The sequence below is a fragment of the Apodemus sylvaticus genome, chromosome 13 (genome assembly GCF_947179515.1).
Source record: "Apodemus sylvaticus chromosome 13, mApoSyl1.1, whole genome shotgun sequence".
Lineage (NCBI taxonomy): Eukaryota > Metazoa > Chordata > Mammalia > Rodentia > Muridae > Apodemus > Apodemus sylvaticus.
In genome coordinates, this window is record NC_067484.1 from 54,414,666 (window position 1) to 54,558,844 (window position 144,179).

The window sequence follows — 144,179 nt, forward strand, 5'->3', positions numbered from 1 at the left end:
GGGCTATGACTGTTAATTGGGTCTGTCAGGTGACCAGAATGGTGGGCGTGCATGCGTGCGTGCATGCGTGCAAGCGTGCATGCTCCCTGAAAGTGCTGGGAGAGTCTGTTGGGCTAACAACCTCCTGGGCGGGTTGACACACAGATGGCCCACTGAGCAGCCCAGTTCTTGGGGTCAGTCCAGGGCCTGTTGTGGCCTAGACCTCTGCTATGTTAGCCTTGGGCTATGCCTGCTAGCCGTCTTTGCCTGCTAGAGTTCTCTGGCGTCCTGTAGGCAAAATGGCGCGCACTCCAGGACTGGGCACAAAACCTCCTGGCTGGGTTGGCACACTGATGCGCGCCTTCCCCCCCCCCCCCAACAGCCCAGGGCCTGGGTGCAGAGCAACACCCGTTGGGCTTAGACCCCTGCAATGTTGGCCTCCGGTTATGTTTGCATATCTCACTCTGTCTGATCTCTCTGGAGTCCGAGAACCAAGATGGAGGCGAGTCTCTCGTGACTGGCAGGAGGCAGAGTTCTGGAGTTGCTTCTGTGCGGTGAAAGGCACCGTAAATTCGCTGCTGCTTGCAGCCCAGCTGGCCAGCAATGGCCAGTGGTCGTGGGCGCAGGGCCTGCCTGGACCCTGTCACCTTGGGTCCACTGCTGATGACCCTTCAGCTGGACCACCTGCTGCTGTACATATTTCTTTTGATTAGTGTTTGATGTTACCTCATTTTGCATTCCTTTATTTAATTAGGTATATTTATATTTCAAATGTTGTCCCCTTTCCTGGTTCCCCCCTTCCCTGAAAATCCCATAAGCCATCCCCCCTTCCCCAACCAACCCACTCCCATCTTCCCTGTCCTGGTATTCCTCTACATTTGTCATCAGACTTTTCCAGGACCAAGGGCCTTTGCTGTCTAACAAGACCATCCTCTGTTTCCAATGTGTCTGGAGCCATGGGTAATTCCATGTGTACTCTTTGGTTGATGGTTTTGTCCCTGGGAGCTCTGGGAGTATTGAGTGATTCATATTGTTGTTCCTCTTGTGGTGCTGCAAACCCCTTCAGCTCCTTGGTTCCTTTCTCTAGCTCCCCCATTGGGGACCCTGTGCTCAGTTCAATGGCTGCCTGAGAGTGCCATATGTCATGCACAAGGAGAGACTCTCAGGTGATAGCTATAACTGGCTCCAGTCACCCAGGCCATGTGGGCACCCACAATAGTGCCTGGGTTTTGGAACTGTATATAGCATGCATCCCTGGGTAAGGTAGTCTCTGGATGGTCTTTTGTTTTGTATTCTTTAAAAACAATTATTGTTCATTTACTTATTGGAGATGTGTGTATGGATATCATAGGCTATGTGGAGATCTAAAGATACCAGATGGGAGTTATTCTGTCACTCCATCATGTGGGCACTGGAGACTGAACTTATGTCATTATGCTTGGTAATAAATTCTCTTGTCTACCTATCCATGTTACTGACTTTCTTGTTCCTATTTAATAAAATTATTAACATTTTTCTTTTGTTTCTGCAACTTTATGGTCTACATTCATATTGAACATTTTTATAATGATAATCAAGTGCTCCGGTCTTCAGTATCTAAGACAAATAACTACATTCTATAATTAATTTGGGTAATATATACTTTTATACATATATATGGAAAATAGAGAGAAAAGGAGAGTGAAAAAGTGAGGCAGACAGACAGACAGACAGACAAAGGTATATTTGGATAAGAATCTAAGGGGGTAACTCTTTGATAAAATTAGTGTTTATTGTGCCTGACATCCTGACTTCAGTTCCTAGACAGATGATAGATATCTACACATATACAATTATCTTTCACTCTCCATCAAGTGAAGTATGACAACTTACATCTTCTGAAATGTCACCTCTTTCCTCAGTCATGTTTTAACTACTAATAAATAAAAAGTCCTAAACACCTAGCCACCTTACTTGTTTACACCCACTCCTTTGTCTCAAGTCTTGAACCTCATATCAATAGATGTCTGAAGTCAGCTTTGAACTCAGTTGTTATTCCCACATTTAATAGGCACCCACTGAACACACTCAATGTATTTATTCAACACCCTTAACTTGCTAGTCATTGCTGAGCATTCAAGGCAAAGGGCTTTCAAGGTTAAATAAGCCATGGCTCACTCTTAAGGCACCTGTAGCTTAACTGGTGTGGCAGATATATAAGCAACAACTTATGATTCAGTACAATGCATGTTATCATAAAGGTGTGTACAGCATGAGCTGACAGAAGAAATGATTGATTTGTCATGGGTTAAATCAGTGATGTGATCACAGTTTCTTTCCTAGGGACACAATATTTAAACAACAAATTTGTGGTTGCTGGTTATTCTAAGCAGAATATACAGCATGATGAGCATGTAAAGCCATGTGGGGGCAGTGCTTCTGATAATGTAATAGGGGGAGAAACCTGATAGAAACAGCCAAAAAGTTACCCTGCATGAACAGAAAGTGCTGAAGATGAATTATAGCATTTATTGGAAATGCACAATGCTAAGGTCTTCATCACACAATCTCAGTTATACCCATACAATTTATATGAAGCTGTTGCTAAAAATGGGAGACATGAAGCAGGTGAGTATAAGCAACTTGCCAAATGAAAACTCAGGAACTCAGAGAATGCTAAACGATGTAGAAAGTAGGGTATAGACGCCAGCCCAGCCTGTGCATCTGGTGTAAACAACCAGTGTGTACATTCCAGTACATGCCAGGCAAATTCTCCCTCTGATGAAGTTGCAAATCGATTTGTGTCCATCCTACCTGTGCTTTAAAAATTATCCTTCTGTATTCTTGAAAGGAAGCAGCAAATGTGGATGAAGCATGGGCAGTCTTATCCACATGGAGTAAGAAGTCACAGGAAAGTATTGGGGGTGGGGATATGACAGAAGGTATAAAATTATTTTTTTAGAAAGGGAAGAAAAATGGCAGTAATGTGGAGGGCAACATAGAATGGGCAATAACCCAAAATAGAGAGTTTTGGTTGCTCTTTGAGTGCACCAGACAAAATCACAGGAGTAAAACTTACTCTGGAGGTAGGAGAAAATATTTTAAGTATATCTGAAAAGAGAATCCACTGGACTTTGTTGAGAACATTGTTTCATTAGTGACAAAGAGCTAAAGAAAATGTACATTTCTAGATAGTATTGGGGTGGATGAGAAGGTGTTGTTTAAAATTCTGGTTAGAAAGCATGGCAGAGTACTAGCTACTACATAGTACTGACAGGAGTTTTAACATTTAGTGGACTTTTTTATTCCCTCCCTGGAAACATTTCTCATTCTTTTTTGTTCCCCCTCCCATTTCCTCTCCCCTGCTCTATTTCAATCCATTATCTTTTTCTAAGATGTCCAGTAATTAAAACGAATCCTAGAGTTCAGTCAGATTGCTTTAATTGTTATTTCTAACATGCTTACTCTAGAAGTTGAGAGTTAATTACTAGAGTCAGGCTCTGTTCTTCCAGGAGCCTCTGTTTGTCTATATTTCATTCCTCTTGCCTAAAGTGACTTTTCTATAACTTTCTTGTATAGCTAAAACTCATTTTATTACCTTTGAGCATCTAAATGGCCCTCCGTGACCCTTCACACCCTGTTGATGTTGAATAGGATGCTCCACATCTCCATTGACATCTCTCTCCTGTCACTACTAGAACTACTTGGTTGCAAGTGTGTCTTCTTAAGCAAGATATGATTAGTCTTTTGTATATTTTCAACACAAACTGAATATGTGGCAAATAGTACAAGCTCAAAATGCACAGTGAATAAATAATTGGTAAATTATTCTAAGTCATGAGAATTGGCCAAGGCACAAGCCTCAGACCAGAAGGCCTTAAAATGACAGAACACTGCCACTCCTTAGCAGTTGAGGACTAGAGCCTCACTTGCACTATAAAGTCCCTACCAGGGCATGTCCAAAACCCTCAGCTGAGATGTAGCTGGAATGAGAGAGGGTCTTTAGGACTTTTTGATTAGAAATATGGGGGCATAAATAGTCCAGGTAGGGTTCTCTTAGGGAAGACTCAGAGGAAAACATATTCCAGTCCTCCTATTAAAAAGCATCTAGTGCAGTAGTTCTCAAACTGCTAACATTGTGATGCTTTAATACAGTTTCTCATGTTGTGGTGATCCCTGTAATCCATACAATTTTTGTTGCTAACTCATAACTGTAGTTATGCTACTTTCTTGAATTATAAGGATTTGTGGTTTTTGATGGCCCCAGGTGACCTCTGTAAAAGGGCTAGGGTGTCAAATGACCTACAAGTTGAGAACCTAGAGAATCATCTATGATTTGAGTTCTTCATATACTATCCATTCTTATATACTATTTCTTTATTGTGCACTTGACTCCTTTTGGTCTTCTATATAACTCCTTGATATAATTTTTTATGTGTGAAAACATTTATGAGGGCATAACCAAACATTGATACTAGTTTCAACAAATAAAATAAATATAGGTTTCCCTATTAAAATGTTGGCTAAAAGAATAAAATAAATTTTACCTCATATCACAAGTAATTTTAATATAGCTGTATTCTGTGGAATGTCTTAGACATGCTTCAATTGTTCATTTGAAATTCAACTGTAATTAGCTATAGTGTGTTTGATCCTGAAGCTTTATCTCCTATGCACGTTCGGCCAAGAATTAGAGTCACTATGGACCCTGCCCATCCTATACCCCAAACTGAGTTCAAGCAAACGTGAATACAAAAGACCAACATTTCATTCAGTGGGCAATAAGAAATGAAGACATAAGGCAAGGAAGAGAACAGATGCAGACAGATTGGTGAAGCAGGCTTTATCGAGGATTTTTTCCAGAGCAGCTTAGTGGGTGCCAGTGGAAATAACATCAGAGTTATGAGCAGATATTTTGGAGTCACACAACTTTGTGTCCAATACCTCACACAGGATTTGTAACCTTGGACAAACTACCTAATTTTTCTAAAATTGTATTTCATTATATAAAGTAAAGATAATAATGGTGGCTTCAAATAGCTTTGTTTATGTATTTTATTTAATTTATCATGTGGCCAAAATTTTCTGTTAGAAATAGTAGTCTTAATCTCAATGTTTCTTGCACAGTTAAGTGTCATTTCTTTCCTGGGACAATCCCAGTGAATGGGATGGGATTATATGAAGCAAAGTCCAAGGGAAGAGAAGATAAAATATAGGAAAGAATGATGAAGAGAAGAGAAGAGGAGGAAAAAGAAGGTGAGGGAAGAGAAAGAATAAGCCCATCATTTATTTTCCTTTAGTGTGTACAAGACATTGTGGTACCTGCACAGATATATTTTCCAGTTGCATCTGCAGACAATCCCAAGAAATATAATTATTATTTTCTGGACACAGGAAGCATATTTTTTCACATATATTTTCCAGACATGGGCACAGAGTAACTGGGGACTATTTCATCATTCATAGATGCTAAACATTTCTTCTAGCATTGGCATACTTCCTCCCCAAGTTGGAGACATGTTCTAGAAAAAGGATCCTCTGCTTCCTTTTACAGCTTGTGTAAAACCTTTCTTCATTTGCTTCTTATCTAAACCGAGTTCAGTTGATTGTGCCTGTAGATGACATGGCACAGATGATTAATTGCTATTCGGCAGGCATGCATGAAAGGCTCTTTATATCTTATCAGATATTTCATCATTGTTATTTACTGTACTATGGAGACATAGGACAGAAAATATAATGTCCTGCTTTTACAGATAAAGCAACTGAAACTCAGAGTGATACCAGTCATTGTCACATAAATACTGCTTGACAGCGCTACTTGAGGCATCCAGGTTAGGGTTCTCCTCTCAAAAGTATCCATTAAATTATATATTTAATTCATATTAATCAATTACCTTCTATATGCAGACCTGGTGGTAGTAATTTTCTACTTTTAGCAATGCCATTTTCTTGTTATCTAACCAATGAAAGCAGTTCACTCAAAGTTTTACAAGCTCTTTCTCATTGATCTCCCAAGAAGAAAACAGAATTTTGCTGTAATTGCATTATCTACAGTTTTTTCTTCCCCTTTTGGGACAATTTTTAGATAGATAATTAGAAAAAGACAGAAGACATATGACAGTTAGATAGATAGATGGATGGATAGATAGATATAGATAGATAGATAGATGATAGATAGATAGGTAGATAGATAGATAGATAGATAGATAGATAGATAGATAGATAGATAGATAGACAGACAGACAGATTCACAGGATGTAGGAAGAAAGAACAATTAAAGTCATTAACTCTTTGGCAATGAAATTAAAGGTTCTAAGGGAAGTTAAAGAAGAAGGTCCACCTAGAGTAAGGTACAATGAATATCATAATACTGACTCAGAATGTGGACATTGTAACCAAGCCCAAGGAAGAAATTGTAATGCTCCAGAGACAGGAGATGGGGATGTTAATCCAGAAATAAGAAAGAGTATGAATAGAGACAAAGAAATATGATCTGAGAGACCCTGCTCACCTATAAAAGGGAAGTCAGCTCCAAGCATGAAGAGATAATTCAGTGTATAACTAGGTGTTGGTAGCCACAGAAGTTTATGCTTATTTCCGGGTCTTCTACCATTGGTCTTTATGTCTATTTTTGTGCCAGTAGGAGGCTGAGTTTATCAGCTCCAAAGTATAATTTCAAGTCAGATATTGTGATACATCTTTCAATATTTATTCAACTTAAGAGAAGCTATTTGTAATTGATAGAAGGTAGGAAATGGAAAATAAGTTTTCTTCAGTGAAGTGGCAGTAGGTATATCAACCACAGTCCTGGACAAGCCTCCCTGCCCAGTAGCAGTCAGCCAACAAATATTTGACTTTATGTTTATTTTGTTTGCTTGCTAGTTTCTATTTATTCAAGAAAGAGAAAGAATATGAAGTTGGATTGGTAGGTATGTGGGAAAGGATCTGAAGTGGGGGAAATAATATGATTAAAATATATCATATGAAATTCTTAAAGAATAAACAAAACTATTATTTCAAAAATAAACAATGAATTAAAAAATGCTTTGTCTATGCATGGTCTTTTCTGTTCCCCAACAAATTTTTGCATTGTTCTAGTGATGTGAGGAAGATCATTAGCATGTTGAAGAAAATTACATTGTATCTATAAAGTCTGTTTAACAAATGGTGCTAATAAAAACAGTTATCTACAAACTCAGATCCACATCTGTCACCCTGTGCAAAATAGCAAGAAGCAATTAAGATGAATCAAGGTCATTCACTGAAAACCAAAAAATGATGATTCTTTCAACATAGTAAACATAGGAAATGCACTTGTGGTTGTAGGTAGAGGCAATGACTTTCTGAACCAGATTTCAATAGTATAGAAAATATCTTTAAGTATCAACATCTGGAACTACATGGTATTAAAATGTTCCTGACTGGTAAGGAAACTACTATGAGACAGCCTACACAATGTTGTCCCAGCATGCAGGACAGTCAACAGGGTCCTCCGACCACTAGGAGAGGACTAGAGACAAGAGATGCGAGAAACAGACAGAAAGACAGTATTCTGATCAAGCTGCCAAGCTTTATTGTTTTACACACCACAATATAAAGAAAAGCTAGCAGGATGTAGGGAGGAGGTTTGAGGGGATAAACATTGTCTCCAAAGAACAGTCTCTTACGGGGCAAGCATTGTCTCTAAATATTGTCTCTACAAAGTAGTTTCTCAAATTTTCTCTTAGGATCTCATGACAAAGCCTCCTTGGATTTCAAGGAAGCTGGCAAACTAAAATGATCATGAGAAGGTGAAGTGGAAAGAGATTGTTATAGTAACCAAACTGCAGGTAAGCTCTGTTGTAACCAACATGAGCTCTATACGTGCTGACCAACTTGATATTTGCAAACCTGAAAGCTAATGTTTTTCCTTCAAAAGGCAGGCTTGAGCATGTAAGATGGCTGAAAGGAGGAGGTTTTGAGACCTAAGTGAAAATGGCTGCTGGCACAATGTTAGATACATTTACCAGCTGCTCCTCAGAGATGAAATTGATATCCGGAATATATAAAGAATAGCAAAAATTAAACACCTAAAGCACAAAGCTGTCATTTAAAACATGTTTATAGATAGATCTGAGTACATGAAACACAAACACTAATGAATATGTGCTTTACATATTCAACATCCTCAACTGTAAGGGAAATATAAATGTAAACTACATTGATATTCTATCTCATCACAATTAATTTGGCTATGACTAGGACAACAAATGACAACAGTGACTAATAAGGTTATGGAGAAAGAGGAATCCTAATCCATTGTTGGTGGGAGTGCAAATCAATGCATCCAGAATGGAGGCTCCTCAACAAAATGAAAAGTAGAGCTGATACAGCTTAGCTGTACGCTCCTTGGGTATATACTCAAAAGACTGTATATGCTATCTAGGAAATGAGCGTATGACCTGAGTATATGTGTGTGTGTGTGTGTGTGTGTGTGTGTGTGTGTGTGTGTATCATATACTTTTGTAAATCTCCCACGAAATTGAAATTATAGTTTCTGGAGTGTGGAAAAAGCTGTGTAATATTATTTTAATATGGCACTCTAGTCTCAGAATGACAAAATCACATGTTCTGTCACATATGCAAATCCTAACTTTTAATGTTTACATGAATGTAAAGTTTTGAGAGTTCTATAAACTATGGAACTTGATAGGCAGCCCTAAAAGCGGAACAAGAGTGATAATGAGAAAATGGAAGTAAAGGCAAAAGGTCACATGTGATAGAAAAATTGATGGAAGCCTATTAGGAGTGGAACAAAGGAAAACCCAAAATTGTTTCTGTCTAAAGGAAATACATAAACACAGAGATAGATGCTCACAGCCAACCATTTGATTGAGCACTGGGTCCTCAATGGAGAAGCTAGAGAAAGGACCAAAGGACCTTAAGATGTTTGTAGCCACATAGGAGGAACAACAATATGAACGAACCAGTACCCCCAGAGCTCTCAGGGACTAAACCACCTACCAAACAGTACACATGGAAGGGCCCATGGCTCTAGCCACATATGTAGCAGAGGATGGTCATGTTGGACCAGAGGAGAGACCCTTGGTCTTGTGAAGGCTCGATGCCCTAGTGTAGGGGAATGCCAGGACAGAGAATCAGGAATGGGTAGGTTGCTGAACCGGGCAAGTGGGGATGATATGGGGGGTTTTGGAGGGGAAACCAAAAAAGGGGATAAAATTTGAAATGTAAATAAAGAAAATATCCAACAAAAAATGTTTTTAAAGTAAATACAGGGAAAAGAGTGGAGGAGAGACTGAAGGAAAGGCCATCCAGAGATTGCCCCACTGGAGACTCATCCCACATGCAGACACAAAATCCAGACACTATTGCTGATGCCAAGAAGTGCTTTCGGACAGGAGCCTGATATAGCTGTCTCCTGAGAGGCTCTGCCAGATCCTGACAGTACAGATGCAGATGCTATCAGCCATCATCAGACTGAGCACAGGGACTCCAATGGAAGAGTTAGAGGAAGGACTGAAGGAGGCAAAGGGGCCTTATCTGTCATCAATGGGAGGGGAGACCCTTGATCCTGTGAAGGTTTGATGCTTCAGTGTAGAGGAATGCTCAGGCAGTGAGGTGGGTGGGTGGGGGAGCACCCTCCTAAAAGCAGGGTAAGGGGGATGGGATGGGGATTTGTAGAGGGGAAACCAGAAAAAGGGATAACATTTGAAATGCAAAAAATAAAATAGAATATCCAATAAAAAATGAAAAAAAGAGAAAATGGAGAAGAGAAGGAAATAAAACACACACACAAAAGAAACTCAATTGCTCTGATTTTGAAAGACAGGGCAGAGCTCATTGGTGGAGATGTCAGAGCAAGCTGTGTAAATGTCTTGTGCAACTGCCTGAATTTCACAGCAGATGATGTCATCACAACTGTCCTATAAATTGAGCAAAGCTTCAGGTGCACCTAGGCAACTTATCTGCACCAAGACCCAAGACAACAGGAATGGCTGTCTCAGTTGTTCGCCTGATGGTTGTCCTGGGACTAAGTGCCCTAATCCTGACCTGCCGGGCAGGTAAGTGTTTCTGATCTCAGCATAGAAACTTGGCCATAGTTAGTTGCAATGGGTGGAAGCTGTGACTGATCCAGAACACTATAGGGGAGGGGCACTTGGCACCAAAGAAAGATCACTGGGCTGGGTGTTGGAAGCACATCTAATACAGAAAGCAGTTTTATTAAGCCTAATTTTTGTTGTATCCTCCATCCTCAGTTAAGTGTTGATATTTGAAAAGAATCCTTTTTATATTCTTAAATGATAAGGTGACACTATTTCATTATTTTACATTATTTGAGAAATGTCTGTGGGTGTTTTGATGATTAAAACTAATAATTTTCAATGATGATGGAGATCATTAAAGGAAATGCAAATTAAGGCACAATATTCAATACCTGTAGATGTCAAACAAACAAAGAAACAGTCTCACAAATTTATCATAAAAATTAAAGGGACAACAGTTTAGAATAGTGCCTGGTTAATAATAATCAGCAAAGAATATTAAACACTATTATTATCATCTCTGATAATTTTTTAAAGTTTGAAGACAGACTTAGTAACATTTTAAAAAAAATCACCCTAGGTTGTTTGTATATCTCACAGCTTCTTGGACATGGAAAAATATGTAATTCTATTTGAATTACCAGTATGGATATCTGGTATGTGGTAGCATTCAGACACATGGCTACGAGGGGACTTAAGGTATTAAGAAGGCCCACAGTATTAGAAAAACCTAAAGTGATAAGAGAAGGTACGTGGTTAATGTAGAGATAGAAGAAAATGAAAAGTTACACCTTCTGAGAAGTTCAGACAATCTAGTAGACCAAGCTGCTGAGCTGCAAAGTAGTAAGCTACTGTGCTGGGGGCGGGGCAGAACTCTGCGGGGAGGAGATATAGTATCTCATTAAGGTGATAATTATTATACCTAAGCATGGCTTAAGGTGAGCTTGCCTTGCTCCTTTGTGAGGGGTGGTACCTTAGCCCAGGTGATTAACTTAGCACAAGTGGAATGTTAGACCTTCACCCAGCCTGATATCTATTCTCTTCACCAAAAGCTGTCTTACATTCATGGGCCTTTATTCCTTTATTGCTACATTGCTACATTCCAACTAAGCTTAAAATCATTTCAGGACCATATCAGGTATCAGAGACACCCCTCCCCCACAACACCTCTGGAATCTTTGGTCTCTGGGAAATACAAGGTTGCTAAGTGATCCAAATACATTTCTTACTTTTACTGGAGAAAGACTTGAGTATGCCCAGGGTTTTGTTTTATTTATTTATTTTTATCACTCTAACACGCTTAACCAATTTTTACTTGTGTTCTCATTATTCATCCTTCATAAGAAGTCAGTCTTATGGAAGTATGGCAATGATCAATCTGGCTTCTTATAGTGAAAGAGCATGTGGGGCATGGCAGTTGGGGTGCTAGTTCAGTGGGTCTATCAGAAAGATCCTAAACAGGCATTGATAATTTCATAAAAGCTATGTTTAGGGAGGAAAGGAAGTCCTTGACTATTGCCTTGAAGCAGATGTGAAAGAGAAGTAAAGGAGAGATATTAGCAAGCTCTAGACAAATAATTAGGAAAAGCCAAAACAGCAGGTACTTTAAAAATATCCAAATCAAAGCCTTGATTTCATGATTTTCATTTGAACACGACAATGGTCACATCTGTCTTGGCTGCAAGGAGAGAGTGCAGTGCCACAGTGAACCAATATCCTGATGTCCTTCATCTTGAGTAGCAATTTTCTTACTAAGACAAAAGCATGAGTGAGAAATGGCTGTCTAAGAAACATTTTATATACACTTGAGCTTAACATCAATGACTATGATTTGGTAGATAATTAACCAACTTACATCTTAGTCTTTGGCTGCAATCTCCTGTCAGGTATTTAAGACCATGCCAGTTTCCCAAATTCATCATTTTCATTTTGTAATCAAGGCCAGTTGAAGTTCTGGACCTCGGTGGTCTGTTGGGAGCCAGAGAAACTCCTGTCCTGGCTCATTTGGCTTTCCTTGTACCATTTGTCTCATCTTCTGAGAAAACATCAAAGGCCTTGCTTGACCATGGCTTCACTTGGAGGCACTAAGGCAGGTTTTACTTCCGTGTTGATCCTCCTGCTGTAGACAGTGGTTATATCACATTCAGTTTTGTCTCCAAGGCCTCTCTGAACAACAGGACACATGACTCTTCAGAACTTCAGGACATGTCCACAGATGTCCTCTGGGAACTAGTTGACCTTGGAAGTCATGTTGCAAAGTATTGTCACTTTATGTCACTTCTGTCCACATTATTAGAGGCCTCTACATTATGTAGTTAAATGCTCAGAAGTTCAGTTACACCAGCTTGGTATTTTTAGCTACTGTTTGATGATTAAATAAAACTTGACCCCCCCAAATAAAATTAATATAAACTTTCATTAAACACATACATTTTTCTTTTAAGGCATTATTTGTAACTAATACCAAAATACAGATTATTAAGAGAGCCCCATTGATTTAAATGGAAGTTAGATATCAATGTATTGAAATTTGGTGTGTGTGTGTGTGTGTGTGTATTTTAAGTCTTATCCTTTCCATACCTGATATAATTTACCCAGACCTCAATAACTTCCTTAATCTTTCTGGTTTTCTTTCCCATTCTAAAATCATGCACACTCTTAATAGGCTCTCATAATAATCTTGGTAAATGAACATCTCATTATTCATTGTCCTTGGCTTTTGTATATTAGTATACTAAGCTTGTGGAGGTCAAGTGGTACAGGCAGAAGTGAAAGTGTGAAATCTAAGTTCCTAAGTTCTTCCCACTGCAACTAAGTACATGTTTCTTTTGTGTCCCAAGAGGCACCCAGGACTGAGAGCACATTCAGTATTCTCATTTATCAATTCAACACTTTGTCTGCAAAAGACTGAATTCTTTACTTGTCCAGGGTATTGCAGAAAACAGGAAGTGAAACCACTTTGCAACAGGCCCCTTCACATGTAAGCTAGCAGGACTCACAGCTCCAGATCACCTGTATGAAACCTAGATGAACAATCCAGAAGAATTACAGCACAGGGGCACATGGGGATGTCTGTGTTGACTCTGCTTCTAAAGTTATCAACACAGTGATGTGAAGGGCAGGATTTATATTCCAAAGACAATTCTCTGTTCACGTTATAACCTCTAAAACTAGTTAAATAAGTACAGTTTTAAGTGTTAATTTCCTTGTCTATAAGGGAGCTAGAGAGATGGCTTAGTGGTTAAGAGCACTGTCTGCTCTCCCAGATTTCCTGAGTTCAATCCCCAGTGTGATCTATATCTAATTTCCTCTTCTAGCATGTAGGTGTGCATGCAGATAGGGGATGTATATAATGCTATAAATAAATAAGTAAATAAATAAATAAATAAATAAATAAATCTTTAAAAAATAACATAACTATGTTACCAGATAAAATGAGTATGCTTGTATAATCACTTTGTACAATGTAGAATTCTATGTATTTCTTGTATTTGCTCAGAATTTTATAATTACATTCAGTTAAGAAAGTCAGCTGAATACTAAATTTAACTAAAACCTACTCGTCATTATATTTTAAAAGAGAAAATATTTCATTATGGACATTATGAGTTAAGATTTCTGTGTACTCAAATAGCATTTTATATTTTCATAATATTCTAAAATATTAAAGGAAAATGAAGTTACTATAGTTGTGTTGCTGTTATTAATAATAACACTAATAATACCATAGATAAATTGCTGTTAATTTATTCTGGGCCCGATTCTCTTAGAGGTGGTACATATACTATGGTTATATGTCTATATACACATGAATATAAGAGCAATATGTATAATACTTTTCATCCTTACATCATCCCAGTGAAGAAACTAAAAGACAGTGGTTAAAGTGTAATTTGTAAAAATGCATGACTATTATTTTGCAAAAGAAAAATAAGACTGTAGACCCTTAAACCATGTTGCACAACACACACTAATGCTGATGCATATGCATTTGGCCCAAAGACTGAGACTAGTCCCAGGCTTTCCATACTCTAAGCTCTGGCTCCTTGGGTGTTGAAACCTACTAATTAGTATTACATTAAGAGTGAGTAAAACTATTATTGTATTGTAAGGGAGGGGCTCTGTTTTCTGTAGGGTGTTTTTGCTTTACACATAGCTGGTAACCTCAGAGAACCATTCTATGGAGGTAATGCAATATAACATGAAGACCATGTCTCCTGGAGTTAGATGGAATTCATACACTAGCTCAGTCACTTTTTTCTAAGTGATTTTATGTTTACTGTGTAATTTCCCAGAGCATCTCAGTTCTCCTCTGGAAACTGTGGTCCCATATTGGAGGAGGATAAGGATAGAGGTCTGGGAGGATATACTAACACAGCACTGCAAGGCAGACACTACCCAAAAGGAATCTGTCACTTCTTCTCAAAGTGAAAATAAAAAGTGCCACTCTGGGCACTTTGGTCACAGACCACTCTGTGAGAATCACCATCTTTATTTTAAGTCTTAAGTGAAAAGACTCTGGATATACTTCACTCCAAAAGAAACAAAACCAAAGCAAAATATGTCCTAAATGAAAAAGTCAACTACTAGATGCATTCATAGTTAATTATTGTCTCTTATAAGCCTCAGAATAAGCAGTCTGTCAGATATTTCAGTGTATCATAGTAAATTATAAATGCTTACAAAATCTAATGCCATTTTAACTAACAGTTTCTATTTTTCAGTATAACACAGATTCCATATTGTTCATTCATCATTTGCCAGCATGGGAAGAGGTTTGGCTACACACACTTCAACTGAGGCTACTGCTAAAGTGTTAAGGAGTTGGGACTTTATGAATCAAAACTTGTAGTGGGCATGCAGGATAGGTACAGAACACTGTTGTGTGTCTTACAAATTGTTTTTATACAGACAATGCTTAGATATTATAAACGACTAGAATGAGGAACAAGATAAATTTTACAGCTTTTAAACAAAAGAGATCACACCAATTAAATGGACTTTTCTAAAATTCATTTTTCTAGCTCTTGCAGTTGCTTCAGTTAAAAAAATTGAAACTGATTATCTCATAAATTTGTATTTTCAAATAAGCAATGAATTATTGTTAATGTAATCCCACCCTATATCATATGTATCAGTTTATCCTAAAAATAATTTGATATTTAACTAAGAATGAACAAGGCATCAAGTAATTTTAGTAGAGTCTGGCAATACTATAGTTCTGTTAATAAATGAAAAAGGAAAGGTCTTACCTCATCCTATTATCAAGATTCAGAGAGAAGGTAACACATTGTAGTTTAATACCACTCTTCAAGGCCTTTCCATCTTATGAAAATGACCACCATTAACATCCAAGGGACACACGTGCATCCTCCATTATGCCTGATGAAGGACTGGGTGAATGAGTCCTACAGCCATCCTTTGGGTTGCTGTTTTCTCTTGCTTTTGCACAGCCTTCAGGCCCCTAAACATTTCAGCTTCTCCATCCAATAAGCTAAAAATTGCATATCTTAAATCATTACCCAGGGAGAAAAATTGCACAGCATTTGTAAAACCATTGTTTATAAACCAAATAAATGATATAAGAATGACAAAAATATTTATCATTTATCTTCTGCTCTCTGTCATACAAAAGTACAAGTTGCACACTTTTCCTGCAAAGAGCACATTTTATCACAGAATACTGTAAAAATCTTGATTTTGATATCAGACAAAGATGGCATTTGATTATATTTCTATAACCTGGTAATTCTTTCTCTGAGAAGCAGCTTTGGCTGGACAGTGGTAGTGCACGCCTTTAATCCCAGCACTTGATAGGCAGAGGCAGGCAGATTTCTGAGTTCCAGGACAGCCTGGTCTACAGAGTGAGTTCCAGGACAGCCAGGGCTATACAGAGAAACCCTGTCTTGAAACAAACAAACAAACAAACAAGAAAAAAAGAAAAAAAACTGAGAAGCAGCTTTGAAATCTCTATTTTTTTATTTTCTATATTCTTTGTTTACATGCGGAATGCTCTCGCCTTTCCTGGTTCCCCCCCCCCCATCGGTCTCATAACCCTCTTCCCTTTACCCATTTCCCGATAAACCCCCTCCCTCCCCTCACCCCCCCTCACCGATTTCCCTGTCCTGGTACTCCCCTACAATGCTGGATCAACTCTTTTCAGAACCAGGGCCCTCTCTTTCCCTCTTCTTGGGTATCATTTGATATGCTGTGTCTTGACAATTCAGAGCTTCTGGGCTAATTAATATCCACTTATCAGTGAATGCATTCCATGTGTATTCTTTTGTGATTGGGTTACCTCACTTAGGATGATATTTTCCAGTTCCAACCTTTTGCCTAAAAATTTCATGAATTCATTGTTTTTAATTGCTGAGTAATATTCCATTGTGTAAATATATCACATTTTCTGTATCCATTCCACCATTGGGGGACATCTGGGTTCTTTCCAGCTTCTTGCTATTATAAATAAGGCTGCTATGAACATAGTGGAACATGTGTCCTTATTGCACGCAGGGGAATCCTTTGGGTATATGCCCAGGAGAAGTATAGCAGGGTCCTCCGGAAGTGTCATGTCCAGTTTTCTGCGGAACCGACAGACTGATTTCCAAAGTGGTTGTACCATCTTGCAATCCCACCAGCAGTGGAGGAGTGTTCCTCTTTCTCCACATCCTCGACAACACCTGCTGTCTCCTCAGTTTTTAACCTTAGCCATTCTGACTGGTGTGAGGTGAAATTTCAGGATTGCTTTGATTTGCATTTCCCTAATGATTAATGATGTTGAACATTTCTTAAGGTACTTCTCAGCCATCTGAGGTTCTTTGGGTGAAAATTCTTTGTTTAGCTCTGTACCCCATTTTTAATAGGGTTATTTGGTTCTCTGGGGTCTAACTTCTTGAATTCTTTGTATATATTGGATATTAGCCCTCTGTTGTATTTAGGGTTTGTGAAGATCCTTTCCTAATCTGTTGGTTGCCGTTTTGTCTTTTTGAGAGTGCCCTTTGCCTTATAGAAACTTTGTAATTTTATGAGGTCCCATTTGTCAATTCTTGATCATAGAGCATAAGCTATTGGTGTTCTGTTCAGGAACTTTTCCCCAGTGCCCATGTCCTCAAGGGTCTTCCCCAGTTTCTTTTCTATTATTTTCAGTGTGTCAGGTTTTATGCGGAGGTCTTTGATCCATTTGGAGTTGAGCTTAGTACAAGGAGACAAGGATGGATCAATTCGCATTCTTCTGCATGCTGACCTCCAGTTGAACCAGCACCATTTGTTGAAAGGGCTATCTTTTTTTCACTGGATGTTCTTTTCTTCAAGTTTAAATTGGCTTAGTTAATTTTCCTGCCTTTTAGAATTGTGCTGTTAAAGGAACAGATATATGTGAACTTTCTGTTAGAGACATGTGCTCAGGGAAACTACCCATGAAGATTTTATTTTCCTTATTTCCATTACCTTTGACACAGAAACCATATGGAAACACTAGTTGATATTACATTGAAAATCGATGTTTTCTGTATCTCAAGCCTGGCACTGACATTAACTATATTAGCTCTCTCCTTAACTGTAGACTAATTGTTGTAAAAAAGAGCATCTCTCCATCTGTGTCAGAGAAGCCTTTACTTATAACAGATATCAATTAACACAGAGACACCCTCTGACTTGTCAACATGCAGAGAACAAGACAGTAGAGTGTTCACTCCCAAACTGTACATTCATATCACATGATTGTTCCCCAAGTTTCAAGGATTTTCGTGGAAGAGGAGTTGGAAAGATTATAAAATCAAGAAGTGGTTTATACCATTGGAAAACATTGTTTTTCAGACATACCAGGAAAGATACACAGGAACTCACAAGGGGTGTGACAGCATGCACAAGATCTTCACAAGCCCTACAAAGTAAAATCTTAGCATAGAAAGAGGTAGCCTGACATTAGACCTAACACTGGCTGATGAACTCACAACATTTGATGTATCTGAGAAAAGTCAGTTTTATTTAACACCTCACTCTAATAGGCTGACCAGTACATATCCAAGTCCCAGAACTAGCCGATAAAGAGAAGCTGTTTGGAGATAAGAATTAAATGTGATACTGTTGTAAAGACTGGAAGATGTAACTAACAGCGTAACTTAGTACCAGGTGGAGAGTAAGGAGCTTAAGAGCTCCTCTGTGAGAAATAGATATTCCTTTTTTTTTGTTGCTAAGAATCACATCTGACATTCTTTTCTGTTTATCTTTTGTTTACAGATGACAACCCAAACGATAATGACAAACCAGATGAGAAATCAGACAACAAGCCCGATGACTCTAGTAAAAATCCAGAGCCAGGGTTCCCCAAATTCTTAAGCATGCTTGGATCGGAGATCATTGAAAATGCAGTGGACTTCATCCTTCGTTCCATGTCCAGGGGATCGTAAGCACTGAGATAAACCTTGCTTTGCCAGCTTTATTGTCAATAATGATTGCACTCCTGAAATCCAGTAAAATGGAACAAATGCATTCATTACTTTTTTTTTAAGTGCCCCTACTTTAATTTACCTGAATTTTTCTGGTTTGGGAGTGCTTCACTTATATCCTTATCCTAATGGTTTAAAATCTCAAGGCCATAATAAGAAAGCAGAAGTTTGCAGAACCAAAACCTGAAAGACAAGTTTTGGTCCTGATGATGAATGTTGTGAGTGCTGTGTTGGGTTTTGAGTTTGAGTAGCTCATAGAGGATAGATAAAATAACTGATAATCTCTTGTTAGATACAAGTTACAGAACTCTCAGGATCAGTGTGTAGGCCACTATGAAGGATGATCCAGCCCAGAGTCCTTCTCACATTCTCAGCCTGTTATCTAATACTTCTTGGATTTGAAGTAGCTTGGATTTCACATGACTTCTCCTTATTCTTAATACTTCTTTCACTCTTACCCAGAAATCTACTATTCTTTAATTTGTGTTTACATAGACACCCAAGCAGAGTTTGAGTAAACTCTGACTTATTATCTACTATCTTCAAGATACAGTGGAGAATTGTTTGAATTAGTCTTCCTACATTACATAGTATGTGCACCAAAAACCAAGGCAAAGGCTACAGATATTTTCAAAAGCTTTCTGAGTAATTCTGATATGAAAGCCACATATAACCAGGTGTTCAACTATATGGCTGAGCCCTAAAGTCCTATGAAGCCTGAAAATTATGTTCATATCTTATTTAAATACAGATTCTCATGTTTCCCTGGAGTAACCTTGACTTCTTATACTCAACAAACAATAAATGAAGATCCATTATAAAAGGGTAGTTGAGGCTCATCTAGTAATCTTTGATATGCTTAAATCAATAAATTTGGTTGTGTGGTATTTTGCATATGATTTTTCTCCACACATTGTTAAATATTAAAGACAATTTTATTTTATTATTACATTTCTTTTTTGTGGAAGATTTATTTGTGTCTGATGCCTTCTAGTGATTATTAACAGAAACACGAAGGATAGTAATAAGAAAACTAATAAATAAAACATCCAATGAATGCAAAATTTAAAGAAAATAGCTAATAATGTCACATAGAAAACATCAAAAAGCAAGGAGGCAGAGTATTACTCCTTTGTTCTCTTTCACTCAGGAAGTCCCCTTATGCAAAATGTAAAATATGCCATTGTATGTTTGCTATCTGTTTCATTTGGGAACTGTCAGGTCTAAACTCAGAAATGTTACATTCTTTTCTATACTTATCATATTCTGAGCTGATTCCTGTTTTGTGCTACTAGAGCTTTGGATGAAGTCAGACCTCAGTGTTGCTTTAGTGTTCCCTTGTAGCTGAAATGTCTACATATTGCTCATGGCCATGGCTTGGCCAGTAGCTTACCTCCAAGCTCCTTCTTGGAAAGCCATCCTATCATTGTCTTGTTACTATCCTCCCCTTCCTTACTCACTGTCCTCTGTCATTTTGCTTTGAGGTGGTATATTACTTACAGTATTATAAAATTGGCCTAAATAATGTAGTTTAATGAAAAAAGGAAACCAGATAAGTCTATCAAGTCAATTATAATATCATAACACTTTCCCATGATGTTAGACAATCAATAAATATCTTAGAGATTATACCTGAAGTCCATGTATTACAAATTGAATATGGAAACCTGATTAGTCTTTGCTTAAAGGCAAAATATTCCTTGTCCATGAGAATAAATCTAGATGAGGGTATAGTCAGGATGTAAAACATTGCAGAGTCTATTTGCAAAGGAAGACCATGGGTGCTGTTGAGGTGCAGCATGAGAGGAAGCTCCTAATAATGCATTGCTAGGATTTGATGATATGAAAAGTTGGCATGAAAAATGTTAAGAATTAGATATAGAGCATAAACTGCTTCTCAACACATCTTTAAGGTTAGACAGCATGAGCTCATGCAATGACAACTACAAATGACTAGCAAGATAAATTCTATGTTGAATAGTAAAGTAAACTTTCAGAGTAGGTGATGGGACTAATACTCAGCAAAATGTTTGTGGCCAATGTGAACTATATCATGGGTCTTGAATGACAGAGTGAGATTCAACTCAAAGATAATGGGAGAACTGTTGGTTAATTCTCAATGTGAAAAATATGCTTTATTTATCCCAATGTCAGATGCCTAAATAGGGTGTCAGGTATATAATATGTCCTATACACATATATCCTCTGAAGAAACTGAAGAAATGTGGTTTCTCTCTCCATTTTCTTTTAAAGTTTATTGGAGTAATGGAAACTGACTTTCCCATTGTTATAAAACCACATACATTCAAATACAAACAGCTGAACACACACAGACACACACACACACACAGACACACACACGTACTACGTACATACTACGTACATAGCAGAGTTCATCTCTAGAGCTGTTGGTGAAGGTCCATTCTTGATGTCCTTGTACTTTCTGTTACATCTACCATCCCGCCCACCAGAGAGCTAGACCTGAACCACAGGTCATGCTTGTAAGAAGCCTCAAAGTCTTCACCTGAGTTTTTTCTTCCTCTGACAACACTGTTTAGTCTAAAGTCCATAATTATTTATTTATTCATCAAAGCTATTCACTTCCTAAATTCCAATGTAGAAACAAGCTCCAGGAAGGAATTACAGACTCGAACAATTACAAAATCCGGGGTTTTGTTGGTTTCTTTATTTTTTCATTTTGTCTTTTTTTACAATTTGGAATTCTTAATACTTTGTATTGTTCATGCAAAACAACAGCTCTCAGCTTAAAGGGAATAAGATAGTTTATTCTTGAGCCATTTTGAGTGAGAACTATAAACTATTGTTAAAATCATGGGCCTTACTTCACTGTTATGTAGGAAAATCTGGAGAAGAAAATTATGCCTCAGTGATGATGAGCAGGCTTAGTTTTTAGCAGAGCAGCACAGGCCTACAACCCAGACTACTTGAGAGGCTGAGGCATGAGGATCACAAGTATGATGCTAGCTTCAGGAACACATGAGACTCCATTTCAAAAAATGATAAAAATTAAAAAAAATATTTAATAAAGTAAAGGAAAACTGAGACAATGTGCTAGGCATGGCCATACTTACATTCCTGAAAGTCGACCTAACTCTTGTTCTCTCTTCTCTTTTTCAAGAAGTTTTATGGAATTTGAAGGTGAAGGCGACCCTGTAAAGCAACCTTCAAAAGTGACCTCCTAAGGTGATTTTAACTTACATTTTACAAGTAAAATAGCATAGTAGACAAAGAAAACATGGGTTTGGATAATTGTACTCTTTGATTTTTGGGAACTCATGAATAAATATAACATCCCAGGAAACTCTTAAAGGAGGAAGCCAAGTATGGTGTGAGGATCAAAAGGTCTGGTCTGTGTTATAGTTCTCCTAGGAACCTGCTGTTGGGTTTCTGTACCTTTGACAAATAACTGATGTAATTAGGTTATAAAAAACAAATCATTGATTTCGTGTCTCAGTTTTCAAGGTTTCAATGCACTGCTGTCATTGCTTTGGGCCAATAGTGAGGCAGCGCAGAGGCTGGTGAACCCCTCAGTACAACAAAGCAGGGGCCTATGAACCACTCAGCTTATGTCCATGTAGAGAAAGAGGAACAAACTAGAATCCCATAATCATTGTCCAATCACATCTTCAAGGGCAAAGACTTTGCACCTGCCCCCACCCATTAATCGTTTTAACCATCCCAAATAGCACTAAGCAAGGAACCAAGTCTTTTACACCTAGACCTTTGGGAAAGCATCCCACAACCAAACTCTAGCTTGCTTTATACAAATCCACCTATAAAATAAGAGGGCAACACACACTTAAAATCTAAAGACCAGGCAATCATGCAGTTGGTCAGTAGCAATGGAAAGCATGGAATTGGATGAACTTAACACAGGTAAAAAGCACTGACAATATCTCTGCCACATATATTTCTTTTATAGTTTGACTACTCAAAGCACTCATTCTTTTCTTTTTACTCAATAATGTCCTGAGAAGTTACATTGAAATTTAAATCAAACATTTTAGTGATGAAAAAGTAATACCAGTATCTGACATGAAATAAGCTCCTGCTTCATTTAAAGTGCTGGATATATAACTAATTTATAGTCTCTGTGTCAAGTGGGTAAATGAATGCTTGGGAATGTTGTTGGTATGACTATATTAATCAGGAAGGAGGAAAAGACTAGGACTTGAACCTCATGCCAAGATTTTGTGTCCTACATCTAAGCCATATATCACTACTATAGAGCAGAGAATGACCTAGGAGGAAGCAGCTAAGAGTAATTATTAAGCCTTGATGCATGCGAAAATAAAACACTTCCCTCTTGATAAGCTGATGTCTTTTGTGTACACCTCCAGAGTCATGGCATTTCCCAATTCTCTTGCCACCTAGGCTGGGAAAGTTCCTTTTATCTGCTGGTTCCATTTCATAATTTGGGTGTGGCCAATGGGAGCTCAGAAAGCCATTCTTACATTACCCAGAACATAGATTACTCTTTCATGAGCTTTTAAAGATGGATATTAGGCTTGGGCATTGTAATCAAGATGTATCCAAGACACATAATCCTGCCTTGCTCACAAAGCCAGATAAGCTTCTAAAAGCACTGGCTTGTATGTTCATGTTTCCACCTTCTCCTCAGAGAAAAAGCTTCCCTCTAGTTTCAAATCATTCAGGTGGCTACTCCACACTTGTAATCATTTGTGGCAATATCCTGAATCTTTTCAGGACCAAGCTGGACTTTGGTGTAGGAGGAATAAAGTAGATGAGGCAACAAGAGGAGTTAAAGGTCATGATGGTATAAGTTGAACTTGTATCTTGGATACCTGCTGTCAGTGCCTCCATCAACTGGTAGCCCTGCCCCCTTAAGTCTCATTTATTTGTTTTGAATTTGAAACAATAGAAAGAAGTCATAGTTCCTAAGTATAATGGGGCATTTCTTTCTGTGGCTATACACAAGAAAAATGGTGTGAACAGAGAGATATGTGAGTGAACTCTAGATGCTCTCATGATCCAGGAGGAATGATTCAATGTGGAGTTATAAATAAATAAATAAATAAATAAATAAATAAATAAATAAATAAATAATGAGTTTTGATAAGGTACATAGATTTAAATGACCACAACATTTTGTACCATTCATTGACTATTCTTGCACATTTCTTTAACGAGTGTTTAAGCCATACCCGTCATGTGTTCACCATTACTGTCATTAGGAAGCTCATCATCACTGAGCTCAGTGTACCTTGAGAACACGCAAGTAAATGATAGGTACTTATGAGAGGGCTTGGGGAAGGCCTTGGGAAAAAGCAACAAGGATCCCCTGGGGCAGGAGTGATGGGCACAATGAAGTCTTTACAAAGAAGGAGAACTGTACTAAGTGAACACACAATCTAAGAAGATGAACAAAGAGCACTATTGAGATCAAAATAATGATGTTCCAGTAACTGGAAACCTAAGATGCCATCACCCTCAGCCTCAGCTCCCCAACACTGATGTGACTTCCAACAGGCCTAGGGTTTCCAAAAACCTCAACTGTTGCTGCCCTCAATTACTTGAAGTCAACTGGATTCAATATGTTCTCTTTCCTTCCTTCCTTCCTTCCTTCCTTCCTTCCTTCCTTCCTTCCTTCCTTCCTTCCTTCCTTCCTTCCTTCCTTCCTTCCTTCCTTCCTTTCTTTCTTTCTTTCTTTCTTTCTTTCTTTCTTTCTTTCTTTCTTTCTTTCTTTCTTTCTTTCTTTCTTTCTTTCTTGTTTCTTTCTTTTTTATTTTTTGGTCCTAAGTAAATTGACACATCTGGCTACGTACTTTCATTTTTCCAAAAAAAAAAAAAAAAAAAAAAAAGAGCCTGATAAACCTCATAAGATAATCAAGGTCTTCAGAAGAAATAGTATATGAAAATGTCCTTTATTAATTTTAATTTCTATGCACATTACTTGGATTAAGAAAACATCTATTTTGGACACACAAATCTTGTACTTAGATTTTCTATGTCCTACTTAAAATTAAGTAAATTAAATAGAATATTCTGGTGCAAGTGATGATCAGAATTGAATTTGGGCACACTATTGCATCTCCTCAGTTCAGCTTGATCTCCTTCAGTCATGAGATGGATGGATATGATTGTCTTGTCCCTTCCTTGTGCCAAATATCTAACTCATAGTGAAAGTGATATCTTTTAACCATCCTTAAGATTGTTCTTCATACATTCCATCCCCACCCCTGTTGCTGTGTCTTTGCTTCTGTATCCTGACTTTTTTGGTTGTTTCTGATATTTTAGTTAATTATTTCCTCAAACCTGTATGGTGGTTGATTTTATTATAAGTTCTCTCATGCTTCAAAGTGCAAAAGCATTAATATTTTAATGAAAAGATAGAAAGACTTCTGTCTATTGTCTAAATTGGAATGACGATTGTTCTCTCTATTTGTGTTTTGAAGGACACAGCTGTTTGGCAACCATTCAAAGCAAGGACAGCCAGATCCTGAACATCCAGTTCTGTTTCACAAGTTGTGCAGATCCAAAGACCTCAAGACAGCTTCCGGCAGGTCACTGGGAAGCGAGCCCCAGTTTCACCCAACTACAATTCATTTGAGGGCTTTGACTTTGCATTTCTCTTTCTGCAAAGTCAGAAAATAAGTATCCTTTCAGAGTTTTAGAATTACACACTTGCCTTCAGAGCAATTTTTCTTGTTCCTAGAAATTTTCCATGCTTTATTTTATTTTCTTATGAGGGAAAAATGAGATTACATATTACATATTTATACCTGCAAATGCTAGGTCAAGGCTTCTTTGTGTATGCAATATTAACAGATTCCAAAAGATAAAATAACACATTTAAAATAAAAATGGCAGAATGTAGTAGAATGAAAACTTAATTCTTACTCTGAAAACTAAGTTGTTAGTTTCTAAAGCTATATGAAGTTTCAATATTTTGCAGATATTTAAAAACTTTTCCATTCAAAAATTTTTGAGCCACATATCCTGTGTTGCTGAGTTAAAATCTAGAGTTCTTTTCATTCAAATATCTCTTTCTCTTCCATGGTCATTATTGCTCTTCTAGAATACAGGGTGCTTGAATTGCTGAATGCATCCCTTATACACTGGCACCTCAGGAAAGAGAGCTGAGTCCTTAGCCCACTTGACAGACAGGTTTCTCAAAGTGCTTAATGTGTTCCAGAGAACAAGTTGAACTCAAGGAGCAAGATTAGCATGGCAGCTCTGGGATCCAGAACACGAACCCATTATGTTTCTTCTATTCAATTCACCTGAGTTGCTCCTCAGTCCTATGTTTCTCAGACAACAGTCCTATTTCCAGGCTTGTCCTGAATGCAACCAATAACTCTTGTTTGTCTTGATTGCTTTCTTTATTTATCTGTGAGACTTTTGCATATAATAAAAAACTTTTAATGATATTGGTGGGTGGAATATTGAACCTAGTAGAAAAAAGTAAATGAAATGATTATAATGAGGACGAATGTTGTATTTAATAGTGAACTGTGGTAGATAGTGAACTGTGGTAGACTTTCCATTTTGATGAATGTTATCAGTTTCAACTGCCATATTCTTCTTAATCAAGGTACCTAAATATGTGTTAAACTCAGAATCTGACAATTAGAATGCTTTTCTCTATCAAATGTGATCCTGAAATCTCTTTTCAGTGTTTTTGTTCGGAGGGGATTGCAGTGTTTGTTTATAGGACAGTGGGTTACAAGCATCCCAGTGATTTTCACATGTAGGCAAGTATTTTTCCACTGAATTGCAGCCTCTATTTTCCATGTATGTGTCGGGGGGAGGGGAGAAGTATGAATTTATGTAATACACGGAGCCACTGATCATGTGAAGACCAGAGGATAGAATCCATCACTGTACCTTAATTCTTTGAGATGGGCTATCTCCTTGAACATGGAACTTGAGTTTGTTGACTGGTAGGCAGTCCAAGTAAGGTTTTGTTCCCACCCTCCATAATGCTGAGTTTACAGGTTTGGGGAAGAACATAGTACTTATATAGTATGTAGTATATAGCTTCTTGGGTGCTGGGTCCAAACACAAGTTGCACGCCAAGCATTCTTAATCACTAAGTTATTTCCTTAGCCTCTTTTAGACTTTGAATCACGATTTTGTAATTGTGCAGTAATTTAACTACAACAAATCAATGCAATACCAACAGAAACAACACACTCTGTCATTCATATTGAAATGACTCTTTCACAATGGGACAGGATCAGGTACAATGTCAGCACTGGATTTGGAGAGGGGATGCAGAGTTGCTGTTCAATTACTCCAGCAGCAGTTCTCAGTTCTTTACAAAACATTTTCTCTTCTCAACCTCTGCTGTTATCTTTCCCCAACTCTCAATAAGATCCATATATTCAGGCAGCAGATATATTTATTTTGAAAAACAATGCTTTATTTCGTATATATAGTACTCTTTTTTCCTTTTATGAGGTTGTGGTCTCACTAAAACATCATAATCTCTGTGTGATTGAAGAGAGAGTGAGGTGTCACATCTTCAGCAGGGATCAAGTACAGGATACCAAAAGACAGAAAGAGACACTGAGTGAGCACTGAACAGACACATGTAAGTGTAGCCACAGCATCTGCAACATTCTGTGGACATGGTTCACAGTACGGTTTGTTGCTCTTCCTCACAATTTCCTGCCTTAACTCCACAGCTTGTGGAGTCAGCATTGTGCCCTTTATGGAAGGACTAGGTGGAAGGAAAGCCTCTCTTTAAATAGAATTCAAATTGTATCAGTTTCTTCCATCAGTCCTCATCTTCTTTTGGGAAAAGGTTGTGCTTCAGTTTCCTCACAGTGCTTAATCCTGCTGGAGCTGCCCACTTGCCATCCCTTCTCCTATATCTCATCCCTTTGCTCCTTCTCTCCAGGAACATGAAAAGAACCTTCAAGCATTTCCAGAACATTATTTTTCATGCTTTAAATGCCTTTCCTGTTATCCTTATTTAAAATATTGCCATACAATAGTGCCACATGACTTTGCATTTATTTCATTAAATTCTTTCTCCAAGATTAGCATCTCAGAAAGCTCATCATAGGATCTAGTGTTTAAAATCACATCTGCTGGATAGTATTTGCTATGACATTTGGGATATATCATTTCATTCCATCAAATCCAACTCTTAAGAACATCTCTAAACTTGATTTATTTCATTTGTTCATTAGAATGTTGTATTTACATATTTATAAATACACATGTATATACATATACATACATGCCTGTAACAATTAATAAAAAAAAAGTCCATGAATCTACAAGAAAGCAAGGATGCACATATGAGATGGTTTTGATGCAGGAAAGTGAAAGGGGAAATAATGTAAATCCAATATAATTAGAAAAAAATAAAGAAATAATTTTTATCACTTTGTTTTCCTAGCAAGAGTTTCTTTGTATAGTCCTTCAGAGGATGGTCTTGTCAGGCATCAATGAGAGGAGAGATCCTTTGTATTATGTGGGCTCCATAGATGCTCCAGTATAGAGGAATGGAGGGGGGGGGTGAGTGGGTAGATGGGTTGGTGAAGGAACACCTTCATAAGAAACAGGGGAATGGGGAGATGGGATAGGGAGTTTCTGGGAGGCAGGGACTGGGGATGGATATCTGCACCTAGTTGTGATATTGGGAGAGTGGTTGTCATCACGACTAAGCATATCAGCTAAGGATGTTTCATAGAGTTTCCTTTCATGTTCCACGTTTACTAAAAATCATACACATACATACACATATACGCAAAACCCCACACATAGAAACACATATATATACAAGAAAAAACATACAAACACACACAAAGAAACACAGACAAAAGACACTCTCTCTCACTCACACACTCACACACACACACACACACACACACACACACACACACACGCACACAAGTACAACAAGCACAGAGACAAAAACACATACACACCAATATACACACACAGACAAACACAGACATACAATACTGTATATTTTACCTATAAGTTCACATAATTAACATTAAACTGTGAAATGAAAGATTTTGTCACTATTAAAATAATTATTTTTTCCTTATAAATGCTTATATGGTAACTATTGACCTTTAATGTTATTGTTATTTCTTCTTATTATTTTGGTATCAAGACAGTATCTTTCTAAAAAATTACGCTTCACATTTTGTTAGAAAAACCAGAATGAAAAGAAATCATAGTAGATTGAAAGAAAACTGTAGCTCTCTTAAAATGCTTCTATGAATGTAAATAGTACAGGTGCTTTGAAGAGTTTGACAATCTTAAGGTTAGTCACAAGATAATCAGAAAATTCTATTATTATGTACATATCCATGAAAACTAAAAATGTATGTCCCCTAAAGAAAAGACTTGACAGGAGTGATGGTGCAGGCCTTTAAGCCCAGCACTCAGGAGGCAGAGGCAGGCCGATCTCTGAGTTCAAGACAAGCCTGATCAACAGAATAAGTCCAGGATGGTTAGGGCTACACAGAGAAACCTGTATCAAAGAAAGAAAAAAGAAAAGGAAAGGAAGAAAGGTAGTCCAACATGTCATTTACACTGTGAATTGAGAATTAAAGTTCAGTATGCTCATGCAATTGAATATTATTCAGAAATAAAAGTGAATGGCCTATAAATAAATAAAAAAAACCCCACAAGAGCCTTAGTAACATCATGACAAGTGAAGAAGCTAGACACAAAGCCATACATTGTGATACTCATGTGTGTAAGCAGTCAGGCTGTAGACACCATAAGTAGTTTAGTGGTTGCTTGGGTGAGGAAGGGAAAAAACGTTCAGGGGAGATGAGCTACAATAGTTATTGTGGATGGTTTTCTTTTGTAGTTGATGAATGTTTCTAAACCTGCTTGTAATGGGTCTATGAATACCTTAAAGTAGTGAAATGTGCGGCACTAAGTTGTGTAGTCTTTGGACTGTAGCTCCAAAAAATAAACCCTCTCAAAATTAGGGGGAAATTGTTCTCTCCTCTTATATATTGTGAATGAGTTGTAGATCTGTTATTGTTTGCTTGCACAGTGTTTGAACATTTTATCGCTGTAAGTCCTCCTGCCCTTAGAGTTTTATTAGTCTTGCTTTGGGTTTTGTTTATTGACCTCTTTGAGACAGAGTCTCATTGAGCAGCTCAGGCTGACTTTGAACTTGCCAGACAATTTAACGGGGTCTCAAATTTATCAACCATTTGCCTTAGCCTTTCAAATGCTGAAATTATAGGCATGTACCATCATGCATGGAGATTTCAAGTATATGTTTAATTTTGTTATCTATCTATCTATCTATCTATCTATCTATCTATCTATCTATCTATCTATCTATCTATCTATACCTATTCATTTTCCATCCTGCTCACTGCCCCCTCCAGGCCATCACCAGTCATAATCCTTCCAGCCATTCCCCCTTTGCCTCTGAATAGGTGGGGACTCCTATGCATCCTCCAACACTGGTACATCAAATCTGAGAGGCTAGACACATTCTGTCTCACTGAGTCCAGACAAGGCAGCCCATCTAGAACATATCCAATGTATAGACAACAGATTTTGGGATAACCTCCCACTCCAGTTGTACAGGACCCTCATGAAGATCAAGCTTCCTATCTGCTATATATGTGCAGAAATGTCTAGGTCTAGCTCATGTATGTTCTTAGGTTGATGATTCCATCTCTGAGAGGCTCAAGCATCCAGGTTACTTGACTAATTAACAGAACTAATTGGGTCTTCTTCTTCTTCTTCTTCTTCTTCTTCTTCTTCTTCTTCTTCTTCTTCTTCTTCTTCTTCTTCTTCTTCTTCTTCCTCCTCCTCCTCCTCTTGTTCTTCTTCTTCTACTTCTTCCTCCTCCTCCTCTTCCTGCTCCTCCTCCTCTTCTTCATCTTCCTCCTTCCCTCTCTCTCTCTCTCTCTCTCTCTCTCTCTCTCTCTCTCTCTCTCTCTCTCTTTCTCTTTCTCCTCTCTCATGTGTGTTTACATAAATATGTGTGTGCATGCCAGAGGACAGATTCTGATATCATTTATCAGGGGCTGACCACTTTGTCTTTTGAAGCAGGATCTCTCATTGGCCTAGAACTTTCTAAATTTCTAGGCTGGTGAAGTAGTAAGTCCCACAGATCTTTCTCTCTTGTGCTAGAATTATAGTTTGTACTACCATGCCCTCTTATGTGACTTCTGAAGACAAAATACATATTCTCAACCTGTATCCTCTAAGGTGCCTATCAAGCCTACCTATTACTTCTTCAATAATCCTTGCTCATTTTTTTCTTCAAGAGCAGTGTCTGTTTAACCTAAGTTTTGCTCTTAATACCTTATCTCCCCTCACTTTGTTTTTCTGTCTGTCTATTTCTGGTTCTCTGTCATTCTGTCTGTCTCTCTCATCTCTCCTCTATTATCCATCCATTCATCCATCTATCCATCTATCCATCCATCCATCCATCCATCCATCCATCCATCCATCCATCCATCTCATGCCCCCCTCCTACTTTGCCTCTCCATTTCTCTCCCCACTTTACTTTCCTTCCTTTCTCTCCCTCCATCCTTTCTCCATGAAAAATTGATCTGTCAGTTTTATGGATATTTTGAAATCAGATTCTGCTTCATTGGTTGTTCTTTTCCCAATTTAACAGATGTGTATTCTCTCATAGATATATCCTTTGACTAATAGAGCTCCTATTTAGTCAAAAATGTTTGTACAGCAACTAACTTGGGTACTAGGAACTGAACTGTGGTTCTCTCTTAACTGCTGGTCCATCTCTCTGGCCCCTATGCTATTTTTCTTTATTATTTTGATTCTTCTATTTATTTTCAGCTTAATTCACTTTTCCCCTTCTAGTTTGAGTGAACTAAAGTCATTGATTTTTGTACACTGCTATTGAAAGTGTAATACCATAAACATTCCTCTGTGAACTACTTTTACTACTGTTCCCAAGTTTTCTTTGGGCATATTATTATTCTACTTAAAATATCTTTCTCTATTTGTTGATACTTCTTTTTGACCCAGTCTTATGTGTGACTGATAAATTTTATTTGCAAGCATTTTGAACCATTCGTTATGAGTGATAATTTGACTTCTCATTTGTTAGACTCCACTGTAGGGGAAAAATCTTTTAATTACATCAGTTCTGATAATTTGCTAATGTCCATTTTATGATTTCATGAAGTCTATCTTGACTAATGTTCCCTTATGATATCACTGTATGGGTTTTTAAAATATTTATATTTGTTAACATTTAGTCAAGTGGGTGTGTGCATACAACTGCATGAGTGCACATTTATGTGCACACGCACACAAGTGCAGAAGTGAGGTTCCCCCTGGAATTATGGATATCCCACGAATTACTAACCATCTGATATAGGGCTGAGTACCAAATGTGACTCCCCTAGAAGAGTGTTGTATACTCTCTTACCTGCTGAGCCTTCTCCCCAATTTTTAAATATTAATTAGTTCAGTGTGGTTAGTTGTGGTATAGAGGTGTATACTATACAAAAATTCACTTTTCATAATTTCATCTATCTATCTAGAGCCAGCCGTAGTCTAAAAATAGTACATGGAGACTTCCAGATATTGACACTTCTGTTTGATTTGAAATAAAATATGTATTGAAAACAGATTCTTTTCTCATATAATACATACCAGCCACAGTTTCCCCTCTCTCCATTCCTCCCCTCTACCTGAGATTCACACCTCCTCCATTTTCTGTTCAGAAAAAGGCATACCTCCAAGAAATGAATGTCAAAGACAGAGACAAAGTAAGATAAAATAAGACAAGGCACAAGTCTTCCTATCTAGGATGGACAAGATAACCCAATAGGAGGGAAAGAGTCCCAAGATCAGGCAGAAAGAGTCAGAGATACTTCTGCTCCTACTGTTAGGACTTCCCCAAAACCACCAAACTAACAGCTATAACATATTCCCAAAAGATATAGTACAGACATATGTAGGCCCATGCTTGCTGCTTCAGTCTCTGTGAATCCACATAAGTCCTGCTTAGTTTATTCTGTCAGCTATTTTCTCAAGGTGTCTTCCATTCCCTCTGACTCTTAGAACATTTCCATCCCCTCTTCCAGGAGTTTCCTAGTCTCTAAGGAGAGGGAAGGAGATCTCCAATTTTAGACTCTCTCTGCATAATGTCTGGCTGTGAGTTTCTTCACCACTTGCTGCCAGAGGAAGCATTGCTGAGGCATTGTCCTAGACATTGCTGTGGACAACATGCACAGAGCTCAGTGGACAGAGAGGTTGAGCTGGTGCCTGAAGACACTGACAAATATTTGTAAGTATTTATTTGTCTGTAAGATGCACTCTCATGCAGTCCCATATGTGTGCCACAGAGTGTATATGGAAGTCAAAGGGCAGCTAATAAGAATCAGTTTCTTCCTTAAATCATATGTAGAATGGGCACAGCAGGTGCCATTACCTGCTAAGTCACTTCATGGGCCTAACTGCTAATGTTAAATCATATTCCATTCTAAGTATCCTGATGATGAAATCTCACAATCTACTTACTACATACCGACAGAGTTGAGAATGATCCTTTTATAGGTCACATCCATACTGAATGATTACCTCCTTTCCATCACTTAAAAGTTGTCTTATTATCAGATCAACTGCCACTTGGTCATAATGCCTCTGTTCAAATAACACTTACTTTACTAAGTAATGGTCCAGAAGACAAAAGGAACATGCTGTCACTCCACCTGAGCTACAGAGAAGCCACTTGTAAGAGTGAATTTTGAAAAAGGAAGGAAATTATATAATGAGATATAATTTTTGCACTAACATTATCATGTACTTTGTAATAAATGGTCTACATCATTAGTTATCAAGACTTGTGTGACTCGCACTGTGTCTGTTTTATGAATTAAACTGTATTACAGATGCGTTTGTATATGAAAACGGTATTATAAAATGTGATGCTATTGGCAGTCTTGGATATCCACTGGGGTCAATGCAAACATGAAAAAAGGAGGACTGCTCTATCAACTCTTCTATGCTCTTCTTGGCATCATGTTTTATGCATCACTGGGAAACTTGAGTTTTTGTCTGTCAGTTTACTAAGAAAACACCATACGGTGTTTTCTTAGTAAATTATCTCCTTTATAGTTTTGAGATGACTCTCCATATCTTAGAATGCTATTTATTCTGAATACCATGTGTCTTGTTATAAATGTAAACAACACATATTTCTTTTGATTAGTGTTTGATGTTACATCATTTTGCATTCCTTTTTTAACTAGGTATATTTACATTTCAAATGTTGTCCCCTTTCCTAGTTCCTCCCTCCCCTGAAAATCCCATAAGCCATCTGCCCTTCCCCAATCCACCCACTCCCACTTTCCCTGTCCTGGTATTCCTCTACACTATGGCATCAATATTTTCCAGGACCAAGGGCTTTGGTGTCCAACAAGACCATCCTCTGCCACCGATGTGTCTGGAGCCATGGGTAATTCCATGTGTACTCTTTGGTTGATGTTTTTGTCCCTTGGAGTTCTGGGAGTATTTGGTGATTCATATTGTTTCTTTTGTGGTGCTCCAAATCCCTTCAGCTCCTTGGGTCCTTTCTCTAGCTCCCCCATTGGGGACTCCCTGCTCAGTTCAATGGCTGCCTGAGAGTGCCATTTGTCATACACTAGGAGAGCCTCCCAGGTGATAGCTACATCTGGCTCCAGTCAGCCAGCCCTTGTGGGCACCTGACATAGTGCCTGGGCTTTGTAACTGTATACAGCATGCATCCTATACATGGGTTGGGTAGTCTCTGGATGGTCTTTCATTTTGTAATCTTTAAAAAATTATTGATGTTGAGCATTTCCTAAGGTGCTTCTCAGCCATCCGAATTTCTTCAGATGAAAATTCTTTGTTTAGGTCTGGACCCCATTTTTTAATAGGGTTATTTAATTCCCTTGGGTCTAACTTCCTGAGTTCTTTGTATATGTTGGATATTAGCCCTCTATCAAATGTAGGGTTGATGAGGATTTTTTCCCAATTTGTTGGTTGCTGTTTTGTCCTTTTGAAGGTGTCCTTTGCCTTACAGAAACTTTATAATTTTATGAGATCCCATTTGTCAATTCTTGATATTAGAGCATAAGCTATTGGTGTTCTGTTCAGGAACTTTCCCCCTGTGCCTCTGTCCTCAAGGGTTTTCTCCAGTTTCTTTTCTACTAGTTTCAGTGTGTCTGGTTTTATGAGGAAGCCCACTTGCAGTTGAGCTTAGTACAAGGAAATAAGAATGGATGAATTCGCATTCTCCTGCATGCTGACCTCCAATTGAACCAGCACCATTTGTTGAAAAGGCTATCTTTTTTCCACTGGATGTTTCAGTTCCTTTGCTGAAGATCAAGTTACCATAGGTGTGTGGATTCATTTCTTGGTCTTCAATTCTAATCCATTGGTCAACTTCCCTGTCCCTGTGCCAATACTGTGCAGTTTTTAACACTATTGCTCTGTAATATTGCTTGAGCTCTTGGATACTAATTCCCACAGAGGTTCTTTTACTGTTGAGAATAGTTTTAGCTATCCTGGGTTTTTTGTTATTCCAGATAAATTTTTTTTTGATTTTTTTCTTTTTTCTTTTCTTTTTTCTTTTCTTTTTTTTTTCTGATTTATTTTTATTTAAAGTAGGTTTTTTTTTATTCGATGTAGATTTTCCCCTTTCTGGATCCCCACTCTCCACAAATCACATAAGTCCTCTTCCCTCCCCCTGTTCCTCCATCTACTCCTTCTCATTTCCCTGTTCTGGTATTCCCCTATAATGTTGCACTGAGTCTTTCCAGAACCAGGGGCCACTCCTCTGTTCTTTATGGACATCAATTAATATGTGGATTATGACTTGGGTATTCCAAGTCTCTAGGCTAATATCCACTTATCAGTGAGTACATACCATGATTGATCTTTTGAGACTGGGTTACCTCACTTAGTATGATGTTCCCCAGCTCCATCCATTTGTTTAAGAATTTCATGAATTCATTGTTTCTAATGGCTGAATAGTACTCCATTGTGTAAATATACCACATTTTTTGGATCCATTCCTCAGCATAAAGTATCTTGGGGTGACTCTAGCCAAACAAGTGAAAGACCTATATGACAGATAAATTTATGAATTGCTTTTTCTAACACTGAAATGCTCAACATCATTACCCATTAGGGAAATGCAAATCAAAACAACCCTGAGATTTCACCTCACACCAGTCAGAATGGCTAAGGTTAAAAACTCAGGAGACAGCAGTTGTTGGCCAGGATGTAGAGAAAGAGGAACACTTCTCCACTGCTGGTGGGATTGTAAGATGGTACAACCACTATGGAAGTCAATTTGGAGGTTCCTAAGAAAACTGGGCATGACACTTCCAGAGGACCCTGCTCTACCTCTCCTGGGCATATACCCAGAGGATTCCCCAGCATGCAATAAGGACACATGTTCCACTATGTTCATAACAGCCTTATTTATAATAGCCAGAAGCTAGAAAGAACACAGATATCCCTCAATGGAGGAATGGATACAGAAAATGTGGTATATATACACAATGGAGTACTATTCAGCAATTAAAAACAATGAATTCATGAATTTTTTTTAGGCAAATGGATGGAACTGGAAAATATTATCGTAAGCGAGGTAACACAATCACAAAAGAATACACATGGAATGCAATCATTGATAAGTGGATATTAATTAGCCCTGAAGCTCTGAATACTGAAAATGCAATTAGCATATCAAATGATTCCAATGAAGAAGGAAGAAGAGGGCCCTAATCTTGGAAAGGCTTGATCCAACATTGTAGTGGAGTACCAGGACAGAGTAAAGGGAGGGGGAAAGATAAGAGAATGGATGGAGAGACGAGGACTTATGGGACATATGGGGGGGGGGGACCGGAAAAGGGGAGAGCTTTTAGAATGTAAACAAAGAATATAGAAAATAAATTAAAAAAGGAAAAAAAATATTGTTCATTTATTTACTGGACATGTGTATATGGACATCATAGGCTATGTGGAGATCTAAAGTTATCAGATAGGAGTTATCTGTCAATCATGTGGATACTGGAGACTGAACTTATGTCATTATGTTTGGTAAAAAATTCTCTTGTCTACATATCCATGTTACTGACTTTCTTGTACCTATTTAATGAAATTTTTTAACATTTTTCTTTTGTTTCTGCAACTTTATTGTCTACCTTCATATTAAACATTTTTTAATGATAATCAAGTACTCTGGTCTTCAGTATTTAAGAAAAATAGCTATTTTCTGTAATTAATTTGGGCAATATATATTTTTACACATATATATGGAAAATAGAGAAGAAAGGAGGAGAGAGTAGAAAAAGTGAGACAGAGAGAAAGACAGATAGACAGACAGAGGTCTATTTGGAGAAGAATCTAAGGTGGTAACTCTTTGATAGAATTAGTGTTTATTGTGCCTGACATCCTGAGTTCAGTTCCTAGACAGATGATAGATATCGATACATATACAATTATCTTTCACTCTCCATCAAGTGAAGCATGACAACTTACATCTTCTGAAATGTTACCTCTTTCCTCAGTCATGTTTTAACTACTAATAAATAAAAAGTCCTAAACACCTAGCCACCTTACTTGTTTACTCCCACTCCTTTGTCTCAAGCCTTGAACCTCATATCAATAGATGTCTGAAGCCAGCTTTGAACTCAGTTGTTATTCCCACATTTAATAGGCACCCACTGAACACACTCTATGTATTTATTCAACACCCTTAACTTGCTAGTCATTGCTAAACATTCAAGGCAAAGGGCTTTCAAGGTTAAATAAGCCATGACTCACTCTTAAGGCACCTGTAGCTTAGTTGGTGTGGCAGATATATAAGCAACAACTTATGATTCAGTACAATGCATGTTATCATAAAGGTGTGTGCAGCATGAGCTGACAGAAGAAATGATTGATTTGTCATGGGTTAAATCAGTGATGTGATCACAGTTTCTTTCCCAAGGATACAATATTTAAACAACAAATTTGTGGTTGCTGGTTATTCTAAGCAGAATATACAGCATGATGAGCATGTAAAGCCATGTGGGGGCAGTGCTTCTGATAAGATACTAGGGGGAGAGACCTGATAGAAACAGCCAAAAAGTTACCCTGCATGAACAGAAAGTGCTGAAGATGAATTATAGCATTTATTGGAAATGCACAATGCTAAGGTCTTCATAGCACAATCTCAGTTATACCCATGCAATTTATATGAAGCTGGTGCTAAAAATGGGAGATATGAAGCAGGTGAGTATAAGCAACTTGCGAAATGAAAACTCAGGAACTCAGAGAATGCTAAGCGATGTAGTAAGTAGGGTATAGACGCCAGCCCAGCCTGTGCATCTGGTGTAAACAACCAGTGTGTACATTCCAGTACATGCCAGGCAAATTCTCCCTCTGATGAAGTCACAAACTGATTTATGTCCATCCGACCTGTGCTTTAAAAATTATTGTACTGTATTCCTGAGAGGAATCCTCAAGCAGCAAATGTGGATGAAGCATGGGCGGTCTTATCCATATGGAGTAAGAAGTCACAGAAAAGTATTGGGGGTGGGGATATGACAGAGGGTATAAAATTATTTTTTTAGAAAGGGAAGAAAAATGGCAGTAATGTGGAGGGCAACATAGAATGGGGACTAACCCAAAATAGAGAGTTTTGGTTGCTCTTTGAGTGCACCAGACAAAATCACAGGAGTAAAACTTACTCTGGAGGTAGAAGAAAAATATTTTGAAGATACGTGAAAAGAGAATCCATTGGACTTTGTGGAGAAAAATTGTTTCTTTAAAATTCTTGTTAGAAAGCATGGCAGAGTAGTAGGTACTTCATAGTACTGACAGGAGTTTTAACATTTAGTGGACTTTTTTATTCCCTCCCTTGAAACATTTCTCTTTCTTTTTTGTTCCCCCTCCCATTTCCTCTCCCCTGTTATATTTCAAACCATTATCTTTTTCTAACATGTCCAGTAATTGAAAAAAATCCCAGAGTTCAGTCAGATTGCTTTCATTGTTATTTCTAACATGCTTACTCTAGAAGTTGAGAGTTAATTACTAGAGTCAGGCTCTGTTCTTCCAGGAGCCTCTGCTTGTTTATATTTTATTCTTCTTGCCTAAAGTGACTCGTCTATACCTTTCTTGTGTAGCTAAAACAAAATTAATTACCTTTCAGCATCTAAATGGCCCTCCATGTCCCTTCACACCTTGCTGATGTCGAATAGGATGCTCCAGACCTCCATTGACAGCTCTTTCCTATCACTACTAGATCTACTTGGATGCAAGTGTGTCTTCTTAAGCAAGATATGATTAGTGTTTTGTATATTTTCGATGCTAAGCTGAATATGTGGCATATGATACAAGCTCAAAATGCACACTGAATGAATAATTGATAAATGAGTCTAAGTCATGAGAATTGGCCAAGTCACAAGCCTCAGACAGGAAGGCCTTACAATGACAGAAAACTGCAAGTCCTTAGCAGTTGAGGACTGGAGCCTCACCTGAACTATAATGTCCCTCCCAGGGCATGTCCAAAACCCTCAGCTGAGATGTAGCTGGAATGAGAGAGGGTCTTTAGGACTTTTTGATGAGAAATACGGGGGCATACATAGTCCAGGTAGGGTTCTCTTAAGGAAGACTCAGAGGAAAACATATCCCAGTCCTCCTATTAAAAAGAATGTAGTGCAGTAGTTCTCAAACTGCTAATACTGTGATGCTTTAATACAGCTTCTCATGTTGTGGTGATCCCTGTAACCCATACAATTTTTGTTGCTAACTCATAACTGTAACTTTGCTACGTTCTTGAATTATAAGGATGTGTGTTTTTTGATGGTCACAGTTGACCTCTTTGAAAGGGCCAGCTTTTCAAATGACCTTCAAGTTGAGAACCTAGAGAATCATCTATGATTTGAGTTCTTCATACACTATTCATTCTTATATACTATTTCTTTATTGTGCACTTGACTCCTTTTGGTCTTCTACGTAACTCCTTGATATATTTTTTTTCATTTTTATGATATTATTTCTTTGGGATTTACACATCTCATGTTACTTCTTTGGTTGGCTTTTATTTTTCTTTGTCAATTTTTATTTATTTGTCAATTTTATTTCTTTTTTCATTTTAATATTTTTATTTTCTATATACTTTATTTACTTTCCAAATTATTTCCCCTTTCCCAGAACCCCCCCTAACCATATGTCCTATAAACCTTCCACTCTCCACCCATTCTCCTATCACCTCCCTCTTTTTTCTCTGTCCTTATATTCCCCTCCAAAGCTAGATCAATCCTTTCCAGGATCAGGACCTTCTCCATACTTCTTCATGGGAGTCATTTGTTATGCGATTTGTGCCTTTTGTATTCAGAGCTTCTGGGCTAATTAATATCCACTTATCAGAGATTGCATTCCATGTGTATTCTTTTGAGATTGGGTTACCTCAGTTAGGATGATATTTTCCAGATCAAACTATTTGCCTAAAAATTTTGTGAATTCATTGTTTCTAATTGCTGAGTAGCATTCCATTGTGTAAATATACCACATTTTCTGTATCCATTCCTCCTTTGAAGGATCAGGGTTCTTTCCAGATTCTGGCTATTATAAATAAGGCTGCCATGAACATAATGGAGCATGTGTCTTTATTGCATGCCTGGGAATCCTTTGGGTATATGCCAAGCCGAGGTATAACAGGGTCCTCCAGAAGTGTCATGTCCAGTTTTCTGAGGAACTGCCAGACTGATTTCCAAAGTGGTTGTACCATCTTACAGCCCCACCAGCAGTGGAGGAGTTTTCCCCTTTCTCCACATCCTCGCCAACACCTGTTGTCTCCTGAGATTTCACCTTAGCCATTCTGACTGGTGTAAGGTGAAATCTCAGAGTTGTTTTGATTTGCATTTCCCTAATGACTAATGATATTGATCACCTCTTAAGGTGCCTCTCTACCATCCGAATTTCTTCAGGTGAAAATTCTTTGTTTAGATCTGTACCCAATATTTAAATAGGGTTATTTGGTTCCCTGGGGTCTCACTTCTTGAGTTCTTTGTATATATTGGATATTAGCCCTCTATCAGATGTAGGGTTGGTGAAAATCCTTTCCCAATTTGTTGGTTGCTGTTTTGTCCTTTTAACAGTGTCCTTTGCCTTACAGAAACTTTGTAATTTTATGAGGGCCCATTTGTCAATTCTTGGTCTTAGAGGATAAGTGATTGGCGTTCTGTTCAGGAACTTTTCCCCTGTGCCCATGTCCTCAAGGGTTTTCCCCAGTTTCTTTTCTATTAGTTTCAGTGTGTCTGGTTTTATGTGGAGGCCCTTGATCCACTTAGATTGGAGTTTAGTACATGGAGATAAGAATGGATCAATTCGCACTCTTCTGCATGCTGACCTCCAATTGAACCAGCACCATTTGTTGAAAAGGCAATCTTTTTTCCACTGGATATTTTCAGCTCCTTTGTCAAATATCAAGTGACCATAGGTGTGTGGTTTCATTTCTAGGTCTTCAATTCTATTCCATTGGTCCACTTGTCTGTCACTGTGCCAATACCATGCAGTTTTTAACACTATTGCTCGGTAGTATTGCTTGAAGTCAGGGATACTGATTCCCCCAGAATTTCTTTTGTTGTTGAGAATAGTTTTAGCTATCCTGGGTTTTTTCTTATTCCAGATGAATATGAGAATTGTTCTTTCTAACTCTGTGAAGAACTGAGTTGGGATTTTGATGGGGATTGCGTTGAATCTGTAGATTGCTTTTGGCAAAATGGCCATTTAAACTATATTAATCCTGCTAATCCACGAGCATGGAAGATTTTTCCATTTTCTGAGGTCATATTTGATTTCCTTCTTCAGAGACCTGAAGTTCTTGTTGTATAGATCTTTCACTTGTTTGGTTAGAGTCACACCAAGATACGTTATATTGTTTGTGGCTATTGTGAAGGCTGTCATTTCCCTAACTTCTTTCTCAGCCTGCTTATCCTTTGAGTATAGGAAGGCAATTGATTTGCTTGAGTTGATTTTATAATCAGCCACTTTGCTGAAGTTGTTTATCAGCTGTAGGAGTACTCTGGTGGAGGTTTTTGGGTCACTTAAGTAGACTATCATGTCATCTGCAAATACTGATAATTTGACTTCTTTCTTTACAGTTTGTATCCCCTTGACCTCCTTATGTTGTCTAATTGCTCTACCTAGAACTTCAAGTACTATATTGAAAAGATATGGAGAGAGAGGACAGCCTTGTCGAGTCCCTGATTTTAGTGGGATTGCTTCAAGTTTCTCTCCATTTAGTTTGATGTTGGCTACCGGTTTGCTGTATATTGCATTAACTATGTTTAGGTATGGGCCTTGAATTCCTGTTCTTTTCAAGACTTTTAGCATGAAAGGATGCTGAATTTTGTCAAATGCTTTTTCTGCATCTAATGAGATGATCATATGGTTTTTTTCTTTGACTTTGTTTATGTAGTGGATTGCATTGATGGATTTCCATATATTGAACCAACCCTGCATCCCTGGAATAAAGCCTACTTGATCATGGTGGATGATCATTTTGATGTGTTCTTGGATTCGCTTGGCAAGAATTTTATTAAGTATTTTTGCATTAATATCCATAAGGGAAATTGGCCTGAAGTTCTCTTTCTTTGTTGGATCTTTGTGCAGTTTTGGTATCAGCGTAATTGTGGCTTCATAGAAGAAGTTGGGTAGAGTTCCTTCTGTTTCTATTTTGTGGAATAGTTTGAAGAGTATTAGTGTTAGGTCTTCTATGAAGGTCTGATAGAATTCTGCACTGAAGCCATCTGGTCCCGTGCTTTTTTTTGGTTGGGAGACTTTCTATGACCCTTTTTATTTCTTCAGGTGTTATGGGACTGTTTAGATGATCTATTTGATCCTGATTTAGATTTGGTGTTGGTTATCTGTCTAGAAAACTGTCCATTTCCTCCAGATTCTCCAGTTGTGTTGAGTATAGGCTTTTGTAGTAGGATCTAATGATTTTTTGAATTTCCTCAGTTTCTGTTGTTATATCTCCCCTTTCATTTCTAAGTTTGTTACTGTCTCTGTGCCCTTTGGTTAGTCTGGATAAGGGTTTAATCTATCTTGTTGATTTTCTCAAAGAACCAGCTCCTGGTTTTGTTGATTCTTTGTATGGTTCTCTTTGTTGCTACTTGATTGATTTCAGCCCTGAGTTTGATGATTTCCTGCCTTCTACTCCTCCTAGGTGAAATAGCTTCTTTTTGTTCCAGGGCTTTCACCTGTGTCCTTAAGCTGTTCTCTCCTTTTCTTTTTGGAGGCCCTCAGGGCTATGAGTTTTCTTCTTAGCACTGCTTTTATTGTGTCCCATAGATTTGGGTATGTTGTGTATTCATTTTCATTAAATTCTAAAAAGTCTTTATTTCTTTCTTTATTTCTTCCTTGACCAAGGTATCATTGAGTAAAATATTGTTCAGTTTCTAGGTGTATGTCGGTTTTCTGTTGTTTTTGTTGCCATTGAAGACCACTTTTACTCCATAGTGATCTGATAGGAGGCATGGGATTAGTTCGATCTTCTTATATTTGTTGAGGTCTGTCTTGTGACCAATTATATGATCGATTTTGGAGAAGGTACCATGATGTGCTGAGGAAAATGTATGTTCTTTTGCTTTAGGATAAAATGTTCTATATATATCTGTTAAATCTAATTGGTCCAAAGCATCAATTAGTTTCACTGTGCCTCCTTGTGTTGGTGTTTTTCTCCTATTATCCTTTGTAGGGCTGGGTTTGTGGATAGATATTGGCTAAACTTGGTTTTGTCATGGGATTTCTTAGTTTCTCCTTCTATGGTGATTGAGAGTTTTGCTGGGTATGGTAGTTTTGACTGGCATTTGTGTTCTTTTAAATTTTGCATGAGATATGCCCAGGATCTTCTACCTTTCATAGTCTCAGGTGAGAAATCTGGTGTAATTCTGATAGGTCTTCTTTTATATGTTACTTGGCCTTTTTCTCTTACTGCCTTTAATATTCTTTGTTTAGTACATTTTGGGTTTTGATTATGATGTAACAGGAGGTATTTCTGTTCTCGTCCAGTCTGTTTGGAGTTCTGTAGGCTTCTTGTATATTCATGGGCATCTCTCTCTTTAGGTTAGGGAAGTTTTCTTCCATAATTTTATTGAAGATATTTGCTGGCCCTTTAAGTTGTAAATCTTCACTCTCATCTATGCCTATAATTCTTAGGTTTGGTCTTCTCATTGTGTCCTGGATTTCCTGGATATTTTGGGTTACAAACTTTTTGCATTTTGCATTTTCTTTAACTATTGAGTCCATGGTTTCTATGGTATCTTCAGCATCTGAGATTCTTTCTTCTATCTCTTGTATTCTGTTGTTGATAGTTGCAGCTATGTCCCCTGATTTCTCCCCAAGGTTTTCTATCTCCAAAGTTGTCTCTCTTTGAGTTTTCTTAGTTGTTTCTACTTCTGATTTTAGATCCTGGATGGTTTTGCTTAGCTCCTTCACTTGCTTGTTTGTGTTTTCCTGTAATTCTTTAAGAGATTTTTGTGTTTCCTCTTTCATGACCTCAGCCTGGTGACCAATGTTCTCCTGTATTTTTTGAAGTGATTTTTCCATTTCCTCCTTATTGGCTTTTGTATTCTCCTGAATTTCTTTCAATGATTTTTTTTATATTACTCTTGTAAGGTCTTCTAACTTTTGACCCATTTTCTCCTGAATTTCTTTAAGTATGTCCTTCATGTGTTCCTGTCCCAGCATCATGACCAGTGATTTTAAATCCAAATCTTGTTTTTTTGGTGTGATGGGGTATCCAGGACATGCTGTTAAAGGAGAATTGGGTTCAGATGCTGCCATATTGCCTTGATTTCTGTTAGTGATGTTCCTGCGTTTGCCTTTTGCCATCTAGTTCTCACTGGTGTTAGTTGGTCTTGTTGTCAATTCTGGACTCACCAGTGCAAACTGATTCTTCCCAGCTGGCCTCTGGTGCACAGCTGACGTCCTGCACTGCCTGGAGACAGGGTGCTGTGGCCCAGGCTGTTCAGATCCCAAAGCAGAGACCTGAAGGCTCCCACCCCTGGCCTTCTGGACTCACCAGAGCACACTGACTCCTCCCAACCAGCCTCCCGGGTACAGTTCTGGCCTCTTGCAGGGCCTGGAGATATGGTGTTGTAGCCCAGGCTGTTCTGGATACCAAAGCGGCAATCTGAAGGCTCCCACCAAAGGCCTCAGGACTGGAACCTAAGCTCTGTAGGGCCGGACCCACCGGATCAAGCTGTGTCCTCCCCGATATAATTTTTTATGTGTGAAAACATTTATGAGGGCGTAACCAAACATTGATACTAGTTTCAACAAATAAAATAAGTATAGGTTTCCCTATTAAAATGCTGGCTAAAAGAATAAAATCAATTTTACCTCAAATCACAAGTAATTTTAATACAGCTGTAGTCTGTGGAATATCTTAGACATACTTCTAATTGTTCATTTGAAATTCAACTTTAACTAGTTATAGTGTTTTTGATCCTGAAGCTTTATCACCTATCAACCCTCTGACAGGAATTAAAGAATCACTATGGACCCTGCCCATCCTATACTCCACACTGAGTTTAAGCAAACATGAATACAAATACCAACATTTCATTCAGTGGCCAATAAGAAGTGAAGCGGTTAAGGCAAGGAACAGAGCAGATGCAGACAGATTGGTGAATTAGGCTTGATCAAGGCTTTTTCCACAGCAGCTCATTGGGTGCCAGTGTAAATAACATCAGATTTATGAGCAGATTCTTTGCAATCACACATCTTTGGGTCCAATACCTCACACAGGATTTGTAACCTTAGACAACCTAACTAATTTTTCTAAACTTGTATTTCATTATATAAAGTAAAGATAATAATGGTGGCTTCAAAGAGCTTTGTTTATGTGTTTTATCTAATTTATCATGTGGCCAAAATATTCTGTTAGGAATAGTAGTCTTAATGTCAATGTTTCTTGCACAGTTAAGTGGTATTTATTATTTAAACTTACAATTTTTTGTTCCTCCCTCTTTTAGGAGGGTCTGTTTAAATTTTTTTTTGTGGGGATTGGATTTGGGTTTTTGAGACAGGGTTTCTCTGTATAACCCTGGCTGTCCTGGAACTCACTCTGTAGACCAGGCTGGCCTCGAACTCAGAAATCCGTCTGCCTCTGCCTCCCAGAGTGCTGGGATCACAGGCGTGTACCACCACTGCCCGGCTCTAAGTGGTATTTCTTTACTGGGACAATCCCAGTAAATGGGTTGAGATTATATGAAGTAAAGTGCAAGGCAGGGGAAGATAAAATATAAGAAAGAATGATGAAGAGAAGAGAAGAGAAGAGAAGAGAAGGAAAAAGAAGGTGAGGGAAGAGAGAGAAGAAGCCCATCATTTATTTTCCTTTCGTGTGTACAAAACATTGTGCTACCTGCTCAGATATATTTTCCAGTTGAATCTGCAGATAATCACAAGAAATATAATTATTATTTTCTGGACACTGGAAGCATATTTTTTCACATATATTTTCCAGACATGGGCACAGAGAAATTGGGGAATATTTCATCATTCATAGGAGCTAAAACATTCTTCTAGCATTTGTATACTTCCTACCCAAGTTGGAGACGTGTTCTAGAAAAAGGATCCTCTGCTTCCTTTTGCCAGCTTGTGTAAAACCTTTTTTCATTTGCTCGTTATCTAAACTGAGTTCAGTTGATTGTGCCTGTAGATGACATGGCACAGATGATTAACTGCTATTAGGCAGGCACACAAGAAAGGCTGTTTATATCTTATCAGATATTTCATCATTTTTATTTACTGTACTATGGACAGCAGAAAATATAATGTCCTGCTTTTACAGATAAAGCAACTGAAACTCAGAGTGATACCAGTCATTGTCACATAGATACTGCTTGACAGAGCTACTTGAGGCATCCAGATTAGGGTTCTCCTCTCAAAAGTATCCATTAAATTATGTATTCAATTATGTATTCAATTATGTATTATGTATTCAATTCATATTAATCAATTACCACCATATTAATCAATTACTACCACCAGGTCTATATGCAGATCTGATGGTAGTAATTTGCTACTTTTAGCAATGCAATTTTTTTGTTATCTAACCAATTAAAACAGTTCACTCAAAGTTTTACGAGCTCTTTCTCATTTATCTCCCAAGAAGAAAACAGAATTTTGCTGTAATTGCACTATCTACAGCTTTTTCTTCCCTTTTTGGCAATAGATAATTTTTTAGATAGGTATTTAGAAAGGACAGAAGACATATGACAGATAGATAGATAGATCATAGATAGATACATATATAGATAGATGATAGATAGATAGACAGACAGATAGATAGATAGATAGATAGATAGATAGATAGATAGATAGATAGATAGATAGTTCACCGGATGTAGGAAGAGAGAACAATTAAAGTCATTAACTCTTTGACAATGAAATTAAAGGTTCTAAGGGCAGTTAAAGAAGAAGGTCCACCTAGAGTAAGGTACAATGAATATCATAATACTGACACAAAATGTGGACATTTTAACCAAGCCCAAGGAAGAAATTACAATGTTCCAGAGAGAGGAGATGGGGATGGTAATCCAGAAATAAGAAAGAGTATGAAGAGAGACAGAGAAATATGATCTGAGAGACCATGCTCACCTATAAAAGGGAAGTCAGCTCCAAGCATGGAGAAATAATTCAGTGTATAACTAGGTGTTGGTAGCCACAGAAGTTTATGCTTATTTCTGGGTCTTCTACCATTGGTCTTTATGTCTATTTTTGTGCCAGTAGGAGGCTGAGTTTATCAGCTCCAAAGTATAATTTCAAGTCAGATATTGTGATACATCTTTTAATATTTATTCAACTTAAGAGAAGCTATTTGTAATTGATAGAAGGTAGGAAATGGAAAATAAGTTTTCTTCAGTGAGGTGGCAGTAGTTATATCAACCACAATCCTGGACAAGCCTCCCTGCCCAGGAGCAGTCAGCCAACAAATATTTGACTTTATGCTTATTTTGTTTGCTTGCTAGTTTCTATTTATTCAAGAAAGAGAAAGAATATGAAGTTGGAGTGGTAGGGATGTGGGGAAGTATCTGAAGTGGGGGAAATAATATTATTAAAATATTTCATATAAAATTCCTAAAGAATAAACAAAACTATTATTTAAAAAATAAACAGTGAATTAAAAATACTTTGTCTATGCATAGTGTTTTCTGTTCCCCAACAAATTTTTGCATTTTTCTAGTGATGTGAGGAAGATCATCAGCATGTTGAAGAAAATTACATTGTATCTATAAAGTCTGTTTAACAAATGGTGCTAATAAAAACAGTTATCTACAAACTCAGATCCACATCTGTCACCCTGTGCAAAATAGCAAGAAGCAATTAAGATGAATCAAGTGCATTCATTGAAAACAAAAAAATGATGATTCTTTCAACATAGGAAACATAGGAAATGCACTTGTGGTTGTAGGTAGAAGCAATGACTTTCTGAACCACATTTCAATAGTATAGGAAATATCTTTAAGTATCAGCATCTGGAACTACATGGGATTAAAATGTTTCTGAATGGTAAGGAAATTACTATGAGACAGCCTACACAATGTTGTCCCAACACGCAGGACAGTCAACAGGGTCCCCAGACCACCTAGGAGAGGATGAGAGACAAGAGACATGAGAGACAGACAGCAAGACAGTATTCCAATCAAACTGCCAAACTTTATTATTTTGCACACCGCAATATAAAGGGAAGCAAGCAAGATGTAGGGAGGGAGTGTAAGGGGGCAAATATTGTCTCCAGGGAAGAGTCTCTTAGAGGGCAAGCACTGTCTCTAAACATTGTCTCTAGGAAGTAGTTTCTCAAATTTTCTCTCAGAATCTTATGACAAAGCTGACTTGGGCTTCAAGGAAGCTGGCAAACTAAAATGATCACAAGGAGGTGAATTGGAAAGAGATTGTTATAGTAGCCAAACTGCAGGTGAGCTCTGTTTGTTCTAGCCAACATGAGCTCTATACGTGCTGACCAACTTGATATTTGCAAACCTGAAAGCTAATGTTTTTCCTTCAAAAGGCAGGCTTGAGCATGTAAGATGGCTGAAAGGAGGAGGTTTTGAGACCTAAGTGAAAATGGCTGCTGGCACAATGTTAGATACATTTACCAGCTACTCCTCAGAGATGAAATTGATATCCGGAATATATAAAGAATAGCAAAAATTAAACACCTAAAGCACAAAGCTGTCATTTAAAACATGGGCTGATGAATAAATAGATAGATCTGAGTCGATGAAACACAAATACCAATGAATATGTGCTTCAACATCCTCAACTGTAAGGCAAATACAAAGGTAAACTGCATTGATATTTTATCTCGTCACAATTAATTTGACTATGACAAGGACAGCAAATGACAACAGTGACTACTAAAGTTATGGAGAAAGAGAAATTCTTATCCATTGTTGGTTGGAGTGCAAGCTAATGCAACCAGTATGGAGGCTCCTCAACAAAATGAAAAGTAGAGCTGATACAGCTTAGCTGTACTCTCCTTGGGCATATACTCAAAAGACTGTATATGCTATCTAGGAAATGATCATATGACCTGAGTACATTTGTGTATGTATGTGTGTGTGTGTGTGTGTGTGTGTGTGTGTGTATATATATGCATGCTTTTGTAAATCTCCTAAGAAATTGATATTAGTTTCTGGAGTGTGGAAAAAGCTGGAAATGTTATTTTAATATGGCTCTCTAGTCTCAGAATGACAAAATCACATGTTCTGCCACATATACATATCCTAACTTTTAATGTTTATATGAATGTAAAGTTGGATAGGAGATTTGCAGAGGGGAAACCGGAAAAGGGGATAACATTTGAAATGTAAAAAATAAAATAGAATATCCAATAAAACATGAAAAAAAGAGAAAATGGAGAAAAGGAGGAAATAAAACACACACAAAAAAGAAATTCAATTGCTCTGATTTTGAAAGACAGGGCAGAGCTCATTGGTGGAGATGTCAGAGGACGCTGTGTAAATATTTTGTGCAACTGCCTACATTTCACAGCAGATGATGTCATCACAACTGTCCTATAAATTGAGCAAAGCTTCAGGTGCACCTAGGCAACTTATCTGCACCAAGAACCAAGACAACAGGAATGGCTGTCTCAGTTGTTCGCCTGATGGTTGTCCTGGGACTAAGTGCCCTAATCCTGACCTGCCGGGCAGGTAAGTGTTTCTGATCTCAGCATAGAAACTTGGCCATAGTTAGTTGCAATGGGTGGAAGCTGTGACTGATCCAGAACACTATAGGGGAGGGGCACTTGGCACCAAGGAAAGATCACTGGGCTGGGTGTTGGAAGCACATCTAATACAGAAAGCAGTTTTATAAAGCCTAACTTTTGTTGTATCCTCCATTCTCAGTTAAGTGTTTGATATTTGAAAAGAATCCTTTTTTATATTCTTAAATGATAAGGTGACACTATTTCATTATTTTACATTATTTGAGAAATGTCTGTGGGTGTTTTGATGATTAAAACTAATAATGTTCAATGATGATGGAGATCATTAAAGGAAATGCAAATTAAGGCACAATATTCAATACCTGTAGATGTCAAAAAAATAATGGAACTGTCCCACAAATTTATCATAAAAATTAAAGGGACAACAGTTTAGAATAGTGCCTGGTTAATAATAATCAGCAAAGAATATTAAACACTATTGTTATCATCTGTGATAATTTTCTAAAGTTTGAAGACAGACTTAGTAACATTTAAAAAAAATCACCCTAGGCTGTTTGTATATCTCACAGCTTCTTGACCATGGAAAAATATGTAATTCTATTTGAATTACCAGTATGGATATCTGGTATATGGTAGCATACAGACACATGGCTACGAGGGGACATAGGGTATTAAGAAGGCCCACAGTATTAGAAAAATCTAAAGTGATAAGAGAAGGTACCTGCTTAATGTAGAGATAGAAGAAAATGAAAAGTCATACCTTCTGAGAAGTTCAGACAATCTAGTAGACCGAGGTGCAGAGCTGCAAAGTAGTAACCTACTGTGCTGGGGGCGGGACAGAACTCTGCAGGGAGGAGATACAGTATCTCATTAAGGTGATAATTATTATACCTAAGCATGGCTTAAGGTGAGCTTGCCTTGCTCCTTTGTGAGGGGTGGTACCTTAGCCCAGGTGATTAACTTAGCACAAGTGGAATGTTAGACCTTCACCCAGCCTGATATCTATTCTCTTCACCAAAAGCTGTCTTACATTCATGGGCCTTTATTCCTTTATTGCTACTTTCCAACTAACCTTAAAATCATTTAGGGACCATATCAGGTATCAGAGACACCCCTCCCCCACAACACCTCTGGAATCTTTGGTCTCTGGGAAATACAAGGTTTCTAAGTGATCCAAATACATTTCTTACTTTTAGTGGAGAAATAATTGAGTAGGCCTAGGGTTTTTGTTTGTTTGTTTGTTTTTATCACTCTAACACGCTCATCCAATTTTTACTTTTGTTCTCATTATTCATCCTTCATAAGAAGTCAGTCTTATGGGAGTATGGCAATGATCAACCTGGCTTCTTATAGTGAAAGAGCATGTGGGGCATGGCAGTTGGGGTGCTAGTTCAGTGGGTCTATCAGAAAGATCCTAAACAGGCATTGATAATTTCATAAAAGCTATGTTTAGAGAGGAAAGGAAGTCCTTGACTATTGCCTTGAAAAAGATGTGAAAGAGAAGTAAAGGAGAGATATTAGCAAGCTCTAGACAAATAATCAGGAAAAGCCAAAACAGTAGGTACTTTAAAAATATCCAAATCAAAGCCTTGATTTCATGATTTTCAATTGAACATGACAATAATCACATCTGTCTTGGCTGCAAGCAGTAAGTGCAGTGCCACAGTGAACCAATATCCTGATGTCCTTCATCATATATATATATACTCTATATTCTTTGTTTACAATCCAAAAGCTTTCCCCTTTCCAGTTCCCCCTTCCACATATGTCCCATAAGTCCTCTTCTCTCCATCCATTCTCTTATCTTTCTCCCTCCCTTTTTTCTGTCCTGGTACTCAACTACAATGCTGGATCATCAAATGATTCCCATGAAGAAGGAAGAAGGGGGCCTTAATCCTAGAAAGGCTTGATATCCTTCATCTTGAGTAGCAATTTTCTTACTAAGACAAAAGCATGAGTGAGAAATGGCTGTCTAAGAAACATTTTATATACACTTGAGCTTAACATCAATGAGTATGATTTGCTGGATAATTAACCAATTTACATCTTAGTCTTTGGCCACAATCTCCTGTCAGGTGTTTAAGACCATGCCAGTTTCCCAAATTCATCATTTTCATTTTGTAATCAAGGCCAGTTGAAGTTCTGGACCTCAGTGGTCTGTTGGGAGCCAGAGAAACTCCTGTCCTGGATCATTTGGCTTTCCTTGTACCATTTGTCTCATCTTCTGAGAAAACATCAAAGCCTTGCTTGACTATGGCTTCACTTGGAGGCACTAAGGCAGGTTTTACTTCTGTGTTGATCCTCCTGTTGTAGACATTGGTTATATCACATTCAGTTTTGTCTCCAAGATCTCTCTGAACAACAGGACACATGACTCTTCAGAACTTCAGCATATGTCCACAGATGTCCTCTGGGAACTAGTTGACCTTGGAGGTCAAGTTGCAAAGTATTATAACTTTATGTCTTTCTGTCCACAATATTAGAGGCCTCTACATTATGTAGTTAAATGCTCAGAAGTTCAGTTACACCGGCTTGGTATCTTTAGCTACTGTTTGATGATTAATTAAAACTTAACTCCCCAAAATAAAATTTATATAAACTTTTATTAAACACATACAATTTTGTTTAAAGGCAGTATTTGTAACTAATACAAAAATACAGATTAATAAGAGAACCCCATTGATTTAAATGGAAGTTAGATATTAATGTATTGAAACTTGTTGTGTGTGTGTGTGTGAATGTGTATATGTGTGTGTGTGTGTGTGTGTGTGTGTGTCTGTGTGTGTTTAAGTCTTATCCTTTCCATACCTGATATAATTTACCCAGACCTCAATAACTTCCTTAATCTTTCTTGTTTTCTTTCCCATTCTAAAATCATGCACACTCTTAATAGGCTCTCATAATAATCCTGGTAAATAAACATCTCATTTTTCATTGTCCTTGGTTTGTATATATAAGTATACTAAGCTTGCAGAGGTCAAGCTTTTTTAGTACAGGGCACAAGTGAAAGTGTGAAATCTAAGTTCCTAAGTTTTTTCCACTGCAACTAAGCACATGTTTGTTGTGTCCCAAGAGGCACACAGGACTGAGAGCACATGCAGTATTCTCACTTAGCAATTCAGCATTTTGTCTGTAAAAGACTGTGAATTCTTTACTTGTCCAGGGTATTGCAGAAAACAGAAAGTGAAACCACTTCGCAACAGGCCCCTTCACATGTAAGCTAGCAGGACTCACAGCTCCAGATCACCAGTATGAAACCTGGATGAACAATGCAGAAGAATTACAGCACAAGGGGCACATGAGGATGTCTGTGTTGACTCTGCTTCTAAAGTTATCAACACAGTGATGTGAAGGGCAGGATTTATATTCCAAAGACAATTCTCTGTTCACGTTATAACTTCTAAGACTAGTTAAATAAGTAGTTTTAAGTGTTAATTTATTGCCTATAAGGGAGCTAGAGAGATGGCTTAGTGGTTAAGAGTACTGTCTGCTCTCCCAGATTTCCTGAGTTCAATCCCCACTGTGATCAACATTTAATTTCCTCTTCTAGCATGTAGGTGTGCATGCAGATTGGGCACGTATATAATGCTAGAAATAAATAAGTAAATAAATAAATCTTTTTTTATTTTTCGATTGTATTCTTTTTTATTGTTTTTTTATTCGATAAATTTTTTATTTACATTTCAAATGATTTCCCCTTTTCTGGCCTCCCACTACCCGAAAGTCACATAAGCCCCCTTCCCTCCCCATTTTTCCACCCAACCCTTCCCACTTCCCCGTTCTGGTTTTGCTGAATACTGCTTCACAGAGTCTTTCCAGAACCAGAGGCCACACCTCCATTCTTCTTGTACCTCATTTGATGTGTGGATTATGTTTTGGGTATTCCAGTTTTCTAGGTTAATATCCACTTATTAGTGAGTGCATACCATGATTCACCTTTTGAGTCTGAGTTACCTCACTTAGTATGATGTTCTCTAGCTCCATCCATTTGCCTAAGAATTTCATGAATTCATTGTTTCTAATGGCTGAATAGTACTCCATTGTGTAGATATACCACATTTTTTGCATCCACTCTTCTGTTGAGGGATACCTGGGTTCTTTCCAGCTTCTGGCTATTATAAATAGGGCTGCTATGAAGATAGTGGAGCATATATACTTATTACATGTTGGGGAATCCTCTGGGTATGAGCCCAGGAGTGGTATAGCAGGATCTTTCAGAAGTGAGGTGCCCAGTTTTCTGAGGAACCTCCAGACTGATTTCCAGAGTGGTTGTACCAATTTGCAACCCCCACCAGCAGTGGAGGAGTGTTCATCTTTCTCCACACCCTCGCCAACACTTGCTGTCTCCTGAGTTTTTAATCTTAGCCATTCTGACTGGTGTAAGGTGAAATTTCAGGGTTGTTTTGATTTGCATTTCCCTGATGACTAATGAAATTGAGCATTTTTTAAGATGTTTCTCCGCCATCCGAAGTTCTTCAGGTGAGAATTCTTTGTTTAACTCTGTACCCTATTTTTTAATAGGGTTTTTGGTTTTCTGGGGTCTAACTTCTTGAGTTCTTTGTGTATATTGGATATTATCCCTCTATCTGATGTAGGGTTGGTGAAGATCTTTTCCCAATTTGTTGGTTGCCAATTTGTCCTTTTGATGGTGTCCTTTACTTTACAGAAACTTTGTAATTTTATGAGGTTCCCATTTGTCAATTTTTGATCTTAGAGCATACGCTATTGGTGTTCTGTTCAGGAACTTTCCCCCTGTACTGATGTCCTCAAGGGTCTTCCCCAGTTTCTTTTCTATTAGCTTCAGAGTGTCTGGCTTTATGTGGAGGTCCTTGATCCATGTTGCATCCCATAGCTGCCTGCAGCTATTATGAACTGGGTTGCTGGAACAGAAGCTGAGGGATGGATGGGGAAGGGGTGAAAAGAAAGAAGGGCCAGGACAATGTTTCACTGATCGAGGCCAAAACTTTAATGGTGGTCAGACCTTTTAACAGTTTGGGCAAGCCCTTCCCCAGAGACTCTGGGTTGAGTTCCATTGGAAGTTGTCTAGCTTCTCTTGGAGGTCCTTGTCTCGACTGCTCTGGCAGCTGGGTGGGACACCTGCTTAATTCACGAATTCCTAGACCTGGAGGAACAATGAGCTTAACCTTCACTGAGCTTCTCCACCCTAGGATAAAAATTACTGCTTTAACCTACTTCCTTATTATGTCCTAACAGCAGATTCCTGCCTGAAGCCAGGGATTGTCCTTGACCAATGTCAATTTCCTACCATGAGATATGACTCCCAAATATGGCTCTATACAGATCCATTTGGAGTTGAGCTTAGTACAACAAGAAAAGGATGGTCAATTCACATTCTTCTGCATGCTGACCTCCAGTTGAACCAGCACCATTTGTTGAAAAGGCTATCTTTTCCATTGGATGTTTTCAGACCCTTTGTCAAGGATCAAGTGGCCATAGGTGTGTGGGTTCATTTCTGGATCTTCAATCCTTTTCCATTAATCCGCCTGCCTGTCACTGTACCAATACCATGCAGTTTTTTACACTATTGCTTGGTAGTATTGCTTGAGGTCAGGGATACTGATTCCCCCAGAATTTCTTTTGTTGTTGAGAATAGTTTTAGCTATCCTGAATTTTTTGTTATTCCAGATGAATTTGAGAATTGTTCTTTCTAACTCTATGAAGAATTGAGTTGGGATTTTGATGAGTATTGCATTGAATCTGTATATTGCTTTTGGAAAAATGGCCATTTTAACAATATTAATCCTGCTGATCCATGAGCATGGGAGGTTTTTACATTTTTTGAGGTCTTCTTCTATTTCCTTCTTCAGGGTCTTGAAGTTCTTGTCATACAGATCTTTCACATGTTTGGTAAGAGTCACCCCAAGGTACTTTATACTGTTTGTGGCTATTGTGAATGGTGTCATTTCTCTAATTAGTTTCTCAGTCTGCTTATCCTTTGAGTATAGGAAGGCTACTTTAAAAAAAATAACATAACTATTGATGTTACCAGATAAAATGAGCATGCTTTTATAATCACTTTGTACAATGTAGAATTCTATATATTTCTTGTATTTGCTCAGAATTTTATAATTACATTCAGTTAAGAAAGTTAGCTGAATACTAAATGTAATAAAAGCCTACTCTTTGTTATATTTTAAAAGAGAAAGTGTTTAATTATGGACATTATGAGTTGAAATTTCTGGGCACTCCAATAGCATTTTATATTTTAATAATATTCCAAAATATTAAAGGAAAATTAAGTTACTATAGTTGTGTTGCTGTTATTAATAATAGCACTAATAATACCATAGATAAATTGCTGTTAACTTATTCTGTGTTTGATTCTCTTAGAGGTGGTATATATAGTATGGTTATATATCTATATACACATGAATACATGAGCAATATGTATAATACTTTTTATCCTTACATCCCAGTGAAGAAACTAAAAGACAGTGGTTAACGTGCAATTTGTAAAAATGCATGACTAATATTTTGCTGAAAGCAAAAGGAAAAATAAGATTGTAGACCCTTAAACTATGTTGTACAATACACACTAATGGTGATGCATATGCATTTGGCCCGAAGACTGAGACTAGTCCCCGGCTTTCCATACTCTAAGCTCAGGCTCCTTGGGTGTTGAAACCTACTAATTAGTATTACATTAAGACTTAGTAAACTATTATTGTATTGTAAGGGAGTGGCTCTTTTTTCTGTAGGGTGTTTTTGCTTTACACATAGCTGGTAACCTCAGAGAACCATTCTATGGAGGTAATGCAATATAACATGAAGCCTGTGTGTCCTGCAGTTAGATGGAATTCATACACTAGCTCAGTCACTTTTTTTCTAAGTGATTTTATGTTTACTATGTAATTTCCTAGAGCATCTCAGCTCTCCTCTGCAAACTGTGGTCCCATATTGGAGGAGGATAAGGATAGAGGTCTGTGAGGCTATATTAACACAACACTGCCTCCATCTTGGCTACCTGACAGAACCAACCAGTTAACAGGAATAGCCTGAGGCGAACTTTGCTCAGGCCTAAGCTTGTCAGGCTTTTGCCTGGACTCAGGTCTGAGCAGCTAGGCTAGCCTTGAGTACACCAACCTGGTTGGTGGATCGGCTGTCTGGCAGAGTGATCAGCACTGAGAAAAGGTCCCCACAGCATACCCCATCAGCACTCCCTGAAGGAGCAAGCGTCATCAACTGGTTCACAGAGACAATCTGGGGCAAGGCACACTAGGGCTCCAAGGGCACTCAAGAGGAGGGCACCACATCAGAAATCTGCAACAGGGGAGACCCAGCCATCCAGTGTTGCGGAAATAGCCTTACAGCCTCACAGAAGACTCAAACACCAGCCAGAGACAAGACCAACTAACGCCAGAGATAACAAGATGGCAAAAGGCAAACATAAGAACTCTAATAACAGAAATCTAGGCAATATGGCAGCCTCTGAACCAAACACTCCAACAACCGCAAGTCCTGGATACCCCAATACACCAGAAAAACAAGATTTGGATTTAAAATCACTGGTCATGATCCTACCAGAGGAACACAAAAAAGACATAAATGAATCTCTTAAAGAAATACAGGGGAACTGGAATAAACTAGAAACCATATAATGGAAACACAAAAATCACTTAAAGAAATTCAGGAGAATAAGGCTCAAGAGATAGAAGCCAATAAAAAAGAAATGCAAAAACAAAACAAAAAAAAAGCTTGAAGAAATGCAGGAGAACTTGAGTCAATAGGCAGAAGTCATGAAAGAGGAAACACAAAAATCTCTTAAAGAATTAAAGGAAAACACAAACAAAGAAATGAAGGAACTGAGCAAAATCACCCTGGATCTAAAAACAGAGGTAGAAACAACTAAGAAAGCACAAAGAAAGACAACTTTGGAGACAGAAAACCTTTGGAAGAAATCAGGGGCCATAGATGCAAATATCAACAACAGAATACAAGAGATGGAAGAAGGAATCTCAGATGACAAAGATACCATAGAAACCATTGATTCAACAGTCAAAGAAAATGCAAAATACAAAAAGCTTGTATCCCAGAATATCCAGGAAATCCAGGACACAATGAGAATGCCAAACTTAAGGATTATAAGTATAGATGAGAGTGAAGATTTCCAACTGAAAAGGCCAGCAATTATCTTCAACAAAATTATGGAAGAAAACTTTCCTAACCTAAAGAGAGAGATGCCCATGATATACAAGAAGCCTACAGAACTCCTAACAGACTGGACCTGAGCAGAAATACTTCCCATCACATAATAATCAAAACCCCATATGTACTAAACAAAGAAAAAATATTACAGGCAATAAGAGAAAAAGCTAAAGTAACATATAAAGGAAGACCTATCAGAATCACACCAGACTTCTCACCAGCGACCATGAAAGCTAGAATATCCTTGGTATATCTCATACAAACTCCAAGAGAACACAAATGCCAGTCAAGACTACTATATCCAGTAAAACTCTCAATCACCATAGATGGAGAAACCAAGATATTCCATGACAAAACCAAATTTACACAGTATCTTTCCACAAACCCAGCCCTACAAAGAATAATAGGAGGAAAACTCCAATACAAGGAGGGAAACTACACCCTGGAAAAAGCAAGATAGTTAGTTACCTTCTTTCATCAAACCCAAAAGTTTGATAAAAATATAACTATATTTTTATGTTTGATAAATATAAATATCAAATATAAAAATAACATAAAAAATGACAGGAAGTAATAATCACTATTCCTTAATATCTCTTAACATCAATGGACTCAATTCCCCAATAAAAAGACATAGACTAACAGACTGGATAAGGAAACAGGACCCTATATTTTGCTGCATACAAAAAACACACCTCAGTGTCAAAGACAAAACTACCTTAGAGTAAAAGGCTGGAAGACAATTTTACAAGCCAATGGTCTCAGGAAAAGAGCTGGAGAACATCATACTAAGTGAGGTAACCCAGTCTCAAAAGATCAATCATGGAATGCACTCACTAATAAGTGGATATTAGCCTAGAAAATTGGAATACCCAAAACATAATCCACACATCAAATGATGTACAAGAAGAACGGAGGCATGGTTCCTGGTTTTGGAAAGACTCAGTGTAGCAGTATAGGGCAAAACCAGAACAGGGAAGTGGGAAGAGATGGATGAGAGAAAAGGGGGAGAGAAGGGGGCTTTCATGGAGGGGCGGGCCAGAAAAGAGGAAATCATTTGAAATGTAAATAAAAAATATTGGATAAAAAAAAATTGAAAAAACAAAACAAAAAACAAACTTGTAGTGGGCATGCAGGATAGGTACAGGACACTCTTGCATATCTTAAAAATTGTTTTTATACAGACAATGCTTAGATTTTATAAACGACTAGAATTAGGAACAAGATAGATTCTTCAGCTTTTAAACAAAAGAGATCACACCAATTAAATGGAATTTTCTAAAGTTCATTTTTCTAGCTCTTGCAGTTGCTTCATTTAAAAAAATTGAAACTGATTTACTTATAAATTTTATTTTCAAATAAGCAATGAATTATTGTTACTGTAATCCCACCCTATATCATATTTATCAGTCTTATCCTAAAAATAATTTGATATTTAACTAAAAATGAACAAGGCATCAAGTAATTTTAGTAGAGTCTGGCAATACTATAGTTCTGTTAATAAAATGAAAAAGGAAAGGTCTTACCTCATCCTATTATCAAGATTCAGAGAGAAGGTAACACATTGTAGTTTAATACCACTCTTCAAGGCCTTCCCATCTCATGAAAATGACCACCATTAACATCCAAGGGACACACGTGCATCCTCCATTATGCCTGATGAAGGACTGGGTGAATGAGTCCTACAGCCATCCTTTGGGTTGCTGTTTTCTCTTGCTTTTGCACAGCCTTCAGGCCCCTAAACATTTCAGCTTCTCCATCCAATAAGCTAAAAATTGCTTACCGAGGGAGAAAAAATGCACAGCATTTGTAAAACCATTGTTTATAAACCAAATAAATGATATAAGAATGACAAAAATATTTATCATTTCAGTTTCTCCATCCAATAAGCTAAAAATTGCATATCTTAAATCATTACCCCGGGAGAAAAATTACACAGCATTTGTAAAACCATTGTTTATAAACCAAATAAATGATATAAGAATGGCAAAAATATTTGTCATTTATCTTCTGCTCTCTGTCATACAAAAGTACAAGTTGCATACTTTTCCTGCAAAGAGCACAGTTTATCACAGAATACTGTAAAAATCTAGATTTTTATATCAGACAAAGATGGCATTTGATTATATTTCTATACCTGGTAATTCTTTCTCTGAGAAGCAGCTTTGGCTGGACAGGGGTAGTGCATGCCTTTAATCCCAGCACTTGATAGGCAGAGGCAGGCAGATTTCTGAGTTCCAGTACAGCCTGACCTACAGAGTGAGTTCCAGGACAGCAAGGGCTATACAGAGAAATCCTGTCTTGAAACAAACAAACAAACAAACAAACAAATAAGAAAAAAGAAAAAAACTGAGAAGCAGCTTTGAAATCTCTATTTTTTTTAAGTTTCTATATTCTTTGTTTACATTCAAATGCTTTCCCCTTTCCTGGTTCCCCCCTCTGAATCAGTCTCATAAGACCTCTTCCCTTTGCCCATTTCCCAATCAGCTACTTCCCCCCCCCCCCCCCCCCCCGTTCCCTGTCCTGGTACTCCACTACAATGCTGGATCAACACTTTTCAGAACCAGGGCCCTCTCTTTCCCTCTTCTTGGGTATCATTTTATAGGCTAACTGTGTCTTGACAATTCAGAGCTTCTGGGCTAATTAATATCCACTTATCAGTGATTGCACTCCATGTGTATTCTTTTGTGATTGGGTTACCTCACATAGGATGATATTTTCCAGTTCCAACCATTTGCCTAAAAATTTAATGAATTTATAGTTTTTAATTACTGAGTAATATTCCATTGTGTAAATATAAGAAATTTTCTGTATTCATTCCTCCATTGCGGGACATCTGGGTTCTTTCCAGCTTCTGGCTATTATAAATAAGACTGCTATGTACATAGTGGAGCATGTGTCCTTATTGCATGCAGGGGAATCCTTTGGATATATGCCCAGGAGAGGTATAGCAGGGTCCTCCGGAAGTGTCATGTCCAGTTTTCTGAGGAACCTCCAGACTGAGTTCCAAAGTGGTTGTACCATCTTACAGCCCCACCAGCAGTGGAGGAGTGTTGCTCTTTCTCCACATCCTTGCCATTACCTGCTGCCTCCTGAGTTTTTTACCTTAGTCATTCTGACTGGTGTAAGGTGAAATCTCAGGGTTGTTTTGATTTGTATTTCCCTAATGACTAACGAAGTTAAGCATTTTTAAGATGCTTCTCAGCCATCTGAAGTTTTGCGGGTGAAAATTCTTTGTTTAGCTCTGTACCCCATTTTTAATAGGGTTATTTGGTTCTCTACAGTCTAACTTCTTGAGTTCTTTGTATATATTGGATATTAGCCCTCTATCTGATGTAGGGTTGGTGAAGATCTTTTCCCGATTTGTTGTTTGCTGATTTGTCCTTTTGATGGTGTCCTTTGCCTTACAGAAACTTTGTAATATTATGAGATCCCATTTGTCAATTCTTGATCTTAGAGCATAAGCTATTGGTGTTCTGTTCAGGAAATTTCCCCCTGTATCAATGTCCTCAAGAGTCTTCCCCAGTTTCTTTTCTATTAGTTTGAGTGTGTCAGGTTTTATGTGGAGGTCCTTGATCCATTTGGAGTTGAGCTTAGTACAAAAAGATGAGGATGGATCAATTTGCATTCTTCTGCATGCTGACCTCCAGTTGAACCAGCACCATTTGTTGAAAAGGCTATCTTTTTTCCACTGGATATTCATTTCTTCAAGTTTAAATTGGCTTAGTAATTTTCCTGCCTTTTAGAATTGTGCTGTTAAAGGAACAGATATATGTGAACTTTCTGTTAGAGACATGTGCTCAGGGAAACTACCCATGAAGATTTTATTTTCCTTATTTCCATTACCATGGACACAGAAACCACATGGAAACACTAGTTGATATTACATCGAACATCTATGTTCTCTGTATCTCAAGCCTGGCACTGACATTAACTATATTAGCTAACTCCTTAACTGTAAACTAATTGTTGTAAAAAAGAGCATCTCTCCATCCATATCAGAGAAGCCTTTACTTATAACAGATATCAATTAACACAGAGACACCTTCTGACTTGTCAACATGCGGAGAACAAGACAGTAGTGTTCACTCTCAAACTGTACATTCATATCACATGATTGTTCCCCAAGTTTCAAGGATGTTCATGGAAGAGGAGTTGGAAAGTTTGTAAAAGCAAGAAGTGGTTGATAACATCAGAAAATATTGTTTTTCAGACACACCAGGAAAGATACACAGGAACTTAGAAGAGTTTTGACAGCATGCATAAGACCTTCACAAGCCCTACAAAGTAAAATCTTAGCATAGAAAGAGGTAGTCTGACATTAATCCCAACACTGGCTGATGAACTCACAACATTTGATGTATCTGAGAAAAGTCAGTTTTATTAACACCTCACTCTAATAGGCTGGCTAGTACATGTCCAAGTCCCAGAACTAGCTGATAAACAGAAGCTGTTTGGAGATACGAATTACATGATAATGTAAAGACTGGAAGATGTAACTAACGGCATAACTTAGTAAAAAGTAGAGAGTAAGGAGCTCAAGAGCTCTTCTGTGAGAAATAGATTTTCCTTTTTTTTGTTGCTAAGAATCACATCTGACATTCTTTTCTGTTTATCTTTTGTTTACAGATGACAACCCAGATGATAATGACAAACGAGATGAGAAATCAGACAATAAGCCCGATGACTCTAGTAAAAATCCACAGCCAGGGCTCCCCAAATTCTTAAGCATGCTGGGGTCGGAGATCATTGAAAATGCAGTGGACTTCATCCTTCATTTCATGTCCAGGGGATTGTTAAGCACTGAGATAAACCTTGCTTTGCCAGCTTTATTGTCAATAATGATTGCACTCCTGAAATCCAGTAAAATGGAACAAATGCATTCATTACTTTTTTTTTTTAAAAGTGCCCCTACTTTAATTTACCTGAATTTTTCTGGTATGGGAGTGCTTCACTTATTTCCTTATCCTAATGGTTTAAAATCTCAAGGCCATAATAAGAAAGCAGAAGTTTGCAGAACCAAAACCTGAAAGACAAGTTTTGGTCCTGAAGATGAATGTTGTGAGTGCTGTGTTGGATTTTGAGTTTGAGTAGCTCATAGAGGATAGATAAAATACCTGATAATCTCTCATTAGATACAAGTTACAGAACTCTCAGTATCAGTGTGTAGGCCACTATGAAGAATGATCCAGCCCAGAATCCTTCTAACCTTCTCAGCCTGCTATCTAATACTTCTTGGATTTGAAGTAGCTTGGATTTCACCTGACTTCTCCTTATTCTTAATACTTCTTTCACTCTATTACCCAGAAATTTGCTATTCTTTAATTTGTGTTTACAAAGACACCCAAGCAGAGTTTGAGTAAACTCTGACTTCTTATCTACTATCTTCAAGATACAGTGGAGAATTGTTTGAATTAGTCTTCCTACATTACATAGTATGTGTACCAAAAAGCAAGGCAAAGGCTATAGATATTTTCAAAAGCTTTCTGAGTAATTCTGATATGAAAGCCACATACAACCAGGTGTTCAACTACATAGCTGAGTCCTAAAGTCCTATGAAGCCTGAAAATTATGTTCATATTTTATTTAAATACAGATTCTCAGGTTTCCCTGGAGTAAACTTGACTTCTTATACTCAACAGACAATAAATGAAGATCCATTATAAAAGGGTAGTTGAGGCTCATCTAGTAATCTTTGATATGCTTAAATCAATACATTTGGTTGTGTGCTATTTTGCATATGATTTTTCTCTACACATTGTTAAATATCAAAGACAATTTTATTTTATCATTACATTTCTTTTTTGTGGAAGTTTTATTTGCATCTGTTGCCTCCTAGTGATTATTAACAGAAACAAGAAGGAAAGTAAAAAGAAAACTAATAAATAAAACATCCAATGAATGCAAAATTTAAAAAATAGCTAATAATGTCACATAGAAATCATCAAAAAGCAAGGAGGCAGAGTATTACCCCTTTGTTCTCTTTCACTCAGGAAGTCCCCTTATGCAAAATGTAAAATATGCCATTGTATGTTTGCTATCTGTTTCATTTGGTACCTGTCAGGTCTAAGCTCAGAAATGTTACCTTCTTTTCTATACTTATCATATTCTGAGCTGATTCCCATTTTGTGCTATTGGATGAAGTCAGAACTCAGTGTTGCTTTAGTGCTTCCTTGTAGCTGAAATGTCTACATATTGGTCATGGCCACAGCTTGGCCCGTAGCTTACCTCCAAGTTCCTTCTTGGAAAGCCATCCTATCATGGTCTTGTTACTATCCTCCCCTTCCTTACTCACTGTCCTCTGTCACTTTGCTTTGAGATGGTATAATATTACTTACAGTATTATAAAATTGGCTTAAATGATATGGTTTAATGAAAAAAGGAAAATAGATAAGTCTATCAAGACAAATATAATATCATAGCATTTTCCCATGGTGTTAGACAATCAACAAATATCTTAGAGATTATACCTGAAGTCCATGTATTACAATTGAATATGGAAACCTGATTAGTCTTTGCTTAAAGGCAAAATATTCCTTGTCCATGAGAATAAATCTAGATGAGGGTATAGTCAGGAGGTAAAACATAGCAGAGTCCATATACAAAGGAAGACCATGGGTGCTGTTGAGGTGCAGCATGAGAGGAAGCTTCCAAAAAATGCATTGCTAGCGTTTGATTATATGAAAAGTTGGCATGAAATTTGTTAAGAATCAGAGATAGAGCATAAATTGCTTCTCAATACATCTTCAATCTTTAAGGTCAGACAGCACGAGCTCATGCAATGACAACTACAAATGCCTAGCAAGATAAATTCTATGTTGAATAGGAAAGTAAACTTTCAGAGTAGGTGATGGGACTAATACTCATAGCAAAATGTTTGTGGCCAATGTGAACTATATCATTGGTCTTGAATGACAGAGTGAGATTCAACTCAAAGAGAATGGAGAGCAGTTGGGGAATTCTCAGTGTGAAAAATATGCTTTATTTATCCCAATATGTCAGATGTCTAAATAGGGTGTCAGGCATATAACATGGCCTACATACATATATCCTCTGAAGAAACTGAAGAAACGTGGTTTTTCTTTTAAAGTTTATTGGAGCAATGGAAACTGACTTTCCCATTGTTCTAAAACCACATACATTCAAATACAAACAGCTAAACACACACAAACACACACACACATACACACACACACACACACACACACACACACACGTGCCTGTGTGTGTGTGTATGTGTGTGTTTGCTATATGTGCATGTGTGTATGTAGAAATCTGTTCATGTTATGGTCAAAAAAATAATTCCCACAAATTTGTTCATTTGTTTCATTCCTGAAATTCATTCATAAAATTTCACTGTATACATAGCAGAGCTCATCTCTAGGGCTGTTGGTGAAGGTCCATTCTTGATGTCCTTGTACTTTCTGTTACATCTACCATCCCTCCCACCAGAGAGTTATACCTGAGCCACGGGTCATACTTGTATAAAGCTTCAAAGTCTTCGCCTGAGCTTTTTCTTCCTCTGACAACAGTGTTTAGTATAAAGTCCATAATTCTTTATTTATTCATCAAAGCAATTCACTTATTAATTCCCAATGTAGAAACAAGTTCCAGGAAGAAATTATAGACCCTAACAATTACAAAATCCAGGGTTTTGTTGGTTTCTTTATTTCTTCTTTTTATCTTGTTTTGCAATTTGGAATTCATAATACTTTGTATTGTCGATACAAAACAACAGCTCTCAGCTTAAAGGGAATAAGATAGTTTACTCTTGAGCCATTTTGAGTGAGAACTATAAACTATTGTTAAAATCATGGGCCTTACTTCACTGTTATGTAGGAAAATCTGGAGAAGAAAATTATGCCTCAGCGATGATGAGCAGGCTTAGTTTTTAGCACAGTAGCATAGGCCTACAACCCAGACTACTTGAAAGGTTGAGGCAGGAGGATCACAAGTATGACACAAGTTTCAGGAACAAGTGAGATTCCATTTCAAAAAAGGATAAAAATTTAAAAAATATTTAAGAAAGTAAAGGAAAACTGAGTCAATGTCCTAGGCATGGCCATACTTACATTCCTGTAAGTCTACCTAACGCCTGTTCTCTCTTCTCTTTTTCAAGAAGTTTTATGAAATTTGGAGGTGAAGGTGACCCTGGAAAGCAACCTTCAAAATCTCCTAAGGTGATTTTACCTTAAACATTACAAGTAAAGTGCATAGTAGACAAAGAAAACATGGGTTTGGATAATTGTACTCTTTGAATTTGAGAACTTATGCATGAATATAACATCCCAGGAAACTCTTAAAGAGGAATCCAAGTATGGTGTGAGGATTAAAAGGTCTTGTCTGTGTTATAGTTCTCCTAGGAACCTGCTGTTGGGTTTCTGTACCTTTGACAAATAATTGACATAATTAGGTTATGAAAAACAAATCATTGATTTCGTGTCTCAGTTTTCAAGGTTTCAGTGCACTGTTGTCATTGCTTTGGGCCAATAGTGAGGCAGCACAGAGGCTGGTCCCCCTCAGTACAACAAAGCAGGGGCCTATGAACCACTCAGCTTATGTCCATGAAGAGAAAGAGGAACAAACTAGAATCCCATAATCATTTTCCAATCACACCTTCAAGCGCAAAGACTTTGCACCTGCCCCCACCCTTTAATCGTTTTAACCATACCAAATAGCACTAAGCTAGGAACAATGTCTTTTACACCTAGACCTTCGGGAAAGTATTCCACAACCAAACTCTAGCTTGCTTTGTGCACATCCACCTATAAAATAAGAGGGCAACACACACTTAAAATCTAAGGACCAGGCAATCATGCAGTTAGTCAGTAGTAGTGAGAAGCATGGAGTTGGATGAACTTAACACAGGGAGAAAGCACTGACAATATCTCTGCCACACACATTTCTTTTATAGTTTGACTACCCAAAGCACTCATTCTTTTCTTTTTACTCAATAATGTCCTGAGAAGTTACATTGAAATATAAATCAAACATTTTAGTGATGAAAAACTAGTACCAGTACTTGACATGAAATGAGCTCCTGCTTCATTTTAAGTGCTGGATATATAACTAATTTATAGTCTCTGTGAAAGACAGGCATTATTGTTTTAAGTTTCACAAGTGGGTAAATGAAGGCTTGGGAATATTGTTGAAATTAATCAGGAAGGAGGAAAAGACTAGGACTTGAACCTCATGCCAAGATTTTGTGTCCTACATCTAAGCCATATATCACTACTATAGAGCAGAGAATGACCTAGGAGGAAGCAGCTAAGAGTAATTATTAAGCCTTGATGCATGCGAAAATAAAACACTTCCCTCTTGATTAGCTGATGTATTTTATGTACACCTCTAGAATCATTGTGTTTCCCAATTCTCTTGCCACCTAAACTGGGAAAGTTCCTTTTATCTGCTGGTTCCATTTCATAATTTGGGTGTGGCCAATGGGAGCTCAGAAAGCGACTCTTACATTACCCCCGAACGCAGCTTACTCTTTCATGAGCTTTTAAAGATGGCTTGGGCATTGTAAGCAAGATGTTCCCAAGGCACATAATCGTGCCTTGCTCCCAAAGTCAGATAAGCTTCTAAAAGCACTGGCTTATGTATTCATGTTTCCATCTTCTCCTTACGGAAAAAGCTTCCCTCTACTTTCCAATCATTCAGGTGGCTACTCCACACTTGCAATCATTTGTTGCCATATCCCAAATCATTTTAGGACCAGTCTGGGCTTTGGTGTAGGAGGAATAAAGTAGATGAGGCAACAAGAGGAGTTAAAGGTCATGATGATATAAGTTGAACCTGTACCGTGGATACCTGCTGTCGGTACCTCCAAAAACTGGTAGCCCTGCCTCCTTAAGTCTCATTTCTCTGTTTTGAATTTGAAACAATAGAGAGAAGTCATAGTTCCTACGTATAATGGTGGTATTTCTTTTTGTGACTATACACAAGAAAAATGGTGTGAACAGAGAGATTTCTGAGTGAACTCTAGATGCTCTCATGATCCAGGAGGAATGATTCAATATGGAGTTATGAATAAATAAATAAATAAATAAATGAGTTTTGATAAGGTACATATATTTAAATGACCACAACATTTCGTACCATTCATTGACTATTTCTGCACATTCCTTTAATGAGTATTTAATGCATACCTGTCATGTGTTCACCATTACGGTCATTGGGAAGCTCATCATCACTGAGCTCAGTGTACCTTCAGAACATGCAAGTAAATGATAGGTACTTATGAGAGGGCTTGGGGAAGTCCTTGGGAAACAGCAACAAGGATCCCTTGGAGGAGGGGTGATGGGCACAATGAAGTCTTTACAAAGAAGGTGAACTGTACTAAGTCAACACACAATCTAAGAAGGTGAAGAAAGAGCACTATGGAGATCAAAATAATGATGTTCCAGTAACTGAAAACCAAAGATGCCATCACCCTCAGCCTCAGCTCTCCAACACTGATGTGACTTCCAACAGGCTTAGGGTTTCCAAAAACCTCAACTGTTGCTGCCCTCCATTACTTGAAGTCAACTGGATTGAATGTGTTCTCTTTTTTTCTTCTTTCTTTCTTTCTTTCCTTCCTTCCTTCCTTCCTTCCTTCCTTCCTTCCTTCCTTCCTTCCTTCCTTCCTTCCTTCCTTCCTTCCTTCCTTCCTTCCTTCTTTCTTTCTTTCTTTCTTTCTTTCTTTCTTTCTTTCTTTCTTTCTTTCTTTCTTTCTTCTTTCTTTCTCTCTTCCTTCCTTCCTTCCTTCCTCCCTCCCTCTCTCTCTCTCTCTTTCTTTCTTTCTTTCTTTCTTTCTTTCTTTCTTTCTTTCTTTCTTTCTTTCTTTCTTTCTTTCTTTCTTTCTTTCTTTCTTTCTGTTTCTTTCTTTCCTTTTTTTTTGGTCCTAAGTAAGTTGACACATCTGTCTATGTACTTTCATTTTTCAAAAAAAAAAAAAAAAGCCTTGTAAACCTCATAAGATAATCAAGGTCTTCAGAAGAAATAGTATATGAAAATGTCCTTAATCAATTTTAATTTCTATGCACATTACTTGGATTAAGAAAACATCTATTTTGGACGCACAAATCTTGTACTTAGATTTTCTATGTCCTATGTAAAAATAAGTAAATTAAATAGAATGTTCCAGTGCAAGTGATGATCAGAATTGAATTTGGGCACACTATTGCATCTCCTCAGTTCAGCTTGATCTCCTTCAGTCATGAGATGGATGGATATGATTGCCTTGTCCCTTCCTTGTGCCAAATATCTAACTCATAGTGAAAGTGATATCTTTTAACCCTCCTTAAGATTGTTCTTCATACATTCCATCCCAACCCCTGTTGCTATGCCTTTGCTTCTGTATCCTGATTTTTTTTTGGTTGTTTCTGATATTTTAGTTAATTATTTCCTCAAACCTGTATGGTGGTTGCTTTTATTATAAGTTCTCTCATGCTTCAAAGTGCAAAAACATTAATATTTTAATGAAAAGATAGAAAGACTTCAGTCTATTGTCTAAATCAGAATGATGATTGTTCTCTCTATTTGTGTTTTGAAGGACACACCTGTTTGGCAACCATTATAAGCAAGTACAGCCAGATCCTGAACATCCAGTTCTGTTTCACAAGTTGTGCAGATCCAAAGACCTCAAGACAGCTTCCGGCAGGTCACTGGGAAGTGAGCCCCAGTTTCAGCCAACTACAATTCATTTGAGGGCTTTGACTTTGCATTTCTCTTTCTGCAAACTCAGAAAATAAGTATCCTTTCAGAGTTTTAGAATTACACACCTGGCTTCATAGCAATTTTTGTTGTTCCTAGATATTTTCCATGCTTTATTTTATTTTCTAATGAGGAAAAAATGAGATTACATATTACATATGTATATGTGCAAATTCTAGGTCAAGGCTTCTTCATGTATGTAATATTAACAGACTCCAAAAGATAAAATAACACATTTAAAATAAGAATGGCAGAATGTAGTAGAAAGAGAACTTAATTCTTACTCTGAAAACTAAGTTTTTAGTTTCTAAAGCTATATGAAGAAGTTTCAATATTTTGCAGATTTTTAAAAACTTTTCCATTCAAAAATTTTTTAATGTTTCTTTCCTTTTTTTTCCTTTTTTTTTTAAATATTCTTATTTTCTATATTCTTTGTTTACATTCCAAATGATTTCCCCTTTCCCGGATCCCCCTTCCCCATATGTCCCATAAACTTTCTTCTCTCCATCATTTCTCCAATCACCTCCCTCCTTTTTCTCTGTCCTTATATTCCCTTCCCATGCTAGATCAATCCTTTCCAGGATCTGGACCCTCTTCATACTTCTTCATGGGAGTCATTTGTTATGCAATTTGTGCCTTGTGTATTCAGGGCTTCTGGGCTAAGTAATATCCACTTATCAGAGATTGCATCCCATGTGTATTCTTTTGTGATTGGGTTACCTCACTTAGGATGATATTTTCCAGATCAAACCATATGCCTAAAAATTTTGTGAATTCATTATTTCTAATCGCTGAGTAGTATTGCATTGTGTAAATATACCACAGTTTCTATATCCATTCCTCCTTTGAGGGGCATCTGGGTTCTTTCCAGCTTCTGGCTATTATAAATAAAGCTGCTATGAACATAATGGAGCATGTGTCTTTATAGCATGCCGGGGAATACTTTGGGTATATGCCCAGGAGAGATATAGCAGGGTCCACTGGAAGTCTCATGTCCAGTTTTCTGAGGAACCTCCAGACTGATTTCCACAGTGGTTGTACCATCCTACAGCCCCACCAGCAGTGGAGGAGTGTTCCTCTTTCTCCACATCCTCGCCAACACCTGCTGTCTCCTGAGTTTTTGACCTTAGCCATTCTGACTGGTGTAAGGTGAAATCTCAGGGTTGTTTTGATCTGCATTTCCCTAATGACTAATGATGTTGAGCACTTCTTAAGGTGCCTCTCGGCCATCTGAATTTCTTCAGGTGAAAATTCTTTGTTTAGATCTGTAGCCCATTTTTTAATAGGGTTATTTGGTTCCCTGGGGTCTAACTTCTTGAGTTCTTTGTATATATTGGATATTAGCCCTCTATCAGATGTGGGGTTGGTGAATATCCTTTCCCAATTTGATGGTTCCCGTTTTGTCCTTTTAACAGTATCCTTTGCCTTACAGAAACTTTGTAATTTTATGAGGTCCCATTTGTCAATTCTTGATCTTAAAGCATAAGCTATTGGTGATCTGTTCAGGAACTTTTGCCCTGTGCCCATGTCCTCAAGGGTCTTCCCCAGTTTCTTTTCTATTAGTTTCAGTGTGTCTGGTTTTACATGAAGGTCCTTGATCCACTTGGAGTGAAGTTTAGTACATGGAGATAAGAATGGATCAATTCACCTTCTTCTGCATGCTGACCTCCAATTGAACCAGCACCATTTATTGAAAAAGCTATCTTTTTTTCCACTGGATGTTTTTGGCTCCTTTGTCGAAAATCAAGTGACCATAGGTGTGTGGATTCATTTCTGGATCTTCAATTCTATTCCATTGGTCCACTTGTCTGTCACTGTGCCAATACCATGCAGTTTTTAACACTATTGCTCTGGAGTATTGCTTGAAGTCAGGGATACTGATTCCCCAAGAATTTCTTTTGTTTTTGAGAATAGTTTTAGCTATCCTGGGTTTCTTGTTATTCCAGATGAATTTGAGAATTGCTTTTTCTAACTCTGTGAAGAGCTGAGTTGGGATTTTGATGGAGATTGCATTGAATCTGTAGATCGCTCTTGGCAAGATGGCCATTTTAACTATATTAATCCTGCCAATCCATGAGCATGGCAGATTTTTCCATTTTCTGAGGTCTTCTTCGATTTCCTTCTTCAGAGACCTGAAGTTCTTGTCATATAGATCTTTCACTTGTTTGGTTAGAGTCACACCAAGATACCTTATATTGTTTGTGGCTATTTTGAAGCCTGCCATTTCCCTAACTTCTTTCTCAGCCTGCTTATCCTTTGAGTATAGGAAGGCAACTGATTTCCTTGAGTTGATTTTATAACTAGCCACTGTGCTGAAGTTGTTTATCAGCTGTAGCAGTTCTCTGGTGGAAGTTTTTGGGTCACTTAAGTAGACTATCATGTCATCTGCAAATAGTGATAATTTGACTTCTTCCTTTCCAATTTGTATCCCCTTGACCTCCTTATGTTGTCTAATTGCTCTAGCTAGAACTTCAAGTACTATATTGAAAAGATATGGAGAGAGAGGACAGCCTTGTCTAGTCCCTGATTTTAGTGGGATTGCTTCAAGTTTCTCTCCACTTAGTTTGATGTTTGCTACAGGTTTGGTGTATATTGCTTTAACGATGTTTAGGTATGGGCCTTGAATTCCTGTTCTTTCCAATACTTTTAGCATGAAAGGATGCTGGATTTTGTGAAATGCTTTTTCTGCATCTAATGAGATGTTCATATGGCTTTTTTCTTTTAGTTTTTTTATTTAGTGGATAGCATTGATGGATTTCCTTATATTGAACCATCCCTGCATCCCTGGGATGAAGCCTACTTGATCATGGTGGATGATCGTTTTGATGTGTTCTTGGATTCAGTTGGCAAGAATTTCATTAAGTATTTTTGTATCAATATTCATAAGAGACATTGGCCTGAAGTTGTCTTTCTTTGTTGGATCTTTGTGTGGTTTTGGTATCAGCGTAATTGTGGCTTCATAGAATGAGTTGGGTAGAGTTCCTTCTGTTTCTATTTTGTGGAATAATTTGAAGAGTATTGGTTTTAGGTCTTCTATGAAGCTCTGATAGAACTCTGCACTAAAGCCATCTGGTAACGTGCTTTTTTTGGTTGGGAGACTTTCTATGACCCTTTTTATTTCTTCAGGTGTTATGGGACTGTTTAGTTGATCCTGATTTAGTTTTGGTGTCTGATATGTGTCTAGGATACTGTCCATTTCCTCCAGATTCTCCAGTTGTGTTGAGTATAGGCTTTTGTAGTAGGATCTAATGATTTTTTGAATTTCCTCAGTTTCTGTTATATCTCTCTTTTCATTTCTAAGTTTGTTAATCTGGATACTGTCTCTGTGTCCTTTGGTTAGTCTGACTAAGGGTTTATCTATCTTGTTGATTTTCTCAAAGACCAGCTCCTGGTTTTGTTGACTCTTTGTATAGTTCTCTTTGTTTCTACTTGATTGATTTCGGCTCTGAGTTTGATGATTTCCTGCCTTCTACTCCTTCTGGGTGAAATAGCTTCTTTTGGTTCCAGGGTTTTCAGGTGTGTCATTAAGCTGGTAATGTATGCTCCCTCCATTTTCTTTTTGGAGGCACTCAGGGCTATGAGTTTTCCTCTTAGCACTGCTTTCATTGTGTCCCATAGATTTGGGTATGTTGTGTCTTCATTTTCATTATGTTCTAAAAAGTCTTTTATTTATTTCTTTATTTCTTCCTTGACCAAGATATCATTGAGTAGAATATTGTTCAGTTTCCACGTGTATGTGGGTTTTCTATTGTTTTTGTTGCTATTGAAGACCGCTTTTACTCCATAGTGATCTGATAGGAGGCATGGGATAGTTCGATCTTTTTATATTTGTTGAGGTCTGTCTTGTGACCCATTATATGGTTGATTTTGGAGAAGGTACCATGAGGTGCTGAGAAAAAGGGATATTCTTTTGCTTTAGGATATAATGTTCTATATATATCTGTTAAATCTAATTGGTCCAAAGCTTCAATTAGTTGCATTGTGTCCCTGTTTAGTTTCTGTTTTCCTGATCGGTCCATTGAGGAAAGTGCAGTGTTGAAGTCACCCACAATTATTGTGTTAGGTGCAATGTGTGCTTTGAGCTTTAATAAAATTTCTTTTATGAATTAGGGTGCCCTTCCATTTGGAGCATTTATGTTCAGAATTGAGAGTTCTTCTTGTTGTATTTTTCCTTTGACCAGCAAGAAGTGTCCCTCAAAGTCTCTTTTTATGACTTTGGGTTGAAAGTCAATTTTATCTGATATTAAAATGGCTACTCCAGCTTGTTTCCTGAGACCATTTGCTTGTAAAATTGTCTTCCAGTCTTTTACTTTAAGGTAGTGTTTGTCTTTGACCCTGAGGTGTGTTTCCTGTATGCAGCAAAATGTAGGGTCCTGTTTACGTATCCAGTCTGTTAGTCTATGTCTTTTTATTGGGACATTGAGTCCATTGATATTAAGAGATATCAAGGAATAGTGATTGTTACTTCCTGTCATTTTTGACGTTATTTTTTAAATTTGATTGGTTAACTTCTTTTTGTTTTGATGAAAGGTTACTATCTTGCTTTTTCCAGAGTGATGTTTCCCTCCTTGTATTGGTGTTTTCCTCCTATTATCCTTTGTAGGGCTCGGTTTGTGGATAGATATTGGGTAAACTTGGTTTTGTCATGGAATATCTTAGTTTCTCCATCTATGGTGATCGAGAGTTTTGCTGGATATAGTAGTTTTGAATGGCATTTGTGTTCTCTCAGAGTCTGCATGAGATCTGCCCAGGATCTTCTAGCCTTCATAGTCTCAGGTGAAAAGTCTGCTGTGATTCTGATAGGTCTTCCTTTATATGTTACTTGGCCTTTTTCTCTTACTGCCTTTAATATTCTTTCTTTGTTTAGTACATTTGGTGTTTTGATTATTATGTGACGGGAAGTATTTCTGTTCTGGTCCTGTCTGTTTGGAGTTCTGTAGGCTTCTTGTATATTCATGGGCATCTCTCTCTTTAGGTTAGGGAAGTTTTCTTCCATAATTTTATTGATGATATTTGCTGGCCCTTTATGTTGTAAATCTTCACTCTCATCTATGCCTATAATCCTTAGGTTTGGTCTTCTCATTGTGTCCTGGATTTCCTGGATATTTTCGGTTACAAGCTTTTTGCATTTTGCATTTTCTTTAACTGTTGAGTCCATGGTTTCTATGGTATCTTCAGCATCTGAGATTCTTTCTTCTATCTCTTGTATTCTGTTGTTGATATTTGCATCTCTGTTCCCTGATTTCTTCCCAAGGCTTTCTATCTCCAAAGTTGTCTCCCTTTGAGTTTTCTTAGTTGTTTCTACTTCTGATTTTAGATCCTGGATGGTTTTGCTTAGCTCCTTCACTTGCTTGTTTGTGCTTTCCAGTAATTCTTTAAGAGATTTTTGTGTTTCCTCTTTCATGACCTCAGCCTGTTGACCAAAGTTCTCCTGTATTTCTTTAAGTGTTTTTTGCATTTCCTCCTTATTGGCTTTTGTATTCTCCTGAATTTCTTTCAATGATTTTTGTGTTTCCCTTGCATGGGCTTCTAACTTTTGATCCATTTTCTCCTGAATTTCTTTAGGTATGTCCTTCATGTGTTCCTGTACCAGCATCATGACCAGTGATTTTAAATCCAAATCTTGTTTTACTGGTGTGATGGGGTATCCAGGACATGCTGTTAAAGGAGAATTGGGTTCAGATGTTGCCATATTGCCTTGATTTCTGTTAGTGATGTTCCTGCATTTGCCTTTTGCCATCTAGTTCTCACTGGTGTTAGTTGGTCTTGTCAATGCTGGACTCACCAGTGCAAGCTGCCTCTTCCCAGGTGGCCTCTGGTGCACAGCTTACCTCCTGCACTGCCTGGAGACAGAGTACTATTGCCCAGGCTGTTTAGATCCTGAAGCAGATACCTGAAGTCTCCTTCCGGGGCCGGCTGGATTCACCAGAGCACACTGACTTCTCCCAGCTGGCCCCCAGGAAGCCGCTCTTGCCTCTTGCTGGACCTGGAGATGTGGCGTTGTGGCCCAGGCTGATCTGGATCCGGAAGCAGAGAGATCTGAGGGCTCCGCCAGAGGCCTCAGCACTGGAACCTAAGCTCTGTGCCACTGGAGCAAGCTGTGCGCTCCCAGTCTGCCTCCAGGTGCACACCAGGTCTCCCGCAGTTCCTGGAGACTGAGTGCTGTGGCCCAGGCTGTTCAGATCCCAAAGCAGACACCTGAAGGCTCCCTCCGGGGCCAGCTGGATTCTCCAGAGCACACTGACTTCTCCCAGCCGGCCTCCCGGTGCCTCTTGCAGTACCTGGAGATGTGTCGTTGCCTGGCTAATCTGAATCCAGAAGAGGAGAGCCATTCAAAATTTTTGAGGCACATATCCTGTGTTGCTGAATTAAAATCTAGAGTTCTTCTTTTCATTCTAATGTCTCTTTCTCTTTCATGGTCATTATTGCTCTTCTAGAATACAGGGTGCTTGAATTGCTGAATGCATCCCTTATACACTGGCACCTCAGGAAAGAGAGCTGAGTCCTTAGCTGCAGTAGCAGCCCACTTGACAGACAGGTTCCTCACAGTGTCTTAATGTGTTCAAGAGAACAAGTTGAAGCCAAGGAGCAAGATTAGCATGGCAGCTCTGGGATCCAGAACACCAACCCATTATGTTTCCTCTATTCAGTTCACCTGAGTTGCTCCTCAGTTCTATGTTTCTCAGGCACCACTCCAATTTCCTGACTTTTCCTGAATGCAACCCATAACTCTTGTTTGTCTTGATTGCTTTCTTTATTTATCTGTGAGAGTTTTGCATACAAAAAAACTTTTAATGATATTGGTCTGTGGAATATTAAACCTAGTAGAAAAAAAATGAAATGAGTTGTAATGAGGATGAATGTTGTCTTTTATGGCGAACTGTGGAAGACTTTGCCTTTTGATGAATGATATCACTTTTAACTGCCATATTCTTTATTTATTTATTTATTTATTTATTTATTGCCATATTCTTCTTAACCAAGGTACCTAAATATGTGTTAAACTCAGCATCTGACAATTAGAATGCTTCTTTCTACCAAATGTGATCCTAAAATCTCTTTTCAGTATTTTTGTTTGGAGGGGATTGCAGTGTTTGTTTATAGTACCTTGGCTTACAAGCATCCCAGAGATTTTCACATGTAGGCAAGTATTTTTCCACTGAGTAGAAGCCTCTATTTTCTGTGTGTGTCAGGGGTGGAGACATATGAATCTATATGATACACAGAGCCACTGATCACAACACACTTCTGTCATTCATATTGAACTGACTTTTTCACAATGGGACAGGATCAGGTACAATGTCAACACTGGATTTGGAGAGGGGATATACAGTTGCTCTTCAAGAACTCCAGAAGCAGTTCTCAGTTCTTTACAAAACATTTTCTCTTCTCAACCTATGCTGTTATTTTTTCCCAACTCTTAATAAGATCCATATATTCAGGCAGCAGATATATTTATTTTGAAAAACAAAGCTTTCTTTCATATACATAGTGCTCTTTTTTTCCTTTCATGAGCTTGTGGTCTCACTAAAACATCATAATCACTGTGTGATTGAAGAGAGAGTGAGGTGTCACATCTTCAGCAGGGATCAAGTACAGATACCAAAAGACAGAAAGAGACACTGGGTGAGCACTGAACAGACACATGTAAGTGTAGCCACAGCATCTGCAACATTCTGTGGACATGGTTCACAGTACAGTTTGTTGCGCTTCCTCACAAGTTCCTGCCTTAACTCCACAGCTTGTGGAGTCAGCATTGTGCTCTTTATGGAAGGGCTAGGTGGAATGAAAGCTTCTCTTTAAATAGAATTCAAATTGTATCAATTTCTTCCATCAGTCCTCATCTTCTTTTGGGAAAAGGTTGTGCTTCAGTTTCCTCACAGTGCTTAATCCTGCTGGAGCTGCCCACTCGCCATCCCTTCTCCTATATCTCATCCCTTTGCTCCTTCTCTCCAGGAACGAAAAGAACCTTCAAGCATTTCTAGAACATTATTTTTCATGCTTGAAAGTCCTTTCCTGTTATCCTTATGTAACATATTGCCATACAATAGTGCCACGTGACTTTGCATTTATTTCATTAAATTCTTTCTCCAAGACTAGCTTCTCAGAAAGCTCATCATAGGTTCTAGTGTTCAAAATCACACCTGCTTGATAGTATTTGCTATGACATTTGGGATATATCATTTCATTCCATCAAGTCCAACTCTTAAAACGTTCTTTAAACTTGATTTATTTCATTTATTCACTAGAATGTTGTATTTACATATTTATAAATGCACATGTATATACATATACATACATGCCTACAACAATTAATAAAAAAAGAGCCCATGAATCTACAAGAAAGCAAGGATGCACGTATGAGATGGTTTTGATGTAGGAAAGTTAAAGGGGGAAATGATGTAAATCCAATATAATTAGAAAAAAATAAAGAAATAATTTTTATCTCTTTTTCCTAGTTAGAGTTTCTTTGTGTGTTACTGGCTGACCTGGAATTCACTCTGTACACTAGGCTGGCCTCATACTTACAAAACATCTTCTTGCTTCTGCCTCCCAAGTGCTGGGATTAACAGTGTGTACCACTACCACCCAGCAAAAGAAATATTTTTTGAATAAGAAAAGAAATAGAGTAAATATTAAAAATATTTTTAAAATATATTTATATTTTTAACCCCATGAAAAAGTAACCATAACTCTTTTGTTTAAAGTTCCTTGTCCAGTTGTGAGCAGTAAAAGCAGACTATTAGCAAAATGGCTCTTTAGTAACTATTTCTTGTACTCACCATTATGGGAAAAAATGGAAATTGTGAAAAGTTTACTTAAGGAGAATGAATTATGAGTTCAAAGTGGACATTACCTCAAACTCAATGTTGCCCTCAAGTGGCGTAGAATCTTGACACAAATGCTGAGACTAATCAAGCAGTTACCTACAGAATTCATAACCATGAGGACTGTCATGGCAATCTGAGATATGGAACAGCATTTCTTATGCTCCCTAGAGAGATGTGGGCGGACTTCTCCAAGCCAGCAATATTGGAGTCATGACCTGACAGATAGTAAAGGAGAGAGTGTATGACAATTCCAAACAAGGAAACCATGGCTACTTATTGAGGACCGAGTCTCAGTCAGAATGACTGCAACTAACAATCTTCCGGTTGCCTCACATATGTATTAAGGAAAGGTCTACATCTACTACCTTCAAAGACCCATATTTCATTACAGCATCATTTCCAATGTGACTTTGACTGGCCCTTATTAGATTTTCATGAGTGACATTGGTGGTGCTTCCTGGATAACGTACCCATTTTCAATGGCTAATGAATATTGTGAGAAAGACTTGGAAGTGTAACAATTATATTATTGATTAGAATTGATGGTTATAAGGTAGAGTAGGTCTGTATCTTAGTCAGGGTTTCTATTCCTGCACAAACATCATGAACAAGAAGCATGTTGTTGAGGAAAGGGTTTATTTCACTTACACTTCCATGCTACTGTTCATCACTAAAGGAAGTAAGAACTGGAACTCTAGCAGGTCAGGAAGCAGGACCTGATGCAGATGCCATTGAGGGATATTTCTTACTGACTTGCTTCCCCTGGCTTGCTCAGCTTGCTTCCTTATAGAACCCAAGAATACCAGCCTACAGATGGTACCACCCACAAGGGGCCCTCTGCCCTTGATCACTAATTGAGAAAATGCCCTACAGCTGGATCTCATGGAGGCACTTTCCCAACTGAAGCTCCTCTTTCTGTGATAATTCCAGCCTGAGTCAAGCTGACACACAAAACCAGACAGTACAGTCTGTATCTCACAGTGTGTAAATAATTTCCTAAGTTTATTAAATCATGACTGATGCATTATATCCACAAACATGAATTTGAGAAATTTTGACAAATGTGTACCAAAAAACTGTCATCTAATAAGATTCTGAACATGTTCATTGTACCTAAAATTTTCTCTTGCCATTTGTAATCCATTTGCTTTCACAGTAGATTGATGTGATCTTTCTCAAGTCCAAAGATTGATTTTAAAGTACTTTACATGTAATACTGTTTCAAGCACTAAAATAATACTTGACAGTATTTTGGGATTAGTTGGCTTATATGGTTCCTGGGATAACTTAGGAAATCCAAATCTTTTAACCCACCTCCACATTCAGAAAAAATGAGAAGACAGTCATATATCTGGTTTCTCCTATTGTCAATACAGTTTGCTTGGAAACATGGTATAACAAATATTAACCTAATGATAAATCACTAGAAAAAATTTAAGAGCAATTCATCTCCAATAAGTTCTTCAAATAAATTGTTTGGGAGAAAATCTAAAATGTGAGTTATTCAAAGTGTTTTTTTTTTTTTATGTTTCTCAAGCATTCAGCAATCCCAAGGGATTATCATGTTCCATGGACACTGGCAGATGCTATACTCTACTCTTTTTGAATTTCTCCAAAGTGAGAGACAAATTGCAATCATTTATGAATGCCTAATTCTGTTTAGAAAAAAGTGTTCCAAAAAGCAAAATATTGTTTTTCTTATAACCTATTACAATTGTGTCTTGCTGGGACAAAAATTGTTGCAAACCCTGGCTTACATTTTAAAACTCCACTCAATTGATGTAGGCACCTGATAAAATTGAAAGGCTGGCTCAGGAGCACTTGTAAGAGGTAGACAGACCAGGGCAAGCTAGTGTCAGTGCAGAGAAGTGATGTGGGAAAATACAAGAAACTAGGTGCTGGCTCTACACAGACATGGCCATGAGTCATTAAGTATCTCTCAGAGCAAGGGAAGTATCAAGAAAGAGTAGTAGGAGGCTGACTAATGTCTCACTATGAGTGGTGATGCCAGTCAGGAAGATGGAGGACACCAGACACAAAGCTTTTCAAAGCTTTCCTGGGTTGTTAGAGGAAGAAGTGGCCATGATTATGATACCCAACACTTGGCTTCTAGTCTCCTACTTGTACAGTCTCAATTTGTGTTCCCTGAATCTGCTCAAACAACTTTAGGAAACAGATATATCTCATTTCTTTGAAGAAGCCAAGTTCTCTTCATTACAAGGATATTCATTCCATTGCCTGCTTTTTAGAGCATTATTTGCCTAATCTGGCTTCTGTAAGATCTCTAGATGAGTGGGGCATGTTGCTTTCACTTGTTGTCATATGTTTGATATCAAGTAAAAATACTGCAATCAATATCTAATGACTATTTACTGAACAAAATACATACATAAAGCAACAAATGAACAATAATTATCATTTTTAGCTACTCAGTAGAAAATTTGACACTTGATTGAGTTACCCTCATGGTTATGGGCACTGCAAAGAATGAACTTTGACATAAGTATGTTAAATTAGGGAGTGTCTATATTTGTGTAGTAAACAGGCTTTAAAATAATGCCTGAAAAAAAAAGCATTGCACTAAGACCTTCCATAAAAAATTAGAATGTTCTCATGGCAGCAATTTAGAAAGTACACCTGAAATCCCTAGAAGGAAAGCAAAGGAAAGCACATAAATCAACATTAAGTCTGAAATCAATCGGTTAGAAACAAAGAAAACAATACAAAGAATCAATGAAACCAAGAGATGGTCCTTTGAGAAAATGAACAAGTTATACTAACCCTCAGCCAAACTAAGGAAGACAGACAGACAGAGAGAGAGAGAGAGAGAGAGAGAGAGAGAGAGAGAGAGAGAGAGAGAGAGAGAATATAAAAATAAATTCAGAATAAAAAGGGAGACATATCAACAGACACTGAAGAAATTCAAAGAATAATTAGGTCTTACTTCAAGAGACTGTATTTCACAAAATTGAAGAATCTCAAGGAAATGAACAATATTTTAGACAGGTACCACTTAGGAAAGTTAAATCAAGATCAGGTAAACTATTTAAAGAGTCCTATAACTCCTAAAGAAATAGAAACAGTCATTAAAAGTTTCCTAACGAAAAGGATCCCAAGGATTGATGGTTTTAGTGCAGAATTCTATCAGACTAAAAAAAGAGCTAATACCAATACTCCTAAAACCATTTCACAAAATGATAACAGAAGAACACTGCCAAACTCATTCTTTGACGCCACAGTCACCCTGATACCTATACCATACAAAGGCCCAACAAAGAAAGAATTTCAGGCCAATTTCACTTATTGATGGAAAAATACTCCATAAAATACCTGCAAACCGAATGCAGGAACACATCAAATACATCATCCACCATGACCAAGTAGGATTCATCCGAGGGATGCAGGGATGGCTCACTATACAAAAATCCATCAATGTAATCCACCACATAAACAAACTGAAAGAAAAAAAAAACACACCATCATCTCATTAGATGCTAAAAAAGACTTTGAGAATATCCAACATCCCTTCACGCTAACATGTATTTAGAGAGTTAAGGGACACAAGGCATATACCTAAGCATAATAGAGGCAATATATAACAAGCTAATAGACACCATCAGGCTAAATGGAAAGAAACTTAAAGCAATAACACTAAATTCAGGGACAAGACAAGGCTGACCACACTCTATCTATTCAATATAGTACTTGAAGAGTTAGCCAGAGCAATAAGACAACTAAAGGAGATCAACAGTATTGAAATTGAAAAAGAAGTATTGCCATTTGCAGATATGATAGTATACATAAGCAACTCTAAAATTTCTACCAGAGAGCTTCTATAGGTGATAAACAATTTCAACAAAGTGGCATGATACAAACTTAATTCAAAGAAATCTGTAGTCATCCTTTATATAAATGATAAATTTGCTGACAAAGAAATTAGGGAAACAATGCCTCTTACAATACCTATAAGTAATATAAGATATATTGGTTTAACTCTAAGCAAGCAAGTGAAAAATCTGTGTATGAAGAACTTCAAGTTCCTGAGAAAGAAATTGAAGAAAAGCTCAGAAGATGAAAAGGTCTCCCATGCTAATGGATAGGTAGGATTAACGTAGTGAAAATGGCCATCTTACCAAAAGCAATCTACAGATTCAGTACAACCACATCAAAATGCCAACACAATTTTTTATAGACCTTGAAACTGAAATACTCAACTTCAGATAGAAAATAATAAACCCAGAATAAGCAAAACAATTCTCAGTAATAAAGTTACTGGGGAAATCACCATTCCTTATTTCAAGCTGTACTGCAAGGCAATAGTGATTAAAAAACCTGCATGGTATTGGTACAGAAACAGTTACTTTGATCAATGGAATTGAATCAAAGGCCCAGAAATAAATCCACACACCTATAAACACTTGATTTTTGATAAAGAAGCCAAAATTATACAATGGAAAAAAGAAAGTATCTTAAGCAAATAATGCTGGTCTCACTGGAAGTTTACATGTAGGAGAATGAAAATAGGACATATGTACCAACCTGCACAAAACTCAAGTTGAAGAGGGTCAAGAACCTCAACATAAAACGTAATATAATAAATCTCATAGAAGAGAAAGTGGGAAATAACCTTGAACTCATTGGTAAAGGAGACAAGTTCCTGACAGAATACCAGTGTTTCAGGCTCTAAGATCAACAATTAATAAATGGGACCTCATGAAACTGCAAAGTTTCTGTAAGGCAAAGGACACTGTCAATAAGATAAAATGGCAACCTACAGATTGAGAGAGAATTTTCACCAGCCCTACAACTAACAGAGGGCTAATATCAAAATTTTATAAAGAACTCATGAAGTTAAATATCAACATCACAAAAAACCCAATTAAAAAATGGAGCACAGAGCTAAACAGAAAATTCTCAACAGAGGAATTTCAAATGACCAAGAAGCACTTAAAGGAATGCTCAGCATACTTAGTTATGAGGGAAATGTAATCAAAATAGCCCCGAGATTGCACTTCACACAAACTTAGATGGCTAAGATAAAAATTTCAAGTGATAGCACATGCTGGCAAGGATGTGGAACAAGATGGAACACTCCTCCATTGCTGGTGGGAGTGCAAACTCATAAAGCCACTTTGGAAATCAGATTGGCAGTTTCTCAGAAAACTGGGAATAGCTCTACCTCAAGACCCAACCATAGCACTCCTGGGCATATACCCAAAATACACCACACTACACCATAGGAACATTTGCTCAGCAATATCTATAGCAGCTTTATTCATAATCACCTGACACTGGAAACAACCTAGTTGTCTCTCAACTGAAGAATGGGTAAAGAAAATGTGTTACATCTATACAATAGAATACTATTTAGCTATGAAAAACAAAGACATCATGAATTTTTCCAGGCAAATGGATGGGTCTTGAGACTATCATCCTGAGTGAGGTAGCCCAGTCCCAAAAGAACATGTACACATGGTGTGTATTCAGTTTAAAGTAAATATTAGTCTTAAAGTACAGGGTGCTCATGCTATACTCCACACAGCCAAGTAGGCTGGCCAGGAAGGAGGGTACAAGGAAGAATTCTTGAGCTTCATTCAGAAGGGAGAATGGAATGGTAGTGGAAGGCAGATGGAGGCAGGGAGCTGGTTGGGAGAGGTGATCAGGAGGGGAGTGCAAGGAAATTCCAGGTCTGGTGTTGGGTGGCTATGAGAATGAATGGAAACATGCAGCACACAGGGATGGAGGGAGTTATGGGGCATTTCCAGGAAGAGATGGAGACCTAAGATGTGGAGACACCCAGGAATCAATGGGGGTCCTTAGCTGTGACTCACAGCACTGGGGATATGGAGCCTGGGGAAGCTGCCTCCTATGGCCAGGCAGGAATTTCAGAGCAGCCCATGTACATTCTTTGGTTGTTGGTACAGTTTCTGAGAGTTCCAGAGGTGCAAGTTCCAATCAGTGTTTGACTGTGGGTATATGGATCTGTCTGAGTCAGTTGGTTGGTGGGACCTCTCAGAGGACAGCCATGCTAGACACCTGTCTACAATCATAACAGAGTATCATTAATGGTGTCATGGATTGGTGCTTGAACATAAGATGGATCCCAAGTTGGGGCGGTTATTGGTTGGGCATTTCCTCAGTCTCTGCTCCATCCATGCCTGCATTTCTTATAGACAGGATAAATTTGGGGGCAAAACCTTTGTGGGTGGATTAGTGTCCCTATCACTTCACTAGAATTCCTACCTGACCAATATTGTTGCAGATGCTAGATTTGGCAGAAGAAAAAGTAAGTTATACTTGCTTTGCTTGAGAATTATGTATTAAAGACACATTAAACCTACCTTAATGTTACAGACTTAATAGAAATTTCTATCTTTGGGGTTACAATGATATTAGCATGGCTTTTGTCTTGTTGAAGGTTACTTGCTTTTTTCATTTTTAATGTGATATTTTAATGGGAGAATAAGATGACACATCTGGAAACATGAATAAATAAATCATAGTAGGTAATGGACAAAACTGTCTTACACAAAAAGAAAGGAGTGAGTATATCCAACTTTGTATGCTAGACTATGTGTCCAATAATAGTCTCTAGAGAGTATGACACAAGAAGAAAACTGGTTATAATCTAGAATGAACACAGGTTGAGCCACGGATCTTTTCATTGCTTTATTCATACTTTTCTAGACTCTCTAAACTCTAAGGCCTTCAGTCCACACAAGGCAAAATGAGACCCAGCCAGCCAGAGTGAGCACATCCTTCTCTTTATACTCCCACCTTAAATCTCTTTATGCAGATTTTACACCAGATATGAGAGAGCCTCCTGGAAAATAGAAACACAAAGATAAATATGATAAGCCTTCCTACCTGTAGTTAGTATGCTTCAAAAACATTCCCTTTTAATCTCCTACTTGACAACATTGTGCTGATGTTGAAGGAAAGACTCAGCATGTCTTACCAAAGATCCCAAAGCTGTGCAATTAGATAAAGTCACAGCTTAGACTGTTCAAACATTCTTTCTAAAATTCAGATGTTCTGCTGTTTGGAGTCCCCGGTATATGCACATATCATGAGTATAACCAATGAAGAAGAACTGATACACCTATAAATGAAGGGAGGTCATTCAGGTAGCAAACACTTCTCCCATAGAAATAAAAAAACATAATTACCAGAAGCTTCTTGACAGCCTCTGAAGCCTCTGGCCCCAGTTCATCCACACACTTCTTCAGCCCTTCCACCAAATGTTCTACAGAAATGCCCAGTGTTTTCAGAAGCATCTTCAAGGGATCAAATGAGGGAATAATGTTGTCCAAAGGTAAAGGCAATTGATTAAGAGGAAGAGGGACTTTGTTGATGAGAAAGGCAGTGGCTGCAAGACAAAAGGAAGCAAAGAGTGAAACATGGTACACCCATCTCCATCTAAGATGCCACCCCCTCCCTCTCTGACCATCAACATCTCCAATATATTTGCACTCCTCTGGATTTCCCATGCACATTGATGGTTTTGGAACATGGTCACTAGGGATAGGAAGGGTCAGGGGGGAAGAGGGACAGGAATAAATCAGAAGAGATGTATAGAGGCTGAATAAGAAACTTATAAAAGAGAGCTGTAGAAAGAATGGAAGCTTCTCATGGTTAGTCCAGGGTGTATGAATGTATGCATACATACAGTAAAGCCTATCAATATGTACAGTTGACAAGTTAATAATTACAGCAATTAATTATTAATTATTACAATTAAAATACAATTTAAAAATTTTTCTAGAGAGAAATTACTTTGTATAGAAGATAAGCAGAATAGAAAAATGTGTAATGTAGTCTTAGGAAATCCTGTGCAGATATTTAAATATATATGTACATATGAGTTTTCACCAAATAAATTTTTATCCTAGTAGCTAAGATTTTTTTGAGGTTCATTATTTGTCTAAAAAATTGTTTCCTGATTCAAAGTATGAAACTGAAGTCAGTGCCTTGCCCTGTCTCCATTTTTTGTCACCTATTTTCCCTTCAAACTTTTTCTTCATAGACTACTAGTTATTCTGATTTGTGCTCCTTTCTGCTGCCATCTATGCCTAGAAAATTTTTCCTTGCACACTAAGGGGCAATGAAATATTCAAATCTGGCAAATTTCTCAACAAGGAGAATCTGGTAAAAGCAACCATCTTCGGTCAAGATTCTGAGTGCAGGTAGCACTTAAATTTCCATGGTTAATCTTCATAATAATCTTCACATTAAATATTTCTGCAAGTTCTATATCTTTCTGGATAACATTTTCCAAATCCTTTGCCCTTGGAGAGGCATGGCTCCTATCAAGAATTGTTCTGAAGAACCCAAACATCTCATCCTGATAGTTACAGAGACTCCCTCTCAAAGGACTGTCTCAGCCTTTTAAGGAGCCAGGTTCTGTGCCATACTTGAAAATTAAGCACTTCACTCCCCAGTACAGCCACTGAACCCTGCCTGTACACCTCACTGGGGAGTTCAGTACAACAATTTCTATAGGAGGCTCATCCTCTGCCCCACTATAAGCTCACATATAACAGTCTTTAGAGTTGATAAATGTACCTACTTCAGGAGACTAATTTACTGTGCAATGGGAGGAGTACTTATATTGGGTTACAGCTTTATTGATGGAGGAGCTCCACTATTTTCCAGCGGTTATAATTTTCTGTGAATCTGATACTCCTTTTACAATACTCTATTCCTGGTATGCCAGAATTAGTTGTCTCACAATAGAAACAGAAAAGGAGAGAGCGATCTATGCTCCAGATAGTGACTTACCAGAATAACCACAAATACCAATGGTCAACAGCAGAAAGATGGGTACCAGCTTCATAGCTGGTGCCTGTGATATTTTCCTGTTCTTTGGAGTGTAGTCAGAAAGCCCAAGAAAATCAGGGTGTCAATAGTTCTGCTCGATGTCACCCGATGGCTGCTTTTCCGCAAAGGTATTAATATATGCACTAAAGACGTAAATTTCAACCACTGCTTGTTGACTTACCCCAGCAAAAAAGAGCATCAAGGGCAGGCTTCCTAAGTAAACATTCTGGAGGGTTTTCCACTTTTCATCACATTCTCGTGAGAAACAAAGCCGTTCACAGAAGGAGTCTCAAGGAGTTCTTTCCCAAGCCCTAGCACAGAAATGATGACAGATTGCAAAGAATTTCCTCTTGGAAGAACTCTAAAGCAGTTGTGAAGGCTTTCTGTTGGGATTGAGAGAAATGTTTTCCTATAGTTCGTTTTCTGTTTATTTAAACTTTGGAGAATTGCATTACTTGTTGAACTTCTAAAATTTAGTTGACTTGCACTGCCACATTTCTCTTGAATTTACCCACTGGTCAATATTCATATATTGACTAAGACAAGGTCACCAGATCTCCATTACCTTTCCTAATGTCCTTTAGTAACCCAGGGAAAACTGAGCATGTGTTTATCTATTATCCTCTATGTCTGTGTCTGTGTCATCATTATCATCATCTCTATCAATCAACATTCTGAGAACCAATCTATTTCCAAGGCTGCCCTACTGGAACCCAGAGCTCAGCCATGAGACACCAGAATGACCAGATTTGTAACCAACATTTACGGGAGTTCACTGGGGGCATTGGCTGAGCATTGAATTCAAGGAAGGGGATAAGAAAACCTTCAATGGGAGAAATAGGGAACAGACTCCATGTGGTTTCTGAAATGAGCTCACAACCCATTGATCATATTTTACAATTTCCAACACCAAAAAAATGCTAAGAAGACAAAGTATGCTATTAGTCCCTTAATATTTGAGTTCTATCTTGCCTCCATCTGGAGGTATGGTATTGCTTTAAATATTTGATAAATTATGCAAAGGAATATGTATGCCATATTAAGATTAATACATGGGTAATCTGTTACTAATTTCTATACCCTTTTGACTGTTGCACTGTCATTAATTTCAGCTACATGATCAACTAAATGAAAAGACTATGGATAACTGCTGTGCAAAGTCAATGCTGTTTGCTGTATACTGTTTATGTTTCTGAGACATTTTAACAGATATATTAGTACATGATATGGCTACGTTAACCCCTGGAATCCACCTCCCATAATCCTCGTATCATCATTTCTGTTGGTACAGTAAACCTCTGCTATCTTTATAAGGGCTGTCATGGGCTGTTTGATTTTTAAAAATCTCTCTCTCTCTCTCTCTCTCTCTCTCTCTCTCTCTCTCTCTCTTTCTCTCTCTCTATCTTCCCCCCTTCACGTTCTTACTGCTCCTATGAATTCCTAGGCCCTTTGCCATGTCACAGATAGCAAACTTTATTTACACTGATAGTCATCTCCTTATTTGCTGGTCAGAATAATTATAAGATAGAAATGTCTTTTATTTTTTTAATTTATTCTTTGAGTCATCTCAATCCCTTTCCTGCGTGTTCGTTCGACACCCTTAATGCCTTTCTTCACATTGTTGATGCTCATATTAAGGTTTAGTTGTGAGTATCTCAAAGTAGCTATTTCCTCATTTTGGATCCTAATACAGAGCCGAGCAAAATTTATAGTTATTAAGAGTCTCGGTGCCAGGTCCATATATGATCATTTTATTTTTATAATAAACCCTCAGGCCTGGTGGTGGTGGTGCATGCCTTTAATACCAGCACTTGGGAGGCAGAGGCAAGCAGATTTCTGTGTTCTAGGCCAGCCTGATCTACAGAGTGAGCTCCAGGACAGCCAGGACTACACAGAGAAATCCAGTCTCGAGAAAACCAAAAACACAAAACAAAGCAAAAAAACAAAAACAAAAACAAAAACAAACAAACAAACAAAAACCTCAGTTGATAGGTCTTCATGGCTATCAACTTATCTTTAAAAAAATACAGAGAACTGGAAATATTGAGCTTCTTGTTAAAATCACTTAAAGGTAGAATTTTTATTATTATCTCAACATATACAGATAAGCTTTTGACAAATTTCAGCATTCTTTCTTGTTAAAAGCTCTGAAAAAACTAGGAAAAGAAGAAAAATGTCCCAGAACAGTAAAAATATGAAGCCTATAAAACTGTATCCAACATTCCACTGATGGAGGACAAACTCCTTGTGTTTCTATTAAAATCAATGAGGTGATATGGGTTCCCACTCACTCTACTCTTATTCAACATGGTCTTAGACATCTTAGTTTGATCAATAAAATAAGAGAAATAGAAACTACACAAATAGGAAAGGAAGAAGGCTAGCTACTCTTGATTGCAAATGTACATATGAGACCTATAAAGTTTCTACTAAAAGGTTCTAACAATAAACACTTTCAATAAAGTAGTAAAATACAAATTAAATATATAAAGACGAGTAACTGTTCTATAAGTTAATAACAAATCTGCTGATAAATAAATCACAAAATCAATTACATTCACAATGGCTTCAAACAATCATAAATACATAAGAATAAGGAACCGAATAACATTTCCAAGGAAAATGATTAAAACCAAACCAAAACAAACAAAAGATAAACAAAAAACACTAGACTACCTATAGAAGACACTTAGAAAATACTTGACTTCCAAGGCCCATGAATTAAGTGAATTAATAGAGTGAAATAGCTGTGTTGCTAAAAATGATCTACTGATTAAATACCATTAAAATTTCAATGGCATTACTCTCAAAGGGGGAAAACCAATTTGTATGTAATTATAAAGACTCCAGAATGACCAAAGCAATCTTAAACAAAAAAGACAAGTAACATAATATCTGATAAGACATTACACTACAGGGCCATAGTAACAAAGACCATATGACACTGGTACAAAACTGGAACTTATATCAATGGAACATAATAGGTATACAGAATTATAACCCACATGATTTTTTTTACAAAGAAACATATATTCAATAAAAGATACGCTCTTCAACAAATTGTGCTGAGAAAACTTGACATTCACATGTAGCATGAATCTAAAACTCTATCTCCTTGTTACTCAAGCCTAAACTCAAAATGGATGAAAAACTTTCATGCTATACCTGAAAGTATAAAATTGTTAAAGGAAAACTTGTTAGACATAGGTTAATGAGGATTTTCTTGAGAGTTCTTTAAAGATATGCTACTTGCATATCCGAAACCTAAAACTGGTCCTCCTCTATTCTGGGAAGTCCTCTCAATGGAACATTCAGTTTCAGAAAGGATGCTTGTGGTCAGGGAAAAAGAGAACACCTGACTAGGCAGTTAAATAAGCCAAATCAACCCTGGTGATCGACGGGGTGAGTGACATTGCAGTCAGATTGTCCTCATATTCAGCTCAGAACGTACTTAAAATGACTCTAATCCTTCAGGACGTATGGTAACTGAGCTTATTCTGTGAATAAACCTTCTTCACAGTACGGGAAGCATACATAAACCAAGTTAGGCAGCCCAGAGAATGAGAGAAAAGTATGGCTAGCTATTCTGACAGAAAAGTAATATCCGGAATAAAAAAAGAACTAAAACAAACAATCAAACAAACTTAAATACCAGAAAGCCAAAACCCCATTCAATAGCGGAGTTGGTGACATAGTTTGTAAAAGATGGAATATAAAAGGTCAAGAACTGTACGTTTAAATGTTCAGATTTAGCTATTAAGAAAAAGTGAACCAAAGCCACAGTGGGGTAGGTAGAGAGAAGTGGTGGGTGAGGAAGAGACTATAGTGAAAATATGCTACATACATGAAGGAAACCATCTTTATGAAACTCTACACTATATAATTAAACCATGACAAAGAATAAATTATAAGAATTAAAACGAATAGCCAAGATGTAAGGCCTTTCTATTTTGGTCTGACGTTTGCTATGCTTAAGTAATTAAGGTGTATTTCCACTAAGCATCAGTTAAACACACTGTGACTGTTAGTGTTCCTTGTCAGTTTCACTGGATCAGGAATAAGTGAGAGATAAGCCTCAGCATACACTGAGAGGATTGTTATGACTGTGTCAACTAAAGCGGGAAGATTTCCCTCTCCCTGAATGTAAGATAGTGCCCTCTCCAGGGGCAGACAAGATATAAAGAGGTCCAAGGTTAATTTCCTTTTGTCATCTTGTCTCAGGTGGGACTCAGGAATGTTTATAAATTATTGACATCTTGTTGAGTTTATCCACTCTTACAGCTGCCACCATTGCCATCTTTCTCAGACACAAAAATTCAGTTTCTTTAACCTTCCAACACTGAATAGTGACCAGCGGCCTTCAGGAGCCCTCCAGGTCTTTAGTATCATCCACACACACTGAGCTGCCATAGCTTCTCAGTATAGCCAGTATGAAGGCAGCCATGTTGCTTTAATCAAACTTAAGGGGATAATGCCATGCTACCCTCGATCACTGGGCTTTCATGCTTTACAGAAAAATCCCAATGGGATGTAATCTGGAAGGCAAAAGCAGAGAGAATAACTGATTAAAGGAGAGAAAACCAAAACAAAATTGGGGAAAGAACAGAAAAAAAGAGGCCATGTGTCACAGCTGACTGGATGCTTTCAGTCAAGGCTCTGTAGCTTCAACTGGTTCTGGACTTTAAAGATTTGGATAAGAAGACAGAAGACAAAACAGGATTTTCAATGCCTTATATAAGAAAGCAAACTGAGGTAATTTGTTAGACTGAGAACAGTTAGTCTTTGGCTGGGTTGAGGTCTCATGATTTTCTGTTCTTTGTACTATCCTTCTATCTCACAGCATGTGCCAAGCTTAAAACTCAAACACATGCTACACATACATGCTCTCAATCACACAAGCACTGTGTATCTGAAGGATTAGCTGGGAAGTGTGACACTTGTATTCTAGACCATGATTAACGGATTGGGATTGACATTTGATCTAGGAAGACGTGACTGGAGGTCTTGAATGGGGAAAGAAAGACATTTAGAAATACAAAAGGCAGTGCTTGTGTCCAGAGCATTGGTCATGACAAACCTGTGAGCAGATGCTACAATTAGCTCCATAGCAACAGGGCGTTGCCAAGCCTACCCTGTAGCCACCAACTTCTTTTGTGTGGTCCTTTCTGGGGCATGGGACAATGCCATTTTGCATTCTTAATAGTAACCTGGAAAAATCTAACAGTGACACCTTCTCCCTTCACTGTCATGCTCTGGCCTTGGGCCATGCTGTACATGGGAACTGCATTCCCACCCAATAGGTATCAAAGTGAATGTGACCACACTCAGTGACCCTCAGAGTTCAGACTGCACTTTCCCAGAGTAAAGGGTTGGGAATCGTGTCTTGGCTAAAAGTCATTTCCTTTTTCCTAAATGTTTGCACTCACTGTGGTTTTAGTGAGCAAGCCACAGTTCTGGGGAGTTGCAGAGGCTCCTGGAAAGCATGGTGTTTGTGAAATACTTCTCCAGCTTCTTTGAGGCCTGACAAACATTGAGGGCGATCTTTCATTGCTTAAGTACCTTATTCTTGGTTCTTAATTATGAAGAATAGAGGTGCCAAGTGCCACAGAAAATCAGGTTTGGAAATGTATATCTATAGTCTCAGCAACAGGAGATCAAGGCAAGAAGATCAAGGGTTCACAACTACAGACTGAGTTTTAGGCTAGCCTGGGCTACATGAGATCTTATCTTTATTGTTTTGCTTTGTTTTAGAGTGGGGTGGAGGAAAAGGTAGAAGTGCAAGTCATAAAAAAAAATCATGAGGATTTGTGAAATTGATATTGATCAAGAAACCCTTTCAAATTATGGTATACATATGCTCTCTTGTGGCCAAGGTAGAGAATGCACTACAGTTTGTCTATAAAGCAAGACAAATTTTTTAATTATTTTTTTATTTATTTATATCCCAACTGTTGCTCCTTGCATGTCCCCCCTCCCAGATTTTTCCATCCCATCCCCTCTCCCTTTCACCTCTGAAACGGTGCACACACACACCCCTCTCTGTCTCTGTCTCTGTCTCTGTCTCTGTCTCTGTCTCTCTCTCTCTCTCTCTCTCTCTCTCTCATGCACACACACACACACACATACACACACACACAGAGCACCCCCATTTCCTGGGGCATCACTTCTTACCAGATTAAGCACATCCTCTCCCAGTGAGGCCAAACAAGGCAGTCCTCTATTATATATGTGCCAGGGGCCTTGGAATAGCCAGTTGGTTGGTGATTTAGTAACCAGCGGTCCAGGTTAGTTGGCACTGTTAGTCTTCCTATGGAGTTGCCACTCCCTTCAGATCCTTCACTCCTTTCCATAATTCCTCCATAGGGGTCCCCAATCTTAGTCCAATGTTTGGATGTAAGTATCTGCATCTGCCTCAGTCAGCTGCTGGTAGAATCTCTCAGAGGACAGCTATGCTAGGCTCCTGTCTGCAAGCACAACATAGCATTAGTAATAGTGTCAGGGTTTCATGCCCACTGGTGGGATGGATCCCAAGATGAGCCACTGGTTGGCTTTTCTTTCAGTCTCTTCTCCAATTTGTTTCCTACATTTCTTTTAGACAGGAATAATTCTGGGTCAAAAATTTTGAAGGTGGGTTGGTGTTCCCATCCCTTTCTTTGGGGGCCCTGTTTAACTACTGGAGGTGATCTCTTCAGGTTCCATCTCCCAAAAAAATGGGGTACAGAGCTAAATAGAGAATTCTCAACAAAGGAATCTTGAATGGATGAGAAGCACTTAAAGAAATGTTCAAAGTCCTTACTCATTGGGGAAATGTAAATCAAAATGACCCTGATAGTCTGCCTTACACCAATCAAAATACCTAAGAGGAAAAACTCAAGCCACAGCACACACTCACAAGGATGCAGAGAAAAGAAAATGCTCCTCTATTGCTGGTATTAAAAACTGGTATAATCAGTCTGGAAATCAATCTAGTAGTCCCTTAAAAAATCTGGAAATAGTTCTAACATGAAAAGCCAGCTTTACCAATCCTGGCTATATACTCAAAGTATCCTTCACCATATCACAAGGACACAGTCTCCACTATGTTCATAGCAGCCTTATTCATAATACCCAGAAACTGGAATCAACCCAGATGTCCCTCTACCAAAGAATGGATACAGAAAATGTGGCTCATTTACACAATAGAATACTATTCAGCTATTAAAACAAGGACACCATGAATTTTGTAGATAAATGGATGGAACTAGAACATATCATCCTGAGTGAGGTAACCCAAACACAAAAGGACATACATGATATGTACACACTGATAAGTGGATATTAACTAAGAAGTAAGAATATCTATGATGCACTCCATAGAGCCTAAGAAGCTATACAAGTGAGGATGTACCAATTCCACTTTGAAGGGGGAACAAAATAATCATAGGAGGCAGAAGGAGGGAGGGACCTGGATAAAAGATGGAAGGGTGAGTAGATAAATGTGGCAGGATCAGGAAGGATGAGGGAAGACAGGAGAGAAGCCCAGAGGGCCAGGAGAATGAATGGAAACATGTTGCTGCTGGGAGGGGTGGACTGATGGGGGAACCAATAGAAAGTACCAGAGACTTGGGATGTGAGAGGCTCCCAGGACTCAGGGAGGGAGGTGACAGTGGAAATGTACAACAGTGAGGAGAAAGGAAAGTGTATTAAGAAGTTGCTATCTTTCACTTGCTTGGTTAGAGTCACACCAAGATATTTTATATTACTTGTGACTACTGTGAAAGGTGTTGTTTGTCTAATTTCTTTCTCATCCTATTTATCCTTTGAGTTGAGGAAGGCTACTGATTTGAGTTAATATCCAGCCATTTTACTGAAGTTGTTTATCAGCTGGAGGAGTTCTCTGGTAGAATTTTGGGGGTAAATTAAATATACTATCTTATCATCTGCAAATAGTGATATCTTGACTTCTTCCTTTGCAATTTCTATCCCTTTGACTTCCTTTTATTGTCTAGTTTCTCTGGCTAGAACTTTGAGTACTATATTGAACAGATAGGGAGAGACTGAACAGCTTTGTCTGGTCCCTTATTTGAATAAGATTACTTCAAGTTTCTCTCCATTTATTTTGATATTAGCTCTTAGTTTGCTGTATATTGATTTTATCATGTTTAGGTATGAGTCTTGAATTCCTGATCTTTCCAAGACTTTTAACATAAAGGAGTGTTGTATTTTCTCACGTTCTTTTTCAGCATATCATGAAATGGTCATGTTTTTTTTTTCTTGGAGTTTATTTATATAGTGGATTGCTTTGATGGATTTCTATATATTGAACCATCCCTGCATTCCTGGGATGAAGTCTAGTTGATCATGGTAAATGATCATTTTGATGTATTCTTGGATTCAGTTTTTGAGAATCTTACTGAGTATTCTTGCATCTATATTCATAAAGGAAATTGTTCTGAATTTCTTTCTTTGCTGAGTTCTTGTGTGGTTTAGGTATCAGTGTAACTGTTGCTTCATAAAAAGAATTAGGTAGTATTCCTTCTGTTTCTATTTTGTAGAATAGTATGAATAGTATTGGTATTAGGTCATCTTTTTTTTTGTTTTTTTGTTTTTTGTTTTTGTTTTTGTTTTTTGTTTTTTTGTTTTTTTGTTTTTCAAGACAGGGTTTCTCTCTGTAGCCCTGGCTGTCCTGGAACTTGTTCTGTAGACCAGGATGGCCTCAAACTCAGAAATCCACCTGCCTCTGCATCCCAAGTGCTGGGATTACAGGTGTGTGCCACCACGCCTGGCCATCTTTTAAGAACTGATAAAATTCTGCACTAAAACTATCTTGTCTAGGTTTCTTTTTAGTTGGAAGACTTTTAATGACTGCTTCTATTTTTTTAAGGGTTATGGGATTGTTTAGATGGTTTATCTGATTCTGATTTAACTTTGGTAACTGCTATTTATCTAGAAAATCATCCATTTCATCTGAATTTTCCAGTTGTGATGAGTATAGGCTTTTATAGTAGGATCTGATGATTTTTTTTAATTTCTTAATTTTCTGTTGTTATGTCTTCCTTTTCTTTTTTTTTAATTTATTGATATATTTATTTACATTTCAAATGATTTCCCCTTTTCTGGACCCCCACTCCCTGAAAGTACCATCAGTCCCCTTCCCTCCCCCTGTTTTCCCACCCAACCCTGCCCACTTCCCTGTTCTGATTTTGTTCTATACTGCTTCACTGAGTCTTTCCAGAAAAAGGGGCCACTCCTCCGTTCTTCTTGTACCTCATTTGATGTGTGGATTATGTTTTGGGTATTCCAGTTTTCTAGGCTAATATCCACTTATTGGTGAGTGCATACCATGATTCATCTTTTGAGTCTGGGTTACCTCACTTAGTATGATGTTCTCCAGCTCCATCCATTTGCCTAAGAATTTCATGAATTCATTGTTTCTAATGGCTGAATAGTACTCCATTGTGTATATATACCACATTTTTTGCATCCACTCTTCTGTTGAGGGATACCTGGGTTCTTTCCAACTTCTGGCAATTATAAATAGGGCTGCTATGAACATAGTAGAACATGTATCCTTATTACATGCTGGGGAATCTTTTGGGTATATGCCCAGGAGTGGTATAGCAGGATCTTCTGGAAGTGAGGTGCCCAGTTTTCGGAGGATCCACCAGACTGATTTCCAGAGTGTTTGTACCAATTTGCAACCCCACCAGCAGTGGAGGAGTGTTCCTCTTTCTCCACATCCTCGCCAACACCTGCTGTCTCCTGAATTTTTAATCTTAGCCATTCTGACTGGTGTAAGATGAAATCTCAGGGTTGTTTTGATTTGCATTTCCCTAATGACTAATGAAGTTGAGCATTTTTTAAGATGTTTCTCTGCCATCCGAAATTCTTCAGGTGAGAATTCTTTGTTTACCCCATTTTTTAATAGGGTTGTTTGGTTTTTCATTTCTGATTTTGTTACTTTGGCCACTGTCTCTGTGCCCTCTGGTTAGTCTGGCTAACAGTTTGTCTATCTTCTTGATTTTCTAAAAAAAAAAAAAAAAAAAAAAAAAAAAAAAAAAAAAAAAAAAAAAAAAAAAAAACAGCTCCTGGTTTTGTTGATTCTTTCTAATAGTTCTTTGCTCCTACTTGGTTGATTTCAGCCATGGGTTTGATTATTTCTTGCCATCTACTCCTCAATGGGGATGACAATATCTGAAATATCCAACAAAGGGGAGAGAGAACATTTAGAAACCATATTCACAAGTTAGGCATAGCCCCCAGTTAAGGAATAGGGCCACTCATGCATCTGAAAAAATTAACCAAAAGTCCCATCAGTCCCCTTCCCTCCCCCTGTTTTCCCACCCAACCCTTCCCACTTCCCTGTTCTGGTTTTGCCCTATACTGCTTGGGGGTCTAGAAAAGGGGAAATCATTTGAAATGTAAATAGCAAATATATTGAATAAAAAAATTGTTTTTGTCAAAAAAAATTAACCCAGAATTATCCCTGTCTAAAGGAAATACAGGCACAAAGAGTGGAGCAGAGACTTAAGGAAAGGCCAGTCAGAGACAGCCCCACCTAGGGATCCATCCCATCTGCAAACACCAAACCCAGACACTATTGCTGATACTAAGAAGTACTTCCTGACAGGAGTCTGTTATAGCTGTCCCCCAAGAGGCTCTGCCAGAGCCTGACCAATACAGATGTGGATGCTCACAGCTAACATTCAGACTGAGCACAGGGACCACAATGGAGGAGTTAGGGCAAGTACTGAAGGAGCTGAAGGGGTTTGCAACCCAGTAGGAAGAACAACAGTATCAACCAGCCAGAGCCTCCAGAGCTCCCAGGGACAAACCGACCAACCAAAGAATATATATGGAGGGACCTATGGCTTCAGCTGCATATGTAGCAGAGGATTGCCTTATCTGGCATCCATACGAGTGGAGTCTCTTGGTCCTGTGGAGTCTTGATGCCCCAGCATAGTGGAATGCTAGGGCAGTGAGGCAGGAGTGGGTAGGTGGGTGGGAAAGGGTAATGGGATAGACAGTTTGCTGAGGGGAAACTGGGAAAACTTGAAAGTGGGATAACATTTGAAATTTAAAGAAATAAAATAACAATATATATGTACATGATGCTAAATAACCATATATATATGTATATATATATGGTTATTATATATGTACATTACATTGTCATCTTACAGTTAAGAGAAAATAATTGATTATAAATTTTAAAGACAAAAAGGAACAGTTCAAGATAGAAAATTGTTGTGTTCTCTATGCTGTGTTTGGTTTAGTTTTCAGGTTTTGCTCCATTTTTGCAATGATTAGCCACAAAATGAGATACTATATGCCAGAAAGCTTGGATACTTTAATACTGAATTTAGTAATATGTGGGAGTAAGGGATGAGGGTGCAGAGAGAATGGTGATCAAATCTGCTATTGGACCAGGAAAGATAGACATTTCTAGATCTTGTGATGTTCACAGTGTATTCAAGTGGTTAACAGTGAGGGTACCACCAGGATCATTCTGTCATGCCAGGACCTTGATAAATAAGCTGAAATTCTTGTGAAGACAGGTTGATAAAATACTCAGACTCTCTTTGCATTCTTTCATTTGTAAATTGTATTTCTAAGACTTCAGGATATTATAATTAATAATTGTGGGGAATATTTTGAAAGAATAGAGCTATATATATAAGTCTTGGATAGTAGCTTAGAAAGTAGCACCAGTGAGAGATGCACAGACCACATTCACATGTCTATGAACATTACCACCACCTGTCTGTCACACGTTGGTGAGCGTTCCAAAGAAAGGACTTTGGACAAAGGAATGCCACAGCACTGCAAGATAATTCTTTCAGTCTTGACTGTGTATATCATCTCATTGATCTCATGAAACTGAGAGGACAAAAAACACCATTTTGAATAGTTGGTATAGTCCAAGAATATCATTATGGAACAGTAATAAAACTAATAAAAGCAATAATGATCAGTATACTCAAATTTTGCTTTATTGGCTGCATTTCTAAATATTTCTCTGAATTATCACCTTATATTTTCACAACAACCCTGTGAGGTATGTACTCATGATATTTATCACTTGTAGAGATGGGGGTTCTGAAGCTTAGAAAGGATACATCTACTTCTTAGAGGGCGGTGTTAAAATAAGAAGATAAGAGTGATATACACAGGCACAGGCATGAAGACACCAATTTCTAAAAGCCAGAGACCGCTGCTAGAGTCACATATAAGCCATGGGAAGCCAGTGGGAGTGTGTGTGCACCCACAGAAAATGTGGATGGGGAGGCATTTCAGGCATCTTAGAATCCTAGAAAAACAATGGAGACATTGATAGCTTTGAAGACTGTCCTTTCTCTGAGAGATTTAAAAATCAAAATGGGTGGATGGAACAGAACCAGATGGCAATGTGAACAATGTGAAGCAAAAATTATTAAGATTTCCATAGAAACAGTGAAAGTAATAATTTGCTGGTTTGACTCTTAAACTCATATCCTAATGCAGCCAGTGTGACTGTCTTTCTCTAAGACAGTGTGGAGTGTCACTGGGAGAGCTTCACCCTTTCAAACATGGTCTTTGGGATGCCTTTTTTTCCATAATAGGAAAACATGATAGTGATGTGTGGATGAGTCAGCACTTGTCTTAGAAGGCACTGGTCAGGACACAGACATGCTAGCTCATACTGCGATGGGTTATGAAAATGACCTTTCTGCTCAATAGCAACGTGAGATTTTGCAAAATACTAGTGTGAAGTACAGGAATGCTCTTTTGAAACTAAATTAGAAATGTGAATATAAATTTCTTGCATGCCATTCAGAGATGCATATACAGAAGGAACCAAATTTCAGGCCACAAAGGTAAATTTAAAATGATCATAACTAAGCTCAAAATCCATTTCTTTCTGACATTTTATAACTTACTAACCTCTCTACATGTTAGTTTTATTGTCTGTAATTAATTCTACCTCACAGACTTGCAGACAGGGGTAGGTTAAATGTGATATATGCACAAGGTGCTAGACATGTATGGTTTGCTTAATTTATAATATGCAATATATTCAATGTAAGTAATGTTGTGGTAGCAGGAATAAAATAACTGCAGATGAGCAGTTAGGTATGGATAGAGAGGCAAAAGAGCAGGGGAAATAGGTATGGTAGAGGGTTGGAGAAGGGAGGCACTTCATCAGTGAGAACAGCCACATCCTACAGTAGGGGCAGGCAAGCCATCTTTAATTTTTATGAGGATATAAGGTGAGAATTTAAACAGTGCATATACTTATAGAAGCTTGAGCCTAATAAAACCTCAACACTATTTACAGTACCATAGGGAATTTGTGTGTTGGTAGGTATTCTATTTTCATTTTTATTGCTGTGATAAAATATCCTGACAAGAAATTTATCAAGGAAAGTTTTTTTCAGCCTGAAATCCCAGATTATTGTCCATCAGAGAACTCACAGGGGCACTTGCCATATCCACAGCGAAGTACTCTGTAGTTCCTATTTTTATTTTTCTGTAATTTTAAAACTATTATGAAATAAAACATTTACTTTTAGTTGCAAAATATAGGCCAGTTATTAGGGGTCTTAACTAAGGAATTGCCAGTAAGAATCAAAATTTTAGCAATTGGTTCACTGTGGCTTGGTAACTTGGTTATTGTCAGAAGGAGAGATTTGAGGGAAAGGGGTAGAACCAGGAATAAGAGGGGCAAGAGCTACTATGCCGAAGTCATTTGCCTCTCTGGGCCATCAGAACCAGAGCCTCTCACACATCAGAGAGATCATCCTAACTTGAAGGGATAAGCCTGGAATAGGTAGAAAAGGAATAGGAAGGATATAGGCAAACTGCACATCTGGATAGCAATGGCCAATTGCATAAATCCTCGCAGAGCCTGGAGCAAAAGTGACCCTAGTGGGTAATGATGCTCTCAAGGAAAGTAGAAACCCTCAGAACAACTGATGGTAAGATTAAAGAGATTAACTTTATATAGCACAGGTGACATGATTTCAGGACCTCTGTTGGAAATGCTCATGGGAGAACAAAGCCAGGCAGAGTCTGAAAACACAAACTGTGCATTAAGGACATGAGAAAGACCCAGGAACTCATTTAGAAGGTGCAATAGGTCAGTTAGGAGTGACAGTGCCAGACAGGTATCACCTCCAACTATTTGCAGTTGCTTCTCATATTTACCCATCAAGCTGAACTTGCTTCCTGCCCCACCTATGTTTCCTTACTTAGAATGCAGCAACTTAATAGCTGATCTTTGCCCCTAGATATACATTATAATCTTTTTAAAATTCTTTGGTGTTTAGATAGCACATAAATTCCTTTCTTTACATAAACATTTGTATTTCATGATTGGAATATTTCCCCCTTTGTGCTGAAAATTTAGTTAATCATTCCTGGAGAGGACACATGACTGGTTAAAGAACAAGACATCTGGACAGAGAGACTTGATCTTTAAAATGAAAAGGCTGGATGGGAGGCACTCACAACTGTTGTGCATATGACACAACAATTTTCTGCACCAATATCTTGCATCATTAGGACAAAATAGGATAAGAGAAGCTTCAGGGGATTCATGCAAATTAAATTTACAATTAAGGAAGACTGTACCCACAAGAGGAAAGAAGGCGGGAGATTGATCTCAAAGATAAAATAAGCATCTTAGTAGCTTCACAAGTAACCATTTGTTAAGCTTATGATTGTGGTTGCCATAATAGAATTTACATGCAATATGCTACTGATTTCTCAAAACAGTTCATGAAATTTGTACAAGTTTACAGTCCTTATTTCAATATTTGAAATCCCACAGCTGTCTGAAGAAACAAAAGTTTTCATTTTATGTTTAGTCTATTAGTAGTAAAGTTTGTCAAGAAATATAGGATACTTATTCTCTTTGTAGACAAAGCCCAACTTAAAATGGCTTCAATTGCTCATTTAACAATGCTATGATAGTACCAAAGCATTCCCATGTAGTCATTCTATTTTTACTTTTAATCCCATAACTCAATAAGTTAAATATAATAGTATATTTTATTATAATATATAAATGTATCATATAATATATTATATAATGTATAATATATAAATACACCATATTCATGTATTAGCATTTATAACTTATAATATTTATGATAAATCTCATAGAGACATATTATATAAGAGTATATATCCATATATACTCTTAGAGCAAGTTGATATCATGCAATATATATGTACTTTAGGCATGTTGACACCAGGCTAGTCTCAATAGAATATTCTGAAGGCTAAGTTTACCAAATGAATTTTCTCTTATCTGGATTATCAAGATGCAAACAAATTGTGAGTTTAGGAGCATATGCATAATCGATGTTTTTCTGGGATATCTCTGGCCTGTTTAATAAGAAGAGTCTTTGGTGTTTTGATTAGATGCTGCAGGTAAATATTCTTGAGCTTTCTGTAATGCAGCAAGAAGTAACCTTACTAAAACACATAGATAGACAGATGAAAGGTGATAGATAGATAGATAGATAGATAGATAGATAGATACATACATACATACATACATACATACATAGATAGATAGATAGAAAGATAGACAGACACCTGTGAAAGTATGTATATGTATAAATGTGTGTATATGTATGTATGTACATGTAAGTTTCTTAATGTGGTGTGTGTGTGTGCATGTGTGTGCATGTGTGTGTGTGTGTGTGTGTGTGTGAATTCTAACACTTTTCTGGTCCCAGGATTTTTGTGAAAATCTGTGAGACCTGAGTCCTAAGTGCTAAGCTTAGCTCTCAGTTACACAGACTGGCTCTGAGCTGAGAGGCCATCCTTTTTCGAGAATTAGGAATGTGGTCATCTGGCAGTGTTCTGGGAATGTTTGTCTCTCCACAGCTGGCTCCACAATTAATCTGAAAAATAAATAAATAAAAAACTATTTTTAGAGAGTGATAGTCTGAAAACCACCTGTTGGCCATTACATCATCAGAACTGAGATGCTATGGGGTTTTGTTCTAGACAAGAAACAAACTGGTTGTTTGATTTCTAGGTAGAGGGCAGAAAAAAGAACAGAGTAATCAAAAGTATGTGTTTGGCAACTGAGGTGTGGAAATGGCCAACGAAGATTTCTAGGTAAGAGCACATAAAAAATAAAAACCTCCCTTTTTTCATGCATTTTGTTGTCTAGTGTTTGCTTCTATCTCCTTGGCCATACTTTTGCAAATTTATAAAGTATTCTGTGCCCAAAAAAGTGATTAGAGTGAAGGGATCCAACACACACACACACACACACACACACACACACACACACACACACACAGAGTTATAATTTGACTGCATTGAGTATTGTACTTGATTATGGGAATATAACTCTTCCAGTAATTTAGTCAAATGAGGTACAAGAAGAAAGGAGGAGTGGCCCCTTGTTCTGGAAAGACTCAGTGAAGAAGTATAGGGCAAAACCAGAACGGGGAAGTGGGAAGGGGTGGGTGGGAGGACAGGGGGAGAGAAGGGGGCTTATGGGACTTTCGGGGAGTGGGGGCTAGAAAAGGGGAAATTATTTGAAATGTAAATAAAAAATATATCGAATAAAAAAAAACTCAAAAGAAAAAAAAACATTATTTGTTTTAACCTGAAGGTCACTAAGAATTCCTATGAGTGGTTTCCAACTCAGGGCATGGCTAAGATGGAATAATGACTGCCTTTATTACGTTCAGGTCACCTTCCTGTTTGTTAGCTTGTGGTCAGGAAAAACTAAAGGAGAGCATTCACTGCTGTCAGCCTGTGAGACCCAGTCATTGGCTCGTCTAACCTTGCAGTCAGTTACAGGACTAATGTACTCCTGGAGGTGTAGCCTCTGTACTGGGATCCACTGCTCCCTATCATCTGAAGTATTAGGTTAGAGTTGATGACCAGTAATGGATCCAAAGTACTTAAACCTCAATCTGAGCTTCAGACATTGGAAATGCTTGCTGAAATGGCCCCCTAACATGGCAGTATTAAAATATTTTAAAATGTGTTTGCATTCCCCAAACTTAGTTGTATTTTTTTAATAATAGTTTGATCTAAAAATGCCATTCGCCTTGAAAAGACTATCTCATCAGATGTTGTAAACAAGTTAATGAGTGCCCTGAGATCATTTAAAAGTCTGTCCTCAATCTCCGGTCCTCTTGTGTACGTAGCCTACTTAAGTTTAACTTGTCTTTAAGAAAACAATGAAAGCAACCTTACCTTGCTGTGTGCATTCATTGTAATCAGTTTTACAACCTCAGCTAAATGCAGAACTTAAATTTTATACTATGTATTCTTCCACTCTCTGGGGCCAAAATAATGCAGGGATATGTGTTTTCTGGTAATCATTGAGTGAAAGCAAGCAACCAGTTGAAAACAACCATAAAACAAATATCAGAACAATCTATGTTTAAGCACTATCTTTCTCTCGCGGTCTATCAAACAACCACGGAAAAGGATGGTGGTGGTGGGGATTCAACTCCAGCTAAATGCTTAGTAGAGTTGAGCTTCTCTAAGGGACAGGTTGGGGTATTTTCCCCATATGCTTTAGCAATCCTTACAGACTCAAAAACATACCTACAATAGCAAAGAAAGGCATAGTAGAAGGAAGGATAACTTACACCTGATGTGCACAATATTAACAAAGGTAGAACATTTCTGGGGAACAAAATGATGAGAGAAGGGCAAGCAGACATTATATAAAAATAAAGTCCCAGGAACATAAGGTCCATGTTGTTGGTATTGTCACGAGGTTAGACAGCTTGTTAGATCTACAGATTAAGAAAATTTAAAACATCCTCAAAAGGAAAGATGATGATAATTTTATTGAAAACTGAGGGAACTATGGATCTAGGCAGCTACCAGGAGGGAGGGAAAATGGTGAAAGGAAGAGGAGTACTAGAAGTCAGGCAGGCTAAGCAATGGCTGTCCTCGAGCAACTGTTGGGTCCAGTTATCCAGAAGACAGATTACCTGGAATGGCAGGACAAACAGACTTAGATACTTGACCAGTATTGGGGGAAAGTAGGTAAAAGAAGAGGAAGAAAGAAGATTACATATTTAGTAGAACACAAGTAAAAAGCTATCTGCTCCATCAAGCTCGGAAAACTGTACTCCTACATGGATGGCATGGACCTTGGGTATGAAAATCGTTTCCCACCATTTGGAACCAACCAAGGAGAATATATTTAGCCGATGTCTTTTGATCTTCTAGTTTAGTTAGCTTTAAGTTAGGAATGAATAATTAACAGCATCTATTCCTGTTAAGTTACCTTTTGGGTTGGTTAGTTTTGGTCCAGTTTAAAACCCCTACCATTGGGTCACCTATTACCTTACAATTAGTTACAATGGCTATGATCCCTTATAACTTCATGTCTGGTGTTGATTTATTTCCAGTCTAACCACTGAAGACTGGCAACTTAAAAGACATTTACCACCAGCTTAGAGATTCTCCCTTACAAGGGAGAAATCTGTCTCCCTTGCAAAAACTTTCATTTCCTATGTACCTGGATGTTACCTGGATCATGACATCTGAGTCAGAAGAACCCGACATAGTGATGGATGCCCCAGAAGTCGATGGCTGCAGGGGCCATTAATTCCTTTTCTTCCCTGTGGACACACCCTTCACGCATCTCAGCAAAGGTAGAGAATATTCACCCACAGGTATATGGCCATATGGCTTTCAGCAAGAGTCACACTGCATTGCATTTGGAGAAAAGTTGTAATTTTAATCAAAGAAAATGATCCCCAAATCCATATTTTTAAAAAGTTTAATTGTAACTTCTATTGACATCATCCACCATAAACAACTGATTCCCTTACAGTGGATAAACTGTTTAACAAAGAGAATACACTAAAAATAATAAAATAATAAAATAAAATAAAATAGACCAAAAAACTAAAAGTAAATGAAAATATTGCTAAGAGTCACTCAATGCTAAAAACTGTTTTCTTCAGAGTGTATCATGGAGCCTGTAAAATGTAAGCATATCATTAGAATGATTTATAATAGTGATTATAATAGATGCATCTGGGAAACTTGATGATGGCAAGATAATATGAACCTTTAAGACACTGGACAGCTTGGGGCTGGAGAGATACCTCAATTAGTAAGAATACTTAGTGCTCTGGGAGAGGACAGTTTAATTCCTAGCACCCACATGGCAGCCCAGAGCTGTCTGGAACTCCAGTCCCAGGATATCTGAGCCTCTCTTCTGGTCTTTATGTATAATAAGCACTTACACACATACATGCAGTCAAAGCAACCATACATGTAAAGGTAAAAAAAATTTAAAGATCAATCTGTTGGAAATGACAATGCAAGATTTGAAAGTTTGGTTCTAAGCCACTGTTCTGATCATGTCATTAAGCTCAATTATTTTATAATTTCCATTGGATCTCTGTGCCTAGAAATGATAGAATTGAAATCTTTGTGCCTCAGTTCCTTTCCTAATAATCTGGAAATGAAAGTGCCACAGTAATTAAGATATGAAGATAAAGTAGCACAGAGTTTTTGATGTTTCAGCAGTAGCAAGTTTTATTTTTAAGGATGATGAGAATAATGAAGTTGATATAAATATCACAAAGCAATAACTTTACAGACTGTTGTGAGAATCCAGAGTGTGAGAAAGCCATTACATAGTCAATCAAGTACCACAAATAATCTTCCAAGGTTTAGAAGATAGGTCCAATAACAATCTGTGGGGCTATTTCCAGTGAAAGCACTGGAACAAAACAGAGTGACATTTAAGTTAAAGGATGGGTTTGTATCACTGCCATGCCTGCATGTGAGCAAAGTCTGCTTTAATTCTCGTTGTATGTTGATGTTGTTGCATTTAGCTAATTCCACACTACTAAAATGTGATGTTCCTTGAGAAAGAAACAAAGAAAAATGATAGGGCCAGGGATATGGCTCAAAGGTCATGGAAATGCATCTCACAAATATGAGACCTTAGATCAGATCCTCAGTAGTTAAATAAAACAGTGAGGTATCCAGTGAAACAGTTAAGTACACAAAGCTACACATAAACATTTTGATAGAAAATTTATACTATCTACAAGAATGTGGAGACAGAGGATGGAGAGAGTATTCACCCACACATGCATGGGAATGGCCAACCAATAAGCAGCCCAACCTGAGACCCATCCCATAGGCAAGCACCAATTCCTGACATTATTAATCATACTCTGTTATGTTCACAGACAGGAAACTTACATGGCTGTCTTCTGAGAGGTTCCACCCAGAAGTTGAACTCAGATAGATGCAGACACCCACAGCCAAAAAGTGGATGGAGCTTTGAGACTCTTATGGAAAAATAAGAGGAAGGATTGTGGACCTGAAGGGGATAGGAACTCCACAGGAAGACCAATGGAGCTAACTAACCTGGACCCTTGGGACTCTCAGAGACTAAACCATAAACCAAAGAACACATATGTGCTCAACCTAGGCCTCCCTACATATATGTAGCAGATACGACGCTTGGTCTTCATGTGGGTCCCAAACAACAGGATTAGAAACTATCCCAACAGCTGTCACCCATACATGGGGCGTTTTAATCTGTCTGGGCTGCCTTGTATGACGACAGTGGGAGAGGATTCATTTAGCCTCACAGTCTTGATATGCCAGAGGGGAGGAATACCCAGGATGGGGGGAGAGGGGGACTCACTAACTCAGAGATTAAGGGGATGGGGATAGGGTGAAGGATTATAGGAGGAGACAACTAGGAGGGGTCAGTGAGCAGAAAATAAATTAAAGAATAAAAAAAAAGAACTCCATATAAGCTTTTTAAAAAGTGGGATGTGACTATACAGGCTTATGAGGTCCAGCACTGGTGTTTGGGGCAGAGACAGGACGATTGCTGGGGTGTACTGGCCAGTCAGCCTAGATGTAAATGGTGACACTGCAGGGCACCCAGTGTTAGAGCGGGGCACCTCGGTTTCTCCTCTGACTCTACAGGTGTATACATGGTTATTCATGCATTAATGCACATACAATATAAGAGAGGGAGAAAGAGAGAGAAAGATGGAGAGAGATGCAAAGTTCTTTGAAATAATAATAATAATAATAAATAAGAATGATGCTAAGATGCAACTGAATCATTCAGGACATGAAGTCACATGTTAATCCCCGCATTCAAGAGGAAGAAGCAGAAGGATAAGTAGTTCAAGACATGCCTTAGCTATATAGTGTAAGTCCAGGTTGTGTGATAGGAGACCCTGTCTCAAATGACAAGTGTCAGAAAGAATCAGCTATCAAGAGCATTGTCAAATGTCAGAGCAAACATCTTAAGCTTGACGTCTTCCTTTTCTTTACTAGGTAAACTTTGGTTCAGGATGTGAAAATCAGCAGGTGCCTTTCCAACATCCTCATTCCAGCAAGTTTCGTCAGCATCCATTAAAACAGTTCTCCTAAGGGTTGTCATCATTCTTTGTCCACAGACATAATCAGTCCTTACCTCAGTGGGGAGAAGGGCATGTGTTTGCTTGAGTTCCCAATGTACACAGAGAAGTAAAGAAGGAGAAGAGAAATGTTCACAAGGATAGGCAATGTAAATATTCTAACGATGGCCAAGAGTTGAACACAGGAATATCACGGTTGTTCCAGTCAAAGCCTGCTCCATCCTCCAGACACTGAGCATAGGAATACAGTCTCAATTGTTCTAAGCCACGAAAGGGGGACCATATTGTGACCACCTAGCAATTGTAATTCCAGAACAAATATCTCTGTGCAATATTTATGTATACCTTCTAAGTGTATTCTCTTACCAAACAAATACATTTTAAGGTATACATTTGTCTCTGAGGCAATAGTGTCACCTCATAGATAAATTAGTAAATTGAATCTTGAAACCAGTTCTCCCTTCTTCAGGGGCTTTCTTCACTGCCTTCAATGTGACACTGGAAAGGCCATTCTTTTCCCAATGCCATGGCCAATTTCTAACCAGAACTAATTCCCACATTAAACATTCAGAATCACAAAATTACTTGGAATTCACACTGCAGTGAAGGGTTTCCCAAGACACAGGCGAGGACTAATGAATTATGAGGCCAAATAGAATCAAAAGTATAAAGTTGCCACCATCATGACATTTACGTTTCTGTCTTCATGACTTTGTTTAGCTATTCGTTATAACATAATCCCCCCACCCCAGTTTCAGAGTCAGCTAGACCTCAAATCACTATCCAGACTCTAGAATCTGCAAACCTAAATCGGAATGCTGTTATGGCTGCCAGTATTGCTTGAAGTATGCCTAGGACAATCTCCTAGACAATGCCCTCTCCCGCACTGAGTCTTTCCCTTACAATGTTGTGACAAGAGAAGTTACCTGATCAAGTATGAACTCTCCACAACATCAGCTGCTGAAACTTTCTTTGCAGCAATGTTATCACTATATAGATGATGAGATTAGTTAGAATGTTACTGAAAAACCAATGAATGCTTCATGGCCACAGAAAACATAGCCATATCCCAAACATGCCCATGGGAGTTTACAGACAGAAGAAAAACAAGGAGTGTTTTTATTATATCAAGACTTGAATAAATAAACTAATAAATGAACCAAGACTAGAATACCATAAGGGAAAGAATGAAAACTCATAAGTTAACAAGACATAACCTTTGATCTTTTGAAAAATCAGGATACTTACATTTTATTAAATGTATTTTTCAGCAAATATTATTTAATAACCAACATTTTGCAGGTACTTTGCTAAGTTCCTTCTGGCAACCATATTTGTTCTCAAAAAGTAAACAGATTTTGTCTATCATTATAGATTTAAAATTATTTTTCAGAATTGTTATGTATATTAGGGTTTTTTGGTCAGAAGAAGACTTCAGATGCACTAGAACTGTATTACAGATGGTTATGAGGAGCCACATAGGTTCTGAAAATTGAACCCTGGTCTTTTGAAAGAAGAGCATGTACTCATAAATTCTGGGCCATCTCTTAAGTACATAAAATTAAAATTATTTTTAGTGATATAAAGAGTACCATAAAATATACAGCCAGAGAGCTGAATGTAACTGAAAAAAAAACTTTTATCACTGTGTTTCAAGGGTTGAAGGCTTTACATTTTACCTCTTATCCAGGGAGAATAAAGAAATGACCAACATGGCTGGGAAATTAAGAGGGATGCTGGCCAGAGATAAAGCAAAAGGAGTAGGAAGCAGTCTAACTTCATCCCAAGGACTCTGAGGAACAACAAATTAGTGGAAGTATGATCAGAGTCATACTCTACAGAGACCATTTGGCAAGAGAGAGCTCTGAAGAGAAAAGAAGAATCAGTGGTTAGCCCAAGTGGAAGGTAGAGTGTCATGTAAGATACAACAGTGAACATGATTGGATGCATGCATACGTTTTGGAAATAGAGCCCAGGGGTCAGGGTGGAAGGTGGTGATTGGTAATGGTAGCGTCAAGGTGAGTACTATAGTTTTGGCTTGAGCAATCACTTTGAAATAAAAAAGAAACAGTGAGAAAAATTAAGAAAAATATACTTAAGGTTGCAAAGTGATTAAAATAATAGCACAGGGTATGCCACATTTGCAGTGCCTATTAGATGTCCTGAAGAAGATACCAAACTTCAGGGAAATTCCCTAAGGGTTTTCTATTCATCAAAATTAATCCCCTCACATCCCTCATGTCCCCTCATGACTCGGATCCTTTCTGTTTCCTTCATATTATTACCCACTTTTCTCCTCTAACTTTCCTCCAGGTGGACTGTCACTGTTGATATATGGTGGACACATCATCTCCGTCCTCCCTTAGATCCTGGAGTGGAGTGGACATTCATAGCTATGCCCATAGTTTCATTACTCAGTTCCTTCTGTTCAGATTCCCCCTACTCATCGATGTCTTTTCTTACCACTTTGTCACGAGTATCCCCACCTTCTGTTATATTGTCTCTCTACTTCTCTCCATAAGTTTGTCATCTGAATGTTTTTATAGCCTTTTAGTATAATCTACTGTCTGTTTCCTCAACTAAAATGCATGCAGACTTCATGAGGTATAGACTTCCATGTTATTTTTGCCTACACCCAAGACATGACTAGTGTTTAACAGTTCTCAAGACTTGGTTGAAGAAAGTCTGAGAATTTACCCTCCTGGTTAGCTAACACTTTAACCAGCCACCATTTGGATATGTTGACAGAAGCTAGGCACCAAGTTCAGGTAAGTTATTTAATTATCCTGTAACAATGGGTAACATGTCAATATTTTTATCAAATGCCAATTTCCCAAAGATGATGTGGGGAGGACTTCTAAACAGAAAGTGTCTTGTGCTATTAGAAAAGAACATCAAACTTTTTTAAGTCCCTAGCTGTTTGAAGAGGGCAGTAACCCCCGCCCACGTGTTGCTGGGAACTTATGTGTCTTTATTGTTCTAGAAAGAAAAACAAAGCAAAAACAACTTACCTTTTGTGACAAAGGGAGGCATTACTTCATTTGTCAAGACTGTTATACAAACACCCTGGAAAAGATTGTCTGAAACAAAGTTTTGCTACTGAGAATACACGCAGAAACATGAAAGAACATAGATACCAGGCTTGGTAGATACATAGTACACATTGGTTAATAAAGAACAATCCTTTAGATTATTTATTACCATTATTTTAATTTTCCAATGCATAAATCCAGGCAATAGGAAAGTGAACCAATTTTGTAGAAGCATGCAGCTAATCTCATTAGTACACAAAGCCTCGGAACACAGGAGACAGAACTGAACTCTCCTTATCTTTTACCCCACCTTGGAACCAGCATATCAGGACTAAAGGAATGCACAGCAGATAAAGAGAGAAATGGGGGAAAAGGACAAAAAACAGTAATGGAAAATGGGAAAAAGAAAAGAATGGAAGGCCTGTTTGAGTTCTGCATGTCTGCTCATCCTTTCAGATCTAGAGAGGAGACAATCAAGACCTTTGACTTCACCAACAGATAAGAAAATGAAAGCTCAGGAAAGGTGAGTGCTTTCCCAAAACCTGAGAGGACGTCAGGAATCCAGCTAACTTGTTTTTCCTGGCAGAATTTGGGTCCAATCTTTTCTGCCCCTTTTCCTACCTAGTTTACATTTTCCCCAACCTGGAGGCCATACAAGTCAATCAATAACCAAAGATACCTATTGTAGGGTACAGTGGGTGGAGCCTATATTACCATCTGCCTATATGACCGCTCCACAGTTTCTGAAGCACCGTGTACAGTCCTTCTGACTTTTGCACCCAGATCTGCAACCATGAAGGTAGCTGTTCTCTTTCTTCTCAGTGCCTTGGCCCTGCTCAGTTTAGCAGGTAGGTGTGTTTGCATATTCTTCAAAAATTAGTGAAAAAAATTTAACCTGTCAATTTATACCTCCTGTAAGTTTAGATAATCTAGCTAACTGATGCCAATGAGTTGAATAACAGAAATGTTTCTAGTGCAAATTACAGGGGGATAAAAAATTATCGCTAACACAAAGGAGGAAAGCAGCTCCAGTAAGATGTCCCCAGAGATAGTCATGGCTTGCTCTAAAGACAAGGCTGCTACTTCAGTAGGGATGTGGTGGGTAAGAAAGGGTTTTGATCTAAAATACACTTCAAACTGTAGAAATGGCTGCTGGACTATGTGAATCCAACGCAGACTTAAAAATTTTTAATTTTTATAAACTTGTATAAAATAGATAACAATGACCAACACTTAGTTTACAGAAAAGTTTGAGTGATTAAAAGTTTTACATTTGATCTGTAATATGTTTAGACACAAACATTGTTTGAGCAAAGGAAAGAATCTCCAAACTTGTCACAAGAATTCTGGGAGATGATTCTGAATCTGAGCTCAGTTTGGTTTTTGTAACTGCTATTAATTAATGTTTTCACCTTGGCTATTCATTGCGCAGAAATTTTTGTCAAGAACCAAAGCTATGCTTCACTAAGTGGAAGACCACTGCTTATTGTTTCAGATAAATATTTATGGAAGCAAGAGCCCCTTTGCCCCACCTCATGCCTAATAATTAATACAACTAAATGCCTGTAGTGTGGCACTGGCCATTAATTTTTAGCTTCGTTTACATTCTGGATCTCAGGGGACCCCCAAAAACTGCATCTTCTTTGATGAGTCCCAGAGATCTTTATTTTTCCTCAGAGATCACTGACTGAAAATTAAATTTTGGAAACATTTCTACTTTGGGAGCTATCGGATTAGGTTTCTTCACAGGCAAAACCATTCATATTTACAGTTACCATCTACTTAAAAAAAAACGTTTTTAATTATACTATAATTACATTATTTCCCCTTACCATACTTTCTGCCAAACCCTCCCATGTGCTTGCTTGTTTCCTTTCAAGTTCAGTCATCTTCAATTGTTGTTACATATGTGTATATGTATCATATGTGCTGATGTCTGCAAGACTTGTTTCCTGGAGAATGAATAGAAACTTTTCTGAACTATGTGAATACATTAAATACAAGTTTAAAATGTGGTCAGTTGTTGTAATGCACCTGTGGGAAAAAACTCAACTGGTGGTGAGTTGTCAGAAAAGTCCTATTTTTAACATTGTTTACAGAAGGAATTTAGTTACATCAGAAGACCTGATGTGTATTTCCCATACTGTCACCAATACCATGAGGTACAGATATTTGTAATTCACTGACTGTGGGATGAAAATTCTATTGGGTACAGAAAGATCATTGATGGACATGCCAAAGGTATCTGAACAGATAGTAGTGCTCATACATTTCAAATTCTGTGTAGCACATTTCTATTCTCAAGGAAATAGATGAACTTTCCCAAAATGCCAAATTGAAATACTCAGTAATGGTCAGCATTTTACTTAATTCTTTTCAAAATCTTAGCAGGCAGAGACTGAAGAAAACTCATCTAGTGTCCTTGAAAGTCCATGTAAATAAGAGTTGGAAAGTATATGAAAACTATATTCTTTGAGAACTAACAATAGATCTGGCTTATTTATTTTGGATTTAGGTTGATGTTTGGTTTATGTTTTCTAGGTAACACTACAGCTAAGGCTGTTGGAAGAAAGGTAAAGAGAATTTTATAATTTATTATAACTTATAATCTCATTGGGAGGGGTTGAGAGATAATTTCTCTGTGTATCATCCTTCTCCTAGAACTCATTCTGTAGACCAGGCTATCCTCAAACTCCCAGAGATCTGCCTGCCTCTGCCTCCCAGATGCTTGGATTAAAGGCACATACCACTGCCGCCCAGATAGCTCATAATTTTTTAACTCTCTAATTTCCTATACATATTGAAATTGTTTTAACCAGTAAAAGTATAGCCAGGATCTGAGCATACATGGTTGTGCACATTTGCAATTCAAAGCACTTGGGAGCCTGGGTTATGAACCAGGTTTGAGGTCAGTTTGGACTACACAGGAAGACCTTGACAGAAAAGGGGCAGGGGGAACATATACTCTACAGTTACGTTTTTGGTAACTAAAGTCAGGATTGGGAGTTCAACTGGTAGGGAACCTCAGCTGCTAAATGCAGGATTCATAGTACTTCCCCAATCCGAGTGGTACTATGTAGAAAGACCAGTCCACTGATGCCCCTGTAATTGTCTGCTTCCTGTTGTAAAGGAGATTTTTATACATACACTAGGGTTGGCTGCTAGGACAAGTAGTTTAACAGTGGAAGCGCGCGTGTTCATTTTAAGTAGCCCTTACTCCTGACTTGATCATGTTGGCTTTCATTGCTTCTGATTCCCAAATTAGACCAGATGAGGAAATGACCCTCATCTCATTACATACAAATATGGCGAAAATTAGTAATGAACCTGGATCTTATAGTGAATAAATCATTACATTTGTGGTAAGCATTATAGAAAAATCTGGCACCATTAGAAACCAAATCTAGTTCTCCAAGTATGGATCCATGAAGAAGAATAAAAGTTAGCAAAGCAGGGATGATGTCCTGTAATGAAGAGGCGACGCAGTAATGCCTAGGAACTGAGAACCAGGATTCAATGATCACTAGATATGTGACTTTAAGTCAATTCATCACTTCATGAGTCTTCACTTGAATAAGAGTGTAATGATAACTTTACAAGGTCTTTCAAGGATAAATCAATAAATAGATAAAATGGTGAGACTTTTCCAATAAAACAATACATACAATATAGGAAAGAGGTGTTTAATGAGATTCAGCTTTTACTGGAAAACACAAACCAAGAACTCCAAGCAGGCACGCATGCACACCATCTAAGATGACTATCCTGTCAGCAGTTGATGTTGTCTTCCTCTGCTTATCCAATCTCACAACAGCACCATGCTTTAAGTGGGGAAATGATGTTTTTTCCTAACTTGCAGATGAATTGACTGAAATCAAGGAAGGACCTTGTAGACCCATGATGTCCTATAACTAGGAAAGGACCATGATTTGACTTCAAATCAGCTTTTTTTTATTTCAGGGCAGATATATTTCTTTTGTTTTCTTGTACAATACCTGTGTCATTATCTTAACTGCAAAGTCTTTAAAAAGTCTTAATATTTTATCATAACCAAACACTGAGAAATGATAGAAAATGACTCCCTAATTCTGTGTTCAGGCTAATTGCAATGCTGCAATGGTGGGATGTCCCAGGGTTTATGACCCTGTGTGTGGGAGTGACGGAATTACTTACGCCAGTGAATGCTCTCTGTGCTTTGAAAACAGGTGAGGACAAAGTTTGATTTTAAGTTATTTATCATTAGAATTTCACAAATGTTATCATCTTAAAAGCTTGGTCAATAAATGGTACTTTCTTTTCATAAATTAGGTATGGTTTGGATGATAAAAACTCATTTATTTAAATAATACATTGATATTTTAGATTTTCAAGAGGCTTATACCTACAAAATGCCTTTAATCTGAACAAAAAACAGAACAGTTCTTGATAATAGCAGAAATTGCATTTTCTAATGCAACCCCCAAATTAGCAAGTATGATTTATATAATTTTTACTGAACAAACATGTATTTTATATCATTTGTCTTCCTGGTTTATGAGAGCTAGCCTCCAGAAAGTTTAGTTATCTGAAATTAAATATTAATAATTAAATAGTTAATAATTAAGTAGTTAATTATTTAATAATTTAATTAATAATTAAATATGTTGGGGAACAGGAATCAGGCTCAGAACACCAAGACAAACAGATGTGTCACAATTTTTCTCTTACAATATAAATGAGTAGTTGCTATATGTCAGTCATTTTGCTAAGCCTTCCCTGTTTCCAATGTAGCTCTAACAAAAGGTACAAACAAACAAACAAAACACTCATGAGCACATGTCAGCTTTTCTTGTAATTTGTGGCACTTGCTAACAGTGTAAAGTGTTACATAACCAAAACAAAGACAGTAATATCCTGTAGCTGAAAGGGCTAAAAAAGACTTAATGAAAAAAAAAAAAACATTTCCATGAGTCTCTGAATTTCAAACAAACAACAGAGACTCCAAAAGTGACAGAAAACACTTTGATTTTCTAGAATTGACTCTATGTTAACAACTTCATCTCAAGCTCAAGGCACTGTGTCATTATTACTCTGCATAAGTCTCTCCTCTATGTTGCATACTCTCTTCAAGGATTGTTCTAAATGATTTCAGAAAAGTTTCTCAGTTTACCTAGGATCGTATACATTTTAGACTCCAAACAGTAGGCGTTTGGCTTTATGATGAGTGTGTGTTCAGTGTGTGAAAGGTTCCAGGCATGATAGCACAAGCCTGTTTCTCCCACGCTGCAGGCTCAGGCAGAAGAAACCTGAAATCCAAGCCAGTCTGTTCTGTCACCTGTCCATCCAGGCCAATGGCTGAGTCCCTGGCTGAGGGGGTTGGGAGGAGCAGGTGAACCGTTTGGAAAGAGTACATTTGAAACCACTTGTTAATTTTCTCATGACCCGTGTTGTTGACATTAAGATCACAGCATCAGTATTTCCATCCACAGGGAGCAGGAGGGCCCCACAACACCCTGGGGACTTGGGAAATGTCCAAGTGTAAGGTCTAAAGTCCAAAGGCCTCTATTTGAAGTGAACTATTATATTATGAAGCATTCAGAAACTATGAGTGAAATGCTGAACACTCACTCCTCTGACCTTTGAACCTACTGGTTGCAGTTCGCTCTTTGCAATCTTTCAAATACATGTAGATGTAAGAGGCTCATTCCACTGTCTAAGCATTTCACTCTGTGTTCTGAAATAACACTTAGGTCTAGAGATAAGTTAGGCTTTCTCAAACATAAGAGATATTCTAAGGTTTCTATATTGTCTTTGTTTCTATTGCCCAATACAATTTCAACAGGGAGTCCCCCGATACTGCCTGGAGGCCCAAGACTCAGAAGCTAGATAGTCCAAAGACCTAGGGTAGAATTCAACAGGATTGAGAAAAAGGTCAATAAAATGATTCCTAATGATATACTTCTATACTTGTAAACAGGAGCCTAGCATAACTTCTATCAGAGATAGCAAGATAGTTTCTGATGACACACACCCACAGGCAAACTTTAGGCAGAGCTAGGGGAAAGGAGGTAGAATGGATTGTAGGAGCCAGAGGGGTCAAGGACACTACACTGACCTAGGCCCTCTGCATATGTTACAGCTGTGTAGTTTGGTCTTCTTGTGGGAGTCATAACGGTGGGAGCAGGGACTGTTTTTAACTCTCTTGCTAGCTTCTGGGATGCTTTTCCAGCCTTAATATAAGAAAGATGTCTACTCCTACTGCTATGTGCTATCCCATGTTTGATTCTCAATCCATGGGAGGCATGGCCTTTTCTTTTTCTCTTTCTTTTTCCTTTTTGTTAAATTAACTTAAGATTTTTACCTATTCACTTTACATCCTGTTCACTGTCCCACTCCCAGCCACCCCCTCCTATAATCCTTCTCCCTCCCCCTCCCCTTCTCCTCTGAGTAAGTGAACCTATCCCTGGTATCTCCTGATCCTAGCATTTCAATTCTCCTGGAAGCTAGAGGCTAGAGGCTAGGCGCTTTCTCTCCCATCGAGGCAACACAAGGCAGCCCTGCTAGAAGAACATATCCCACCAACACGGAACAAACAGCTTTTGGGATAGCTCATGTTATAGTTGTTTGGGACCCACACAAAGACCAAGCTGCACATGTACTACACATTTGTGGGGAAGCCTAAGTCCACCACATGAATGTTTTCTGGTTGGTAATTTGGACTCTAAGAGCCCCAATAGTCCTGGTTAATTGACTCTGTTCTTCTTCCTGTGGTATTCCTATCTCCTTTGGGCTGCAATCCTTTGTCCTGTTCTTCCATAAGAGTCTTCAAGGTCCATCCACTGTTTGGCTGTGGGAGTCTGTATCTGTCTAAGTCAGCTGCCTGATGGAGCCTCTCAGAGGGCAACTTGCTTCTGTCTGCCAGCATAAGAGAGAATCATTACTAGTAGTGGGGACTGGTGCTTGCCCATGGGATGAGTATCAAGTTGGGCCAGTTATTGGTTTTACTTTTCCTCAATCTCTGCCCCATTCCCCATGCCTGCTGTTTTGTAGACAGAATAAATTTGGGTTGAATGGTTTATGGGTGGGTTGGTGTCTCTCCATCACTCCACTGGGGTAGCCTCTTCAGGTCCCATATCCCCAATGTAGTGAGTCATAGCTAAGGTCACTCCCATTAATTCTTGGGCACCTCTCTTATCCCAGGTCTCGTCTTGGAGATGCCTCCCACCTCCTTAATCCCATCAATTGTAGTTCTCCATTCACTTTCATGGGCAGCTAGCATCTCTCCTATTCTTCTGCACACCTGGTGCTGAATTCCCCTATTCCTCCCCATCACCTCTCTCTCCCTGGTCCCTCCCTCTACCTGCCTCTTATGACTATTTTATTTCTTCTTCTAAGTGAGAGTCAAGCTTCCTCTCTTGGGCTGTCCTTCTTGTTTAGCTTCTTTGGGTCTGTGGAGTGTAACAAGGTACCTGTTATGGCTAATAACCACTTCTTAATAGAAATGAAGAAAGAGGAGTGGATAGGAAGGGCCAGAGAGGAGTGTCTTGGAGTAGAGGAGGGAAGGGAAACTGTAGTGAGTTGGGATCTAAAATTAATAATATTCTTTAAAGTTGTCCATTCAAACAACAGATATACATACAAATAGACTCAGCAGGTTGTATTTATACATTTGTACACACACACACATACACACACACACATAACAATAGCAAACAAAGAAAAAGAAGCTATCAATTTGAAAGTAGATGGGGGCTGAAGAGTTGAGATGGAGGTAACTTGGAAGGTATGGAGGTAGAAAAGGGAGAAGTGGTGGACCTATATTTTAATTAAAATGCAAATTTTGCAAGTTGCCCAAAAATGACCTATGTTGTCACTATTACCAGAGCCAGAATCTGACCCTAACTCTTGGGGTTTGCAATGCTCTGAAAACACCAAACAGGGCTTTCTTAAGATGGGGCCTATAATTATCAGGAGTTGACAGGTTTATTAAATCTGGACATTATATGCCTTCTGTGTTTTCTTAAAGAAACTGTTAGTAACTCTTTTCTATAGAAAATCAACTAACAGAAGAGTTTGTGGTACTAGAAATGTTGTCTGTCGGTATGGGCCGATGTATGACTAGTAGTCACTGGCTCTTAAACACAGATAGTACACTGAGACACTGACATTTAAATAGTGTTAAAATTTTAAGATTAAACAATTAAATGCGGCTAATGAGCAGAATGTACCAAAATGAACAGCACAGCTATAGATAACAGGCTTATGTACATGATGTTGAAATTGGCACTATCATAAGTTAACATTAATGTTAAAATGAAGAAACAATGGATCCAAAAAATGTATCTGTTAAAATAGATGACTATCACATCTTCTTCGGCAATAATGAAATAGAAAGGTCAAGTAAACAATTACTAAATAGAGAATTCTAGAAGCAGCCTGGTACCTAAGAACAATTTCAGAACTGAAAGGACATTTAGGTTTTGAGAGAGAAACTGGCTTGGTCAAGGTAACATGGGAACAGCAGAGAAAATCCTATCTAAAGAAGATGACCTTGGTACTGGCTTCTGTTGTGGGAATCAAGCTTGCCTGAGAGAAGCAAGGCCCCATCTTCTAGGCTGAAATGTCAATCAGCTAGAAAGTCCTACTGTAGCCTGGACAATAGCTCAGATGGCCACTTGGTCACTAAATGCACAGCATAAAGAAGCAGTGGTAGGTTTGAGATTCATTTCAAGGGTTCCCAGTAAGACTCCATTAGCTGTGTAAAGGACAATGATCTACAGTTTTTCTACTCTGTTGTGTCCTGTTGGACATAATAAAAAGTAACGGACATTTAATGAATACATGACTAAATAGATGGATTAGAAAAAGAGAAAACCAAAGAAATCATAAACCTCTCTTTTAAAGAAACGCAGAATTATTTTTAAGTTTCATTGCTTAAATGTCATTTATTTGTGCTGATAAACTTCAAACTGACTCTTAATTTATTTTCCTTAAATCTCTTCTACAGGAAACGCATGGACCCTGTCCTCATTCGAAAGAGTGGGCCTTGCTGAAAGTCAATATTTTGAACTCTGTTAAGGCAGACATAATGTTTAGCAAGTGGGTCTGTTGAATAAATGCATCTGAACATACCTTATTCTTCCCAGATGTTCTGTTCAAAGGTGTGGATGAATACATTGAGGACAGGGGACTGGGGAAAGACCCAGACTAGACTAAACTTCATTTGTTACTTCCTCATGCTCTCAGGCATGGCACATGATGACCACACACAGTTGAGCAAGAATATGTGTAATGAATAGTCTGTGTTAGGATGAAGAAGGTGGCCTATACCACACCCAAGAAGTAACCTGAGGAGGAGAAAGGGGGGTGTTTATCCAAGGAAATGAGTGTGAGTGCTTTGAGTACCCTACATTGTCTCACATAAGAGCGGCCACAACTCTGCACAGTTACGCTTGTCCGGCAAGGAAACTTAGAAAAGTAAACTCATTTGAATAAAAGCCCAGCAGGCAAACTGCCAGGATGTTCTTTTAAATCTGCTGACCTTCCTTTAATCACAATGAGCACTCCTTCTTTTAATGACAATCACCTCTTCTGGACTATGCCTTGTCTTTCTTCAATGGAAATTCTAGATGATAGCTCCCTACTGTAATATCCCCCATGTCTATATTCAATAATAGAATATAGATGTAATATAATAGAATATAGTCAAATATTAGAGACAATGAAATGTTCTCAAGGGGAAAATATCTACAACTACTTAAAAATAAAGAGGGGAAGCATCTTGAGATTCCGAGAATCAAAAAATATTAAGTCTCAGATGGAAAGATGGTAGAGAGCTAACACAGTGAGGCTGTATCAGGATCTGTAGTCCAGTGGGGAATGGGTCAGCCACTGTGCTAGAAATAACCAAGGAAATCAGAAATACCCTAGGAAAGCAGAGTTGCCTAGTTACCCACTTCTAGTGCTATTCCACTATTCATGCCTTGAAACTGAACTCTTACCACTAGAGGATGCTGTAATCTAGCAACTGACTCAGCTCAAGCAGCCTGACAGCTCTCACCAAATACCTTGCTATCTCAAGTTATGGATGCAAGATGGCTCCCAGCATCTGATCTGTGATGCTAGAGGACACTTGAAGGGTACTAAACCTTAAAAAATTCTGTGATGGTAATTTTAATCACTGATTCTTGTAAGTTGCCCTGTCTAGTTGGACCAGCCAGCACACACACACACACACACACACACACACACACGCACACGCACACGCACACGCACATGCTCACGCTCACGCTCACACTCACAGAGACAGAGACAGAGACAGACAGAGAGACAGAGACAGAGAGAGGCTGACAGACAGAGACAGACAAAGAGAGTTTTGGTTTTGTAATTATAAGAAGATATAAGACCTAATCTCAAATGTATCTTTAGTGGTTCTGCTTCCTGAGCCAATCAGAAGGAGGTATGTGTAGTCTGTCTCTGTGTGTGGTACTTATATTTCAAAAGGAGTATCTAATAAACCAGAACATGCTTAAAGGAGCAAGACTATCAACACTGATAAGAAAATAAAGTTTCAAGCTATGAAGAGTGATTCAAAGAAGGAAAATTGACTGAAAAGAAAATCCCTCTAAACTGGGAACATCTTTTTAAAAGAACTTCTAGGATTAAGAATATTAATATTAACAACTCAGCTCTAAATAGAATATCTGTATCACCTGCACTCTTTCCCACACACTCATTCTGGGTCCCCCTTTCCAAAGTTTCCCCTTCCTAACTTAATGGTATTCTCTTAAGAGCTCATGGAGTCCAGTTACTGCTGTTCATATACTTATAAGTGTGACATCATCAACTGTTACTGTCAATACACGAAAGACCATACCCCCTAAAGAAAATTGACTCCCTCCCCAGAAACTATCAGCTATCAATAGCTTTCTATTTAGGTACTTCTGTGGCCCTCCCATATTCATGTTGGATCGTTGACTGGCTTTGGGTATTGGGGTGGGGGGATCTGGGAGGAGTTGGGGAATAGGGAAGAATGTAATAAAAATATATTATATGAAATTCTTAAGAATAAATAAATATTTCCAAATCTTTCCACCTACCTTTTCATGTTTTCTGAACCTGTCAGAAAGAGGTGTGATATTTATGCCCCAGTTATAGCAGAGAACTCCATACAAACATGTTCTCTCTACTTGGTTGGGAGTCTCTATGTCAACTGAACAAAAATGTTTCTCTAATAAGGACTGAGAAGTGCACTAATTATGAATACAGATATGTGTTTTTAAAAAACAATATTATATTATGTCCGTTCAGCATAATAATACCAGTAGGTTTACTCCTATAGCTTGTCAGTCCCTCAAGTATGGCTTTTTGGACATATTTATCATATCATGGATATGTTCTGTGGAACAGGCTTCAAATTTAATCATAAAGTGGTTGATTACCTCAGTCCCCATCATGCTGCTACTGCTTCTGGGCTTATGTTGCCAGAGAAGTCGTTGTTGTAACTCACAACACTCAGAGTTGAGCAAAATGTTCCCTTTGCTTCACAGCATTTGCATATCACTTTCTGGTCCTCTGAAATCTGACTAGCATGAAGGAAGCTTCTAGATCAGTTTCAGCTTGATATTTCTGTGATTAAAGTATTTTCCTCTTACAGAATCTTAGTCATGATGGGTACTCAAGAACAATCACAAAATCTGCTTTATTTGGAAGATTTCTTGGATTCCCCTAACCAACAACTTTTTTAGTTTAGCAACTTGTGGCTTCTGGAAAACATTACTCGCCATGTATGGTAACCAAATGTATTCAATATATTAAGTTTGGGAAGTAGTGGGTTTGTCTATGGCTTTTCAAACATCCTCAGCTGCCAGAAGCTATGCTGTGACCTGTAGGAACAGCTCATGAGTGTTTTGCAAGTGGAGCTCCTTAGGCAAGGCTCTTTGAGGATTCCTGCCACCTAGAGAGGACCTGTGAAGGGGATGCTGCAGACCCCTGCTCTGATCCTAGGGAAGTACATGCGCTTCTAGCCCTTCTAATTTTTACTGTGCTTACAGTTCTCAGTTGTGATTGCATCTGAGTTTCCAGGGAACAAAAGCCCTTTAGATGAGTCTGTGATAATTTTTCTAAAGATTCTACAAGGAAATTAAGCCTCTTTGCATTCTAGGACAGAAACCAGTTCCTCCAGTTGTCCTTGGTGGACTCTGCAGTCATCCTGAGTAAGCAGGAGGATCTCAGTAAGGTTAATGATTCTTGCTTACTTAACTGTTCTAAAAAAGAGATAACTATATTCCAAGATCTTAGGAGATGGTTTCTTAAAAGATGACATTAAAAATCTATAGACCTCATAAGGAAGAAATAAAGGGCATAAAAGGTCAGACTTCCCTCCAATGCCAGAAAATCAACAAAGGAATCTAAATCTTCTAGTCCCTTTGGAGGTAAAAGAACAAGTAGTTACTGCTAGGAAGAATAGCAACTTGGTCCCAACAGTTAAGGCTTACATATTAATCATTATCATTCCGAGGGCGTATGAAGAAGACCATCACAAGTGTTGTTCACTTAAAAGTAACATACAGGCCATAGAAATTAGACCTATACCTGAAAAATATTATTCTGTATAAGGTATCATACTCTCTGCTGACTTCAAAAATATACAATCTACAACATAGTGTTAAAGACTAACCACAGAGCATAAATATCTTTCATTTTTGTAACTGCATGTCTGCTGCTGGCCTGAGCACAGTACGAGTAGGAGATGCCAGGCTAGATAAAATCACTTGGCTTGCTATATAAAATTCATTCTTAGATATGAAATAAAGGTTAATTAATCTTTAGATACAGAGTAAAGGTCAATTAAAGACAAGAAGGGAGGAAAAGAAACTAAAATGGGTAAATGCTAGTGATTCTTGAAAGATGATGAAAGAGAAATGAATTGAAACTGCTCATGCTTGAATGCTTTGGAATTTGTATAAATAAAGAGGGTTTGAGCTACTCGGGCCACCTGTTTTGAGAGACAACTGCTGGTAAGACTCCTCATTTTTGCATACTCTACACATCAATCCTGTGTTTAGAACCTCCCTGGAGCCTTATCCGGGCACTCAGTAGGGTTACTCCTCCCCCAGCATCTTTCTCTTCACTATCTTCTGATTCCTCTAACATTCTGGCTGTCCTCCATTAGTGCTGTTTCTCTCTTCCTAACAGCTGTGTTCTACGCGGTCTCCTCCCTTAACATCTTTCTTTTCCACTCCCACTGCCTGTGACCCCTTTCTAGTTTTCTGACTTTTACAGGCCCTCCAATATAAATGTGCAAATTTAAAGATTCATTCAGCCATTCAATGCTAGAAAGCCTAATACCAAATATTTTCTCTCATATGTGGATCCAACCACCAGATCATTTGTTTGTTGATCAGCTTTTTCCAGCCTCCTATGGCGGAGTCCTGGAAATTCCTTAGTTGCTGTCTTAAACTTCACTTAGATTGACTTCATCTCAGATTCCAGGGTCAGTAAATCCCACCCACAGATTACTCTGAAACCTACCCTGACTGAAACCCACCCCCCACACAAAGCAGGAACGATTATCTTATATTGGAAACTGAGACTTCCTTTGAGTAGCAGCCATCATCTCCTGAGAACCAGATTGCTCAACCAAGAAATAACAATTGTGACTATTTCTCTGAAGCTGTCCAGGATGTCAGGGTTGAGAAACAGTGTTACACTACTGTACACAGCCAGGAAAAAAATGCATTTAAAAAGTTTAATAACCTGCATAGGAAAGCTCTCTAAATCATTATAATTTTAGTTTTATAAACTGTCTTATTAAAAACTTGCAAATAAATTAAATATTATACATAAAATTAACCAGGCCCAAAGATTATACATCTAAGTGAATTTCTCCGTAGTTAGAATAGGCATTCTGCAGCTGTAGAGCTTCACAAGGGATCAACACACTTACTACTGAGTATATTTTTATGCACTCACCCGTTATCAGAATCAAAAGCTCTCTGACACAATTAGAACTGGAAAAATCAATTAGTTTCAGATTCCCTTTCATATACATGTCTATTATCTGCATATAGTCCTTCCTCATATTTAGCCTTTCTTGTTCTCTTTTTCATGTTATACTGTGTATGTAATTGTTCATATATGTCCATATATTTACTCTCTAGGATCTATATATGATGCATAATATGTATTTTTAAGCTTCTGAAATTGTTTGAGATCACTTAATATTGCACATCCTAAGCCTACCTGTTTCCCTACCAGTTAATTTCATTTTACTTTCAAGCTTAATAGTGATATATTATTCATACATATATCATTATCCATTCACCCATTGATGGGAAAATATGCTAATTTTAATTCTTTGCTGTAGACAATAAAGCAACAATAAATATGGAGAGCAAATACCTCTATGATAGGGTGTGGAATTCTCAGTGTGTATGCCTCGCTGGGTCACATGGTAGTATCTTAAGGTTTCTATTGCTATGATGAAACACCATGACCAAAACGTAAGTTGGGGAAGAAAGGGTTTGTTTGGCTTATACTTCCATATCACTGTTCATCATCACAGCAAGTCAGGGTAAGAATTCAAGAAGGGCAGGACCCAGGAGGCAGTAGCTGATGCAGAGGTTAAGGAGAGGTATTGCTTACTGGCTTGCTCTACATGACTTACTTGGTTCTTATAGAACCAAGAACTACCAGCCCAGTGATGGCACCACCCACAATGGGCTGGACCCATTGATCACTAATTAAGAAAATGTTCCTGAGGTATGCCTACCACTAGATATTATGGAGACATTTTCTTGAGGTTCCCTCCTCTCAGACAATTTTAATTCATGTCAAATTGCATAAAGCTATCTAGCACAGATAGTTCTATTTTTAATTTTTTGAGAAATCTCCAAAATGATTTTTATAAAGGCTGTATTAATTTGAATCCTCACCAACACTGTTCACTCACAGATGAATCCACTCAACTACCATATGCCCGGCACCTACTGGGTGTCAAATGCTAGCCACTGTTCTAATTAAAGGGATTTAGTACTCATTGAGTCACAGAGGGATGTCAACCCTTTTAGAGCTCATATTCAAAAGGAAGAGGGGCATTCATTATCAAAAGAAAGTAAATACATCAGCAGTTTCAGGAAATGTTAAGGTCTTAAAAAAATGTGGTGACACAATACTAGTGACAGTAGAGCACTGCAAAAGGGACATGGACAGAGTGAGCATAGACAAAGATTATTGTACCAACTGCCACCAAGAGGCAGAGCTTATTCCTTCCCAAACACCTTTGCTAGCTTTGCGATGGAGCTTTATGAAACAAAAGTAGCTGAGGTGACAGATACTCAGTTTCAGAGATCACCTTAAGGGATGTGTAGTTTCTGTTCTCACCCTGTTTAAAACTGAGCTGGCCTGATTGATGGAGTGGTACCATGTGTAAAACCGAATCTTTCCAACAGATTTGCTCTGAAAATTCACAGACTGGTGAGCAAGGACATTTAAAGGCATCCTTATAGTGACTTTCCAACTGACCACAGGCACAGACAGGTTGCAGCAGCCAAGCCATCCCTGAGCAGCCTGATTAGACAGTTTCATTGAGTTATGAATAAATGATCAAGGCTACATGAAAATAGATTACTGAAATTGAAACAAACATGTTGTAACTTTAACTGGGGTTCTCAGGGGGCATTTTCAAGGAGTCCATGTTTGACCCCCTGGCTCCAGCCACATATGTAATAGAGGATGGTCTTGTCAGACATCAATGAGAGAAGAAACCCTTAGTCCTGTGAAGGCTAGTTGCCCCACTGTAGGGAAATGCCAGGATAGGGAAGTGGCTGTGGTTGGGTTAGTGAACAGGGAGGGGTGGGATGGGGGATTTCAGAAGGGAAACAGGGAAAGGGAATAACATTTGAAATGTAAACACAGAAAATATCTAATAAAAAAGAAAGAAAGAAAAAAGAATAGCCAAACTTGCCTTGCAGAGAATCATGAAACAAGTTTCTAGGCAAATGAAAATAAGTTCCTAAGGCTATAAGAAAAAGCAAGACATGCTATAGAAACAGGAACAAATGAGTACAAGAAAAGGCAACACTGGTGCAGAAGATGAAACAGAAGAGTAAGGGAGGCTTATCATGTAGACCTTGGTATACTCTGGTCTCAACTTTGGATTTCATCCTCAAGAAGAACAAAGCTCATGAGAGATTCTAGGAGTAAATGATATAAAATGTTTACAAATATATATTAGCTTGAAGTACAAGGTACATAAAAGGTAAATAAGACAAGTTAAAAAGCAGGTTATTCTAAACTACAGACAGAACATAATGACTGACTTCTGTGCATGGTATTGACTTTGGGAATAAAGGTTAAAGATGCATTTTAAATATAAAAGCTATAGTACTTACTGGTGATTTGGATATACTGAGTGCCTGAGGAAGGGGTGAGAATTATCAAGAAAGCATTGAGCCAAAAATCATATGGATGAGTGACAGAGAAATACACTGAGCGTAGGAAAGAGGTGAACAGATTACATTTGAGGATGTTTCATTATTTAGTATGGAGATGCAGAGGGAGTAACTGGCTATTTGACAGGATGCAAGGTAGAGTACATGGACAAGTGGGTTTGGAATTATTTAGCATATTGGTTTGTAAAGCCATGTATGACCATAACTGTATTGACTGTGGATGAATAAGATCTTAATCATATAGGGATGGTATTGAAGGAGTCACCTGTTAAATGCATAGAAAGTAAGAACAGTATGAAGTGATAAAAATACCACAGAACATCAGGTTGTAAAAAGCCTGAGTCCCCAGTGAAGCTTACTGCTATTGAGAAGTTTAATAATGGGATGGAGGAAAGTCTGGTGGACGTTGTTACAGAGAAGTCACTAGTGACAAAATCAAGAGCAATTTCAGAGAAATAGTGATCAGACTAGAGGCTGCCATGGAATGAACTGAATAATGAATGAGAAAGAAAAATGGAGTAAAGGCACATATTTGAATAAATGTTGTTGATAAGGAAGAGAGACTTAGGGATGTATATGGAGTAAAATGAATTCAACAGAGGATCAGAGGTAGTTTCAAATCATGTCTGAGCCTAATATACCTGCTGCTGTACCCTAGCATTAATATCTTGAGCAAACAGTCAATATACAAGAAATGGAATCTTCCACTCCATGTTGGATATTGCTAACATTTTTTAGTAAGCATCTTCTTAGCTGTTGACTCCTGAGATCAGTCAGCCCTAGACTAGAATTCTGGCTGATGGAATTTCAGAGATCTTGCCCACTTGTGCCAAAAGGTTTCATGTAATACATGTGACACTAGCCTCAGACTGTTCCACTGAGTTATAAGAACAACTTAAAAACATGACGGTGTACCTAAAGAGTGAGGCTGGAGAACACATCGACACATAGTACAAGCGTCAGGCACATCTGAAAATTTGGGGTAACTCAGAGACATACAATAAAGTAAATGGAGAAAATCTTCCAAAAGCCTGTGCCTTTAAAAGTTTAAACAATAGCCAGAATTTGAATGATGATACTTTGCATTAATGGAAAATATACTCTTTCTTGAAGGTGATGGCATAAAATTGTTAAAGGAAAATCATAGTGCCAGGAATAGTTTACCTTCCTAAGAATTATTGGCTATAGAGGTCCTTTATCCCTAACCTACCCCACCCACATCAAAAATAAAAACAGTTATCACTGCTCTTGGTTGCCCATCAGAGCTAAATGGTAAGGTGCAACTGTTGAAAAAAATACTACATAGATCATGGAGAAATTAAGCTGAGACCTAATGGAAGTTTTCTCACTGCTTCCAGATTACATAGTGTCAGGAGTTAATCAAAATTTGCTAGGGGACGGGGAATTCACCAACAGTCCTACTTTGTTATGAACTGTTTTTGCAACACTGTCATTTTGCCAAGCAAGATATTCCCACTGGTGAAATGGTGCAGCCAATTGTTTTCTGATTCAATTTAAAGCCCATTCATTAGAACAAGATCATGTCTGGTAGTGTACAATGCTTAGACTCCATTGAAACTTCTAGTACACTGATATGCTTTCCTTGAAGATATATCCATAACTTCATGTGGAATTTTTTATGTAGTGTTAAAAGAGGTAAATAAATCCTCAGTACTTTGTAACTTTGTATGCTGTGTTAGAATTAAGCTACAAATGTCATTACAGCATTACAGCTATATTTAGAGGATTTTTCTTTAGGTCCATAACGAAGAACTTGTAACTTCTAGTAACTTCCAGTAGTGTATTTATTTGATCTGTTCTGCTGAGTTGGCTCTAGTTACCTATAAGCTATTTCATGGTCAGTGACTGTAATGTTCTCATAAGGGGATTGGAAAGAACATTATTGGAGACTTTGTTAGAAGGTAAATCCAGAAAAATGAATAGTAACACTTTTCAGGATGGGGATGGACTAAAAGGATATTCAGTTCTATGCTATTAGTCAGGCAAAAATACATGCTGCAGAAGATGATTTGAGTAACAATATAAATAAAACATGTTGTTTGGATATCAAAAATCCCTTAGCTGTGGAACTCTGGAGATTATACAATGAAATAAAGTTTAAAAATACCCACAACAAATAAAGAAGAAAATTATGAATTGGTTCAAATAACATTGTTTGCCAGTCTGGATGTGACTCGTCATCAATGAATATCTCACCTACAATGCTACGAGTGATGTACTGTGACAGCATCATACCTGATGAACCTGATTTACCTTGACCCTCTACCATACCAGAAAGGTGAGAAACAATCCTTCTGGGGAGTGGTGTTAACGATCCTGTGTGAGGCAGCTACCCACAGTAGATTAGGAACCCCTAGTTTGGTATAATAATATTCAAGATAATGCAGTTGCTGTGTTAGTTTCCTGTTGTTGATATTGAAAATTCTACATCCTTAAAAGACATAGCAACAGCATAAAATTAATTTCCCTAAAAGTTCTAGGGATGAAAAAAAAACCTAAATTGATTTCAATTTATTGACTTTGAAGTAGTCAAAGTATCCTCAAGACTTACTTCTTTGGAGAGTCTGGGAGAGAATTTATTCTCGATTATCTGTTTCTGTTTTGTTTTGGTTTTGTTCACCTCCTGTTTTGTACCTTGACCATCTTTCATCTGCCTCTTTTACGAACACTCACGATACACCACTGAAAAACCCAGAGCATCCAAGATTCACTCCCCATCCCAGGAACTTTCAGTTACTTGAGCTCATATGAAATCCCCTTCTTCACACAGTGTGATTAGATGCTCAGAGAATAGGAGTAGACATGTTAGGACATTATTATCTTGCAACTATTGATCAATAATTTACTCCACAGAAACTAAAGCGTGTCTGTCACCATACACATATGAAATTCACTTGTCATCCTATAACATAGACACTCTCATGTCTGTGAATAAAGTAATATGAATTAACTTCTGAAAACAAGAACTTCTTTCTAGCTGAAAACATCCTCCAAATGTATGATGTGGTCCTAAAGAACGTAGCATGTGCTTCATACCAGCCATTAAAATATGTTGCTGTTTTTGTCCTTGCAAGGATCCACACATCAAAAGATATAAGCACACACACAGACCATGCTGAACGATATTATCTTTCTGTCCTTCATAATTCAAGTCTATTTCTTTCAAGGTCTGAATTTTGAAGAGAAAATATTTCTACCACATGGCATGGTAGTTCTATTGATATTAGAGACAGTACTATTATTCAGCCATTTTGAAAGTCTCACTGTCACCAAACAATGCAACAAACAATGCAAAGTGAGGTAGTTAATCACTGTTATTTGGGAAAATAGAATGCTGGGATATAATGAAATAGAGTAAAATAAGTTTAAAACTCATGTAGTTCTGACAAGTTATCAGACTCTTTATATTCAATAACAATTGTTGGTGGAAAACCACAGATACTGAACAAAAAATACTACTAAGAACTCAGACTCTTTGCAAACTAAATTTTGAATTATTCTAATAGGTAAAAATGTAAACTACAAGGGGTTGTATTAGAGGTTAAAGGGAACATGGGATTATCTGCACAAGAAGGAATTATAAATATCAACATAGTATCATGACCTATTAGCAATTATCATAGAAATGTTAATTGTGGCCATTGTATGTGATTTTTCTTGCCCTTTCTATTACATTTGTTTGAGTTAATCAATCATTTATTTATTCTCTTCCTTTTTTTTCTGCTCTATATTATGCCAGAAATGGGAGTGCAGGCAATTTTACAATTTAATGTTGAAATTGTAGAATATTTATAACTGGAACATTTTGGCTTATATGCAAAGTTATTCCACATATAAAAGCATGACATCATTGTTATTGAATGGAGTTTAAGTAAGGATAGAAAGGAGCTGACTGAGCACTGTAGCACCAAAGAATGAGCTTTGCTGATTATCTAGCAGTTGCCAATCCTACTAGATTCTTTGGTTAATGTGGCTGTGGTCTTTTGTTCAGTTAATTTTGTTTCTCTGTGAAGTTGATAGGAATAGGAACCTGCAAACTATATTTCCCAGCTTCCCTTGACAGCAGATATTAAAATGACATAGAATAAAAGGAGGAAGAATATCATTTTAGTATCTGCTGTCTGTAGTAAACCAAGACACGGCAGCAGCAGGAGTATGACCTAGGTCCATGCCCCATTGCAGTATTGAATATTTCATTATATAAAAAAATTATCTTCCTCCTCCTTCTCTTCCTCCTCAGCAGCATCAGGAGAATTGCATGTTCCTGCATGCCTGATCAACCGCAAGGATGCAGTCTCAGCATCTTCATTAGACCGCTGCCAAGAGCAGCTACAAATCGGTTCAGATTAAATAGGACCTTCTAATTCTAAGCCCCAGACTTTCCTCTTTTGTTCTCAATTTCTGAGTTAATTTAACTGATTCACTGCACTAAATCTTTTTTGCCTGAAGTACCAAGAAAGCCTTTTGATTTTTGGGACTGACACCAACTAACATAGATATGAGCATCAGTTTTACATAATACATTAAAAAAATACCAATTTTCTGAAACTGGGAGCTCTTTCCAGCATTCCCTGACTGGGACTTGACCTGTTATTTGGGAAAGTGGACTGCCCACCTCATCCAGGGAGTGTGGAGCATGGGAGAGGAACAGTTGTGTGATCTTACACAGGTTATGTTATTTTTCAGAGTGTGACTTCCTAAAAATAAAATAAAATACATAAGGTGGATGAAAAAATAAATGCAATTATATACACTGTAATACTCAAATTATTCGGTTCTGCAAAACAGTGAACGATTTAAGAAAACATGTAATCAATAGAATATTTGAAGTTATCTGACTACTATAAATGTTTAGATGTTTCTCTCTGTTCTATATCTTTCTCTAGACTCCTTTTCCCTTTTGCCGTTTCTACCTCTGTCTCTACATCTATATTATTTATCATTTTAAAAATCAGCAGGAAAGGGTAGGTTTATCATGACACCTGCATATCCTGTGCTTCACTCACTCACCCTCCAATACTGACGGTTGATCTCCCTTCTTTTGTATCCTTTCTCCTGCCCAATAGCACTCATCTGGCTCATGCACATATATGCACCATATGCTTTAAACACTTCAGAACTGGAATTCAAATGCCACTTCATTAACTGGATATCATACCAGGACTGATATTTGACAGATCTGGGGATTTTTGAAGGTAATGACTAAGCACAACCTTGTTCTTGCTAAAGGTAAAGGATCTCATATAAAGCCGAAGCTCCTGTGGTTATGGACCTGAAGACAGGTAGAAGCCATTGTTCCTTCTCTTGAATCAGAATTCTTTTAAGTAAAGCATGAAAGGGGTGAAAATTGGACAACATGGTGGATCTGTGAGATAGTACAGGGAGTTGAATGCAAGCCCAGGAAAGGAGAAAACCACATATTATATCTTCCCACCATGCAGAAGTTTCCTATGTCCACAGTCCTATGGCATATGTGATATATATCATAAAGATTCTGCATATGACAGCAAACATGCAAATCTCATTTTTCTGAATCTGACCCTAATGTTCAGCCCCTCCAGTCTCCTCTAGGACAGCTACTAATAAATGCAACCAAATAACATAACTCAAGCACCTGTTTGAGACTGCTTCTTTATCACAAAGGGTAGAATTCTGATTTGGAAGAAAAAAGTCACCACCTAGGACAGTAGGTAGGAGCAGAGTAACCAAAGGGGAAAAGTGTGTGGGATCGGGGGCTGGTACCTTTTGGTACCTTCTCCTTCCAGCCTAAGATGGCAATGTCAATAGAGCATCTTAAGAGTCAGTTTAAAACACCAGGCCTTAAGAAACCCAGCAAAGAATAAGGGCAAGTCATCTTCAAAGGAAAGATTAGCATTGTACTATTAGGGGTGGTGAACTGCATCTCACATATTCACTCTTCTCTGATCTTGCTTTTACCTCTCTACCCTTACAACATATGCCTAGGTAGGGTTTCTGTGAGCCCCCATTGGCCCATGTTAGTTGACTCTACAGGTCTTCTTATGGAATATAACCTAAAGTTTAGTAGTTATGTCCTCCTTGATGCACATAAGTACTTCTTATTAGTGTTTTAAGAAAAGTGAAGTGACACAGTTATTAGATACTTCCATATGAATTGGATGGGGAGACCCCAGGCTCCCAAACAATACAAGCTTTAACTGGTTTTCTTCATTGCCTACCAGAACAAAATGTATCTATTGGTGAAAACTGCATGCACAGCACATTATTTAACTAAATTCACATGAAATTTAATTTCTTTTTATAGATCTTCATTTATTTGCATTTTCAAAATCTACCCTCATAAAAGTCTTTCTCTGTATTGAATTGTAGTAAGAGATATAAAGAAAGCATGCTAGACCTGAACTACAAAATTCTACCCTGTTGTCTAGATTTCAAAGTGGCAGAAGGTGTCCTTCAGGCTTCTGGGTGTCATTCACGTTCTTACCCAGCTATGACTCTTGTGGACGACAGAACTAACTATCAGATGATAAGTGTCTACCTGTAAAATAATTTCATGAGTGTTGTGGAGGTAGTCGTCTATTCCCATTGGATTTGAGTCTTGCTCTACAGGAAGGAACCCATTCCTAGTAGTACAAGCCCAGGTTTCAGCCTGTTCCTAGGGAGGACCTAGGCCCAAGTAAACAACTTATTGCTGTCATTTTAATTAAGTGACATGGCATCAAACTGCATTATGAATATGCATGTTTGTATTCATAGATGAAAGCTATTCTTGGATCTAATCAGAGAAGCTTCTTTTTGTAGTGAATCGTGGTGAATGTAGAGACTTGTATCTCTTCAAGGTGCTGGGAATAAATGATGGTTGGCGTCTTAGCACCAAACAAGACAATTAAAGTACACCCTATAAAACATGAGGAGATTTATGGAAAAGAAGAAGGAAGGATGTATAAGGCATAAAATAGGGTGAATTACTATGAAATGCCTTCTTATGTATTTAATATAATCCCTACAAATTAATTAATGAATTACATTATACAATGTAATTAATTAATAATTACATTGTGATTATTACAATTGTAATAATTGTAATAAGTACATTGTAATTATTAATTACAAATGAATTAATTACAACATTAGTTACCTACAATAGGCCTGCTGACCTTGTGGACAATTTTGTGTGGGGAAGAGCTTATAGAACCCTACATCTTACTTTTGAGCTACTGACTCTTGATAGATTCATGGACATAGGGAATCATTGTCATCAGTAATGTATCTACTGCTGAGACCTCCAAGCTTCAAAGGATAGCTCCAAACTGATGGTCATACAGACATCCCAGGGTAAATTCAGTGGATCATCACAACAAAACATGAATGTTAAAAAGAGATTCATAGGTTTGGAAAGTAAATAGGGAAGTAAAAGGGGGTCAGATATGAGGGTGGTCTGTATCCTTTATAGACATGGGTGACATTGTCAAAGAAAAATTAACTAATATGAAATTTGGAAGTTGAAAAAATAGAAATCTGGACTGGGGTCAGTTCTAAAAGATATATGCTTATTTACTCACAGTTGTTAGAAAAGGGCAATTGATCAACTAGTTTTCATCTCTTCAAACATCAGTCCAGTGAGCTTTACATTCTGTGTAATTATGTCTCTGTCAGTAGAAAATGGGGAAGACAGTTGATTACAAGACAGACTAGTTTTCTAGTATACTTATAGTATAGACCTTGTATACTTTCCTGCTAATATTAGCTCATGAATGAATGAAGCCTCCTAGCTTTTGAAAGATGCTAGATTTACTTATGCCATCAAATAAATATAATATTATTAACTTGCAATGGTTAAACCTTGATGGCTAAGTACAGTGAAATGTACAAAGAGTTACTTCTCACTAGTAATGCTAACTCCCAGGCCTGTGAGATAACTACACATGAGGATTGGAGGTTTCGATAAAGATTTTATTGAAAAGATTTGCATACAATTTATATATTTTATTATTCCTTGCTAATTTCATGTATGAATACAATGTATATAGACCATATCCACTACCACCCTCTGCTTTCTTCCTCCAAATACTCCCAGTACCCCGTTGCCTACTTTCTGATTTCAAGTCTTCCTCTCTTTCTTGTTCTCTATGTCTGCCCCTGCTTTTTGATAATTCATTGAATGTAATTAGTGATGCCTCTAGGCACATAGGGATAGGGTACCATCCAATAGAGTAAGTGAAACTGTCATGGGTCACATCAATGAAGAAAAGAGACCCTCTACGCCTTAACTGTACCTTCAACTGCCAATAGCTCCTCAGTTAGAAGTAAGTTCTAGTGAGTACCTTGCTTGTCTATGCTGGTATGCCAACTGACTTGATCTTGTACAGGCCTTGTGTCAGCAAATACAGCTGCTGAGTGTTCAGGAGTGCAATGGCTTTCTCACATTCAAAAAACCTTATTATTTTTGGATATCTCTTCAGCCACTGGCTCTTATGTCCCACGCCCAGTACACAATGCTCCCTGAGAATTGTTGGGATGGAATGTGTTATAGACACCTCACTTAGACAAGTACTCCAGATACCTTTATTCTCAGAACTTTTGCCAGTTTTAAGTCTCTGTATTAACCACCACCCATAGGATAGAGATGCTTCTGTGCTTAGGAAGAGTGCAGTACTACTCTATGGGTATAAGAATAAATATCTAACAAAAAGTATGACATTATGTCTCTTTAGAAAAATAATAGTAGCTGGGATTTGCACATTTCCTGTGTGACATCATATAATTAGCATCCTGCACCCAGCCTGTCCTCGGGTTTTACTTGCTCCCACCATGTCTGCTTACCTTTGTTAGATTAGCTTCAGTGACTGAGAATTTTCTTGTGAAATTCTTAATTGCAAGGAACTCTCTTCCCTATTTAAAGAAACACATTTCCAATGTTCTCATACTTGAGATATTTTCCTTGCAATGTGGACGAATAGAACTTCACATCAGTGTCAATGCAGTGAGATTTCTGAGGGGATAAGAAAAGCAGAGTGAACCTATTTTAAAAATTCTCTTACAGAAGCATAAGTCATGGAGAATATTTGAGCTCTACTTTCTTGAAGAATAATTACCAGTCAACAATGATGTGACTATTATTACTACAGTATGACTGCTAAAATATATCATAGCCATTCAAACCTTCAGCTGAGCTCACTTGTGTGAGCTCCATAAACTGTGAATTACATGAGCAGGGGGATTTCTCATCTCCCACCTTTTCTAGATCTTGCCTTCAGTTTCTTGGAACGAAGTATCTTTTCCATTTTTGTGCTGCTGCAGCAAAATACCAAAGACTGAACAACTTCCTCATAAACAACTGAAATTTGTTTCTCTTGGCTCTGGAGACTTGAAAATCCAAGGTTACTGTATAGACATGTTTAATATGTGATGAGAGCCTCTTGTCAGCTTCTCTAGTTCTCTGAGCCCCTGCTCTTACATGGTAGAAGATAGAAAGGCAAGAAGATAGGATGCCTTCTCTGTCATCTTTAAGCCATACAAATGTCACCAATTCCATTCATGAGAGAAGATGCATGATCTTGTATCTGCTAGAACGATGCCTTTTACAATTGATTATGCCTATTACTGTATGATTAGTGAAAGTTTAGTTTAAGCACCTGGATTTCAAGCAAACACTCATCAACTGTGTTAGTGAATTTTATTGTGTTCACTAACTTATTTATTTTATTCAGGAATTTGTTCATGGATTTGTTGAATAGTTTCATTGTCTTTAAGAGATCAAAAATTAATAGAATTAAATGCTGATTAGGTTACTGCCCATGGGCTCTAAGCCTTCATATTGCAGAGGCTTTGAGAAGCAAGATAAATACTCACATCTAATACTTACAAAGCATCAGCATATTCAAAAGTAGTTCAACCTCTATGCTGAGAAAGGGATAATAGATGTTTATAAAACAATCACTGTTTTAAAATGTTATAATTTGATACAGATTGTATTCTTTAGCACAATCAGAAAGATCAGTATAAATGCTTAGGGAAATAGAAATCCAACTTAGGTCACAGAATAAAATCTGACTAGTCTGCCGAGAATTACAAAGGACATATGTTTTACCGCATATGAGAAGATTCTAGAAAAGGGAAGACTAGTATAGTCAAGATCAGAGAAAAGAAGAAAGAGTAGGAAGGGCATTAAAATTGTGATGAGTTAAATGAGTTATGAATTATTAGTTTCAAAACATGTATGTCATATGTCTTAGTTTAAGTTTCTATTGCTACGAAGAGACATCATGACCATGGCAGCTCTTATAAAGGAAAGCATTTAATTGCAGCTGTCTTACAGTTTCGTAGAGTTAACCCATTATCATCATGGCTGAAAGCCTCGCAGTGGATAGGCAGACATAATGCTGTAGAAGGAGCTAAGGGTTCCACGTCTTGACCCTCAGGCAACAGAAGAAGACTGAGCAACACTGGGCATACTTTGGTCAAGTTCGAGCACATGAGTCTATGGGGACCTTTCTATTCAAATCACCATGCATGAAATATCATTTTCTATGGGAGGAAGAACTAAAGTCAGCATAGCCCCAAAATTAGTTTCAGAAATTTCACTTTAGCATCAGGCAGACCTACAAAAGGGCATGTTTGCTTTTTACTACAGAGATGGCAAAAGCTTCAAGCTTCACATATGACTGGGTTTTTAGATGTTCACTTGTAAAAGCTACTGAGTAAGATACTTGGGCTAGAGACACTCAACTGAATTTTAAATATGTATATATAGATTTTGTTTCCTTTTATTTTGTTTTATGTCTAGAGTGTAGTGTGTTCTCCCTAAAATAAAGAGCAAATAACGGTATAAGTTTTTTCTTTGAGAAACACTAGGAAAACATCCAGAAAAAGGCACAAACATGAATATTTTACTGACCCCCACCATTTTTAGTTCTTCAAAGAGTTTTGATTTCTTATACAGGCTTTAAACCTCTAAGAGAATATCAGTGCAGTACTCAGAAATTCCAAAGGGGTCTCATAAAAAAATACTTTACTTTCTTTGCTTAGCCTTTTCTATATCAAATCTATGCCACAAAATAGAGACAGAAATAGAAAAGAGAGTGTCTGAAATAAAATAAAGCCTTCTGCTCTACCTAGCAATGATATAATCTATGCTGAGCCTTAAAACCCAAAACCAACAGCAAACATGTGCATTCATAACATTCTTCTTAACTTGATTTGTTGCCCATAGTAGGCTGGGACTCATGGGAACTGGGAAAATTGTTCAAACTATCAGAAGGGGCACCAGAGGAAACATTACATATATTTGAGGATGCAAAGAAAGGAGATAAAGACCTCTTTGTAGTATCATTTCTTTAACTGGATCACAAAGATCTTTCTGAGAGAGCTCCATAGACAAACAAAGGCTGAATAACAAAATCCTTTCTTGGGGTCCTTTAGTCCCTGCATGAGTCCTTTCCCATCAACTGGAAGACATGGAAACACTGAAAGATGAGAATGACTTCTTGCTTTGTTCTTCCCTTGTTCACAGTGGTTAGATGACCTTAACTAGGATAACGTGACTGAAAGAATGCATTGATGATTAGTGCACATAACATTTACCTTCACGTCTTTGGGCTCCAGCTAAACCCTTCCTGTGATTCTGAGAGGTGAAGCCTAAATGTGTTCTCACTGGAAAGACAATGCATTATTTCTATGATGTTATATATCACCCACCCCATAGAAAATTACAGAATTAGATAACCTTTTAATTTCTTTGTTTAACTTACAAAACTGATTTGCTATTGTTGCCATACCAGAAAGATGGGTCCCAAAGGAAAATTTGTTAAGCAAAAATGCTTTTGTTTTGTTTTATTTTGTTTTTATATATCATAATAGTGTTGTGACCAGATCCTACTCTGAAGAATAAGTCATTGCCCTAAGATTCAAGTACAGGGCCCGAGAAAACGACTCATAAGTTAATACTTGTTGCTCTTTCAGAAGACCCAACTTCAGCTCCAGAGTAGCAGATGCCCTTTTCTAGTCTCAGTGGACCACATTGGATTAGTACACATTCAGAAAAACATGGACATATATAAAAATAAACCTAACAATGATTTCTTTTTAAGTTAAGCAATAGAAATTTTAGATATGCCTAAGGTTGTAATGAATACATCACAAAGGAATCTCTTATCCAACGGACTGATTCATAAAAGTTCTTCCTAAGTAGCTGTGTTTGAAACTTAAAGGGGGTTTCAAGAGATAATGCTTTCTTATGTCTCATACTCTGCTATCCACTGTCGTTAAACAGGACTGCTGAGTGTACAGAAATGTCAAGAAATAAGGGCATCATCATTTGAAGCAAATTGCTTTGTCGTTTTTTTCTAGGTATCTCATTATGTCAGAGCTTGAGAAAATTGGAGGGAAATAAAGAGACACATTAAAAGTGTCAATGTGCAATTGTGGTTTTCCTAATTCTGCTTTAAACTGGACTTGTTGAAGTTCGCCTCTATTTCACAATTTCACTAGAGAGCACAATGTACAGCTCTTATTTCCCATATGATAATGTTCTTTCAAAGACAGGCATGATAAAAAAGTAAAACTCATTCCATAAGGTCAGTGACAGAAAGATCTGTTTATGCTCTTAGGAAGGGATGGCATCCCTGTGATAGAAGCATCTGGCATCTGATAAAGTCTTCAGGTGATAATTAAATGTTAACTAAAACCTTTCTTTAGGGAAAACCATATTTGTATATTATAGTAGATCCCAGAGGTATTGGCTTGAAAAACTTTCTGAGTATTTTATAGAAATTTTTAACTGTAATAATAAAGCAAGTAGTGTATTATCTATGAAATGGAATGAGATCCTAGAAATTTGAGGTGCACATAGATCAGAATCCTGCCTATCTTAGAAATTACATGAAGCTCATTGTGTAAGTTTGAGTGTCATGGTGGAATATATGTCAGGAAGGTTCCTGTAAGACTGTGAAGGGCTGAGAGAAAGCAAGCAAGCATCCCTCAGTTCGAAACCTAGTTAATGTTTGACCTGAAATGCAAGGGTGGAAAGAAAAGCATTCCCACTGATTTTTTGCAGACAACCAACTTCCCATGCTAATAAACAACATTAAGAAGGGCTTATTCCTTGTCATTTGCTTTTGTCTAAAGGTCCTTGTAAGTGATTCTCAGCATCTACTAGATTGCAACAATTCCTTACAATGTAGTAAACAGTTCACAGTGCAGTATTAGTCATTGTAAGATCAGGCTTATCTTAAGCATGACAGGCAATCACACCAACTCTCTAGGGTGTTCTTCACAGGCTCTCATCAAAGGCACCATGAGTAGCTGAGAATTTCACCTTCCTAAGACGCTTGAGTGTAATTCCAAGGTCACTTCTCCAAGAATCCGTGTTTTAATAATTCCACCTCTTCCCATGTTCTACCAGCTTCTAGGAAACTATATTTAGACCACCTACATGTTTTTAGCAAGTGTTCAGCTTGGTCTTCATTGCTGTCACTTAGCAGTTGGAGTGGGGGCTGTCTCAGTCTCTGTTCTCTGATACTGCATACCTATCCCCCTACCAGGACTGCTTGGTTGGGCCTCAGTGGAAGAGGAGAAGAGGAGGGAAAAATGGGGGTAGAGATCTGTAAAGGTGGGACTTGGAAGAGAGGAAGGAAAGAGGTGACTGTGATTGGGTTGCAAAGTGAACAAAAATAAAGAAAATGTTTTCTCTAGTGAGACCATCTGTGATTGAAGTTCTGTTTTGCAGTTTTCCTTGCAAGGCAGTGGATGTTTCTGCAACTATTCATATAAATTCTATTGTCTACAGAAGGCCAAGGAAAACTGATACAAATTTTAAAAGGCAATTAAAGCCCTGTCTTCAGGGCTTTCCTTAAAATTAGATATTAGAATATTAAGATTCCTGCAGGGGTGATTCAATGGAAGACATCGTCTCCTCTTCCCTGAGAACGACATAAAAAAAGTTAACTTGAACACAACTTAAAGAAAGATGGAATTTTGAAAAGATGAGTGTTAGACATGAATTATTCTATTACTGGTGTTTGTTCTTTCCTCAGGTTTGAGATCTTTAGCAGAAGGAAAAAAATGTAACTAAGCTGAGAAACAGGTAAAAGAGGTTCAAGCTTCATCCTACCGAATATTGTCATAGCAACTTGTACACCAGAATATATGTGTTAAAACATATTCCCATCCCAGACACAGTACCATTAAAAAACAGGAAGATTATATATGTATATAAATTTATTAAATCATCTTCTGTTCAAATAGTAACAACAGTTGTCTCACATCTGAGAGGATGGGAACTCCATTTTAGTACCAGGCAAGGAACGTCCATGGTCGCTTTCTCACCCAGGAGATTGACATGACACTTTCTAAGTGTATGAGGATCCTCGCTTCATCAGTTCTGATCTGTGACTGAAAACACAGAGGGTTCCCAGACAGATACTGGTTTGGCCCTCGGTTAATAATAGAATACTGGAAACTGGGGGTCTGATAACAGCAGCAGAAATGGAATAGATTAAGTTTTCCACAAGAGGGGAAGCCAGGTGATCCAAAGGACAGTAATCTTCTTTCTGCCATGCCCTTTTACATCTGAGAAGCTACCAATTGATGCTTCCTACCTTCAAGTATGACTTCCCTTAGCAGTTAGGACAATCAGAATAATCATTCAAGTGAAGCTCCCTACTCAGTTGAATTTACTCTGTAGAAAGTTGATATTAAAACCAACCATCACAGGTATCGAATGGAAGAATATGTAGAGGGTAAAGACAAAGAAAGAAGATAATTTAGCTTAAGCTTAATAAATAAATAGGAGAAAGCACAGGCTGGTATGTCCAGATACCTAGGGGAGTGACATGAGAGAGTCACAAGTTGACTAGACTGGAAAACTTTTCAAAATCTCAGAAAGTAAGTAGAGGACTGGGGATTCAGCTAATGGCAGAACTCTCATTTCAGCATGTAGAGGCTGTACTTTCAGTCTCCAATGTGGGAGAAGAAACAAAAAGAGGAAGAGGAGGGAGAAGAGAAGAAAGAAGAGGTAGGGAGAAGAAATAGTCACAAAAGGTATTAATCTTCTAAGCACGAGGTTTGTTTTCTCCATTTCAGACTAAAAGTCCTCCATATAGGTTCTTACTTAAGTTAATTTGAGGAACTGAGATTTAAAAATAAAAATGAAATTTCACCCTATTTTTGGCTCAAACCATCAGAAAAGACTATTCCTATAGAGTTTATTGAAAAGATCAAACTTTTGGAACAGTATAATTTAGGATAATGAAGCCATAATAAGGAAAAACATACCTTTTTCCTAAACCTTATGTCCTAGGAACATTCTAGAACATAATGCTGTTCACTCAGAGAAAAGTGATGAAACATATCCATCATCCCTTGTATACTGCTACATAAAGTCTAATATAGGCCACTTTGCAGGAAATCCTATGAAATTGTGACATTGTATGAAGTAAACCACTTGTCTCCCTTGACATCATCATGAAATAATGTTTGGGGGGAACAAATGATCATTAGGAAGGAAACATCCATACCTGTTAATTTGTACCTGTGATTCCAGTTTTTGAAAGGCACAGGCAGCCGGGTTGTGGTGGCACACACCTTTAACCCCAGCACTTGGGAGGCCAGCCTGGTCTACAAAGTGAGTTCCAGGACAGCCAGGGCTATACTGAGAAACCCTGTCTTGGAAAAAAGGAAAACGAAAGGCACAGGCAAGGGTATAGAAAAGAAGCTCAATTCTAGTTTTGAGTACATTAAAAGTTCCAGAGCAGCCTGAACTTGATAGTGGGATCCTGTCTTGAACAACAATACAGTCTACAGATTTAATGCAATCCCTTTAAAATTCCAACTCAATTCTTCTTAGAAAGATCAGTTCTCAAATTCATTTGGAATAACAAAAACCCAGTAGAGTGACAACTATTTTCAACAATAAAAGAACATCTCAGAAAATTACTATCCCTGACCTCAAGCATTACAATGTAATCTTGATAAAAAAAACTGCATGGCATTGATACACTGACAGACAGATAGATCAATGAAATAGAATTGAGAACCTAGAAATGAACATCTAGGGCCACTTGATCTTTGACAAAGAAGCAAAAATCATCCAGCATGAAAAAGACAGCATTTTCAACAAATAGTGCTGGCTCCACTGGTGATCGACATGTAGAAGAATGCAAATTGATCCATTTTTATCTCTGTATAAAGTTTAAGTCCAAGTGGATCGAGG

At 37.9% G+C, this 144,179-nt stretch overlaps 4 protein-coding genes across 4 annotated transcripts; 3 read left to right on the forward strand and 1 right to left on the reverse strand.

Annotated features, from left to right (window-relative positions):
- Nucleotides 1–9,952: 9,952 nt before the first annotated feature.
- Nucleotides 9,953–21,654, forward strand: C13H5orf46 (chromosome 13 C5orf46 homolog). The gene is made up of 3 exons (XM_052201473.1): nt 9,953–10,022; nt 18,243–18,408; nt 21,591–21,654. Exons 1-3 carry the CDS (start codon nt 9,953–9,955, stop codon nt 21,652–21,654), a joined length of 300 nt encoding a protein of 99 aa, XP_052057433.1.
- Nucleotides 21,655–49,538: 27,884 nt separating this feature from the next.
- LOC127663655 (uncharacterized protein C5orf46 homolog) lies at nt 49,539–65,983 on the forward strand. The gene is made up of 3 exons (XM_052155305.1): nt 49,539–49,608; nt 62,418–62,583; nt 65,908–65,983. The coding sequence occupies exons 1-3, from the start codon at nt 49,539–49,541 to the stop codon at nt 65,981–65,983; spliced, it is 312 nt and encodes a 103-aa protein (XP_052011265.1).
- A 19,129-nt stretch (nt 65,984–85,112) lies between these two features.
- Nucleotides 85,113–87,149, reverse strand: Scgb3a2 (secretoglobin family 3A member 2). Its single transcript, XM_052156098.1, has 3 exons — nt 87,095–87,149; nt 85,483–85,682; nt 85,113–85,136 (listed from the first exon to the last, which is right to left on the reverse strand). Exons 1-3 carry the CDS (start codon nt 87,147–87,149, stop codon nt 85,113–85,115), a joined length of 279 nt encoding a protein of 92 aa, XP_052012058.1.
- Nucleotides 87,150–112,266: 25,117 nt separating this feature from the next.
- Spink1 (serine peptidase inhibitor Kazal type 1) lies at nt 112,267–120,646 on the forward strand. Its single transcript, XM_052155433.1, has 4 exons — nt 112,267–112,384; nt 114,078–114,109; nt 115,635–115,741; nt 120,523–120,646. Exons 1-4 carry the CDS (start codon nt 112,330–112,332, stop codon nt 120,566–120,568), a joined length of 240 nt encoding a protein of 79 aa, XP_052011393.1. The 5' UTR covers nt 112,267–112,329; the 3' UTR covers nt 120,569–120,646.
- Nucleotides 120,647–144,179: the final 23,533 nt, after the last annotated feature.

Bases quoted from the DNA above. Each gene is read 5' to 3' on its own strand.
- C13H5orf46 (XM_052201473.1), top strand. From the start codon at position 9,953: ATGGCTGTCTCAGTTGTTCGCCTGATGGTTGTCCTGGGACTAAGTGCC. The intron at 10,023-18,242 runs GTAAGTGTTTCT...TTTTGTTTACAG, and splicing joins AATCCTGACCTGCCGGGCAG to ATGACAACCCAAACGATAAT. The intron at 18,409-21,590 runs GTAAGCACTGAG...CTCTTTTTCAAG, and splicing joins CGTTCCATGTCCAGGGGATC to AAGTTTTATGGAATTTGAAG.
- LOC127663655 (XM_052155305.1), top strand. From the start codon at position 49,539: ATGGCTGTCTCAGTTGTTCGCCTGATGGTTGTCCTGGGACTAAGTGCC. The intron at 49,609-62,417 runs GTAAGTGTTTCT...TTTTGTTTACAG, and splicing joins AATCCTGACCTGCCGGGCAG to ATGACAACCCAGATGATAAT. The intron at 62,584-65,907 runs GTTAAGCACTGA...CTCTTTTTCAAG, and splicing joins CATTTCATGTCCAGGGGATT to AAGTTTTATGAAATTTGGAG.
- Scgb3a2 (XM_052156098.1), bottom strand. From the start codon at position 87,149: ATGAAGCTGGTACCCATCTTTCTGCTGTTGACCATTGGTATTTGTGGT. The intron at 85,683-87,094 runs GTAAGTCACTAT...TTTGTCTTGCAG, and splicing joins TGGTATTTGTGGTTATTCTG to CCACTGCCTTTCTCATCAAC. The intron at 85,137-85,482 runs GTAATTATGTTT...TCTATTTTCCAG, and splicing joins AGGCTGTCAAGAAGCTTCTG to GAGGCTCTCTCATATCTGGT.
- Spink1 (XM_052155433.1), top strand. From the start codon at position 112,330: ATGAAGGTAGCTGTTCTCTTTCTTCTCAGTGCCTTGGCCCTGCTCAGT. The intron at 112,385-114,077 runs GTAGGTGTGTTT...TATGTTTTCTAG, and splicing joins GGCCCTGCTCAGTTTAGCAG to GTAACACTACAGCTAAGGCT. The intron at 115,742-120,522 runs GTGAGGACAAAG...TCTCTTCTACAG, and splicing joins TCTCTGTGCTTTGAAAACAG to GAAACGCATGGACCCTGTCC.